At 32.9% G+C, this 127,887-nt stretch overlaps 9 protein-coding genes, 1 long non-coding RNA gene and 1 pseudogene across 11 annotated transcripts; 6 read left to right on the plus strand and 5 right to left on the minus strand.

Annotated features, from left to right (window-relative positions):
• The first annotated feature begins 7,832 nt into the window (after window positions 1–7,832).
• On the plus strand, window positions 7,833–11,813 carry LOC124845589 (uncharacterized). Its single transcript, XM_047322706.2, has 2 exons — window positions 7,833–10,776; window positions 11,152–11,813. The coding sequence occupies exons 1-2, from the start codon at window positions 7,971–7,973 to the stop codon at window positions 11,610–11,612; spliced, it is 3,267 nt and encodes a 1,088-aa protein (XP_047178662.2). The 5' UTR covers window positions 7,833–7,970; the 3' UTR covers window positions 11,613–11,813.
• A 3,288-nt stretch (window positions 11,814–15,101) lies between these two features.
• LOC124845587 (Thioredoxin superfamily protein) lies at window positions 15,102–17,921 on the minus strand. The gene is made up of 10 exons (XM_047322703.2): window positions 17,589–17,921; window positions 17,410–17,475; window positions 16,891–16,971; window positions 16,731–16,784; window positions 16,581–16,649; window positions 16,091–16,153; window positions 15,884–15,966; window positions 15,728–15,793; window positions 15,555–15,637; window positions 15,102–15,463 (listed from the first exon to the last, which is right to left on the minus strand). The coding sequence occupies exons 1-9, from the start codon at window positions 17,817–17,819 to the stop codon at window positions 15,595–15,597; spliced, it is 756 nt and encodes a 251-aa protein (XP_047178659.1). The 5' UTR covers window positions 17,820–17,921; the 3' UTR covers window positions 15,102–15,463; window positions 15,555–15,594.
• A 21,315-nt stretch (window positions 17,922–39,236) lies between these two features.
• Window positions 39,237–41,221, plus strand: LOC124831376 (glycolipid transfer protein 2-like). Its single transcript, XM_047305344.2, has 6 exons — window positions 39,237–39,710; window positions 39,801–39,856; window positions 40,041–40,171; window positions 40,404–40,539; window positions 40,757–40,900; window positions 40,991–41,221. Exons 1-6 carry the CDS (start codon window positions 39,551–39,553, stop codon window positions 41,024–41,026), a joined length of 663 nt encoding a protein of 220 aa, XP_047161300.1. The 5' UTR covers window positions 39,237–39,550; the 3' UTR covers window positions 41,027–41,221.
• A 384-nt stretch (window positions 41,222–41,605) lies between these two features.
• Window positions 41,606–44,190, minus strand: LOC124831375 (endoglucanase 25-like). The gene is made up of 6 exons (XM_088105699.1): window positions 43,794–44,190; window positions 43,405–43,712; window positions 42,746–43,207; window positions 42,542–42,674; window positions 42,256–42,428; window positions 41,606–42,169 (listed from the first exon to the last, which is right to left on the minus strand). Exons 1-6 carry the CDS (start codon window positions 44,173–44,175, stop codon window positions 41,813–41,815), a joined length of 1,815 nt encoding a protein of 604 aa, XP_087961825.1. The 5' UTR covers window positions 44,176–44,190; the 3' UTR covers window positions 41,606–41,812.
• A 12,924-nt stretch (window positions 44,191–57,114) lies between these two features.
• LOC148203949 (uncharacterized) lies at window positions 57,115–59,733 on the plus strand. Its single transcript, XR_015784305.1, has 2 exons — window positions 57,115–57,609; window positions 59,380–59,733. It is a non-coding gene; the product is annotated as an uncharacterized LOC148203949 (long non-coding RNA).
• Window positions 59,734–60,171: 438 nt separating this feature from the next.
• On the minus strand, window positions 60,172–61,415 carry LOC124820793 (pathogen-related protein-like). Its single transcript, XM_047292559.2, has 4 exons — window positions 61,254–61,415; window positions 61,032–61,164; window positions 60,661–60,962; window positions 60,172–60,551 (listed from the first exon to the last, which is right to left on the minus strand). Exons 1-4 carry the CDS (start codon window positions 61,386–61,388, stop codon window positions 60,408–60,410), a joined length of 714 nt encoding a protein of 237 aa, XP_047148515.1. The 5' UTR covers window positions 61,389–61,415; the 3' UTR covers window positions 60,172–60,407.
• Window positions 61,416–78,664: 17,249 nt separating this feature from the next.
• On the plus strand, window positions 78,665–80,761 carry LOC124840739 (WAT1-related protein At5g40210-like; annotated as a pseudogene). The gene is made up of 7 exons (XR_015784525.1): window positions 78,665–78,906; window positions 79,036–79,101; window positions 79,261–79,374; window positions 79,544–79,781; window positions 79,865–80,041; window positions 80,134–80,285; window positions 80,440–80,761. The product of XR_015784525.1 is annotated as a WAT1-related protein At5g40210-like (transcript).
• Window positions 80,762–81,716: 955 nt separating this feature from the next.
• Window positions 81,717–85,864, minus strand: LOC124840742 (WAT1-related protein At5g40230-like). The gene is made up of 7 exons (XM_047316856.2): window positions 85,463–85,864; window positions 85,296–85,358; window positions 84,825–84,938; window positions 82,742–82,976; window positions 82,475–82,633; window positions 82,238–82,389; window positions 81,717–82,157 (listed from the first exon to the last, which is right to left on the minus strand). The coding sequence occupies exons 1-7, from the start codon at window positions 85,636–85,638 to the stop codon at window positions 81,998–82,000; spliced, it is 1,059 nt and encodes a 352-aa protein (XP_047172812.1). The 5' UTR covers window positions 85,639–85,864; the 3' UTR covers window positions 81,717–81,997.
• Window positions 85,865–98,152: 12,288 nt separating this feature from the next.
• Window positions 98,153–100,886, plus strand: LOC148203950 (WAT1-related protein At1g70260-like). Its single transcript, XM_088105717.1, has 7 exons — window positions 98,153–98,383; window positions 98,506–98,568; window positions 98,702–98,818; window positions 99,676–99,916; window positions 100,037–100,195; window positions 100,289–100,440; window positions 100,590–100,886. The coding sequence occupies exons 1-7, from the start codon at window positions 98,184–98,186 to the stop codon at window positions 100,735–100,737; spliced, it is 1,080 nt and encodes a 359-aa protein (XP_087961843.1). The 5' UTR covers window positions 98,153–98,183; the 3' UTR covers window positions 100,738–100,886.
• Window positions 100,887–103,350: 2,464 nt separating this feature from the next.
• Window positions 103,351–105,782, plus strand: LOC124840741 (WAT1-related protein At1g70260-like). The gene is made up of 7 exons (XM_047316855.2): window positions 103,351–103,801; window positions 103,918–103,980; window positions 104,163–104,279; window positions 104,500–104,740; window positions 104,863–105,021; window positions 105,111–105,262; window positions 105,390–105,782. The coding sequence occupies exons 1-7, from the start codon at window positions 103,602–103,604 to the stop codon at window positions 105,535–105,537; spliced, it is 1,080 nt and encodes a 359-aa protein (XP_047172811.2). The 5' UTR covers window positions 103,351–103,601; the 3' UTR covers window positions 105,538–105,782.
• Window positions 105,783–110,907: 5,125 nt separating this feature from the next.
• LOC124840744 (organic solute transporter ostalpha protein (DUF300)) lies at window positions 110,908–116,803 on the minus strand. The gene is made up of 9 exons (XM_088106742.1): window positions 116,587–116,803; window positions 115,090–115,587; window positions 114,792–114,848; window positions 114,054–114,162; window positions 113,448–113,632; window positions 113,255–113,343; window positions 112,785–113,040; window positions 111,523–111,768; window positions 110,908–111,438 (listed from the first exon to the last, which is right to left on the minus strand). The coding sequence occupies exons 2-9, from the start codon at window positions 115,303–115,305 to the stop codon at window positions 111,169–111,171; spliced, it is 1,428 nt and encodes a 475-aa protein (XP_087962868.1). The 5' UTR covers window positions 115,306–115,587; window positions 116,587–116,803; the 3' UTR covers window positions 110,908–111,168.
• Window positions 116,804–127,887: the final 11,084 nt, after the last annotated feature.

Below are 127,887 nucleotides of genomic sequence, written 5' to 3' on the forward strand. Positions count from 1 at the left end.
TTCCATTCTTCATTTAATGTAGCTTTGCTTCTTCTCTACCTTCATTTTTCGGAAACTAAAGCCTTCACTCAATTAATTAGTTCAAATGCTACAGACAAAAAGTTTTTCTTTGCATGACCCTTCGGCAAAGCAGCAAGCACACACATGCATGATGGGATATCTTAACCGTTGTATTATTCTCTTTCTTCCTCATTTGAAATATCTGCCCTTCCACACGCACTCATTAATCATTACTATACATATCAACACTTTCTACATCTACATAATTAAAAATTGAATATATATGTTCTTTTTCAATTATCACATCTTCCTTAAATTTGTTCTATAATATTGATATAGTATATATTTTTTTTTTTAAATAACACATGATTTTGTTTGCGTATATATATATATATATATATATATATATATATATATATATATATATATATATATATATATATATATATATATATATATATATATATATAATTAAAGTATAGCTATTTTTAAAAAGTAATTGCAAAGTAATTACTTTTTATGTGTATATATATATATATATATATATATATATATATATATATATATATATATATATATATATATATATATATATATATATATATAATTGCAAAGTAATTGTATAAAAAGGAAAAATTCTTACAATTTTATTAAAGGAACCAATTTATCTCTGTTAGTTTTCTCCAAACACAATTATTTCGCTACGTAATTCTAAGATACACTGATAAGAAATAATATATACTTATTATGTCAATTTTATTTTGAACTTACATAACAAATTTCACATTTATTACCAAAATATCATTTTACCACTTTTTATGATAGGTGGACTGCACCCATTATAATAAAACTTATTATTATTTTCTATTTTTGTACTATTGTTAACATGATGGAAGATAACACGAATTATGAAAGTTTAGATACTAAAATGACTAAGTTTTTAGGATATTAGATACATTTAATATATAGTAAATAAAATAATATGACTAAACCATTAAAGTGAAAACTTATCTCAAAAATGGTATAAGAAGAATACATTACTAAGTTTAACACAACTAAAACATTTCAAGATTACTAAAAACTATTTTTCTCTAAATTAACATGATGAGCATAAGCATAACATAAACATAAACACCTTAAACATAAATTTTTCTAATTTTTTTTAAAATATCTTTTAAAATATTCTTGTTTAGACCATGTGATAGTTTCTATTTTAAGTAAATTTGAAAGGAAGTTATAAAATTTTAATATTTGCAAATGAAATAATTTTGTTTGAAGCTTTCTTTATAAAATTTGGGGAAAAGATACATTCATATTTGATCCTAGACTAAATAGATTTTTCTTCTTTAGGTTTTTCCAAAATTTAAGTTCGAATTCTTTTTAAGAAGGAAACATGCTGAGTGAAGGAATAAAAATATCTCATGCAAAACTATTACTAGTTGTAGTATAGAATTTCTTTATTTTAAATCCTAGAATATGTTTCTTTGAACTTTAATTATAATTTAGGACTTTAAATTGTAAAAAATTAAAGCATTGTCAATTGAGGTAAAAAAGTATATGAATTTCAACCAAAAAAACACGTACTCTAATAAGTGGAGCATGAAAAGTGTACAGCAAAGCATGAAACATGTCACACTTAGACATGCTAATGAAAGAGATATTCCGAACTCTTGTCATCGTTGGGTTCCATGTTAGAGAGGAAAGTAACATATTTTTAATTTTCAAATTTTGTAACAAAACTTAACTTTTTTTAGATGATTTTTTATATTTTATTGTGACATCCAATAGTAAAATATTCTAAGCCCTTTGATTTTGAGATGTCTTTCTTCTTTTAACATTATTTTCTTAATGGATAGAACTTTTTATTTTTTAATTGTGAGCTTGTCGAGTCATTATATTTATCTTCTAGTCTTATATTTCATAAATTTAAGTAATTTTGTTTTATATTGTCTTGAATATAATTCAACTGACATGTTTTTCATCTTACATAACTCATTGAATTTTAATTTTAATTTAGGCTATTTGTCTTCATGTTGGATCTAGATGAGTCATCTTAATTTTCAATAGAGTTTAACTCATCTCAACTTTCGATCAAAGTCAACTTATTTCGATCTTCGATTAGAGTCGACTCAACTCATCTTGACCTTTCTCCAAGATCAACCTATCTCGACTAGTGTAGGCTGGTTTAACTCTACCTTTAGCTCGACCTGATTTTCGATTCGGGTAGCCTCGGCTCGACCTCAGATCCGGACAGACTTGGCTCGACCTTGATAACGGTTAATTTTACGTGTCTTTGTGTGAATATTTTGTGAATAAATCAACTCCTTCATAGCTTTTACCTTGTTTTATCCTCAAGTTTAGTGTGTTTTCTAGCTTTCTTGTGTTTTATTTAGTATATGTTTGTTTTTACCTCTAATCTCTTTGTTTGAGTGTGAAATAAATGAATAGGAAGCAATTCTAGTGGAGGAAAACAAGCAAGAACTCAAGGGAACATGTTTTTGGACAATAAAAGATCAATTTAAAGCAAATACCCATGTTGGAAGCATTTGGAATAGCACAAGAACTTGCATTTTATAATGTTGTCAAAACTGCTTGTAGCTGAGCGGCAACTGAGCTATATGTCTCTAGAATGTTGTAGCTGGGGTGCAGTTGAGGTGCACCTGAGCTACCAGTCTCTGGATTGCTAGCGCTAGGGTGCAGTTGGGGTGCAGCTGAGCGCTCTGTCATTAGAATTATGCCGCTGGGGTGCAGCTGAGTGCCCTGCTCTCTGGAATGCTGCAGTTGGGGTGCAGCTGAGCGGTGGTGACGCTGATGTGTCAAAATGAGTTATTTAAACATGAGTCTCACAATTTTTTGGGCATTCTTCTCCTCCTACACTTCATTCTTCACCTAGAGAGATTGGGAAAGGCCATTGGAGGCTATTTGGGGAGTTGGGAAGTTCTCCCACTCCTCCTTGGGTCTTCAAGCTTCATCAATGGTGATTTTGCCCCTTTGGATTGAGGAAAAAGATGGGTAACAAATTGGAGATGGAGATGCGAAGGGGAGGCGCAAATGGAGCATGGAGCAGCTACCAAGAACCTTGGGAAAGGCTGTGCATCTTCTCTTTGGTTCCAATTTCTTCCCTATCTCTTCAATTTTTTAGAACCCTAAGTTCTCCACCATGGAGGGCTTTTCCTATTTGTTGAGATTAGTTGTAAAACATGGAATTCTTATGTATTTTGTGATGTTAATGCTATATGCTTTTCCAATTCATGTTAGTATTCAATTTCTATGCTTAATGCTTGCTTTGGATTGATCACCCATGCATGAATTGTGGTTCTTGATGTATTGAGAAATATGAATTGAACCTAGAACTGAAATTGAAAACCTATTGGATGGAATTGAGATGTTTGTGAATGCATGAGAATGAAATGGATAAATTCTAGTCTTGACAAATTGTAAATATACTATGTTAAATTTTTTGCATACCAACTGTTTGATAAAATACCCAAAAGAGTTTCTTGTGTTATTTTGTGCACTTTGATGTCTAATTGAGTTATAAAAGGAAGAATTGTCATGTGTTGCACAAGTCCCTTGGGAGAGAATGATATTTATCACTTGCTACGCTGCGACCGGTGAACTTGTCGTTGGTTTGCAGCAAACAGACCTCTAATCAAGGCCATTCATTTCAACCTTTGCCCAGGATCGACTCGTTCGACTTTTGGTGTAGGCTGGCTCAACTCTACCTTTTGTGTGAACTCACTCATATTTACTTCATCTGAACTAAGTCAACTCGACTTTTCATTTTAGGTCGACTCAACTTTGTTCTTCGTCTTGAGTTGACTTGTTTGTTGGGTACAAACAAAGTCTCACATCGGATAAAATATGAAATACACATGAGTTTATATACACATAAGATACATCCCTTAGTAAGAGGTCTTTTGGAGTGATACCAAAAGCAAATCCGTGAGGGCTTAGCCCAAAGCGGACAATATCTTACTAGTGTGGAGATCTATGGATATGAGTGTATATTGAACATACACAATGTTTGGTATCAGAGCTTGGTAGAAGAACCATAACCCTTTGTTTGAGGGGAGGATGTTGGGTACAAACAAAGTCCCACATCAGATAAAATATGAAATACACATGGGTTTATATACACATAAGATACATCCCTTAGTAAGAGGCATTTTGGAGTGGTACCAAAAGCAAATTCGTGAGAGCTTAGCCCAAAGTGGACAATATCTTACTAGTGTGGAGATATATGGATATGTGTGTATATTGAACATACACAACATTGTCTCGGTTCTTTAGTTTGCACCGAGTCATCTCAACCTTCACATTTGGCCAACTTGGCTCAGTTCTTCGATTTGGGCTACTAGTTTTGACCTTTGGTCCAGGATCTTTGGCCTGACCTTCGATCTTGGCTGACTCGTCTCAATTCTTCTATTCTAGTCGATTTAACTTAACCTTTGACCATATCCCACTCAAGTTGATTCTTCAATTGGAGTTTACTCGACTTTATTATTTGGCCCAGGCCAACTCAATTCAATTCTTTGGTTCGGGCTGACTTAGCTTCACCTTTTGTCTCAAGTTGACTTGTCTTGATCTTCGACCTAGATTGACTCATCTCAACATTTGGTCTGGGCTAAATTATCTCGACCTTTAGTTCGAGCAAACTCAGCTTGACTTTTGGTCTTAACCAACTCGTCTTGGCCTTCGGTCCGAGCAAACACGTCTCAACCTTCAATTTAAATTGATTTGACTTGTCCTTTAGCCCGACACATTCAACTCTTCCTTGATTGATTTGGCTTAACCTTCGTCTTGAGCCAACTCAATTCAATCTTCGACCTGAGTCAACTTTATTCAACCTTAAACCTATAATAACTTGGTTTGACCTAGTTCTCAATTACAATGACTTAACTTAAATGTATCTTAATTTTAGATTTTTAAAATTCAAAAAATATCTATTCAAAAAAATCTTATTCAAATCCAATTAAGTGGACTAAATGTAAAATCCAAATATAAATTTAGATTTGAAATATTAAAGTATTGAATTATTATGGATTAAATTGTACCGTCTTATATCTCATTAACTCAGATATTTCTTTCTTAAAAAAAATTAAACCGAATAAAAAGAGTTCTTGATAAATTTAAATCATATTTATTAAGCAAAACTTTATTTATCATAGCTTATTCCCGGCGAGAGTGACTTACCTGTGACTGTATTCAATGTACACTATTAAGATTATTATATATTCTGTTCACTTCTTATTTTTTGGTTGAAGAATTTTGTCCTTTTCTTTTTTTATAAGTCTGTTTGTAAAGTTTAACATTCATTGAGCAAATTGAGAGAGGTAAGAATGATATGATTTCCAATTATATTCTAAGAAAGGTATGAAAGAAGTGAAGGATTAAAGGAAGAGTTAGAAGAAGTAATTGCAAACAAAAAACAATTATTGTAGAAATTAGTCAGTAATCGCTAGTTGTTGTGGTTAGGGAATCATTTGTCCCCACCTTCCAAATCCCAGCTTATCCTAACCCTAAGGCCCACATGATCCCTAAACAGATACCAACTTATTTTCATCCCCAAATCACTCCACATCTCCTTAAGTCCTCTGTTACTCAAATATCATTTTCTGTCCTTCAATCTTTTCTCTCTGTCTGCTTTCTTCACATTCAAGTTCTCTTTGCTGTTTCTCAACAATTATTTCCCAACATATCACACACACTTAAGACAACCTCACCTATAATAATTTACTATTATTCATATTCATTATCTCAACTCCACCCTTCTCTTAGACCAATCAAGATAATACAAATAATTTACTATTATTCATTTTCATCACAAATTTATCTCATTACTAGCATAGGCTATTGTTAAAGGAACAATTGTATGTGAAGAGCTGGATTCACATCACACTGTTAGTTGGATTTAGAAGAATGTTTGTGTTAGAAAAAAAAAGGCATTCATACAATGTATCTATATCTTCCTTTGGGAAAGTCCTCTGCTGACTTTCATGATAAGGAACAACTTTATTAAATAGAAGATGATTTTGAGATCTCTCCATGCAGGTATAACAGAAAAGGTTGTAGTTATGTTACTTCTTCTACCACTTCTTAATTACTTTTGTGTTCCTCATTTTCTATTAGGTGAAGCTACTCCATCTTGATACTTGGATTCTTGTGTCGAATTAGATGAACCATCATTGTGGTGACTTGGTAAATTCACAGCAACTCTTGTCACTTGCACCTAAAAGAAAAGGAGAAGAATCGAAAATAGAACTTCTGTCATGTCATTCAAATGCGTCTGAGCAGTTTCTTATCACTGTCTGCTAGTTACCTTTACATATATATATATATATATGAAGGAGAGCGATATACCTGTTGGAAGAGTAAGACTTACACATATTAAAGTTAATTTCTCTGTTCATATAAATTTGACAAATCCAAAAACTGATGTTGTTCTGATAACTTCTATGTCAAAGTTTGTATGTATACTATTTCAGAGTTTGTATTATAGATGATATTTAATTATAATAGAAACTATAATTACTTTTTTTAATAAATTTCTTTAATTGTTAAACATGTACTTAACTTTCTTATATTTTTAATAAAATCACACTCACTTTATTTATTTTATTTAAGAAATATAATATTAACTAAAATTTAAGTAAAAAAATAAAGTTAAAGTTTTAATGTATAAAAATTAGATTATTTTTTTTGTAAACATAAATATTTTTTTTTATAAATATTATATTAAAAATTTAAGTGAGGTAGATATCATTTATTAAAAAACAGTGAAGGATATGTCTTTTGATATAATTTCAGAGGAGGGAAGTGAAAATTTCCTTTAATAATATTAAAAAAATAAATCATACATAAAAATGAAGTTAAATTAATAATATAAGAAATGACTATAAAATTATATGAAACTTTAATATTTAAATAAAAATTCTGCAGTCAGCCGTTGGATTAATGAAATTTAGGTTCTGTAGAAAATTGTGTAACTAGAAATTCTGTTATGGTGAGTTGATAAAAGTATCAGACAATCAGAATAAACAATAATATTGCTTATACTTCCACACAAATTTGATATACAAGTTTATGGATTTCATTTTCTTTTGTGCATGTTGACTACATACAGGGAAAATAGATTAGATTTTGGACCTCCAGCTTCCAGGATTGCTAGATACATTTAGGTTTCAAAGTATATCCAGCATAAGAATGTTGTGTCAGATTATAGTAATACTTGCCTTTTTTTCTATAATTCTATTGTCCAAATTTGTATCTCTCTACAAGTAGCAGATGCACAGGACCCAGTAGACACTATAAAAAGCAATAAAGTCATTTTCCCAACGGATATTCTACTGCATTAGATCTTCTATATTGCTCCATTGCTCTCTCCAGAATCTTGCAAGAGAAATGTTTAGATTTCATAGTGTACGCTTGAATAAGTAGTTGTATACTTCATGAAAGCTCTCTAAAACAATAGTAAAAAATAAGTCATCATTAGAGTTGCTTAAAACACTCTTACACGTCCAATAATGACGTATAAAATTTAAAAGTTTTAAGAAGTTTTCTCTAGAAATTAGAATTATCTCAAGTTAAAAGAACCGATTTTTAAATTTATGAAAAAACTCCCACTACAGATGCTATCAGTAAATATCCAGTGATAAGGATTACAGGTATGAAGGGTTAAATAATACAGAGACAAGTGAAGTAGAAAATCGTGTACTACCTCGTCTTTCCTACCTTTCTGTCGGCTTAATGATGCTTCTAATTTGTCTGTTTCTTTGTTCGGCCTTTGCTGTAAATTCACCACAAATATAAAAGTGAAGCAGTGTTTAAAGAGTAAGGAATGGTCTACATCTTCATCAGTAAACTTGAATGGAGATAAGAGACTTTCAATGTCCAACCATGGTGCTAAAGAGGGCATAGTAGCTGCTATGTTTGGATGAGATACAACAGTAGCAGAACACCACCTCATCATGTCAAGCAATGCATTAACTCTTTTTATCTTGTTTCTTAATATCTCCTTGTGTCCTTCCATCTCTGCTCTGAACCAGGAAGGCCTCTCTCTACTGTCATGGCTTTCAACCTTTAACTCCTCCGACTCTGTCGCTGCCTTCTCTTCATGGGATCCAACCAACAAAGATCCTTGCACATGGGATTACATAACATGTTCCAAAGAAGGGTTTGTGTCAGAGATCATAATAACATCCATAGATATGCGTAGCAGCTTCCCCACTCAGGTCCTTTCTTTTGGCCACCTCACCACTCTTGTCATCTCAAATGGAAATCTCACAGGTGAGATTCCAGGTTCAGTGGGAAACTTGTCCTCCTTGGTCACTTTGGATCTTAGCTTCAATGCTTTGTCAGGAAGCATTCCAGAAGAAATAGGAATGCTAGCTAAGCTGCAGTTGTTATTGTTGAATTCCAATTCCTTGAAGGGTGGAATTCCAACTACAATTGGAAACTGTTCAAAGCTTCAGCATCTGGCACTTTACGACAACCAGCTATCTGGAATGATACCTGGAGAAATAGGCCAGTTGAGTACTCTCGAAACTCTTAGAGCAGGAGGAAATCCAGGTATTCATGGAGAAATTCCAATGCAGATATCAGACTGCAAGGCCCTTGTTTTTCTGGGACTTGCAGTTACTGGGGTTTCTGGGGAGATTCCACCGAGTATAGGAGAGCTTAAAAATCTCAAGACACTTTCAGTCTACACGGCGCATCTCTCAGGTCATATCCCACCAGAGATTCAGAACTGCTCAGCCTTGGAGGATTTGTTTCTGTATGAAAACCAGCTTTCTGGAAACATTCCTTATGAATTGGGCTCCATGCAAAACCTGAGGAGGGTGTTGCTGTGGCAGAACAATTTAACTGGGACCGTTCCGGAAAGTCTTGGGAACTGTACAAATCTCAAGGTTATAGATTTCTCTTTGAATTCTTTGGAGGGTCAGATACCTGTGACTCTCAGTAATCTACTCTTTCTGGAGGAGTTTCTTTTGTCTGATAATAGTATTTATGGAGAAATACCTTCCTATGTTGGCAACTTTTCCAGGCTAAAGCAACTTGAATTGGATAACAACAAATTCTCCGGGAACATTCCACCTGTTATGGGACAACTGAAGGAACTCACCCTCTTTTATGCCTGGCAGAATCAACTGAATGGAAGTATACCAACAGAACTATCCAACTGTGATAAACTTGAAGCACTTGATCTTTCGCACAATTTCCTCACTGGCTCCATTCCAAGTGCCCTCTTTCATCTGCGGAATTTGACTCAGTTGTTGCTGATATCAAACAGACTTTCAGGTCAAATTCCAGCTGATATTGGCAGTTGCACAAGTTTGATCAGGTTACGGCTGGGATCAAATAACTTTACTGGTCAAATTCCACCAGAAATAGGTCATTTAAGAAGTTTGAGCTTCCTTGAGTTATCAAATAATCAACTCAGTGGAGATATTCCCTCTGAGATAGGAAACTGTGCTCATCTAGAATTGCTTGACTTGCACAGCAATGTGCTGGAAGGAACCATTCCTTCATCTTTGAAATTCCTAGTAGGTCTCAATGTCTTAGATCTTTCGGCAAACAGAATAACGGGAAGCATTCCGGAGAATTTGGGCAAACTTAAATCTCTAAATAAGTTTATTTTAAGTGGAAACATTATCTCTGGTGTGATCCCAGGGACACTGGGGCAGTGTAAGGATTTGCAGTTGCTGGATATAAGTAACAATAGGATCACTGGTTCTATTCCAGATGAGATTGGTCATTTGCAAGGATTAGATATCCTCTTGAACTTGAGTTGGAATTCTCTTAGTGGCCCCATTCCACAGACCTTCTCAAATCTCTCAAAACTATCCATCTTGGACCTCTCTCACAACAAGCTCACAGGTACACTCACGGTATTGGTTAGTCTTGACAATCTTGTGTCTCTAAATGTCTCCTATAATAGCTTTTCTGGTTCTCTTCCTGATACAAAGTTTTTCCGGGATCTACCCTCCGCTGCATTTGCTGGTAACCCTGACCTTTGCATTAGCAAGTGTCATACAAGTGAAAATGCCCAGGGCTTCAACAAGTCAATAAGAAATGTTATTGTTTACACTTTCCTTGGGGTTGTTTTAACTTCTATTTTTGTCACTTGTGGAGTACTTTTAGCTCTCCGGATTCATGGGGGAAACTTTGGCAGGAATTTTGATAGTGATAAAATGGAATGGGCTTTCACTCCATTCCAGAAAGTCAACTTCTCCATCGATGACATTTTAACAAAGTTGTCAGAATCAAACATTGTCGGAAAGGGTTGCTCAGGAATTGTTTATCGCGTAGAGACTCCAACGAAACAGATTATTGCAGTGAAGAAGCTATGGCCAATAAAGAAGGAAGAGCCACCAGAGAGAGATCTGTTTACTGCAGAAGTTCAGACCCTTGGATCAATAAGACACAAGAATATAGTGAGACTTTTAGGTTGCTGTGACAATGGAAGAACTAGATTGCTCTTGTTTGATTACATATGCAATGGAAGTTTGTTCGGACTGCTTCATGAAAAGAGATTGTTCTTGGATTGGGATGCCAGGTATAAGATCATACTGGGAACGGCTCATGGTTTAGAATATCTTCATCATGATTGTATCCCTCCAATCGTCCACAGGGATATTAAGGCAAACAACATCTTAGTAGGTCCACAATATGAAGCTTTTCTTGCAGATTTTGGCCTTGCAAAGCTCGTGAATTCCTCAGAGTGTTCAGGGGCCTCTCATACAGTGGCAGGTTCTTATGGATACATTGCTCCTGGTGAGTGTAAAAGCTTTTGTCATTCTAAAACAGCAGTTCCGTTTAAGAAAACTTTCAGTGTTACATCATTATTTTTCAAAAAGTCAATAAAAAAATCACTGCCTTTCTATACTTTAAGACATTCCTTTACTCTCTCTTTTGGTACATAAAAAAATAAAAAAAACCTTTGTGTGCACACTTTAAGACATTTATTTTATTTTAAAATTAGGCTGTTCTTTCTATAATAGTTTCCTGAAACCGTATTAGAATTGAGAGCTATATCCTACTTTAATCTTCTTTTATTCTTGTTTCGTATATTTTGTCCATTTTGGGTCATTATCCCTATGACATTGTGACTGCTGACTAATCACCACAGCATTATCTCTCAAACTGCAGAATATGGATACAGTTTAAGGATCACAGAAAAGAGTGATGTGTACAGTTTCGGTGTTGTACTTCTTGAGGTCTTAACGGGGATGGAACCAACTGATAACAGTATTCCAGAGGGTGCCCACATTGTCACATGGGTTAGCAACGAAATCCGAGAGAAAAGAAGGGAATTTACATCTATCCTTGATCAGCAACTAGTATTGCAGAGTGGAACCAAAACCTCTGAGATGCTTCAAGTTCTAGGAGTGGCTCTCCTCTGCGTGAATCCATCACCAGAAGAAAGGCCTACTATGAAAGACGTAACAGCAATGCTCAAGGAGATCAGGCTCGAAAGTGATGACTTCGAAAAACCAAATTTTCTCCATAAAGGCATGGTTGTGAATCCAAAAGCAGCAGTTCACTGTTCAAGTTTCTCCAGATCATGTGAACCTTTAATAATAGAATCAACATCTTCTTCTTCTTCTTAGCCACCAATTTCATTACTAGATTTGTTAATTTTTTTTTCAAGTGACAAATTATTTGTATAGACTAGTATTATATGGATTTGGATCCTTCTCTTTAGGAGATATGATCTTGTTAGAAAGAGAAAGGCACAAACATAATTGGTGGATTCTGCAACAACAATAGTTATTGTTTAATAAAAATTATGCCTCTCTCTGTTCAACAAAGACCACATGTCCATATCCTTTTACTCAAGAACAATGTTATCTTATGGCAATTCCTCACTACACAATTATGTTCTTTCTGTAGATAAATTGGAGTTAAAAACAAGTCAGATAACGCCAGAAACTTGCATTTCGACGACAAGTATCAAAATGTTGCTTGTGTTGCACTAAAATCCATGAAGAAAATGCTCCAGGACTAGTCCCACTGACACAATCTAAGAACCTGCTTTTGCCGACAACAGTGGCAGAAGTAAACAAATTAATAGTGGTAGCGTGGCTGAGACCTTTGGTTCAATTAACCTTGCTAATAATGACTTGTTAGAGAAGGGGCCTTAGCATACGAACAAAGCTTTCAAGGGACTGGAGAGATGGGCCATTGAAAAGCAAGAGCTGACAGTGCCTTCTTTCCTGGCATAAACCTCTAAAGCGCAAAATTATAGAGAGAAGAGAAGCACCAGGACCACCAATTATTTATGTATAGATAGAGATAGCTCGTGCCCATGTCAGTGAAAAGAAGTCCTTGCTTTTATTCATGTGATTGGTGACCATCCTTGGCCCACACATACTTTGATACACATTATCTCCCTCGTTACAAACCAAACAACACTTGGAAATCCAAGTATGGGTCTATATTTCACGTTAGATAGAAATGAAATAGAAATGAGAGAGTAGAGTACTGTATAAAACTGAAAGACTCGTTAACTCATTGCCTTAAGATTTTGGGTAGAGAGTGGTGTCAATCCCTTATATGATTGAACTCCAATGTTATTGGTGTTTGCGTCTTTCAGTAAACCTCCTCCTTAATAGATCCAACACTGATATAAGAGTCAGATTTGTCTTGATGACCGGCTCACACGAATATAATGATCCCTGTACTGAAAGTCTTTCCGAACTTGATAGACCCAAGAGCAAACATCAAGATTAACTACTATTTTCCCCTTACAACACTAAACTCTATAATCAGATAGTTCATATATATCTACTTCTTTTGCCCAGTAACAAAATACTGCACGTAGTTCAGTTTATGTACAACAGCTTTTCATTTGTACTTTATACAGTTCTCTTTGGATAAAGTTCTCCATGACAAGAAAATGAATCAAAGATATACTTAAAAATGTATCCAAACACGAGAAAAATTTAATCTCTTATATTTTTATTCTCTAACAGCACAATTTTGAAGGCTTCCTTTTGTATGATCACAAACCCACGGTCAACCATTGGAAACAAACAAACTATAGCTATCGCAACGTACAGAAATAAAGCATCCAAGATTTTTTTTTCACTCGTCACTAAATTGATGGATATTATAATGGCAGTAAGATAATATGAAAAATGATAAATGAGGAAATATAGAATTGCGTGCATCAGCAACAAAGAGAACAAATGGAGCACAACAAACCACGTTTGGAGGAAACAACAGGAGACAAAGAGGTACATACAGATGAATCTATTCAAGAGTACAGAACGGAGTAACTACTGGTGTTTTTGTTTCTTACAAACACAAACACACATAAATTAACCCTACTGGTGTAAGGATAAGAGCTGAAGAACTAGAAAACAGTCAAATGATGAAACGATAATGACTATAGTTCAAATTCAAGAGACTTTCAGAAGTTAAGGTGTGAATGCTTCTAAACAAAATGTTCATTTCATGTTTGCATGTATAGTTTCTTTATTCTCTTGGAGCATGGTCTGGTTTTTTCAAAAATCTGAACCAAATCATTACAACTTGTTTGGATTTTTTTTTTTTTTTTTAAAAACTAAGTTAATCATTTCTATAAAAACTGATTTGGATTTTATTGAAGAAGGTTGAAATTGTTTTGAACCAGAAATTAATTTTAAAAATCAGTTCTAAAAGTTATTGTATATGTGAGCTTAGATTTTTGAAATAAAGAAGTGTAATATCATTTTAAGAAATGTAATTTATACAATAACTCGTGTAATATAACATCATTTTTATGCCTATATCTTCTTCCTCATAACTTATTACGTATTATAATGATAGAGAGATATAAACACAAAAAGAATAATATCATACAAAGTAAAGCATTTTCTCTCCAATCTTTTTTGTTTTTGAGGTTTAATAAAACTGGCTATAAAAAAACTATGTGGTTATATATGTGTGTACATCTCTCTCCCTTCTACACCTTACAAGTTTAGAGATGTCTGTCTTGTGTTTCATCCACTCCATTTTACGATAAAAATAGGACATTCATACAAAGAAAAGAAAAGAAAAAAAGGTAGGAAAAAACAGTAGTTATGGCACGTGAAAGGCATTCTCTATTTCCCTCCACTTACAATACAACCATAGAAATAGCGTACAAGAATTTAGGAAAGTCCACAAAACGTAGAAGTAAAGGTTTTGTTTACTATAAAAGTCTATACACATGGAAATTCAGTCAGTTGAAAAGAAGACAATTTCCCCGAAGTGTTATTTTATTTGTTTTTTTAGATTTTTTATAGTGATATTTATTTTTATAAAGTTTTCTTTCGTAGTAACTTACTTCCGTTAATTCTATAATAATAATTCTGTTAAATTATGTCGACCTCAAGTTTTTGTAGACATTTTTCTTTCAGTTTTGTTTAACAAGCATTATCATCTAAATTAAAAATGTAAGAAGATAAAAATACTAAAGTATTTTCGTCCTTAAAAAAATACAAACAGTAGCATTTAACTAATAACATAATTTCTTACATAAAAAGTAACTTACTATAAAGAAAACCTTAAAAACTGAATTACCACTATAATTTTTTCATCATAAATCTTTTTGTGCTAAAGTAATAGCAGCAGAGATATTAATTATAAGTAAAGTGTTTCAGGTAAAGGTGAGGAATAGACAATGCTTGATGAATAAAAGAAAAAGGTGGAAGCAAGGGTAGTGGAGGATGATAGTACAAGTAAATAATTGTGGACAAAACACAAGGAGCAGAATATCTTGGTACTTTTCTGGGGTCCATAACTTGGTACTTTAAAGTTACTTCGTTTAACTGTTTCGCCTCATTAAAACGGTTAGGCCATTTACATTGAAAGAACTGGACCATGTTATGATGGTCTTCAGCAACCGCAAAACTTGGTAACTGGAAAGTATCAATTATAAGACAAATCACACGGACACCACATCATGATTTCTCAATTATGCGTCCCAAAAAGAGAGCCCAAACATGATATGAAATTATATTAATGAAGTTTACTTTGGTTTTATAAGTATACTTTATTGTCCTATATTATTAATGCATAAAATAAATAAAAAGCTAATATTATTATACATTTCAAGTTCTACACATTAAAAATGAGAAAATAAGTTAAGCATTACATTGTAAAACAGTATGACATCATAAATTGTCGTGTAAGTGGATAGATAGTACATGGACATTGTACTCTTAGAAAACATCATAAATAGCTTATAACAAAAGAAAATATGATTGTATTTCCAGGAGGATTGCAAAACAAATTTCATGACATTATTACAGTTACAACATAAGATACAAAGAACAATGACACCCGAACCTCGTGTGACCGAACGGTGGTTTCAATATTTTCATCAGCTCAATTTAGTACACAACTTAAGTGAGATAGCAGTATCCATAAGAACCACAGATGACACCATTTCCTTGAATGTCACACTTACCGAAATTCTAGGTGGAGAGGAACACTGAGAAAACAATAAGCAGGTGTAAGATTGTAATATGGTTTGTGAAATTACATAAAACATAGAAAAGCCTGAAAAAGAAACTTTAACTCACTGAATCGTATCTTTTGAACAAGATAATTACGGTTTATCGATCAAAACTTCTTCTCTGGGTGCCACTTTATGCTGCATCCAACACTTTATACAAGCAGAAAAACAACGTAAATGTAACATGCCTAAGCTTGAAAGACTCAAACAATTTAAAGGACCACAATATGTAGAAAGTACCTGGGCTTTTGCACTGATGGTACCGGTTGGCCACTAAGAACACGATCTATTGCCAAGCTCAAGTCTCTTTATATAGAAATTTAAATGGTTACTACTGCCAAGAAATAAAATATGATTGAATAATTGTTTGATGCTAATTCAATATAAGAAACCAACCTTCCAGTGACTGGTACATTATTACTTGGCCGTGAATCATCAAATTGGCCATGATAAACCAGCTCAAATGGCCTCCGACCAGCCTGTTATTAATCGATAGAAATATGATATATACACTGACACTCGAGGGTTTAGTTTCACCCCTAATCAAAATCATGGTGATCAATGTGCAGTACAATGAATAATGATGGTTGTAATAGAAATTGCCTTTTTGAAAAGGAAAAATTCTGGGGTACAAACAGCTCCAAAATCCTGTGCAACATCCTGCGACTGCATAAAAAAATCCATCAAATATCAGTGTTTAACCACATTGAAGATAAAGCTTCTATTCAATTTGAGTCATTGCTATTAGAAAAGACCTTCCAGTTTTAATATAAATAATCTATAGTGATCTGGAAAATTATGGTTCTGATATTCACATCATAAAAATACATACATTAGGTTGTGAATTAAATAATTCAATGAAAACAAAAAATTGATTGGCCTCCTTTTTCCAGATGGTCTTATGGTCTTAGGTTGTAATGGCAGAGTTTGGATAACACTGTTTAATATTATTTTAAGTAGTTGGCTATTTAGGTTCATCATCCCAGTATTAACATGATATCCACCCCCTGCTTTACATGGGAAAAAATTATGTCATTAAATAGGCTAAAGGAGTCCAACTCAGATAATATTACTGAAGGATGTAAAAGCATACCTCATCGTATAGATATGGGAAAGGATATTTAAACATTTTAGCATCCTCTGCCATGAATTCTGGACCATCCTGTGAGGCACAATTCCAAGTTGCACAAGTCATTCAATACTTTCAATGTAGCTTTATTCCAGGATATGAAGTTACTAGAACCTGGGGGTGTGTGGCAACGGAATTTGAAGATATAGCAACAACAGCAAGTCCTTTCTGTACAAAGAGAAAAACAAATTCTTATAACAGATTTAACTTGTGCAAGTCCAACCTGCAACGGTAGAAAGTAGTATGTTTCTTCCCGGATAATTGATTTGACTACCTCCATAAAGAATTTTGTAAGCTTTACAATGTCTTTTTTCAGGTGCTTAACGAATGGACAGTGGTTGCATAGAAACATAACCTGCATGACCACAAAAAATAGGAAGATGAGCAGGGTCTTACTTTGCCTATTGTCATTAATTTAGCAACTAGAGAAAGGTCTTAATTTATGCATCGTAATTCATAAAGAAGAACAACCATAACACTTCACAAAATTTTAGGCACGAAAGTGTGTTCCCTCAATTTTTGTTAGCTTGTACGAACGAAGACATAAGCATCCAATAAGAAAAAAGGAAATTACTTATTTGCTGCTATTATTCTGCAATATCTACTTTAAAGAATTACTACCTTAATATAAAACTAGCATGAAAATGCTAAAACTTGGACAGTTAAACAAACTCTTTCCAATTATACATTAAATACTACAAACATAGCATAAGAAGAATGAACAATCAATGAAGTGAGCAAAACAAACAAAGTTAACAAAAGGCAAAAAGAATGAAGATAAGTGGCATCTTACCAGTAGAGCAGGATATGCTTCAAAATCTTCTAATGTCCAAACCTTCCCAGTAAGGGGCTCCGGAAGCTAATACAATTTCAATCCATCCAAAAATAAATAAATAAAACATATAATAATTACTCCATTCCATGTTTCAAAGAAAACAAAAAAAAAATGTGGAGAGAGGGGAAGTTAAAAACCTCGAATTGCGGTGCCCTGAAGCCCAAGGTAACACCTTTGGACTCTGTTCTAGAAGCCCGAACAAAGAATGTTGTTGGGAATAAATATTTTTTGCGTTGCAAGCGTAGGGGTTGAAAACCAAGGTTTGGAACAGAGCATGCTTGTGGGAATGCGAAGGCAGTTGCAGAAGAACCTAACTGCAGAAAAGGTGACCCAACAGAAGACACTTTCGGTCTCAGTCTCAATGCCATTGCTGTGTCAATCTTACTCCAACATTCACTTCAACCTCAATTCTCCATCATCATCATCGTCATCATCAATATCATCCTCTTCTTTCATCACCCCTTCATTCTTTTCTGATCTTCGTTATTTCACACTCATAATGGGCCTATATTGTAATGGATCATCACTAAAACCCAATTAGTAGGGCCTTTAAAATAAAAAAGTAATTGGGCTAAAAAAACTTACCTGTTTAGGCTTTGGCTGCTGCTGCTTGGTCTCTCTTTTTTTCCTGGATCTAAAAATTGATTAAGATTAAATGTTTGTTTAATTAAAAAAACTTCTCCATAAACAACAACAAAAATAAGATTTTACATAAAAAAAGTTATATTATACATAAAATTAAAAATTAAATTTAAGAAATTTAATAAAAACAACTTTCGCCAGTATAATATTACTTTATATTACTATTATAATAAAATTATCTTATAGATAAGGTTATTTTCTTTTTGTTTTTTATTTTATTTTATTAGTTATATATGTATACTTTAATTATAATATGATAATATTTAATTGATATTATTTTTTCAATCGAATATTTAATGCATAAACATATTTATGGTTTGAAAATTTGTGTGTATACCATGAGCATAATTAAAATATTCTTAGAAGATTTTAATACGTAGCAATATAATGGAAGTTTGAACCACAATAATAAAAAGAGTTTGGAAAAATTTATTTGTGTGTTGCTTAAAGAGTAAAAAGCAATTTTTCATAAAAAAGTATAATAATAGGAAAAAAAACAACTAAACATAAAATAAGTTTTCTAGCTAATACTAAAAATAATAAGAATAGTAGACAAGAGATAAAAATAGGAAAATAATATTAATATAGGGTTAAATATGTTTTTAGTCCCTAAACTATTGGCCGTTTCTGGTTTTCGTCCCTGTTTCAAAGTAAGATACAATTTAGTCCTCATCCTTTTCGAAAACGTTCGTTTTAGTCCTCGAAAACTAAACACTGTTTAAAAATTTGGTCCTCATTTAGCAACAAATGAGGACTAAAACCAAAATTCCGAGGACTAAAACGAACGTTTCGAAAAGAACGAGGACCAAATTGTACCGTACTTTAAAAGAGGGACGAAAACCAGAAACGGCCAATAGTTTAGGGACTAAAAACATATTTAACCCATTAATATATCGATGTTACTAGGGTTTCGATCACTTATGATTTTGAGTGAAGCTTGAATCATATGTTTTTTTAATTTTCTTATTAGCCTCGATAGGATGGAGGTGTAAGCATATTGAGCAACTCAGACTTAGAGAGATCAGCATTGCATAACTTCATATACAAGCTTTTGGTGCACATATTGATTAATTAGTTGAGATATATGTAGAAGATACACTAGTCATTGTTGGATATTATACAAATAGTATTTGACAATCAATGTCTAAGTGTTTGGTTTTGTTACATGTGATTTGTTACAATGTCAAGAATACTATGAATCCTATGATTATCACAGTTATAACTACATAACATTGACATAACTTAAGTTTAAGTAGATGAATAAACCATTATAGCTTACTTGTCATAGCTACAAGATATTTATATTTTACTTTAATAAAAAAAATGAGACATAATAATTTGTTGTTTTAGTATTTGCCAAAATTAAAAAGCTACCAAGGAAGAAGTATCAATTAATCTACAGTGAACACAAGTCATTTGTGATAAAATCTGATTAGAATTTTTTTTCTCTACTTAATATTACTATTTAAAGATAAATTTGAATAATTTTAAACATAAATTACCTCATTTTTTATTTGGTAAGAATAATATATAGGCAAGTATTATAAGATTTAGTAACTTATCAACACGAAATTAGATCAATGAATATTTCTTCAAAATTTCTCTCTAGGAGAAATCCATTAGAGTGGAAGTAGGATTTGAACCTTAAAATACTAAAATCAATTAGAATCAAGGTACTATTTTCCCAAACATAGTGAAATACTTAAACATGAATAAGCCACCTACAACCCTACAAAATTCTTAATATGCCCGAATCTTTGGTATGAAAATAAGAATAAAGTATATGTTTTATGGAAGATGTAACCTGAGTGTCACAAGGTTTCACAGAAAAGCTAATAAAGTAGAAATTTTTTCACATCGACATTTTTAGCGTTTAATGATTTTTCTCAAAAGTCGTCTAATGAGAGGTTGTCTAACACTAGAAAACTTAGGTCATCTAACACTCTCATATGGTTTTCTAACACCCTCACATGATCATCTAAAACTTATCCACATCTAGTACTAAGGAGTTGTTGATAAAGGGTTTTGGTGTCGCACAAGTCTTATTAAATAAAAACAAAGTTTTTTCTTTTTACTAGTGTAGTATAAAAATCAACCTAAGTTAGTCCAAGGAATACATATAAGTTCATTGATAGAAATTTATTTTTGTCACTTTGAAGGTTGGCGGATTAGGAAGTTGTTGGGAGGTTTCGGCAAGTGTACCGAATCGTTTCAAGTAATAAACCGTGGTAAGACCAAGTATCGTTTTTCCAAGAGACTCGTGATACTAGAGAATTGTGCAATTAACAACTCATTTAGACTCAATAGAACATCATTCATTTACAGATATGTGCAACAAGATAAATTCACAAATATACAATGGTTGGACTTTGGTAATTAAAGGCACTTAGATATGGACAAGACTAGAAATGGTATGAAATGACATTGCTAAGGTTAGTTTTCACCTATTTCACTCTTGTGCTTACCCAATTTCATCTCCTCTCCATCAATTTACTAAAGTCAATCCACAAAAACACTCTAGCCCTAATCCCTTAAGTGAAAGAGCCTAGGTTTTCCCTATTAAACTCCAATCCCTTGGAAAATCTAACAAGCAAACCCGCATTAATGAGTTAGGATCTTAAGACAACATGTGAATCATCTTCTATCCCTAGAATCAATGACCACAAGGACTCTTGTTTCAGTTCTAGGCTCCATCTTACGTCCCCATAATCCATGAAACCCCAAAATCAAGTCATGAACATTCCTATTACATGCAAGCTTTAAGATTAGAAACAAGAATACTAGCAATTGATACAAAAGGTATATATAAATACGAATCAATCATCCATTACACAAGAATTCATAAGCTACATCAATCCCTATCAAGATGAATCTGGTTCTCCACTTTCATGGAGAACCCTAAAGCTTACAAAATGGAAGATGGAAGAAGAAGGAGACCCAAAAGAAGAGGAGGAGATGTTCCCACAAGCTCCTGACTGCCTCCATGAGCTCCAGCAGTGAAATCGCGCCTCCAAAGAACCAAAGACCCAAAGCCCTTCGCGTTTCTGAGTTAAATAGACAAATTTGTCATGTCAACAAAAAATGGCGCTTCAGCGCCCCTGTGTGAAGGGCGCCCCAGCGTGCAACAATCATGATGCAGTGGCGCTCCAGCGCCCTTAAGCCAGGGGCGCCCCAGCTAGGTTCAGTAGCGCTACTTCTTTTTCTGGTTTTTCTGCAGATTTGCTTGCTTTTGTGGCTGGTTCAGTTCTCTACATTGTTGGAGATTCTTCCAAGCATAGTTTTAGCTACAAAATAAAGGGATTGGGGATGAATTTATACTAATGTAGCCCAAAACACATTTATTTAGAGAACAAGACAAAAGAAGAGGATTAAGCAAGTTATAAGCAAGAAAATAGTTGATTTTGTTACTAAAATAATGCTTAGATAATGGTAAGAATTAGCATTATCAGAAGCTTAAAACTAAATTGAAAATGGAAAATAAGAAATTGAAAGCATTAAAATCCATATTTAACAAGTGAAATTAAAATGCAATTAATAAGATTGGTTGAAAAAAATGTAAATGAGATTGAAAACAATGAAACTCAAACATTTATTACAATGTAAATGGGCTAGTACAAAAAATGTAAAATAGTGCATGAAAACATTATAAAAGTAATGTAAAGAACATAAAATAGGAAATTGAAAATTGGAATTAAACACCATAACATTCAAATTGCGGAGCACAAATGAAATGAAAATTACAAAAGAAAGAATAAGGAAGCAGAAGAACCAAATTGCATTTAGAAACTGAAAAGATAAAATTTTGGAACTCCAATAATCACCCTAAAGCAAAGAAAATGTAAAGAACAAAACTTGTCCTAGAAATTGTGTTGTTTCATGTTCCCCTTTTTTTATGGCTATTATCTCTTAGATAAATGAGCACTAAAGACAAAAGATACATTACTAGACAAAATCTGAAAAGTTGTTGCCAAAAGTTATTTTTCCTTCAATCCATTGTGTACCCATAGTACACTACCCTTCAAGCCAAGTGTTGTGTCATTTCCCAATGTGTAGGGGTTTGTATGCTAGGTTCAATTTGGCTGGGCTCTTGTGATCATTCGTGTAATCATAAATCTTCGACGAATAGTGACCATGAGGTTTTGAAAGCTACGTTGCTTTGTAACGCGTGTTATCAGTTTTGACAAAGGATGTGAAGCGGTAGATATCTATAGTTGTTGGATGTGATTTACTTTGACGGTTTGGATCAAGTGATCGTTTGCTTCTCATTCCTATAAATAGTTATGGGGTTGGTCAATCATTTTCATCTTTTCCTTTTCCTAGCTCTGCTCAAACGATCAACTTTTCTGCATAGAGGTAATAATAATTTCTTAGTCTTTCAGTTTCTCACTGTCAGAAGATCTTTCTAGTCAGGAAGGTAAATGTTATGGCGAAGGTGCAACCTAGTCATTAGTATCAAATCCATGTTTAATTGCCTAATAAGGGTAGCATGAAGGCTAGCAGTACATGTAATAATGAAGGGGTGGTTCTCTTAAGGAGAGTTCTCAGTGCGTCACAACAAATATTGATATAAGAGATTCAGGACTACGTTACACAATACCTATAGGGTGAGCATTTGCGCACTTTGATGGAAGTGGTGGACGTTCTCAAAGGAGATATTGTTGACAATGTAGTGATGTTGCACGTCTATAAAGGAAACGAGCATGTCTTCCATGCCCGCGAGGGTTCCATGGATGAGTTCTTTTACATTTATACATGTTTGTTTGTTGAGCTAGATGTTTGTCTTCCTTTGGATGATTTCACTATGGCAATACTCCACGTGCTCAATGTGGCGCTGATCCAACTACACTCGAATGGTTGGGCTGCCATGTAAGCCTTTCATGTGTTATATCAAGCGTTGGTTTTGATGACTACGCGTACCTTGTTCCTTCATCTTTTTAACACTCGCCCTCCTACGAAAAAGGTGGGCTAGCTTTCCCTATAATGTGAGAAGTCAAAGTGGCTCCTCGATCAATATGTCTCCTCCTATAAAAGCTTTAAGGATAGTTTTTTTCAAGATTGTGATAAAAGAAGACGATTGTCACCATTTTTTTAGGGCGATTGTCCCAAGTTTCCTTTTTGTTGGATCGATCAACCAGTCAGGCGCACATCATGGCTCTGTCTACAATGACTTCCATCGAGGTTTCCATACTAGAGATTTTGAATAAGCTATCCTTTAAACTCTCGATCCAGAAGATCCTTCGGACTGCTCCTTCTCTCACTATGTGGGAGGACATTTATGGTAAACATGTTTCCTATTTTTCAGTTATTTTTCTTTAGGGGGTTAACCTCACTAAGTTTTCTCTTGTCATACAGACATCATAAGTTTAATCAACCTTTAGTAAGTCCTACTACCGATAGGTTATTCAACAGCTGCCACAGAACAATGCAATTGTTAAAGATGTTGGCCACGAATGCGCTACACTGGTCATTACCAAAGTCATTCCCTTAAAGATGGTCCATGTTGTGAGAATCAGTCGTCTGAACAAGGATAAAAGGAAAAGGAGATATCAGTGTCATGGTGAGAAGTCGTCATCTACTCGCTTCTTTAAGAAGAGTCGATGCTAGAATAAAGATAATGCGGTTCCTTTGGCTAGGAACAATGTAAAACATAAATTTTGAAATTTGAAAATAATTTTAAATAAAATTCAATCTAAAATATAAATTTAAATATAATAAAAAAATCAATTTTAATAAAATTACTTATATAACATTTATATACAAATTAAATTTCATTATAATTTGAAAAGGGACAAAATTGTTTTATTTTAAAATATAATTATAATACAATTGAGATAAAATAAAAATCCAAAAGCAAATTAAGACTAAGACAATGATATCCGGTAACATTGTCCCTCCATCTTTACGTGTGACAAATTTTTATTTTTAAAAGAAATTAAAATTGAAAAAATTAAATAAATACATAAATAATATCTCTTTTAACATTATTAATACATTACTAGCTAATAGAAAAATCAGATTGCATCAATTTTTTTAAAATAAAAACTAAATTCACACACATAAAAATAATGACTAATTTAAAATTCTTTTACAAAAGTTGAGACAAATCACATTATTTAACTTAAAATAAATTAAATACGAAAGATTCATTGGTCATGTCACAACAACCAAGTACGTTGGAGGAAAAGTACATATAATTAGGTACTAATACAAGAAAGAGGGAACCAGTTTAGTTGGGACTTTGGAACTCTTACTGAAAATTCTAATATAGTCATAAACTCAATTGGGTTCATCATTTCTGCCGACAACAATAAATTATGACTTGTTTTTGGCAGAGAAATTGTTATTTTTTGTTTGTAAACATACATTTTAGACAAACTTTCATTATTTAGGACTCACCTGATTTTAGTAAGTACTATACAGATGTTGTTTCAAAAGATCAAACATCATTTTGACAATGATTAGCAGCGTGACAATGCCAAGTGTTCTGTAAAATGTTGGCTTAAAAAAAATTTAATTATTGGATCAAATTAGAAAATTTTCATGGCTTGAGGAGTTTACTTAAGAAAGAAAATTTAATGCGTTAATTATTGATGGAATCTCTAATTAATTTCAAATTGGTTCGAACCGTTATCAGTTTCTCGTGAAACATATTCTGAAATAGTTAGTGTGTGGATTGGATTGAGGTCCTTAATTATTAATTGATATTAATGTTATTTTTAATTTAAAAACTAAGCCGAAACTAGTGTCGTCTTCCTATGGATAGTGTTAAATGTTAAATAAACCAACAAAATATAATTAAGAAGCTTCCTAAAGAATCTAGCACGTTCACACTTCCATATCCAGATGCATAATAAACATATAGAAACTGTATTTTGTATTGAGACGAGTAGCTCATACATACGTAAATTGTTAATATCAAATTTGAGCAAGTTATGTTCTATCCAACGTTTTACGTCATTGGTGACGGAGGCGATAGCATATTTACCCTTACAATTCATAAGTTTTTTAATTCGATTTATAGTGTAAATTATTATGACATTTATTTAATTTTAAATCATCACAGTTGAATTTTTTAATAGTTATAATATTCATTTAAGAAGAAAATAAAATTAAATATATTTTTAATCATAATCTTGAATGTAAAATTAAAATTTTTTATTGTCTTTAATTTTGATATATTTTAATTTTTAAATTTTAAAAATTAACCATTATATCCTTTTTAATTTAATTGCATTAAAATTTTTAATGTATTTTAAAATGATATTTGAGATACTTACATTACTTTTAATACGTTCCAGTTTAAATACTTGTACATAATTTAACAAGTTCAAAAAATTAATATTATTAAATTAAAAAGATTATATCTATTTGAAAAGTTTTGAATACTAAAATATATTAAAGTTTAAAATGATAACTAATTCTAATTTCACATTCAAATTTAATAACTAACAACTTACTTAAGCTAAAAAATATCTAAATAACTTAAAATTAACTTGATCACTAAATAAAATGTTATCGTAGAATAAAGGTCAATTTTACAAATTTAATGTTTTTAAATTATTTGATATTTTATTAAATAAACTAAAATTAACAAAACAAACACACGCATATAATTTAAATATTTAAACAGATCTTTGAAATACTATCAACTTTTTTTATTAATATCCAACAATATATAAAAGTATTTAAATATTTAAATTACTATATGCACATGCAAATACTTACTAAATAAAGTTATTTGATTACTATATATTAGATGTATATCACATGAGTTTTTTTTTTGGTTTTTTTACTTTAATAAATAAGAACTATATAACATTTTATTCAAAGAAAAAATACACATAACTTTTTTAAGTAATCATGTAACTATTATTAATTTTTTTTACCGTGAAGCAAATTAGTTTTAATCTTTTACTTAATAGAAAAATAGAAATTCAAACATAAGTTGGAAATAAAATCGATCAATATATAAAAAAAATTCATAAATATATTATTTTAGAGTTTTATATTAGTATCATAATTTATTACGAGTTGACTTATGACTTATTGATATTAAATATTTTCTTGGAAAGGACCTATGAAATGACAAATGAATTTATTCCTTCGAATATTATTTAAACCCGTTTTAATTTCAATGAAAATTTATCACATATTTTAATACTAATTTTCGTCTTCTTACCTAATCTCTTTAAAATACTAAAACACTTTTAACTTATTTTAAATAATTTAAAAAACTTATATGATTATTATTTAATCCTTTGATTCATAACTTATTTTTAAGGTAAATATTTATATTTAATCATTTATACTATTTTTAATAATTATTTGACATTTATTCAATTATTATTTCATATTTTTATTTGATTTTAATACAATTATAATTTCATTCTTAATATTTTTCAAGATAAGATAAGGCCTATCCTTTTAATATTTAATACTTGATAAAATGATGTTTTATTTGACGTGAGTTTGATTTCTTTGTAAAAAATTATTTAATTACACGTACATGATTACACGTGTATGCATTTCGGATGAAGATGGGAATGAGGTTTCGTACTCGTTAGAGATAGATTTTTACTTTGGAAATAAAAATGTGATAATTAAACTCAAACTTCTCATACCTCGTTGTCATTGTTTCAGAGAATTGGAAACGATGAATGAGGTGGATGAAACTTGTTTGCTTGGTGATTTATGCCGATGGATTTGAGGGAGATGAGAAGAAAAAAAGACAATTTAGTACCTACTTTCTACCTAAATGTCTATCATTTTCTTTAAAAAATTTCAATCTTAATAATATTAATTATGAAATTAAAATTATTGAAAAAATTAATAATAATAATAATCTATATTATTAAACTAATAATAATTATTACTGTTGTTAAACCTCATGGATAATTTATAATAATAATAATATTAATAATAATAACTATAATTTATTTTACATTAATTTAACTATAAGGGTAAAATTATAATCTAACAATTTGATCTATTAAAATATTCTTTTTTTATCCATCACATCTATTATTATTCATAAATTTTCATAAATTTTACTTTCAAATCTCTCACTTTCATCTCTCAATCCCTTAAAACAAATAATTTTGTTTTCTTCTCTTTATTACCTTAAATTCATCTACTCACTCTCTCTTTTGATGATCACATTTTATTTCCTATTTTACTATTTAAATAACATCTATTTTAAAAATCAATTATACCAACATTATTCTTTAATGACTAATTTTTTAATTTCATAGATTTTTTCAAAAATAATTATATTTTATTATAAAAAAAACTATCTACAATAAAATTGTAAAATTTAATTATATTGGATATATGTGTTTTTATTAGTATATATAATAAAAATGTGTATAAGAAATTATTTTTATGAATAACTAGTGAAAAAACATGTATACAAGTGTATGTGTCCCTTTTTATCTTATAGTAACAAAAAATAAAAATTAACTATTTTATAAGTAATATTAAAGTAAAAATGTTAATAAATTTATAAAAAATAAATTTTAAAGTATAATTATAGAAAAACAGTTACAAAATTTAAAGAGTAAAATAATTAATAAAATAATTTATATTATTAAAGATAAAATTAAAATGTGTGTATTAAAAAACAGTTACGGAACCCGGACTATCATATAAATTAATTTTTTTATTAATAGTTATAGACTATATAAACGATATATTACATTAATAATTTGATTTGTTTTTTCTGGACAGTTATCTAAAGCTCCTTTGAAAACCCTGAAGTTGTCAAACTTATGCTTCAGAATCCGAACATGCTTCGATTTGTATTATTATTTAAGTAAAATAATAGAAGTACGTTGGTTTTTTAATTAAACAATATATTCCAGTGATGGCTGCAGACAAAGCAGTGAAAATGTATTTGAGAATGGAATGGTGATGTAAGTGTAAAATTAGAAATGGAGAAGCAAATCCACAGACCAACAACTAGACCAACCCAACCTCTTTGATTTAAATTTTAATTCGAAACTATCCTAAGATTTATGCATCCTAACAAAACTCAATCCAAGGACAAAAACCTATATATAATTTAAGGTTTGTCCTGTACTAGCTGGACCACTCACAAAACAGAATAACTTCAATAAAAAAACTATAATAATTGTTAAGGGAACTTTGCTATGAACGATTTCATACCATAATATTTTATTGTTTCATGATTTTTAGTAATGATAGTAATTAAAATTTATCAAGTTGATAGTAAATATTATTTTTATTACAGTAAAAAATTAACTGAAAAGTAAGTTGTTAACTCTCTCTTTTTCTTTCACGAGAATAAATTTCGGGAGAAGCATGAAAAAAATATTATTTTGAATACTATTTTCTAAGAATAAACTACACTTATTTTTGGTCATACAGTGGAAATTATTTGTTCATTATGTTCTGAATACGTATCTGTTTTTATTATTGTTTGTCTTAATCTCATTCAGTCAAACTATTGAGAAGTTATTTATAAAGTATTTTGATGTCAAAATTATAAAGAACCGATAGTTGCAGCAATTAATGCGTATTAAATATTCTTATATATCTTTCTATTTTAAATTTGTATTTATAAATTTTTAGAAGTTTGAATTACTAAAGTTAATCATAACCTAATTGGTACTAATCACATTTTGTCATAAATTAATCAGTATTAGCTAGGTGTAATTATTTTGAAGAGTGACAGTTTGATTTGTAAGTTACCATCGTTCAATTTATAAATTACAACCGTTCGGTCTCAAAATATTGATTGTTTAGACTCTCTTATATGAAGATAACCAATGTCATACAATACACTTATGAAATGATTTTCATCTCCAATTTTTTGTAAACATTGCAACTTCATTCTTTATCAATCACATGTTAAAGATGAAGTTAAACGCAACCTATTTTAGGGATATATCTTTTGAAACATTCTTCTAAATTTCATTAACTAAAATTTGCCTAAAATTATAATTTTTGATGAACTTTAAGTAAAAGTGTTACTTTCCCGTTATATAATATGGGTCCTGGATTGGGAATGGCACACCAAAAATTTTCAGAGGTGCTGAAACCTAATATAATGCGAAAGCAATAGTACGATATTGTCACAAAGAATGGCACACCAATGAGATGTTAGCATGATTGGTAAAACAGAACAACCTATTACATTACACTTTTGTTTCTTAAACATTTTATATTTCAGGTAGAAGAGAGATTCGGGATAAGCCAAAGAGAAGGACATTCCCCAGTTACGTAAATAGTTCAGGTTATTTTAGAACCAATATGATGTGAGGACAAGGACCATTACAATATTAGAGTTATTAAAAAAATCATCTAGTATTTAAGTCATTCGCTAAGTTGAATTGTTAATAGAAGTCCACATAATCACTTAATTTTCATGCTAATATATTTCTCAATCCTAGGTGACTTCAATTTATCATTTTCCTTTAACTTATGTAGATTTTGAAAGCCAACAGTATTCCTTTCTCCATAATAGACCATGCCTACACAACGAGTAATGTTTTACAAAAAGATTAATTCGCACTAATAATTATCATTTAACAGAGTAAATTGACTCTAACAAAAGATAACATCATATGAAACTAAAAACTTTTTTACTGTAAGAAATAAAAAAAAGTTCATCATCATTTTAAATCCTATCCAAAACTATAAATTCATATATACACAAACCTTTTTTCTGATGAAATTATCTTCACTGAAGAAGCACAACATCACATCATTTTCAATCCAAAACTTTTAAAAAATAAATTATTAGATATTCACTTTTATATAGTGTGTCAATTTTTTTTAATGAAATTTAGAATTTCTAACATTTTTCTACTTTCCAATAATCCAATTTCATTCTTTCTTAGTTTGCTTTCATTTTTGCAGTAACCATATTTTAAAACACTACTCACGTTGGCGAGAGAATTAGCTTTCAAATTTTTGGATTTATCAATATTACCTCCTTTATGTATTGTCACGTAAAAGTGAGTAAACATTTTAATTTTATCTTACTGACATAAGAATTAGGTTTCAAGAATGTAAAATAATAATAATAATAATAATAATAATAATAATAATAATAATAATAATAAATAAGGCATCATCACCTAACAAATTCACCCCACACAAAAGCTAAAAATTTTAGAACCTAATTGAAAAGTCTTTGCTATAAAAATATTCAAGAAAAATTAAAATTACCAAGAACAACGGTCAACAATAAATAGATGTAAATATATAATAACAGTATACTCAAACATGCAAAAAAAAAAAAGAAGGTTAACCATTAAAATAAAAAGTCCAAAACCTTGATAGTTAAATTTCTTCTACGATGTACTACAAATATATTTTCAAAAGGATCTTTGTGAGCAATTTTTCTACCTTCGAAAAGTTATATTTTCATTATTCTCCCTTAAAAAAGTTATTTTGATTAAGTTCTAAAGAACTGTACTACTAAATTACGTAAGTAGAAAAATGATAAAAATAAATAATATATGTATGTAATTTGATGACAGGAAATAATTATAAAATTATTGTCTCAACTTGGATATGAAAACAAAATTGAATAAAATACTTTTTCTTTTAATGAATGAGCAAGATAGCAAATAGATATTGCTTTTGTTATATTTTTTATTCTAAAACGTAACCCATGAAAGAAAATCGAAGCGTTTTGTTAGGAAAATTTATGAGGATTAAACTTTACTATTGTCACTTGTAAATATGTATGATATTTACTTTAAATGTAATATTAAAACAAAAGTTTAAATATGTTTTTATTGTTGTGAATCGAGATATTATTTCTTTTGATATTTTAATTAAGAAGTTTACGTTTTAGTCATTTCATAATGTCAAATGTTATTCATAGTTTTTAGGGTTAGACAATGTTAGTATTGATGATGTAACAAGGAGTGGTCTACTCAAAATTTGTCACATGAATTTATTTTAAAAGTTTATTAATTGTTTAGATGTGTTTTTAGCCTTTGAAATTTGGGTAATTTTTAGCCTTTTAATTACTATTACTTTTTATTTATTTTTTATTTCTTTGATTTTGTAAAATGTTATTTTAGTCTTGGGAATTAGATAGGGTTAGTGATATTTTCTTTTTGCTATAATTATTTGAATTTTTAGTCAACATTTACCAATATCTTATAAGATTATTATTGAGTTTTTTTATAACGGCTAGATTACTATCTAGAGACAATAATCGGTATTTTCCCTGTTTTCCCAAGAGTTTTATATATAGAGTTCTTCCTTTTTCGTTTGTAATTTTTTGTAACACAGACAAATACATATGCTATTACAGAGAATAAATAAAGTGTGCATTTTTCTTACCTCTCACGAAGCCTCCGTGCAGATCGCGTTCCACTTTCTTTGAACATCCATGGCTCCGTCGTTGTGTAGAGTGCTGCTCCACTTCTTTCTCTAGCTTCTGGAAGAGCCTCGAGCTCTTTTTCTCTCTATCAACAGGGACGAAGGGTGTACTCTGCCAACAACGTCTCCCAATAGACGCTTTATCTCACTCGCGGGCCTCCAAGCCAATTGGGCCTTTCCCCTTTCAGACATGCATTGGGCCATATTTTAATATGGTATCAGAGCAGGTTTAATACATGCTCTGCTTTCTTTGCCTCTGTTTTCATTCTTGTTATCTTCTTAGATTGTTTCTTGGCCCCTTCTTGCTTCCTACTGTAATGGATCACATGGATCAATCCGCTAATCCTACCAACCCTTTCTATATGCATCCTGGGGAGAATCCTGGTCTTACTCTCATCTCTCAAGTTCTGAACGAAAACAATTACTCTTCTTGGAGCAGAAGCATGAGGAGGGCTCTGCTTTCAAAAAATAAAATCAAGTTCATTGATGGGTTAATCAAGAAACCTCAAAGAAATGAGGTTTTGTTCGACGCCTGGGAGAGATGTAATATGATGGTTTTTTCTTGGATTATAAAGACTCTTTCTCCATAGATTGCAGAGAGCGTGATATATGTTGAAGAAGCAAAGGAGCTATGGGATGAATTGAAGGAAAGATTCTCCAAGGGTGATTATTTTAAAATTTCTGATTTACTCCAAGATATCTACTCGATCAAACAGGGAGAGAGAGGCGTTAGTCAATTTTTCACAGACTTAAAAATTCTTTGGGAGGAATTGGAATCCCTTAGACCCATACCCACTTGTACCTTGATATTCCTTGCAGCTGTGAACTTTCAAAGATTTCTCTGAAGTAGAGAGAAATAGAACACGTCATATGCTTCTTAAAGGGGCTGAACGACACACACAACACTGTTAGAACTCAAGTCTTTTTTATGGACCCTCTACCCAACATCAATAGAGTTTTCTCCCTTATCATATGCAGCAAGAAAGATAAGAAAGACAAGATTTAGGCATTGTCAGCCAGAATCAAACTGCTGAAACCAAGATTCTGGCCAATACTACTGACAGAAATAATAACTGGAAACCAGACCAGATCTGGAAAAACCAAGGGTGTGGAACTGGATCACGTGGTCAAGGAAGGGGAAGAGGATGAAACCCTAACTATGGAAAGCAATGTTCTTACTGTAACAAAATGAACCATACTGTGGATGAGTGTTATTCCAAGCACGGTTACCCACCTTGGTATAAGAAAACTGAGAGTAATCAAGACAGGAAGGGAGACTGGAACTCTGTCAATGCCTGCCAAAGCAGTTCAGGCCCAGAGGGTGTCCAATTTGCTCACCAGGTAAGCACCAATGTTGCCTTCAACTCTTGTACCCCTGAGCAAATGCAGAAACTCCTCAAAATGATAGAGAAGGTTGATGAACCCGCTCACAAGATCAACCAGATGTAGAGAGATATCATAGAGGACAAACAAGGTATCTCTTCTTGGATCCTTGACACCGGGGCCACAGACCATGTGACCCATGATAAAAGAAACTTTGTTACCTTTCATAAAATCAAACATATCTCTATCAGACTGCCAAATAATACCATTATTACTATTGAACATGCAGGGACTGTCCAATTTTCTAAGATTTTTGTTATTTTTAATGTTTTATATATCCCTGATTTTTGTTTTAATCTGATTTCCATCCAAAGTCTCATCAAGGACTTAAACTGCAGTCTAACTTTTTCTTATGAGATTTTTCAGATAAGGGAGAATTCTACGTTGAAGATGATTGAGTATGCTAACCTTTGCAAAGGCCTCTATTATCTACAAGGCTTTCCTAACCCGAACCAAAATTTTATTTCCTGGACACAAAACTATTAAACAGATATGTGAAAAGTTCTCTTATGTGCAAATGAGTCCTGATATTGTGTGTGATGCTTGCCACTATGATAAAGAACATAAACTGTCTTTTCCTAGAAGTATTTCTTTGACTACTGGATGTTTCGAAATGATTCACTGTGATATATGTGGCCCTCTTTCCACTTCTTTTGTTCACGGTCATAGGTATTTTCTTACTATAGTTGATGACTATAGTAGACATACTTGAGTTTTTTTAATGAATAATAAAGGTCAAACAAAGGATTTGTTGTAGAATTTTATTGTGAAAATTAAAAATCCGTTTGATAAAATGATTAAGACTATTAGGACCGACAATGGACCTGAATTTAATTATGTTAATCTGTATGATTTGTATGGCATTAATCACCAAAATATTTGTGCTGAAACCCCTGAACAAAATTTTGTCGTTGAAAGAAAACACCAACACATACTTAATGTGACCTGCAGTTTCCTTTTTCAATCTAATATGCCTAATGCCTATTGGTCCTATGTTGTAAGTCATGTTGTTTACCTAATAAATAGGTTGCCTTCCCCCATTCTTAGTAACAAGACTCCTTATGATCTGGTCTATAATATTCCTCCTACTTACTTGAGTCTCAAAGTTTTTGGGTGCCTATGCTTTACCTCTACCCTTGAAAACAACAGAAGTAAGCTTGATCCAAGAGCTAGAAAAGGGATTTTCCTTGGCTACAAAGGTGGTGCCAAAGGCTACATTGTTCTTGATGTCAGCACTAAGGAACTCTTGATAAGCATAAACGTTGTCTGAAGACATCTTTCCCTACAAAGACCGGGGAGATAGCACGGAAATTGCTGACAAAGGAGATAAAACCACCTCTCTTAATGATCTCCTAGGCAGTCATAACCCTATTGATGATGAGAGACCTACTGAAATGGGTACCAATGATCCAAGAGATATGCAACAGACTATCGTTGACAACAATAACGGTGACAACATTGCTGATGGTGAAGAAAATCATGGCTGCACGAGATCTAACAGGGTTAAAAGGACTCCAGGATATCTGAGTGACTATGTGCATCAGGTTAATCAATCTTTATCTATGAAAAATAATTTTAAAACCCCTTATCCCATTTCTGATCTATTGTCTTGTGACACTTTTTCAAAAAAGCACTTGAAGTATACTATGACCATCACTGCAAATAATGAGCCTCAGTCTTATAATGAAGCCAAAGGTATGTGTGAGTAGGTAGAAGCGATGTAGAGAGAAATCAGGGCCTTACAAGACAATAATACCTGGTACTTAACACAACTGCCTCTACGAAAGAAACCCATTGGTTGTGGGTGGGTATACAAAATCAAATATAAGGCTGATGACAAGGCCCGCCTGGTGGCAAAAGGATACACTCAACAAGAAGGGATAAACTATTTGGACACTTTCTCTCTGCCAAGCTCACTACTGTTAGATTGCTTATTGCCCTTGCAGCCTCTAATAATTGGTTTCTACATCAACTTGATGTAGACAATGCCTTTCTACATGGGGACCTAAATGAAGAAGTCTATATGGAGCCACCACCTGGTCTAAATATCCATAAAGAGGGTCAGGTTTGCAGGCTTACTAAGTCACTATATGGACTAAAACAAGCCAGTAGGCAATGGTTTGAAAATTTGTCTTCTTTTCTCCTTTCTGTCAACTATATCCAATCTAAATCTAATAACTCTCTTTTTATAAAAAGGACTTATGCAGATTTTACTGCTTTACTTGTCTATGTAGATGACACCATATTAGCTGGAAACTCCATGACCGAAATCAACCACATAAAAGCTCTATTGCATAATAAATTCCAAATAAAGAACCTGGAGAACTCAAATATTTCCTAGGCTTGGAGGTGGCCAGATCTAAAAAGGAAATTCATTTATGTCAGAGAAAGTATGCTTTGGACATCCTTAAGGAAACAGGAATGCTGGGATGCAAACCATCCTCTACACCTTTTTTAAGTGATACAAGCTCACTGTATAAAGCAGACAGCTACTTGGATGACCTTGGCTCCTATCGAAGATTGATAAGGAAGTTGCTCTATCTCACCAATATCAGACCTGATTTGTGCTTTTCCATTAATCTATTAAGTCAATTTATGAAATCACCCACTAATTATCATTATCGGGCTGTGCAACATGTTCTTAGGTACATAAAATCTAAGCTTCGGAGGAATTGTTCTTTGGAGCTGATTCTCCAGTTCACCTAAAGCTTTTCGTGACTCAGATTGGGCAACGTGTCTAAATACTAGAAGGTCCACTACAGGGTTTTGTGTATTCCTCGGATCATCTCTCGTTTCATGGAAATCCAAGAAGCAAAGCATCGTTTCCAGATCTTCCATTGAGGCGGAATATCGTGCCCTTGCAGCCACTGTATGCGAGATACAGTGGCTTCACTATCTCCTACAAGATCTCCAAGTACAGGAAGTGGGAACTCCTGATCTATAATGTGACAACAAATCGACGAGACACATAGCTCAAAACCAGAGCTTCCACGAAAGGACTAAGCTCATAAAGCTTGATTGTCATGTTGTTCGTGAAAAGATACAAGCGAATCTCCTACGGCTTCTTTTAGTTCGATCGGATGAACAACTGACCGACATCTTCACCAAGTTTCCCCATCATGTGCGGTTCAGATCCATAGTTCCCAAGCTTGGATTAGTGAGCATACACCATCCAGCTTGAGGGGAGGCTATTGAGTTTTCCTATAACGGCTAGATTACTGTCTAGAGACAGTAATCGATATTGTCCCCATTTTCCCAAGAGCTCTATATATAGAGTTCTCCCTTTTTCATTTGTAATTTTTTGTAACACAGACATATACATATGCTATTACAGAGAATAAATAAAGTGTGCATTTTTCTTACCTCTTACGAAGCCTTGTGCAGATCGCGTTCCACTTTCTCTGAACATCCATGGCTTCATCGCTGTGCAGAGCGTTGCTCCACTTCTCTCTCTAGCTTTTGGAAGAGCCTCGAGCTCTTTTTCTCTCTATCAACAGGGACAAAGGGTGTACTCTGCCAACAACGTCTCCCAATAGACGTTTTTTCTCACTTGCAGGCCTCCAAGCCAATTGGGCCTTTCCCCTTTCAGACATGCATTGGGCCATATTTTAATAATTATGACTTCTCATTTCAACACCACATTCTTACATCTTCATTTGAAGGTACAACAACCACAACAGTAACTAAAATTTTATTAAAAGTAATTCAAATATGAATTTAATTCTTATTTGATAAAAATAACAAAAAATAAATTTCACATTAAAAAATTCATAAACCTAATACCATAACCACAACAGCAGTTATATACTTAAAGAAAAAAATATCATAGATAAAAAAAAACTCATCCTTAAATAAAAATTGTTAAAAATAATTTAAATATAACTCTAAGTCTTAAATTAAAAGGTTAAATATGTTTTTGTCCCTTAACTTTTAGTGAAAATTGGAATTAGTTCCTCTTCAAAACTTTGGCCTAATTTAGTCCCAAAACTTTAGAAATGTGTGAATTTAGTCCTTTTAACTAAATTTTGTTAGGTTTATTTGATGTTTCAAGTGCGTTTCATGATAGTATTTCGTTTGACACATTTTTGCTTCAATGTTAACTGAGAAATGCGTTCGAAACATCAAATAAAGTTGACAAAATTTGGTTAAAAGGATTAAATTCATACATTTCTAAAGTTTGGAGACTAAATTAGTCCAAAGTTTTGAAGATGGACTAATTCCAATTTTCATTGAAAGTTAAGGGATCAAAAACATATTTAACCCTAAATTAAATAAAAAAATTAAATTAAACAAATTGTTACTTCTCATAGAATATTCTTGTAAGAGATTTGTACATTCACCCGTTATAAACTAAACTAAACAATGATAAATAATTGTTGGTCATTCCTTTTATTTTTAGAACAAACTCATATGTACATATCTCCAAAACTAATACAATTCTAGTTAATATGGAAGTTAACAAAACTTTGCCAAACCTTTAACAAGTCATGCACTTAACTGAATTTATGTGAAAAATTATAAAGACGTAATTATTTATTAATGAGGCCTAACCTCACAAATTAAAAATAAAAACACAGAAAATAAAATTATTTAAAATGAAAAATTTAATGAAAGGAAAAAGAAAAGTAATATACTCAATTTAGATGATTGAAAATATATTTAAGCATTAACACATTTTAAAAAAAAATCACGTCATTTAATTAAATACACGTAAACATCACTAACATTTTTTTTTCAAAATTAAATAATAATAAAAAGCTTAATTAGAAGACCAAACTTATCACATCGTAACTTGAACGAATAAAACCTTAAGCCTAAAGAAATTGTGATGTTACCTTAAAATTTAATTTCTTAGGAGATAAATTCTAAATAATTTTTACACTCAATCATAACAAAAACTCGCCTTAAGCTTTAAGATAATCAAACAACTAGAACCTATTCCCAGAGATGAGATTCTTTGGGTATTTACGTTATTTAAAACCAATAAATGTATTTCTAAAATCAATTAAATTTTTAAGGACTCTTTTTAAAGTAGATAGAATAATTAAAAAAAATCAGATATAATTAGGTGAGAAATAATTATTAACTATTCATTTAAGTTATATATTTTTGTATTTGGGTGTTATTTTAAAAGTCGAAGATAAAAGAATTATTAATTTTAAAATGTTTAGTTACATATTGAATATGACTATACCAAATTAATGAAATTGGCTTATTATTTTTCCAATGAAATAAATTTTCTCTTAAACAATATTAAAACAATTGAAATCTATTATAATTGTTTTTATTCTCCAATAAGAGTGATGTAATACATATATGAAATAACATTTTTATCAAAAAAGCTTTTGATAAATAACTTTATTTTACTGTTTAAAGTTTTATCTAAACTTCTTTTTAGAAACAAAAAAAAGTATTAAAGGCAAAAATACTAAAAAAATGTTAAGAATAAAAACAAAAATCCAATAATTATCAAAGACAAATATAATATTTAAATCTTCGTAATTTACATAAAAAGCAATTAAAAAAAATAGGGGGTGTTTGTATCAAATTAAGAATTTGTTATACTTACAAAAAATAAATTAAAAGTATTGATAAGATGTAACAATAACATGAATAAGAACAGTAACATTTTACACTTATACACTGAATTAATAACATTGTCTACAGAGAATCCATTACAGGTACATGTTTAACCTTAAAAATATGTTAAAATATCAACTGTGTTTTATTAAAAAGAAAAGAAAATGTTAGACCAATTTGAGAAGTCATAATTGAATAGCTTCTAGGAAAAGAAGATAGAAGACTCCAAAACAAAGTCACTTCTTTGGCACAATGCCTTATTACCTTTCTTATTATTCGCTTTGAAGCAATAAATTTTATCATAATTTTATTTTTTTAAAACATTTGAAAGAATGGAAAAAAAAAAAATATTTAAATTGATCCTAAATTATATGAAATTATTGGATATAGTAGTAAAAAAAAAACAAATAGGTTTGTCCCTGTGATGCCTGTGATGAACCATCTTTTTCTGTTCATCGTATGAGATCCAATTGAAAAAGCATATCCTACTATTATCGGTTGTGATGCAAGCAAGGCCCAATAGGGCAACATTTAACAACAAAATGTTTAAAAATTCGAAGTAGCAGTAACAACTAACAAAGCTGTCACAGTTAATCTGAGATGGAGATAAACGGCTATACTATCTAGCCCTGTCAATTTCAGCATGGGACCTATACAAATTTGATTTATTCGGATAATGTTTCATTAACATAAGGTAAGGGAGTGATTGATGATAACTACAAGGTCAAATATAAAGTCACTATCAATGACTTACAGAGGAAACTGATAGCACAAGAATATTATTATTAACAAATCAATAGGAAAAAAAAATTGTTGAAGCCAAACTAGCTGTTTTACTAGATGCGAAGAAGAATTAAATAATTGGCAAGGTGGGCAAAGCAAGATTCACTCCTTGGTTCAACCACTTGGATCAAAATTTTCAAATTTCTTTTACTCTCTCTCTCTATCTGGGAGCAAGTATAATATAAATTTTTGAACCAATTAACTACGGTTGGAAGTTCAAGGCTTCAAGCTAGCTAGCTAGAGGTATTAATAGAGAAGCCTAGTTGGGTATTGGAAGCTGCATACATAACATACATGTTTGTGTATCCGAGAAGTGGAAGAGGGAGAGGGAGGGAAGATAATAAGGAGAATGAAGAGGAGCAGAGATATGGAGAAGAGATCAGAGATAAACTCTGCCATTGAAGAGTTGTCTTTGCTGGCTATAGTCAAACCAGGTGGTAATCATGAGAGTGCGCACATCCCCACCAAACCCTTCCTATCTCTATGCTACATGGTTCTACAAGTTCTTGGTGGGTTTACTCTCTTGTTTTACTTGAAAACATGAATGTGATGTAACACCAAACACATTGTCTTTATGCTTGATTGATGCTCTCTTGCAGATAAGATAGGCCCAACGATGGCTGTTTTGAGACAAGACGTTCACCAGAATATTAAGGTACGAATTAAATTTCAACTCTCAATTGCTTCAGTTCACTTGAAGGAAACTGTCTCTGCATGGCAATTATTGGGATCTTCTAAATTTGTTGTTTCTTGTCTAGTTGTACGAGGTCTAGTTTTCAGTAAGCATTTAATTGCACATTGATCGAACAGTTGGGCTATTGAATTCTGTGTCTCTGCAGAGATTGGAAATGATGCATGAATTGAACCCCTCAATGAATTCGAATTTGGTTGAAATACTGAAATCAGAAGCTAGCAAAGGCAACGCAAGAAAGAGGTTTAGTTGCAGTAAAGCCTTTCTTTGGCTCACCAGGTAAACATATGCATAAATTATATTGTTTTCATTTATTATTTTGTTATTCCTAGCACTTAGGCTAGGTTGTATCATCAGTTCCTTTCAGCTCTACAAATTGTTGAGAAAAAACGATGGGTTAATAACTGTTACTCAGATGAAGTAACAGAAAAATTATCTTTACTTGTATAGTATATATTCCTCCCGTTGTGTAAGGTGCTTAATATTCACTCACAGATGTGCAACTTTACAGATCCCTGGATTTCTCTTCAGCATTGTTACGAGCATTAGAAATCGATCCTAAAAAGAATATGGAGCAAATAGTTCAAGAGACTTATGATGCAACCCTGTCACCATGGCATGGATGGATTTCATCAGCTGCTTTCAGAGTAATAAATAACCACTTGTTCTTCTCTTGTGTTAAATCAATTTTAAGCATGTTGATGGCTTTTTCAAGCTAACCTCAACTTGTCTGTTCCAAGCAATTAGCTTACTAACTTCTTTACCAAATGAAATCCCGTGCTCTATGTAAAACTTGCAGAGTTTAGTGTAGTCACCAAAATTGTGCACTTGTTTCTTGCTGAACTAACCGGAATACTGCTGCAGGTAGCTATAAAACTAGTGCCAGATACTCAAACTTTCATGGATCTCCTCAAGGAAAGAGATGAAAGCTGTGACACCCTAAAGGACCAAATGCAGATCTTGGTTTCTTTGCTTGTGCCTTTTCTTGAGGATGTTCATTGTATTCTTGTAAGCTTATTTCATGCTTCCTAACATAACATATATCCTACATGCTCCTTCAATTTTCTGTCATCTTACCTCATTAATATTATTTTGCAGAAAGTGTATAACTTGGACAGGATTAAGTCAACTTGAAGATAGAAGAATATGTACAGCTCTGTGTAGTGTATATTTTGGTTTCATTCCTCTCTGTTTTCGTGTAAATGGCTTGTATAGTAAAATTTTCGTTAACACTGATATGTAGTTATAAATTTGCTTTCGGCTACTCAATATATAATATTATTATACATTAAAATTGTACAAGTTGAATTCAAAGTTTTATTTTGTCTAGATGGAGGATCTAATTTAGAGCCTTGTTACATCCAAAACGTGCTAAGTTAATTAAAGTTGAAGGAGGAATCCACCACTCAATGGTCATAGTTTAGTAATTTCTTTTAGTTACATCTATGCTTGCTGTTTATTTGAGTTACATCTCTAGTGTGCACTGCTCACTAATTTTCAAAGGTAAATGATAGCTTGGTATAAGGTTTAACTTATTATTAACGGAAGTCTTATGATTACAAATATGCACTTTTTCTCTTTCCAAAGATTGGCTGTTTTCACAAACAGTTTTTTGATATTTTGAAGAAATGAAAACGTTGAGGATACTGTTAAATGTTCCTCCAAATAAAGTGGTCTGCATGACCAGATATTTTATATTTCAAATGATTTCAAAGTTGAATATAACACCTTGGTGGCGTAAAGAATCCTAAAATAACCAATTCCTGGGTCTGTCCTCGCACAAATCTGCATGGTGGATGCATGAACTCTAGCTTAGATAACACGAACAAAAACATTAAAATCCCATCCATCAAATGATATGTTTAATGCACATGCTCAATATGGAACAGAACCTAATCTAATGGCATGTTCAAATATAGATCAAGTCCATCCCCACAATGTGCTTTTTAGGTCACGTGAACTATAAGGAGGATCTTGAAGTGCAATCAATGCTGCAACTAAGCCTGCGTTGCTGGCTATGCTCGGTTCAGTGAACTTTTGGTTGGTCCTTTGGTCCATGAAATTATCATTAGTGTCTGGCCCTCCCACCATGGCTCCCAAAAGAACTTGTGGATTTGGATCTTTAGAGTTTAGCCATCTCTTACCATCGTCACAATTGTAAGGTTGGTTATTCCAAGGGATTGATGCACTTCTGTGATGAACTTGGACAGGATACCTGTCACCATAGCCCACTAAATAACTCATTTGCAAAGGGTTCTGCCCCAAGATGTAGTTAACCTGAAGAACACATTACAGAATAAAACATAAATAAACTTTGTCCAATCTACATGCAACAATCAAATGGTAAGGAAGCTAGGAACTGCCTGTGAAGTGGCAAAGTCACGAAGCATTTTCACGGAGAATGTATCAGTCTTGCAACTTGCACTAGACATTTTGAGATGATCGAGGTAATCGCTGTATAATTTACTGAGAAAAGATGCTGTAGCAGCAAACTGGAGCAGTGGTTCATTATCAGGTTTCAGGATAATCAGCCCACCTATCATTATGTTTAACATTTCATATACATAGATAACACGTATGAACACACATAGGTAAATAATCGCAAGCAAACGAATGACGTATGTTGCAATTGATCGTAGAATTAATTACCAGGTGTCCTGCTAAAGTATTTATTGAATAGATAAGAACACATGAGTGCATCGGTTGAGTTAGATGAAAGTTTCAGAACATCCTCATATGGAAAGCCAGGATCACGGAAGTATCGAATACCGGTTAGCAAAACCTACAAAGATCAAAGATCAGACCAAAAACAAATTCTCCTCAAAATTCAGTTTGTGTATCTATTGAAGTTACCTCCACAGCATTGAGCTTATTATTCCAGTAAACAACCCCTTTGTCAACGCTTGATTCACTACTCTTGGCTGAAAAAAAAGTTTCAGTTGCAATTGCAAGGTAATTAGTGTTTGTAGTAGCAAGAAATAACCATGTTGCCCCCCAAGCCAACTCATCTTGGTAGCTGGTTGAGTTATAAAGCATTGTTGCTTGTTTTCCACATGCATCAACCATGGTGTGAGTCCCCTGTGTGGTAGGTATTGCCCCAAAGACCCTTTCTGCTGCATCCTTAAGTCTCTTTGAGTAATCTCTGTCTTCCTTGAATACCATCGATGCTGCAGATAATGCTGCCACAATTTCACCAACTAAATCTGTAGCAGAGCCATCGCAAATTGAAACTGATCTCTCATATTTCATATCTTCCGGTCGTTGCCAGCAACTCAACTCATTAGGTTCATTGTTGATACTAATGGTACTTCCAACCTAATGAAATTGAATAAAACAAAGAAAAAAAGGACCAATTTCTATTCATATCTATTAGTATTTAATTCAGGATTATGGCACAAAAATGAGACTGAATTTTAGCATCTCTCACGGTACCCCAATATTTTGAACGTAATGTGTGTCATATTATCATATACACGACAAGATCCATTCCCTACAAAAAAGTTGTAACTTGCCTGGGAATACAGCGTCAAGTTTGATCCATCTGCTGAATTTGGGGGAATGAACACCTTGAGCAGGTAGTCACTGCCCCATCTAATGATGTCCCTAACATGATCAAGTTCATCAATATCAGCATATTTACTTTGATATTCCATGACAGTCCAACTCAACAAGGTCATGGTGTAAGCTGTGGTGAAGGTAAACTTGATGTTGTTGCCAGAATCATAAAATCCACCAGTAAGATCAGTATTAGCCGAATTCCCATCTTGTAATCCTGAATCTCCCCGAAATTTCACTGGACTGTTCCTGGGATAATGCCCAGCTGAACAAAAATAAAAAATAAATAATTAGTTGAACTACACCTAGAAATTTTATTTTGTAGCAGCAGAAATAGAAGTAATACATTTTTGTGCATCATAAAATGTTAGAGCCTGGTTTATTGCCACTTTGAGATCGATTGAAGACCCTTGGTGCTTGTGCTTCTGAGGTAAAAAATGTACCAACAAAACAGCTGCTAGGATGACTAAAATTATTGTTACAAGAACAAAAATAAAACAATGAAAATGCTTCCTGTCAGTGATAACAAGATCGTAATCAACAGATTTTGGATATTGGGAAGGGATAGATTCATAAGCAGTGGAAGAATCAGGAGCAAGTTTAATGTCAACTGCTATAGAGTTCCAGCGGCTAGCTGAAGGAAGAAGGCGACCAGCCTCTGAAACTGTGTGCACATATATCACAGGATCTCTCTCTGACTCAAAAGTAGATGACACTGCTGGTGGCATGATTATGTTGATTGCTAAATTTGAATCTGTTGAAGAAGAAAATTAAATGAACAGAATAACTCATGTACTACCGTAGAAGAATCTGGCTTCTAGTTTCTATCTAAACTAGCTAGTTTTGTCAATAAGACAAGTACATACACACACATACAGCTGGTTCGGAAACAAGGCTGAGAAATTTGGAGAACTTGATCTTATTTGTTGGTATATGGTTATGAATAATTCTTCCTCACAGTTAATCATATTAGTATTACTGATACAGTTGCTTGTATCCGAGCTTAGCTCTCAACCCCACCAAGTGCAGAAAGTTTGAAAATAATCTCTGTATAATAAAATCTACAATCATAAATGTATATGGTGTGTAAACTAAGAGAAACAAAAGTGCCTTTATTCTGAAACTGTCTCATTAACTGCTATTGTAACAAGGTTGATATATTAGTAAGTCAATTTGGTTCATATCACTAAACTATGTTATTACTTACGCTGCAGATTATTTGATAAAACAGTTATTTTAATAAGTAAAATTCATGTTATTGGTTGCTTCTGTGTGTTTGGACACCGTAGCTTATTGGAGTTGATTTGGGTTGATATTCCAAAGCATGGGTTTTGTCTTTTCTGTGCCGTCTAAATTCCAGCACTATGGGTGTCAAAATTGTATTCTTGTAATACCAATTAAAAGTTGAAGCAGAATGAACAATGAATAAAGCCTCAGTCTGAATATTCCCTCGAGTAGACATGACCAAAGAATTCAAATTCAGAGATGCCTATCTTCTCTACCAGAAGATTTTGGTTTGACCTAATTATAAAGGGATTTTTCTTAATCTGTAAATAACAGAGTAAAATTCAAGAATTTAAGAGATTTAATATATAATTTAATTTTTAATTTTTTCTATCTCAATTCTTAATAATAAAATTTTTCCTCTACTCAATTTTTTTAGATCAAATGTTTTGTATTAGATTCATTTCAATTTCTTGATAAATAGCCGTTTCTTAAAATTAAAAACTCTAATTTCTTGGAGCATGTATGATATTGCTGATAAGCTGAGTTCTTTAATATAAGTACGCTCAAGTGTATTTTTTTTTACATCATTCCACGTTTCTCTCATATCTCTACACTTTTTTTTAAATTCAAAAACTATTCTTTACATTTAAAAAACTTTAGAACCTTTTTCTTTAGAGGGTTACTCCCTACACCATCCCACTTTGCTTCCTGTACCACTACATTTTTTTAAAATTTCAAAACTATCATTTATATTTTAAAATATCCTACACCCCCACCTCTTTTCTTCAACGGATGTCAACATCTGTTGAAAAAAAATTCTTCCACGAACGTGCCACATCCGTTAAGGGATGTGGCGACATCCGTTGCCTTTTTTTGTTTTTCAGTTTTTAGTTTTTTTATTTTTTTGCTTTAAATTAATATATAAATATTATTTAATTATTTTAAAATTATTATTTAATTATTTATAAATTAATTTTATGTTATTTAATAAAATAATTATTATTAATTTTAATTTATGTATTATTATTTAAATCATAATTAAAAAATTTATTATACATATACTAAAACGGATGTGGCGACATCCGTTGCTTTTTTTGTTTTTTAGTTTAGTTTTTTTGTTTTAAATTAATATATAAATATAATTTAATTATTTTAAAATTATTACTTAATTATTTATAAATTAATTTTATTTTATTTAATAAAATAATTATTATTAATTTTAATTTATGTATTATTATTTAAATAATAATTAATTTTTTTTTATAAATATATTAAAACGGATGTGGCGACATCCGTTGCCTTTTTTTTATTTTAGTTTTTAGTTTTTTAATTTTTCATATTTTAAATTAATATATAAATATTATTTAATTTTTTAAAAATTATTATTTAATTATTTATAAATTAATTTTATTTTATTTAATAAAATAATTATTATTATTTTAATTTATATATTATTATTTAAATAATAAATAAAAAACTTTTTAAAAATCTATTAAACGGATGTGACCACATCCGTTGAAGTTTTTTTTTTTAAAATAAAAATAATAAACTAAAATATAAAATATGTAAATGGATGTTACGGATGTCAACATCCGTTGAAAGTGAAAAGGATGTTGATATCCGTTTTATAGAAGGGCAAATAAGGTATGGGAAGGTGTAGGGAGCGGTTGTTGGTGGGAGGGTGTTGCTCCCTTCACCACCACACATTTCTCCCTCCACCTCCCCTTTACTATTTTGTCCCTCAGTAAAATTTTATTTTTAGGATTATTATTTTTAATTTTACCCATTCACAACCTATTTCATTAATAACCTATTCTAGTCCCGTACATGAGTAAAATACTTTTCTTTCATTTTAACATTATATTTCTTATCTTTCTTTCTTCGTTGTGAGATACTACAAGTTGCAAAGGTTGGTGGTGGTGGAAAGAATTATCAAGCAGTCTCCCTCTCGTGGTGCAGTGCGTGGAGTGCTTCCTCGTATTCGAACTTGAAATAAAACCCTAAAATAAAAAACATAACCTTTAAACGGAGCTTCAACGGATGTCAACATCCGTTTAAGGAAAGAACGGATGTCAACATCCGTTTAAGGAAAGAACGGATGTCAACATCCGTTGAAGGAAAGAACGGATGTCAACATCCGTTTAAGGAAAGAACGGATGTCAACATCCGTTTAAGGAAAGAACGGATGCCAACATCCGTTTAAGGAAAAAACGGATGTCGACATCCGTTTTACCTTAAACGGATGTTGACATCCGTTGAAGATGTCACCTCCCGTTTAAATTTTTTATTTTAGAGTTTATTTTATTAGGTTACATCATGTATACTTCCTCACGCTGGTTAATGCTCTGGACGTTGCTCGACGTTCCTCCACACCACGGCGGCGACGCTCCTTCACACCACGGCGGCAATGGAAGCTTTCAAACCCAAAAAAAAAACTGGAAAAAAGAAGGAATGGAAGTGCGGGAGGTGGGGAGGTGAAACGAAAATGAGGAAAGGGGAAGAGAGTTCCGTGGGTGGGTGCTGGGAAAGTAAAATTAGGGTTTCAAATTATTTAAAATAGGATAAAAGTAAAAATCTTTTTAACTTAAGGATATAATTGTATTTAAAATAATGTGGAGAGGTGGAGGAAGTATAGGGTGGTGGTGGAGGGAGCAACACCCAAGCCACAGGTATAAATTGCAAAGGACAAGTGTGGTTTATTTTAGCTTCTGGATAACGTGATTTAAATAAATCTGTATCATTATAATGTTAGAAAAATAATAGAATAGATACAATTCAAAAATAAAATTTCAAAGTAATACTTAAACAATACCAAATATTAGTATCGAAGTTAAGCTAAGAACAGTATCTAAATAGTTAAATTAGAAATTAGGTCTATAAATTGATTAAAAATTTTGAAATTGATCTCTAAACGTTTTTTCAGTAATTATCTTAAAAATATTGGTTGTAGTTTTCAAAGAGTAAGCAGAACATTAATTTAAAGAAAATTATTGGTCTACTTTATTAATTATAAACTTCAAATAGTGTGCCTTTTTCATTATTAATAAACCATATGTATATGAAGTAACAATAAAAAAAATCGGATATATATATATATATATATATATATATATATATATAATTATAGATATGAGAATCTAGAAAATGGTTTTAGAGAGCGGAGATTTTTATAAAGAAAAAATAGTGTAATATTTTAATGATAAAATGTTAAGTTATAGAAAAATTTTAACAAGAGAGATCATTCTTTTATAAAAATCACAATTTGTCTAAAAATATTTTGTTTTCTTTATCTTCTCTTCGTTTTTAATTTCAATCTTCACCCGATTAAAGAGAGAGTAGGATCTATCTCAGTAAGGAGTTTTACATTTCTATATGATTAAAGAGTCGAATAGAATAAGATATTATTTTGTTCCCTTTTAGGAATTTTACAATCTTGTATCGTATTAGGAATTTAGGATATGCATGTGATTAGGTTATTCTTGGTAAATTTTTGTTGCTCTATAATCACGATGTTATGTTCAAAATTGGAGTTTTGATTGGATGATTAAGTGATCGATCGTATGTAGTATAGAGTTTTAGGAAGTGACAATGTGAAAAAAGGGGTATGTGTGAGGTAAGAGAAGCTAATTATAACAAATTTCATTTTGATTTTCATTCTAATTGTTGCATGTGTATGTAAATTGTGATGTTAGAATTGCATAATTTTGTTTGAATTGATTGTTTGAAATTGTGTATGAATTTGATTGAATATAGAAGCTATAAAATAGGTTATATTTGATATTGGGATAAACTCTTTGTTATGAAATTGTGAAATTGATTATGTTTGTTGAGATGAACTGTTTCAATATGGTTTTTGGAGTCTTTATGACTTGTGTGAAGCATAAGATGAGAAATTGAATGGGTTTTGGCACTACCAAATTGCAGAATTTGAGTTTGTGTCATGTAGACTAGTTGGGTGAGTCATATATCTCATTGGGTGAGTTGTTTTTTTTTTGTTATGAGTCATCTCGGAGAAAATTAAGATTACTGATTAGTTAACAGTTGGATCGAACTAAAATTAAGATTACATTTAGTTTTAGACATTTTGACAGCTAGTTTTAGAAAAATTTAGTCTCTTCCGATTGTGTTATTTTTTGGGTTTCTCTTTTCTGAAGAACATTTCTACTTCATGTGGTTGTGGGTTGTTTCGTACTTATTTGTGATTTTGGTTTGATCTTGAAAGAAAAGAATATATATTATGAATTATAGATGTGTGTGACTTGAAATGTAAAGTATGTCAATAAATATATATATATATATATATATATATATATATATATATATATATATATATTGTGGATAGTGTATGAAGTTTATTTGAATAGAATATGGTAAATGTTGAAATATAAAGAATATTTGTGAGAATTAATGACATGTATGTTTAGTATTATACATTTATTATGGACACTATTTGAAAACTATCCTTATATTGTAATAGACTCTCTACTTATTTATAAAGATGCCGACTCATAAAGAAGAAGGAGTCTAGGTGGTGAAGAGAGATGAATGTTTAATTCTTGTATTTCATTTTCTTTAAATTATAAGTGAACTCACTTTGTTACGAAAAGAGAGAACGCAATATCATTAAAATTGTAACATTGAAGATTTCATTTTACATGAGAAAGAATTTGAGTGGATACATAAATCCAAATAATTGAATTTAAATTATGTGTATGTTAATGATTGAGAATTCGTGTTCCTACTCGGTTTTCTTTCTTAATATATATTTTAAAGCAATTCAATTAAAAAGTTATAATAAAAATTAATTAGAAATATATATACTGTATATAAATTGTGAGAACCTGATAATTAATACACACTAATTCATTCTCTGATCACTATTTTAATGCACCGTGACACGTCAAAATGCACTCACACTTCCACATGCATGCGCCTGCCATGTGTCACGGTTTGAGCATTCTGAGAATGGTTAGTGGGAGACAAGTGGCGTGTGGAGGTTGGGGAGTTTATTCTGCATAGGAAGAGAAAAATAATTCTGGAAACTCTCCCTCTTCCTCCTGCATGCTTCATCTCCTTCTCAGAATTTCTGTTTTCGATTTCTCTGCTTTTCTCTAAACCGTGTTCATCTTCTCCCTAAGATCACTCACTATCAATTCCTCCAATCCTATTTCAGACACCATAGAAGCCTTCCCTGCACTGTGAACCTCATTCTGATCCGAACAGAATTGAGAACTGAACTGGTAAGTTCTCATCTCTGCATCTTCGTCCATTTGGTTCATGCAAACCAAAATTCTGGTTGCATGCATGAGTTAGAAGTCTGATCTGCTTACGGTTTTGGTGTGTTAGATTAAGTGGAAGTGGTTGAGTGAAATTCTGATAGAAAGCTGTGAGAGCACGAGAGAAACTCTAAACAATTGAAGTGAACTGCTTGATAAGGTAAGGGAAGCTTATATGTTTAATTCATACTGCTTGATTTTATAATCTGAGTTGCATGTATATGAAATCTGATGTTTGAGCATTATGAACGTTTACTGATATGGGATATGAATTCTGGTTCATTTGCATGTTGCTTTGAATACGTATGAAAGGTGTATGAATGTTATAGAATTGGAATGAGTGGATTGATTGAATCTGTCATGAATGAATACTGATATATGCATTATACAGGTTGTGGTTGATTTGATTCAAATGCATGTTGATTTGATTATGTATGAATGGAATATGTTGATTGTATAGTTGGAATGATTCAAATGTTGAAATCTGTATGATTTTAATGTATTAAATCTGGAAGGAAAGTTGTAAAATTCATAAATTTGAAATCTGGAAAAATTCTGTTAAAGTTGAAAAATCTGGAATTTACTCTTTCCCACTGATAAAGGACGTTCGTCCCTGTACGGTCTTAAACCGTTCGGCTTTCAGTAAAATTACTTAGATTGGAATTCTTTCATTTGGAAAGAATTCTGCTCGAGAACGAGCGTCCCCAGTTGATGGTCTGAGCGTTCGTCTAGCTCAGCAATGTTTAAATATTTAAGACTTTATAAATAAGTGACGTTCGGCCTTAAGTCGAGCGTTCGTCCTTAATGTCGTTCGACCTTATGTCGAACGTTCGTTCTACAGAGCGTTCATTCTTATACTGAACGTTCGTCTGAATTGGCGCTCGGTCCTATACCGAAGCATTCGTCTTAAATAGCGCTCGGTGTATATCCAGCGTTCGTTTTAATTCGTGCTCGGTCATTGACCTAGCGTTCGTCCAAAGCAGGGTTCGGTTTCTAATTGAACGCTCGTCCTTATTATTGAATTCTGAGCGAACGTAATTGACGTTCGTCCAAAGTAAATTTCTGAACGTTCGTTCATTGACAGTAAGAGTTGTTTTCTGTACTTTGAATATTCTGGTTATTTATCTAAGTTATTCTGTAAGATATTTATTCTCTTGATTCAACCTAAAGTTCTTGTACTCAACATCTTCTAAGTATTATTCTGAACTTCTAAATTCAATCTCATTTAAATTCTTTAAGAATTCTTAACGTCCATCAATGAATAAGAGTTCGTTTCTTTTGTTCAGAAACGTGAAATCAAAGGTTCTGTAATAAGTTCGTTTTATTTGATTAAAGAATGCATGACGTTAATGTTAAGAGAGTGGAACACAGAATGGAAAGATTATAACTATGAAAGGATTTGATGGTTGAACACTATGTGATATGATTATACGATTATGGAATTGAACGAGCGTTCCAAGGAGGAACGTCTCATATATGATTGAATATGGAATTGGTAAAGTATGACCGTGGTTAGTTAATGCTGGCTTGGTCCATCCTGATATTCCGTGATGCTCATCTTCACGTAGAAGGGAGTAGTCATGTGTGGGAATGGCAGGAGGTCATTCGTATCTCTCACTTAGCAGGGGCGAATGATTAACCTCAAGTGGAAGCTGATTAGGTATATCCCGGCTATTACACCACTTGTGTGCAAGGACGCCTGTAACTACATGGTTCATACAGTCCGGACGGTCTGTCATATATATATATATATTTATATGTTAAATTATATGATTAAGTTACTTGATGAATGTGTGAATTGAATCATGAACTGTATGTATGTTGTATTTATTAAACAATATAAGCTTACCCTTGCAATGTTCCATGTGTTGTCTGCTGTTTCTGTATGTCCGTCTTGTCAATGCAATGATCATCCGTTGTGGATGTGAGCAGATGGCGAAGCACCCTTGGAATCATTGCTGGAAGAAGAAAATTTGGAGGATGCCACCTTGGTGGAAGTTGAAGTCAAATCGGAGCAGTAGGGATTAGTTCCGTAGTAGATATTAGATTTTTCTGTACTGTATTTTGACAGTTCTGTATACGGTTGTGCAGAATAGATTAATCAGAACTGGTTTTTGTAGTTTGGCTGAATTTCTGAACACGGAAACTACTGTAAATACTGTTATGTACGTGCTGTATCCTTTTGAGCAGCTGCTGTTTATATTTAAAGACTGCACTGTATTTTCTGTAAATGTAATTAGTTCTGATTAATGGAGATTTCTATTTATTGGGATGTTACATTTATTGGTATCAGAGCAGTTTTGTTCTTCTAAGGACACTGTAGGGTTATGAGTGCACTGTGTTTTTGCTGTGTGCTTATTGCATGTTTAATGAGTTATTATTGTTTTAACTCTTGGACATAACTAATGCTCGTTTGTTTTTCTCTGCATCCAGAGAACAAATGGCACCTAGACTTCCTCCTCCTCCTCAACCGAATGAGTCCGAAACGTCCAACAACACTAGATTGTTGGAAACCGTGGTGGAAAGATTGCATCAACAGAATACCACGTTGCTGGAGCAAAACGCCACTCTGATGCAGCAAAACCAAGCTGCTATGCAAGGTTTGGAGGCCTCGCGTGTCAATTCTGAAAACACGCAAAGGCAGTTGATGGAAATCTTGGCTGCAACTAGAGGTGCGCCTGGAGCATCTTCTTCAAACGCTGCTCAACCTACTGCCGAGTGGAGTTTGGAGAGCTTCCTGCAGCATCACCCAGCTAAGTTCAGTGGGAAGTGCCTCCCTGATGAGGCTGATCAGTGGCTAAGGGATATGGAGAGGATTTTTAACGCCAAAAGGTGTCCGGATGAGAACAGGTTGGCGTATACAGAATACTTATTAACTGGAGAAGCAAGCCATTGGTGGACGAGTACAAGGGCCATACTGGTAGACGCTCACCGCCCTATTACTTGGGAAGTATTCCGTAATAAGTTTTATGAGGAATATTTCCCTGACAGCGTAAAGTTTGCAAAGGAGGTGGAGTTTTTACAACTGGCTCAAGGTGGAATGTCTGTATCAGAATACACCAATAAGTTTAAACACCTTGTCCGATTCAATACAATGGCCACTAGTGAGGAGTGGCAGTGCAGAAAATTTGAGAACGGTCTACGCAGTGATCTAAAAGTTGTAATTTCCAGTTTGTGTATCAGAACGTTCCCTGCTATGGTTGAGAGAGCCAAGGTGTTGGAGAAGAACTTGGCAGAGGCGGAACGACACAAGAAGCAACAACAAACTAGTAGGGGACCAATTGTGTCCAGGGGAGGTTCTGTTCAAAGGAAAATACCTTACACTCGTCCAAATCAATCAGCCAATACGAGTGGTTCTCAAGCATTGATTCCTGTCGGACACACTGGACAAGGAAATATAACTTGTTTTCAGTGTGGGGGGCCGCATTATCGTTCATCCTGTCCTCAGCTAGTGGGAGGAAAACACTGCAACAGATGTGGACGAAATGGACACTTGGGGAACGAGTGTAACATGAGTGGAAGAGCAGTGATGAGACCACCCAACACGGGAAGAAATCAGCCCAGGGGGGGGCGAGCACAAGCAGTAGGCCGTGTGTACGCTATCACTGGAGCGGAGGCAGCAAGCGCAGGTAATCTTATAACTGGTGAATGCTTGCTGTTTGGAATGCCTTGTCATGTACTGTTTGATTCTGGGGCGACGCACTCCTTCATCTCGAAGGCGTGTGTTGAAAAGCTGGGAATAGTGGAGAGGGATATGCAGTTTGACTTGGTGGTATCAACACCAGCGGCTGGAGAGATTAGGACATCTACCGTGTGCATTAGATGTCCTATTGTGGTTGAGGGGCATAGTTATAAGGTGAACTTAATCTGTTTACCTTTGAAGGATTTGGAAATAATTCTAGGAATGGATTGGTTGGCTACCAACCATATTATTATAGATTGTGGGAAGAAGGAATTAGTTTTTCCCAGTGAAGAAGAGGAAGAACTGTCAATCACTGTTGGGCAGTTTAGGGAGGACATCATGGAGGGAGCAAGCTGTTTTCTCATCATGACGCATGAAGATAAGGAATTAGGAGGATTGGCAGAAGCACAGACGTCCCAGGAGAGCAGTATTGAACAAGCGGTTGTGAATGAATTTCTGGACGTTTTTCCAGAAGAGATACCAGGATTGCCTCCTGTTAGAGAGATTGAATTCACCATTGATTTGGTGACAACGGCAGCCCCTATATCAGTTCAACCATACCGTATGGCACCTGCAGAGTTGGTTGAACTCAAGAAGCAGATTGAAGAGCTTATGGAGAAGCAATTCATTAGACCAAGCGTATCACCATGGGGGGCTCCTGTGCTCTTGGTGAAAAAGAAAGATGGCAGCTCTCGGTTATGTATAGACTACAGACAATTAAACAAGCTGACCATCAAGAACAAATACCCGTTACCAAGGATAGATGATTTGTTGGATCAGCTACATGGAGCAACGGTATTTTCTAAAATTGATTTGCGTTCGGGATATCACCAGATAAGGGTTAAGGAGGACGACATCCAGAAGACAGCATTCAGATCACGTTATGGGCATTATGAGTACGTGGTAATGCCATTTGGAGTGACAAATGCTCCAGCCATCTTCATGGATTACATGAACAGGATATTCAGACCCTATTTGGATAAGTTTGTGGTTGTGTTCATAGATGATATTCTCATCTACTCCAAAACCAATGCCGAACATGAAGAACACTTGAGAACAGTATTAACCGTGTTGAGGGAGAAAGAGTTGTACGCAAAGCTGTCCAAGTGTGAATTCTGGTTGAAGGAGGTGCAGTTTCTGGGGCATGTGATATCGTCTGAAGGTATTTCAGTGGATCCCTCTAAGGTGAGAGCAGTGTTGGATTGGAAGAGCCCGCGTTCAGTCACGGAAGTGAGGAGTTTTGTGGGACTGGCAGGCTATTACAGACGTTTCATAGAGGGGTTCGCCAAGATAGTGGCTCCGCTTACCCGGTTGACTAGAAAGGATCAACCCTTTGCTTGGACTGATCTGTGTGAGGAGCGATTCCAGGAGCTGAAGGTGAAACTGACGAGCGCGCCAGTTCTGATTATTCCAGACACGTCCAAGCCATTTGAAGTGTACTGTGACGCTTCTCACCAAGGCTTGGGCTGTGTGCTCATGCAAGAGGGACGTGCAGTAGCATACGCGTCTCGCCAATTGAAGATTCATGAGAAAAATTATCCCACACACGATCTGGAGTTAGCAGCAGTTGTTTTCGCATTAAAAATTTGGAGACACTATCTATACGGATCAACATTCCAAGTCTTTAGTGATCACAAGAGCCTCAAATATTTGTTTGATCAGAGGGAGCTGAATATGAGGCAAAGACGTTGGTTGGAGTTTTTAAAAGACTATGATTTTGAACTGCTGTATCACCCTGGAAAAGCCAATGTAGTTGCTGATGCCTTGAGTAGGAAGGCCGTAAGGGTTTCTGCAATGATGGTGAAGGAACTGAACTTGGTGGAGAGTTTTAGAGATCTAAGATTACAATTTGATTTGGGAGAGAACGTTATAAAGTGCTGTAATCTTAGAATTTCCAGCGATGTGTTTGACAGAATTTGGATGAAGCAACGTGAGGATGAAGAATTGGTGAAAATTTTTAACGTGCTTGGTACAGATCAGGCCAAGGAGTTTAATGCTGGGACAGATGGTATGCTACGTTACCGTGGTAGGACGTGCATTCCCAATGACGGCGAACTGAAACGAATCATCCTGGAGGAAGCACATCACAGCCGTCTTAGCATGCATCCTGGCATGACTAAGATGTATCATGACCTTCGTTTGTCATTCTGGTGGCCTGGTATGAAGAGTGACATTGCACGTTTTGTGTCATCCTGTTTAACCTGTCAAAGAGCCAAGGCTGAACATCAAAGACCAGGAGGATTGCTGCAGCCATTGGAGATTCCAGAATGGAAGTGGGATAGCATCTCCATGGATTTCGTGACTCATCTGCCACGTACAGTCCGAAACCATGATTCAATTTGGGTGATTGTGGATAGATTGACTAAGAGCGCCCATTTCCTGGCTGTTAATTTGAAGATGTCCATGACAAACTTGGCCAAATTGTACATTAAAGAGATTGTTAGATTGCATGGAGTTCCTTCAAGTATCATATCAGATCGGGACACGAGATTCACATCTCGTTTTTGGCAGTCATTGCAAGGAGAATTGGGAAGCAAACTGCAGATGAGTTCTGCATATCACCCTCAGACGGATGGACAATCTGAGCGAACCATCCAGACTCTTGAAGACTTGTTGAGGACTTGCGTGATAGATCATATGGGAGTATGGGATGAAGTTCTGCCGCTTGTTGAATTCACGTATAATAACAGTTATCAAGCAAGCATAGGAATGGCACCGTTTGAAGCTCTTTATGGAAGAAAGTGTAGAACTCCTTTGTGTTGGTTCCAAGAAGGTGAAACTGCAGTAACTGGACCTGAATTAATTCAGCAAACAACTGAGAAGGTGAAACTGATTCAAGAACGTTTGAAGACTTCTCAAAGCAGGCAGAAATCGTATGCAGATAAGAGAAGAAGACCCTTAGAGTTCTCTGCTGGTGATCACGTTTTTCTGAGATTGAATCCGATCACTGGAGTGGGAAGAGTTCTTCGTCCAAAGAAGCTTTCACCAAAGTACGTAGGACCCTATCAGATTCTGAAAAAGATTGGAGCAGTGGCGTATGAACTGGCCTTACCTCCTCAACTGTCCAACCTTCATCCAGTCTTTCACGTGTCTCAACTCCGGAAGTATATAGCTGATCCATCTCACGTACTGGAGTTAGAAGATATCCAAATTCGCCCAGACAGAACACTGGAAATGCAACCTGTTTGTGTGGAAGACAGCCGCACCAGACTCTACAAAGGCAAAAATGTTCATCTCGTGAAAGTGGTGTGGAATGCCAAGACGGGTGACTCAACATGGGAGGTGGAAGAGGCTGTGAAGAAATTGTATCCTCACCTATTCCCTGGTAAGCTTTAGAATTTTCGAGGACGAAAATTTTTGTAGTTAGGGGGAATGTGAGAACCTGATAATTAATACACACTAATTCATTCTCTGATCACTATTTTAATGCACCGTGACACGTCAAAATGCACTCACACTTCCACATGCATGCGCCTGCCATGTGTCACGGTTTGAGCATTCTGAGAATGGTTAGTGGGAGACAAGTGGCGTGTGGAGGTTGGGGAGTTTATTCTGCATAGGAAGAGAAAAATAATTCTGGAAACTCTCCCTCTTCCTCCTGCATGCTTCATCTCCTTCTCAGAATTTCTGTTTTCGATTTCTCTGCTTTTCTCTAAACCGTGTTCATCTTCTCCCTAAGATCACTCACTATCAATTCCTCCAATCCTATTTCAGACACCATAGAAGCCTTCCCTGCACTGTGAACCTCATTCTGATCCGAACAGAATTGAGAACTGAACTGGTAAGTTCTCATCTCTGCATCTTCGTCCATTTGGTTCATGCAAACCAAAATTCTGGTTGCATGCATGAGTTAGAAGTCTGATCTGCTTACGGTTTTGGTGTGTTAGATTAAGTGGAAGTGGTTGAGTGAAATTCTGATAGAAAGCTGTGAGAGCACGAGAGAAACTCTAAACAATTGAAGTGAACTGCTTGATAAGGTAAGGGAAGCTTATATGTTTAATTCATACTGCTTGATTTTATAATCTGAGTTGCATGTATATGAAATCTGATGTTTGAGCATTATGAACGTTTACTGATATGGGATATGAATTCTGGTTCATTTGCATGTTGCTTTGAATACGTATGAAAGGTGTATGAATGTTATAGAATTGGAATGAGTGGATTGATTGAATCTGTCATGAATGAATACTGATATATGCATTATACAGGTTGTGGTTGATTTGATTCAAATGCATGTTGATTTGATTATGTATGAATGGAATATGTTGATTGTATAGTTGGAATGATTCAAATGTTGAAATCTGTATGATTTTAATGTATTAAATCTGGAAGGAAAGTTGTAAAATTCATAAATTTGAAATCTGGAAAAATTCTGTTAAAGTTGAAAAATCTGGAATTTACTCTTTCCCACTGATAAAGGACGTTCGTCCCTGTACGGTCTTAAACCGTTCGGCTTTCAGTAAAATTACTTAGATTGGAATTCTTTCATTTGGAAAGAATTCTGCTCGAGAACGAGCGTCCCCAGTTGATGGTCTGAGCGTTCGTCTAGCTCAGCAATGTTTAAATATTTAAGACTTTATAAATAAGTGACGTTCGGCCTTAAGTCGAGCGTTCGTCCTTAATGTCGTTCGACCTTATGTCGAACGTTCGTTCTACAGAGCGTTCATTCTTATACTGAACGTTCGTCTGAATTGGCGCTCGGTCCTATACCGAAGCATTCGTCTTAAATAGCGCTCGGTGTATATCCAGCGTTCGTTTTAATTCGTGCTCGGTCATTGACCTAGCGTTCGTCCAAAGCAGGGTTCGGTTTCTAATTGAACGCTCGTCCTTATTATTGAATTCTGAGCGAACGTAATTGACGTTCGTCCAAAGTAAATTTCTGAACGTTCGTTCATTGACAGTAAGAGTTGTTTTCTGTACTTTGAATATTCTGGTTATTTATCTAAGTTATTCTGTAAGATATTTATTCTCTTGATTCAACCTAAAGTTCTTGTACTCAACATCTTCTAAGTATTATTCTGAACTTCTAAATTCAATCTCATTTAAATTCTTTAAGAATTCTTAACGTCCATCAATGAATAAGAGTTCGTTTCTTTTGTTCAGAAACGTGAAATCAAAGGTTCTGTAATAAGTTCGTTTTATTTGATTAAAGAATGCATGACGTTAATGTTAAGAGAGTGGAACACAGAATGGAAAGATTATAACTATGAAAGGATTTGATGGTTGAACACTATGTGATATGATTATACGATTATGGAATTGAACGAGCGTTCCAAGGAGGAACGTCTCATATATGATTGAATATGGAATTGGTAAAGTATGACCGTGGTTAGTTAATGCTGGCTTGGTCCATCCTGATATTCCGTGATGCTCATCTTCACGTAGAAGGGAGTAGTCATGTGTGGGAATGGCAGGAGGTCATTCGTATCTCTCACTTAGCAGGGGCGAATGATTAACCTCAAGTGGAAGCTGATTAGGTATATCCCGGCTATTACACCACTTGTGTGCAAGGACGCCTGTAACTACATGGTTCATACAGTCCGGACGGTCTGTCATATATATATATATTTATATGTTAAATTATATGATTAAGTTACTTGATGAATGTGTGAATTGAATCATGAACTGTATGTATGTTGTATTTATTAAACAATATAAGCTTACCCTTGCAATGTTCCATGTGTTGTCTGCTGTTTCTGTATGTCCGTCTTGTCAATGCAATGATCATCCGTTGTGGATGTGAGCAGATGGCGAAGCACCCTTGGAATCATTGCTGGAAGAAGAAAATTTGGAGGATGCCACCTTGGTGGAAGTTGAAGTCAAATCGGAGCAGTAGGGATTAGTTCCGTAGTAGATATTAGATTTTTCTGTACTGTATTTTGACAGTTCTGTATACGGTTGTGCAGAATAGATTAATCAGAACTGGTTTTTGTAGTTTGGCTGAATTTCTGAACACGGAAACTACTGTAAATACTGTTATGTACGTGCTGTATCCTTTTGAGCAGCTGCTGTTTATATTTAAAGACTGCACTGTATTTTCTGTAAATGTAATTAGTTCTGATTAATGGAGATTTCTATTTATTGGGATGTTACATAAATAATCTTTGAATTTTATACGCAATATTTAGTTTAAAATATACATCAATATTTTTTAACTCAGTGAAAAATTTATTCATTTCCTATACAGGTGAGAAAAAATTTTAGATAATAAAGGAAGTGAAAAAAATAATTATACAATTGTTCTCCTCCAGGATCATCTAAATGTTAGGTGTTTTAAGTCTATTCACAGAAAATAAAGGGATTGAAATGTTATGGCCAACTTTTTTTCTTATCGGAAGAAAAGTATTCAGTAGTAGTTATATTATTTCATTAAAAAAATGTTTTTTTGTTGTGGTCTATATTATATAGTTATTTCTTTGTTCACTTTACTTTTCAGCTTAAACAAGTCAAGCATAACGACTGCAAAATAATGCAGTGCTGATAGTTACGTGCATGATAAGAGAAAATATGAAAGAAAAAATATATAAGAAAATAATGTATACAGAGAATTATTGAGTTTTATTAATAATCGTTTAACTAATCACAACTTCTTAATGCTAACATACGGCTTTAAATATATATTAGACATTGAAGATGATTTAGGAAGGGATTTGAACTAATAAATTACAACCTTAATGCTCGAATTAGGGATGAAAAACTAGAATTAAAGAAGCAACAGATAGGATTTTTGCACCATAATTTTATTGAAGCTTAAAGTTTTTGAACATGTTCTTCTCTAGCCAGTGCTCCTGAGGACAGGACAGCTCGCAACAGCATCTTCAGCACTGTTCTCAAACTCAGCACCCTTCAAGAGACCTCCCAGCAGTTCCGCAGGATCATAAAAAAATTCCACCTTCACTATTTTCGAATTCTCATCCAACTATCACCAGAAACAGTCTCATCGAAAATATCATAACAGTTTGTTTCAATTTTTCTATATATGGTTGATCACTATAGTATGTATATAGTATTAATTAATGAATTCTTACCGTGAAAATGGCCATTCCATAGAGTTCAATTTTGTCGCCAGTGGGAGCATGGCCATTGAAGGGACCCTCCATGTAACCCCAGTGCCTGAACTTGTACACTATCTCTGGTGGTCCTGAATAAACGTGCAGAATCTCGAGAGCAAAACCGCGTGGAAATGCAGTGGTAAAGGCCTTGTGGGATGAATCTGCTGTTTCTGCATACGGATTGTAGGGCCTTAGTTTCTCTGGCAGAGAGGTTTGCAGAAGAGGGATATACCCTCCACCAAGCTTCCTTTTCTCTTCCAAACTTATGCCCTTTCTTCCTGTGAAACAAGTTCAAAGCATGAAATAAAGAACAAGAATCGAGTCTCATTATGGAGATAAAACGGTACCGTTTAGGCTGAAGATGTATTTCTCTGGATCCACCGATCGGTTCTCCTGGAAATCAAGCTTGTGGAACATTTCCATCTCCCACTGCTTCACTATAGTCTGCACCTTCTCTTCCGGTGAGCCTGGAGCCCATACCTGTCATCAAAATCATAACCACAGTTTTGATTGAGCTATAACATAGAAATTAATTAACATGAAACTGACAGAAACCTAATAATTATTACCTTTGTTCGGCCTTCTTCAAATAGTTTGTTCACAACTTCATAACTTGGAGGACCGTATCTCCATTTGGTGTTCTCCTCGATATCTTGGCGCAGTAAGGGGCGGTACTTGTCCTCCGCAACACTTGGCGCTGTCATCTTTGGACCACTGCAGTGTTTTTCTCATCACACTTTCTTTTATGGATACTAAGTCATGTACATCCAAAACTCTCTTTGGAAAAGAATCCAAGTTGTTATGTAATAAGATATTTATAAAATATCTTAGATATTATATTTATTACATAAAATATCTTAAACGGTTAAAGCCACTAACCCTATTTTTAGGCAAGGTGGGTTATTTTTATTTTGCTTATAAATACAATGACAGGGCAAAAGTTCAGGTACGTTCTCTTTATGCTCTAGAGACCCTAGACAGTATCATAATCACTCTCTTGAGAGCTGAGGCTCCATAATTCACATTTGACTTGAGCGTCGGAGTATCTTTGCAGATACCTCCCCCTCCTTTGGCGAGTATGAAACAACAACAATTGGAGAAGAGCAAGTGTCCCAGACAGCCAGGAGCAACAAAGACTTACAGGAAAATCCACACCGAAACATTTTGGCGCCCACCGTGGGGCCGAGTGTCATCTCACAAAAACCGCAAGAGGAGCACTCGGCCTCGAGGAATCACTTTTTCGGAAAGAGCTACTCCATCAAATCGCTGCATCACTGCCAAGATTCTCCTCCGCGAGCCATTGACGCCACCACGAGCACCTCTGCGAAATCGCGCCCGTGAGCACATCAGCGAAATCGCACCCCTTTGCGGGTCAGATTCAGCGCAAGGACAACCCCCAAATCAGGTCCGCCCATCAGCCTCCGTCGCGCCACCAGGTGCTGCTGTCACAGGAGCACCATTAGGTCATCTCCCTCGTCTCCACTGTCGCACAATCCGCAAATCAAAAAAAACCCTAAATTCCCAAATCGCCTCCCAAACACGATCACGCTGATCCCACGACAGTGGTGGAGACCACCGAACTCCTGTCCACGGTGTATCTCAACAAGAACAGCCCACACCAGCACCTTCAATGGCGTCACTCTTCAGATCCCAGAACGTGCAATCTAAATCAACCCCAATTCGAAAACTTCACAACCTCTACTCGCAAAAACAAAACCACAATTCCCACCAATGAAAATCCAATTACATCAGGAATCCCTAATTTCCCAAATTCCACAAACCCCAATCCCCAAGTTGAGCCCAGGCGGAATCTGCCGTGTAAAATGCAGACACATTCCCGCCAATATGCAAGAGCTGGTGCGCAAAACTAGGGTTTCTGTTCAAGAACTTCGAAGGTCCCTTAGCTGCATTGACCATGGTGGAGGACCTTACTCAGATCGCTCAATTGCTCAACAGCCCCATGAAGCACCGATTCTAAGGTTTTTTGGAGTGAAAAGGGATTTGACAAAGAGGCGAGAAGATGACGGTTGTCACCCAGGGACAAACCCTTTCGCCGTCTTGTCGGACCCATTCTCCACGTCTTCCGCAACACTCACGCCATCCACGCGTCGTTCGGTTCTGCCTCCACGTCATCCAACCCAATTTCTATTCCTTATTGTCGTTCGACAATTTCCAGGTCGACCATCAAAGACGCGCCACCTTCCTCATTGTCGTTCGAGCATTTCCTGGTCGACCACCATGAATGAGCCGTACATCATGGTCGTCCACCTTGGTCGACCAACAAAACCGAGCGTCAACCGTGACCGATCGACAAAACCTGCCTCATGGCCGTTCGACAATGTCCAGATCGACCATCAAGAGTGAACCGCCACCAATGTCGTCCACCTTGGTCGACGAATAGACCGAGTGGCCTCAACGATCGACCTCCCTGGCGATCAACCAGTCCACCTCGCTCACGTTTGGCCACTCGGCTCAATGACGTTCATCCTACAGGCTTCGATAGTCGTTCGACCCTTAGGTATCACGGACGTTCGTTCGCTTGCCTCAATCGTTCGCAGGTCTCATCGACGTTCGAACCGTCAATCCCCGACGTTCGGCCATCCGTGGCCTCAACCATTCGGCCACTCGTCTCAATATCGTTCACCCTTTGGTTTCGAGCGCTCGACAATCAATGTGTACGAGCGTTCAAACAATCGGCCGTTCGGCCCCCCTTTTTGTTTCAATCGCTCAATATTCTATGTGTACGAGCGTCCGAACCGTCCTCGCGTTCGACCCCCTTCTGTTTCAACCGTTCGGCCTCATTTGCCATCCGGCCGCTCGACAACCTATTTGTCGAGCATTCAAACCGTACTCATGTTCGGCCTCCTGACGCTCGGCACCTATGCCTTAACCGGTCGGCACCTCGGCCTCTTTGACGTTCGGCCATTTGGCCTCACCGTTCGACAATCCATGTTCACCAGCATTCCAACACTCGACCATTGGGCCTAACTGACGCTCGGCCCTTCGGCCTCTATCGCTCGACCATCCATCGGCACGAGCACTCAAGCACTGGGCCATCCGACCCTACTGATGTTCAGCCAGTGGAACTCTAACGTTCGTCCTTACTAATGACCGCCCATTAGTCCTGGAGTTCGACATCTTGGCTTTAACCATTCGGTCAATAGCATCATTAACGTTCGCCAACTCGCGTAGGAAGCGTTCGGCCATTCGACTAACTCGACGCTCGTCCATGGGCCCTCAATGGCGTTCGGCGTCTTAGCCTCAACCTTTCGGCCAACAACTTTCATTGACGTTCGAAAAAAAGAAGCATGAAGCGTTTCAGCATTCGTTCTGACGCCCGTTCGGCATCAAGCGTTCGACATTTCGCTCACCGTGGACGTTCAGTCTCTACCGCTCGACAAGCCTTGTGATGAGCGTTCAACCCGTCCATGCGTTCAATCTATGTCTCGAGCGTCCAAAGCGTCCTCACGTTCAACCGCTCGACAATCCCTTCGGTTTCAACCATTTGGAATCACATGTGGTCACTCCTCCGGACTCAAACGTTCGGCCTTTCGGCTTCGAGGACGCTCGACAATTCACGGCTACGAGCGCTCCAACATTCGGTCACTCGACGCCAACGACGTTCGTTCTCTTGGGCCCAATCGTTCGGCCATTAAATCTCACGGACGTTCGGCTTAGAGCGTTCGTCGCTTCGCTCGACATCGACGTCAACCAGTCGGCCGTTCGGCCTCGCCCTTCGGATTCGAACACTCGACAGTGCCTGTGTACGAGCGTCCTAGCATTCGAGCACCACAGTCGTTCGACCCAGCTGATGATCAGCCATCCGGCGACAATAACGTTCGTTTTCTAGGCCTCAATCGTTCGGCCATTAGATTTCACGGACGTTCGGCCTAGAGCGTTCGTCACTTCGCCCATCATCGACGTTCGGCCTCAAGCGTCCACCACTCACTCTCCCTGACGTTCGGCCAACCCGCCTCAATCGTTGGGCTTTCCGTGGGCTACATCGTCCAGCATTTTGCCTCACTGATGTCGCCGCTCCCATTCTTCCCCATTGTCGTTCGCCACTTTCCAGGTCGACCATACTTCAAAACGAGCGCTCCAGCATTCGGCCTAACTGTTGTTCGACCTCCTGACGTCCGACACCTCGGTCTCATTAACGTTCGGCATCTTGGCTTCAACCGTTCGGCCAATCGCTACATTAACGTTCGGCAATTCCCGCATGAAGCGTTCGGTCATTCGGACTCACTAGCGTTCGGTCAATTGATCTCTTTGACGTACAGCCTCAAGCGTCCAGCATTTGGCCTAATGGACGTTCGGCCACCAGGTTTGCAGCTTGACCAAACAGTCTCACCTATATGCTTAATATTATTTCTTACAGTGCAGATAAGCATATCTTATACGCAAAAGCGGACACCTGAGAGCCGTTCATCCTGAAGCACTCCTAGACCCGGTAGATGTTCGCCCTAGAACACCCAGGTGCATTGAATAAAGGGATACACTCCCCCTGGTAGATGTTCGCCCTAGAACACCCAGGTGCATTGAACAAAGGGACACACTCCCGCTGGTAGATGTTCGCCCTAGAACACCCAGACCATCAAACCTAGGGGACCATCCTCTAGCCTTGCTTATGTTCGCCCCAGAACATCAAATTTTCAAAGATTCTGTCCTTCGACATCGAAAGCGTTCGTCATTCGGCCTTAACGCTCGACCATCAGTGACAACGAATGTTCACACAGTCAGTCGTTCGGCCTCAACGCTCGACAATCATGTGTCAACGAGCGTCCAAATTCCGCTCGTCAATCCATGTCAACGAGCGTCCAAAGATCGCTCGACAAATCATTCCAACGAGCGTCCAAGAACCGCTCGTCAGTGCATGTCAACGAGCGTCCAAACATCGCTCGACAATTCATTTCAACGAGCGTTCAAGAACCGCTCGCCAATCCATGTCAACGAGCGTCCAAACATCGCTCGACAAATCATTTCAACGAGCGTTCAAGAACCGCTCGTCAATCCATGTCAACGACCGTCCAAAGATCGCTCGACAAATCATTCCAACGAGCGTCCAAGAACCGCTCGTCAGTGCATGTCAACGAGCGTCCAAACATCGCTCGACAATTCATTTCAACGAGCCTTCAAGAACCGCTCGTCAGTGCATGTCAACGAGCGACCAAACATCGCTCGACAATTCATTTTCAACGAGCGTTCAAGAACCGCTCGTCAATCCATGTCAACGAGCGTCCAAACATCGCTCGACAATCCATTTCAACGAGCGTTACAAAACCGCTCGTCAATTCATGTCAACTAGCGTTCAAACACCGCTCGTCAATTCACATCAACGAGCGTTCAAAAACCGCTCGTCCATCCTTGGTTTGAAACGTTCAGACCACAGCGAATACAGCCTCCCTCAAACTCATAAGTCCTAGAGTTACCACGTCCGTAAAACGGAACCGTTAACTCGGACTTGGGGGGCATGTTATGTAGTAAGATATTTATAAAATATCTTAGATATTATATTTATTACATAAAATATCTTAAACGGTTAAAGCCACTAACCCTATTTTTAGGCAAGGTGGTTATTTTTATTTTGCTTATAAATACAATGACAGGGCAAAAGTTCAGGTACGTTCTCTTTATGCTCTAGAGACCCTAGACAGTATCATAATCACTCTCTTGAGAGCTGAGGCTCCATAATTCACATCTGACTTGAGCGTCGGAGTATCTTTGCAGGTACCTCCCCCTCCTTTGGCGAGTATGAAACAACAACAATTGGAGAAGAGCAAGTGTCTCAGACAGCCAGGAGCAACAAAGACTTACAGGAAAATCCACGCCGAAACACAAGTTATATATATATAAGATAATAGAAAAGAGATAGAAAATAAATTTAATAAGGATATATTAAAAGAAGGATCATTTATCGCATTATCATTATTTTATCAGAAAATTTAGTTTTTATTTTTCAAAAAATGAAATTTTATTTATATTTCGAATCTATATAAACTTTTCAATTTTTACTTATAATTGATTGGGGAAAGAGTATTATGTTAACATCAAAGTTGAAATAATTTAAAACCAAATATTTTTTTTCCTCCTTCATTCGTTACAGCACGTTAACAACACATAATTTATAATTTACAATTTACAATTTACCATTTACCGATAATATTGTTTGTCATAAATAATTCGATAAACTCAAATTACCACGGACTTTTGCTTTTCCAGTCAGTAATAATCGATTTTTTTAGTAAATTATAATTATTTTACTTAAATGATATATTTTATTTTAATTTTGTGATAAAAATATTTAGTTTCAAACTAATTATTGTTATATGAATTAATTCCATTTTTTTTAACCTTGTCATGTATTTAAATTATTTTGAACCAGAATAGGAAATTATAACAAAGGAGAAAGCATTAAAAGTATAACTGTAGAGTTATATAGCAAAATAAAAATATATAATTATAAATTTACAAAATGTAACAATTAATTTTTATAAAATAATATATAGATTAGTTTAGAAAATCGTATTTTAGAATTGATAATTTATTTCAAATAATAAAATTCAATTATTTTAATATTAAAAGTTTAAAAAGTATAAATAAAGTTTTTATAAATTAAGTTTTATTATTTAAAAACATATACTTTCTTTAAAAACTTTTCTCATATAGCTCTTTTTCTTCTTTGTTGGCTTTCTCACATTTTGTTCATCTAATTGAAGATCGAAAACAACTTGAGTGATTCTTACAACGAGTTCTCCATTTTTATCCTAGTTTCTCCAATAGAGTACATTAGTTTTATGCTCATTTTCTTGACCTGTATGTTCTTTATATGCATGTGAATCTTTTTGGTTTACATGTAGTGTTTGAGTCTTATATACGAGTCTCTGCTAATTAGTGATTCTAAATGTGTGCCTTTATCATTTTTCTGTTGTTCCTAGGTATAAATAGGACATCTTGTGAGCTTGAAGGGATTTGGGATTTCTTAGAACAATTTCATTTACTTTCAAATAAGAAAAACTAATTGCATAGTTTTCATGTGATTGATACCTTGAAATTTCTAATTATAAGCTTGTACGGTGTTTTGCCTATATGATTAGGTTGTATGATTGAGTATGATGTGTGGAATTGAAATTAGGGTTTTAATTTGGCTTACTTGAATTGTATCATGAAATTGAGAATGTTGTCGAATTAGTATTGCATATGATATTGTTTGAATAAGTGAAGGTAGTGTAACTTGAAATTTGGTATGTGTTGGCATATGCAATAATTGTTGAACTATTTGGTAGGGTAGGAATGACATAAATATACAAAATTAGGTTCTCCAGAACTATGTAAACTCGTTGAGCGAAAACTTAGTTGTTGTTGGACGAGAACAACATCTCAAGAGTTTCACCACATTTCTATGGTTGATTTGACAAAGAAGAATCACATCATTGATGAAATGCTCAATTTTATTTGGGTTACTAACTTTGGATCTTTTTATTGCTACAATTCTATTGTCAAGTAATATTCCTTTGTAAATTGTTCCCTCCCCACCTTTGCCTAAGACCATCTCTTCATTGAAATTGTTGGTGGCCTCTGCAGAAAGTATGTTTTTATTTATTGATTTATTACATAATTGAAAACAACAAATCAAAGAGAATTCGAAACCCGAAGAATAAAGAGAAGTGGTGGCTCAACAATTCCTGAAACAAAAAGTCATCGTCCCCTTTGTGTGATATGAATATAATATTGAAATTAATATTGTTGATCTATTTAGATGCCATATAGTAATTAACATAAAACATATGTATATAGAAAGTTGTATTTTATATTATTAATTTTGTTTTCTATACCAATGAAATTTCTTCAGGAATATTATAATGTAATAGTAAACCCTGATAATGTTGTTCTATAATGGAGAATAAAATGTTTTGACAGACAAAAGTATACATACTGAAAGCAATTATTATTTTACGGTTACTCATGCTAACACATCTGCTTCCATTGATCTTCCGATCTTCGTATCCCTTTCAAAAAGAACAACTGTAGCTCCCTGCTGGACTGTTGATGCATTTTGATTTCCCCTTTAAACAATCGTGGGATTCTTTAGTGCATTCATCAATATCTAAAAGATAATTAACAAGTTTTAAAGAAACATATTTTCACAATTTGTGTATAGTTTGTCATTAAGTTGTACACTTGATAACAATTGTACATTGGAACAAGAAATACGAAATATTAACACTCTGGTTTTAAAATGAGTGCATGTATGCATGTATGCATGTGTGCACGTAAGCATGTATGCATGTGTTCATGTGTGTATCAATATATGCATGTGTTCATTTGTGCATGTATACATGTATGCATGTATGCAAGCATGTGTGCATGCATGTGCATGTAACCATGTGTGCATGTATGCATGCATGTACATATGTGTGTATGCATGTATGAATTAACTAAAAGGTCTATCAATAGTACACAACATTTAATCATAAAAATAATGACACATTGTGCAATGAAAACAAAAAAGAATACAACATACAATACATGACATCCATTACTCTGAATCTAGTCTTGAATAACGAGACTCTTGTGAATTATTATAATAATATCACCTAATCATTTTCCACTAGCTAAGGAGAAGGAAATTCGGTTTAAAATATCAGAGACAGAATGCATGGTTCTTCACATCCTCTTCTATTGATCTTCCCATCTCTGTATCCCTTAAGACAAGAACAATTGTAACTCCCTGCTGGATTGTTGATGCATTTTTTATTTCCCCTTTAAACAGTCGTGGAATCCTTAGTGCATTCATCAACATCTAAAAGATAATTAACGAGTTTTAAAGAAAAATATGTTCTCAATGTGTATAGTTTGTCATTAAGTTGTATATTTGATAACAATTGTACATTGGAACAAGAAATACAAAATAATTAACACTCTGATTTCAAAATGAGTGGATGTATGCATATGTGCATGTATGCATGTATGCATGTGTGCATATATTAATGTATACATGTGTGCATGTATGCATGTATGCATCTGTGCATGCATGTGCATGTGTATGTATGGATGAATGTGACCATGTATGCATATATGCATGTGTGCATGCATGTGTATTCATGTACGCATGTGTGCATGCATATGTATGCATGCATGTGCATCTGTATGTATGCATGTATGAATTAACTAAAAGGTTTATCAATAGTACACAACATTCATATGTGAGGAAGACTGATCTCTACCCGTTCGGGTTTAACAAACTTCTTCAAATGCCTTGCCCATATCAACTCTTCAATCTTGTCACGTAGGGCAACATATTCTTCTTTTGTATGCCCAAGGTTCTTATGATATAGGCAATGCTTATTCCTATCAACATTCGGAGGAGTGGGCTTCCTCCTAGGAGTAGGTATCAACTTAGTGTTAAGATCTTCTTTGAGGATCTTCATTTAGGGTGCGTTGAGGAGAAGTATACCGGTGAAACCATAACCCTTTGACCAACTCCTTGAATTGGGTATCATTCCTTTTATTGTGCAGTTTTTTTATCAACTTTCTTGTCACTTGACTAGGCTTCTGCTCACATTTGCTTGCTGAAATCGCACATTTCTTCCACTTGCATGAATTGGGCAGCTCTTTTTCTAAACTCATCCATGTTGTCTACAAGCTTCATACACATACTATTTATGAACGATCTTGGTCATAAGGTCGTCATCATGTGATGCATAGCCACTTCATGGCTAAGATTTTGGATTTGTCTTATCACCTTTCAAACCTCTTCATGAACGCTTGGAGAGAATCACCATTTTCCTACCTTACATTCACTAAGGCAATGGATGTAAGATGATGCGATAAAATTGGTTATAAATTGCGTCCCAAACTTAGAGCGGATTATGGCAAAGCTATCTATGGAGTCTGACAACAACAAGGAGAACTAGGTCAAAGCTTTACCTTTTAGTGATATAGAGAATGATCTACACCATATGGGATCACTCGATATATAGAGGGTCATTTGATTCCTAAACATTCTAAGATGTTCATCATAATCGGTAGAATCTTCGTACTTATACAAAATAAGCATCGTTCACTTGTCTGGAAAAGATGTATCCATTATTCTTAGCATGAATAGAAGCATCCCGACCGTATTCGCAGTTGCCACGAACAGATGGTCCTTGCTAGCCCTTGAGTTGCCCTCATGAATCGTTCGACAAGGCTTTTCTAGTTGCTTGGTCTGCATAAGCTGAGTTGGAGATGAAGGCACAAGATTCCTAGCACTCTACTCTTGATGAATAGTTGTGTTTTCGGTGCGAAGGGTCCTCAACTCTTCTTCATACTTCCTTTGCATTTCTTTCATTTGTCTTTGTAAGTTTCTCATCATCTATATTGCATTAGGCTGATTGTTCACTTCTTCCACAACTACGTTGCTCGTCATGTTCCTTGTAGTCACCATGGGATTAACAAGTTGTTCTCTCGGCTCTCGGTGTGTGCCAAAATGTTTCGGGTATGAGGTTGAGTCTTCACGTCTAACTGGTTAGTCTTCAACTAATCGCTCACAAACCCAAGTCATGTTCGTTAAACACAGGTAAGTGGGTACTTGTCATAGGTCTTCCAATATCAATGTCAGTTTGGTTCAGATTGAAAGGACAATAAATATGTAATTAATGTTTAACCCACTTCTTTACCTCGAACTACTATTTATAGATTTAGTGATAAGCTTTTGATTAAGGTCGACCTAATTAGAGTACAAACATGACTAATCGTGATTTAATCTTTAAGTGGAATAGTGTTAGGGTAGTGTGTAATCTCTATATTCGAGGACATAGGAACCTCTTAAAGAAATAGAAGAGTAGGAAGAGAAATACTGTTTTTTTCATTCCTTCATAACGAAACTTACAATCATATATATAACCAACCTTCTAACAATATTCCTTAATGGGTAACAAATGTGCAGTATGCAATGAAAAATGTTCCAGAACTTTGCTGACTCATTAACTAATAATGAATAAAATCATCCCAGCCTATAGGCTTGTGACTCACGTTTAGGATTCTCACTACTAATAATAGTATTACTTGGAGGGGTTACTACAACAACACCCTTCCCATGACATTCAACCTTGTCCTCAATGTTGTACAAGGATTTCAGTTCAACCCAAATTTCCCAAGAGGTGTCATTTGCGGACAAACTCAACCACTGACGAGGGGGTGACTACCAATGAAGTTAGGTGGAAGGTGATCAACCTTAGTTGGGGAAGGACCGACATATGGCTTTAGACAAGAGCAATGGAAGACATCATGTATTTTGGCATTTAAAGGGAGCTCTAATTTATAAGCTATAAGGCCAATGTGCATCAAAACCTTGTATATACCATAGTAGCATTTGACTAATTTGTGATACTTGGAACTGGAAGGGGAAGTTTGTTTGTGGGGCTGTAACACAAGAACCCACTTCATAAATCATGTCTCTACGATGCTTATCCGCATATTCCTTCATGTGAATCTGTACTTTGAGCAGTTTCTATTGCAGTAGGCGAAAAACCTCCTCACGAGATGATAGTGACAACGACAATTGATGATGACCTAACAACATAAAAAGAAAAGGAAGGAGGAGGTTTCCTGTAGATAATTTGATATTAGGGAAAGACAAGAACGAGAATGAACTAAGGTGTTATAGTGGTACTTTGCCCAAGGTAAAAATTTGTACCAAAGAGAAGCCTCGTCAAAAATGAAAGCCCTCAAAGTGGGCAAGTAAAGCACCCAGATGAACCCCTTTAGAAAAACCATCTACTACCACCAAAATCATAGTGTATCCAAATGAAGGAGGAAGACAAGTAATGAAATCCATAGACACATCTTCCCACACATTAGACGAAACAGGAAGAGGTTTCAAAAGCCTTGGTTGTTTCATAGCTTGGTACTTTGTTTGTTGGCAGATATTACACTTTGATACATAATCGCGAACATCCTTCTTCATTGAGTCCCAATAAAAATTGGCACTAAGACGTTGCAAGGTCGTAGCGACTCTAGCATGTCCCATGTATTAGTGTCATGAAATTCTCGGAGTATTGTTGGCTTATAACCAAAATTTGGAGGAAGCCAGATTCTTCCCTTGTACAATAAAAACCCATCCACTTTCTTGTACTCGGTAAGGGAGGAAGGATTGATATCACATTTATCCAACATGGAAATGTAAGAGGAATCACTTTGAAGCTCCTTCTTTAATTCGTCCAAGAAGACAAACTAAGGAACAATCAATATGCAGATGCACGAGCCATCTGAGGACAGAATACCTTACTGAAGTAAGCAATGGGGTGACCTCCCTATAAAAGGACCGAACCCATGGTCGTGCCTGAAGCATCGGTTTGAACAAGAAACGGTTCAGAAAAATTAGGGAATGTTAGAACCAGAGTTGTTGTCATTGCCTTCTTCAATGCATCAAAGGCATCCTGTGATGCATGTGACCAATGAAAATTATCATTCTTAAGCAACTCGATGAGAGAGTTGGCAATCAAAGCATAACCCTTCACAAATTTTGGATAAAACCCAATTAGCTGAAGAAACATGAAGCCCTTTAACGAATGTAGGAACTGGCCAATCAAGCACAACTGAAATCTTTAATGGATCAGGTGATACTCCGCCATCAGATACAATATGGCCCAAATAAGCGATCTTAGGTCATCCAAACTCGCACTTATGAGATTTTAAGAAAAACTTGTGCTCTGATAATACAGAGAAAATCTATTAAATGGAAACCATGATCAGATAAAGACGTACTATAAACCAATATATCGTTGAAAAAAAATCACAAATCAACGTAACTAAGGGCGAAAGATGTCATTCATGGTGGACTAGACCATGGAAGGGGCATTACATAACCCGAAAGGCATGACACAATATTTGTAATGTTCGTCGTGAGATCGAAAGGCGGTTTGTTGAGTGTCCTTGGGGTTTAAGCGGATTTGATGGAACCTGAAAGTCAAATCAAGCTTGGAAAAACACTGACCATGACCCAATTCATCAAGAAGTTCATCCACCATAGGCATTGGGAAGTGATCCTTGATTGTGATGGCATTGAGGGCGTGATAATCAACACACATACGCTAAGAGCCATCTTTCTTCTTCAGTAGTAAGACCGGAGAAGAGAAGGGATTTTAGCACTTGGTTGTATCCACCCATTGGATAATAGCTTAGAGACTTAAGCTTCAATCTCGATTTTCTGGGATTGTGGGTAATGGTAGGGTCAAACATTGACCAGGGCAGAATTTGGGAGTAAGGGAATGAAATGATCGGAAAACCTTTTGCGAGGGAGAGAAAAAGGTTTAGTAAAAAGGAAGTGGTATTTGTGTAGTAGAAGTTGGAGGGGAGTGTGTTCGTGTGAGAGGGTAGGGAAAGGCAATGGTGTGACTGGTTGACTTTTGACTCTAAGGGAGAAGAATTGAGTTGTAGGGTCTGAATGAAGGACTCTTTTTAATTGGTGAAAAGAAATAGGTTTCAGAGGGGAAGTAGTTTGATCCTTTAACACAATAAGGCCATTAGGATGGTTAAACTACATAGTAAGGGTTTGTTAGTCCATGAGACTAGACTCATTTGTTTGAGACATTGGGCCCTTAAGACAATGTCAGACCCATTCATTCCCAATATGTATAAGTCTACCTTAAAAACATGTCCCTGTATAAGTAATTCAACCCCTGTACATAATTCAGTGCATAATAGAACTTCGTCGCTCCCCGCCATAATTTTCAAAACTAGAATTGGGCTGCGAGATAGGGCTAAAAAAATAGCCACTATTTCTTGGATGAAATTATGAGTACTACCCCCATCCATCAAAAATTTTACCTGAAATTGACTCACTTGACCTAAGATCCGCAGTGTTGCAGGAGCTTCAAGGCTCGACAAGGCATTCAAGCTAAGCTGGGCTGGATTCGGATCATTAGTGGGAACAGGTACTGTAGGAGATGGCGAGTTGGGTTCCGTAATTGAAGCATGCAAAGAAGAATCATTTGAGTCATCATCCTCTTCAGCAACCAACAACATGTAACATGATGGGCAGCGATGGTTGTGTGAGAATTTTTGTTCGCAATTGAAACACAAGCCACACTCACATCGATCAACCATCTTTGGCTCTATTAATTATTTAAAGCATGTGCGCCGAGGAGGAGCAGGTAGAAGAGGTGGGAATTTCTTTAGAGGAATTGAAGGAACTAGAGGTGGAGTGAACGGACGGGTCACCGGCGACAACGATCCGGGAAGACCACTACGCGACCGAACTAGACGAGTCAGATCATGGAACTTTTCCTCATGAAGGCGAGCTAACCCATAAGCTTGAGAGAGCATTTGCAGCTCTTGAGAAAGCACCTCACGGCAAATTTTCGGTTTTAACCCAGAAATAAAGCAACTCAAAAGAAGTTGGGGTTGCAACTCAACAATCCGATTAGCAAGAGTCTCAAACCTACTCATATAAACAGCAACAAAGGAGGTTTGAGTTAGATTGAAAAGCTTACCCTAAGGATCATGGAAGGCAGTGGGCGTGAAACGAGTCTCTAAAGCTTGTAGTAATTGTGGCCATGAGTGAATTTATTCAAATCGGTATATCCACTGAAACCACGCAAGAGCAGGACCGTTAAGGTAGAAAGACGCGATGGTGATCCATTCTTCCTCCGGTGTGGAATGATAGTCAAAGAACTGAGAGATCTTGAAGATCCAACCATGGGGTCATAACCATCAAGGCAGGGAACATCTAACTTGAGAAAATGACAATAAGAGGAATGGTTATCGGGTGAGGAAAATGGGGGAAGAGAAGGAGGTGGAGAAGGGGGGCGATTTTCAAGGGTTGAGAGGCGAAGATTTATGTCATCCATTTTGGAGATGACAAGGGACATGTTATGGAGCATCTCATCCATGTTTTCTGACTGAGTCTTATGAACAGATTCAACCATGATGGAGAGAAAACAACGAGAGCACCAAAATGTTGGGGTAGCATGTACTCTTTTTATTCGAGGACAGAGGAACCTCCTAAAGAATGAGAAGAGTAGGAAGAGAAAATACTTTTTTTTTTCATTCCTTCGTAACGGAACTTACAATCATATATATAACCAAATCATATATATAACCAATCCTTCTAACAATATTCTCTAATGGGTAACAAATGTTCAGTACGCAACTCAAAAGTTCTAAAATTTTGCTGACTTATTAATTAATAGTGAATAAAATCATCCCAACATAAGCTTGTGACTCACATTTGAACCTCTCATTCCTAATAATAGTATTGCTTAGAGGGGTTACAACATATAGTTTTGAAATTAATTTACTTTGATTTTTGTATTATAAAATGACTGTCCGACAAATAATTGACCGGATATACACTATACTGAAAGCTTACATCAGTTGGACCAAGAGTATGGACACCTTGGTAAAAAGTTGGGGACTTGATAATGTCTCTGTACAAAGGCCAGGTTATCTTGAACAGCTATCAACCTTTTAAGTCGTTCTATAGAAAACGTGTTCTATCTATGCAACATGATTGGTTACTTGGGGCAGTGTTCCTTGCTGCTAGTTCGTGTTTTCTTTTTATAAACTTGTGGTAATCAATTCAAATCTGAAACATCTTTTGGCATATTTGCAACCGCAAGCATTGCACAATTGATTTTACTTTTACTTCTTTCATATTTTGTTGAAACATATACTGAGAGAATACCGTTCGGAGCCGGTGGTAGTACTCATTCACTACCTTGACCCATATACTTTCTGTTCCTGCTGCATTGATTTCAGAAAAGGAACTTAAAGCTTTGAGACTAGGACATTTTAATTGTGACTTGGTGATAAAAAATCCATTTTACAACAACAAATATTTTGTATGATCAATATGTCAAAAGTGGTTGCACGTAGATGAAGAATTGACTAAATTGACTGCATTAGTATACATTAGGTAAAATTTGTTGCAAAATATTGTCATCCTTGTTAGCTACGTCAACAAAAAATATTTGCAATATAGATGGTAAAGTATCCAAAAAAGAGAACGTGAGATCTCAGATTACTATATTGACAACTTAATGCATGTAAAAATGTCATGACTTGATCTTTTATTTTTCAATTAGAAATAATAGTTAAACCTGTGCAAGAACACTCTGTACTGTTGGAATATTAGGTATGAAATTCTCAAATTCATTCAAAAAATATATCGTTTAAAGAAATTAAATACAAAAACGTCGCCTTGTTTTATAGAAGAAACATTAAATTGAAGATTAGATATTTAAAGAAAGTCTCCTTATAAGAATCTTAATTTTCAATCTTTCTATATGTCGTATGTCTTACAACAATAGAATGTAAACTTAAGAAACAGCCGTATTATTGTACAATACCATGCAGAATACATCCTGTCACTTTTCAGTAGCTATCAAGCATTTCTAATAATGAATTCTATTTTTTTCTTCACCCATTTTAAAAATGAAACAATGACAACAAAGAAGATTAATGTGATAATAGCTACCTTCTTTTTAATTCTTTTAAAATGAGATTGAAGTGGTGTTCTAAGAACACGACCTAAAATTGTGTATAAAACTGAAATTATATTATTTTAAATAAATACAAAAAAAACAAGTAACTTTGAAAAGTTAGTTTGTGGTCTCTCCGCTACCTTCGTTTTTTGCATTTACGTTATTGTACTTTTTTGACGATAAAGACAGGCTATTTATGTGCGGTGGACTTTAGATAGAAGACGCAGGTTTCAGTCCACAATCCTTACCATACGCACTTTCCGTTGTCATTCACTCACCTACTGTAATAAATTTAAGTAACCATAGTTCTGCAGTTCAATAATGCCACGTCGTCGTCATCGTTTAATACAAGTGTGTCAATATTCGTTTGACAAAGATTACAAAAGTAATGTTCATGAAAATATAAATTTTTATATTAAATATAAAAGTAATATCAAATGTAAAATATTTAGATGTGTTAAAAAATTATTTACTCTATATCTTATCATGTTTTTTTAATAAGGGTGTGAGAGAGATATTATATAATTTCACACCAATACAAACAAAACATTAAAACATTTGACACTTTTACTTAAATGTTTTCTTAAAATGATTTTTTTCACTTGTTTTAATGCTATCCTTTTCTCAATAAATAATATTTTAACTAGATATGATATATGTTAAAAATGTTTTGATGTTAAGATTAATTCAAATTGGATGGATAAAATTGTTGTTATAGATACGTAATAAAAATTTTAATAATATAATTTTAACTTATATTTATAGTTTTTTTATAGATTTTTAATTCAGGTCATTTAATTATCGTTCAATTTAAAGAAATTTTATTATTGTTTAGACTAATTAAATATCTAACTTATTCTAATTCTAATCGATTGATTTTTTATGCATGAATATCTATTTTGATTAGCATATATTAGTCTGTAAATGCTAATTTTATCCTAAAACTTTAAATAAATCTGTTTATAAATTTTATTTTCTTGTATAATATTTAACATTGACATTTGGATAAAACTTAATCTTCAACTTAAATTATTCTGAATAATTTTTCAGTATAGAAATAATAAAAATTTCACGAGTACATATATATATACATGAATAAATCCGTGGCGGTATATTTAGTATATGTGTATAATGGATAGTTGGTATTTTAATATTTGTTTTTAAATAAGTCGGATACGCGTAATTAATTTATATATATTTTAATTAAATTTTATTTTAAAATGTATAAAATATATTTTTTTACAGATGTTCACAGGTAACTACGATTTTATCCACAAATACAATTTTATGGATGATACTCGCCCCAACACTTGGCATCCTGTGTGAGTACCTATCGTGTCTTATATTTCCCCTGTCATTATCAAATGCATAATCCACATAGTGGTCCCTTCTATTCGTTTTTAAGATAATTTCTGTTCTCTGTGGCCCCACAAATTTCAGTCATTTTCACTTATCTCCACTTGAACTGGTGCAATCAGAAACACTTTCGTCTTTATAATAAACTCCTCCTCGGAGCGAGAGAATGAACATTACTAAGCATCTTAGCAAATTGCATTCACAAGAAATTCCTTCAGAAAACCAGCATGAGGGAATGGGGTGTGGTTGCTTTGCTGTTATCCATAGAGTTCTTGGATGTGATTGTGTACACTCTAAGCAAAGCAGCCATGAAGAAGGGCATGAATGATTTTGTGTTCGTCATGTACTCCAATGCATTGGCATCTTGCTTACTTCTTCCCTTAACCTTATTCTTTCACAGGTATCTCCATCCAAACTTCTTTTCTTTTCTTTTCTTTTCCCTTTACCCATATATTAATGAATTCTAGACAAGTAAATACATTCTCCTCTCTCTCTCTCTCTCTTTTTAATCGATTTCATGACTTAGCAGGAAAAGAGCTCCTCCGCCACTCACTTATTCCTTGGTGGGCCAAATATTTGTTAATGGCTTGTTAAGGTAATTACCTTTTTCAGTGTAAACAATCTTAATTTTGGTTTAACCTGAATGAATGTCTTGTTGATGAGGGAGCAGGTTTATGGTTATTTGTTTTCAAGTCTCATTTGGACTTCTTTTTACCTTTCTTTCTCTGAACTTGTGTTCTTCTCTGTCTTGCAGTTGCAGTGTTCAGATGCTAAGGTTTTTTGGAATCGGTTTCAGCTCTCCTACTTTAGCAACTGCAATGTCTGACTTAATCCCTGCTTTTACCTTCATACTTGCCATCTTCTTCAGGTTCTTATCTTTGCTCTCATTTTGTAACAACGGTTTTCTCTTGAGATCTTAGCAATGAAAAGTGACAGAGTGCAATCAAATTTTGGAATTAATAGCTACCTTATAGTAGGTATTGCATAATTTTCTCAACTAATCCTTAAGCTTATCCGTTTGGTAATTGTGGGTACAGGATGGAAAAATTGGATTGGAAAACTAACAGCACACAGGCCAAGGCCATTGGGACATTTGTATCAATCACTGGAGCCTTGATAATTACTCTGTACAAGGGCCAGGCAATCATAAATAATCATCCGTCTAATAAATTGTTTCCCAAAAACCTCGTTTCATCTGAAAATTTTGATTGGGTAATTGGAGCAGTGTTACTTGCGGGTCATAGCTTTGTTCTCTCGTTGTTGTTTATAGTTCAGGTAATTAATGCAAATATCGGACAGGATGTTGGCTTATGTACAAATAAGTATAACAGATGCTAAAATATATTGGTTTCACTTAGTTTCTTTCGTATTTGTAAACATGGATAATCAGAAATTACCCTGCAGAGCTTATGGTGGTACTCATTCGCGGTACATTAGTAGCTCTGCTATCTGTTCCAGCTTCACTGATTTCAGTTAAGGATCCAAAGGCTTTGAGATTGGGATTTGATGTGCAGTTGATAGCTATTATATGTCAAGTAAGAATAGAGACTGATACTATTCCCTGACTGTATTATACAAGTCTTGTTGTTCTGATTTTCGAGTTAACTTAGTGTCTTTCTGAATGTAGGCAATTTTCAGCGTATCCTTTCGAAGTGTTGTTCATATATGGGTGATGGGAAAGAAGGGCCCTCTCTATGTTGCAATGTTTAAGCCAATTGGAATAGTCTTTGCGGCCATAATGGGAATTTCGTTACTGGGTGACTCTCTCTATCTTGGCAGGTATAAATTTCTTTCATGTCTTAATCATAAGAGAAACGTGGAGGGATGACAATTATGAAAGGAGAATATTCTCCTTTTGTGTAATGCAATTGAAAAAATACTTTAGTGTTAGAAGGAATAGGATATCAAAGTCTTGTCTTTGTTTTATGTACAGTGTGCTTGGAGCAGCCATAGTGGTGATTGGTTTTTATGGTGTTCTTTGGGGAAAAAGCCAAGAGAGAACGAAGGAAGAGAGTGAAGATCATACGTTGGAATCATCCTCGCCCGTTGCCCCTCTTTTGCAGAACAAGAGAATGGAAGAATAGAATCATCCCTGAGATAATGATGGAATCAAATACTGGTGGTTATTTTTTGGCAAATGCTGAAATTATTAGCACTTACAGATCTTCAAGATAAATGTCTCACGATGTAATATTTTGACGGCAGACTGAGAAAACAAAAAAATTTTAGTCTAATTTGATAAGATTATATGGGTCTGTTTCATGTTCAAAGCACCCCTTGATTTGCAGCACTGCACCTAAGACAGCTTCTTGCATCAGATATTCATTTCTTGAATATCAACATAATCCGTTTTAATTGTCAGTGAATTTGGTATTTCTTAATTCCTTTCTAGTATTTGTTCTTATAAAACATTTTTTAATAAGTTTTTTTTTTTAAATATGATCCATACATTACATTAAAAAGTATTATACATACATAAACAAATACTAAACATAGTTAGAAAAAATACCACAAATACAGGCAATTAATATAATTACATCTCTCTCTTATATGTTTATGGGTTATTCACATTTCCATATTAATTTTGTTTGCAACATTATATTATTTTACTTACTTTTAAATAAATATTAAATTTATATTAAATATGTAAACACAAAATTGTGTCCCCTTTTTTTTATTAAATAATGGTTTAGTTTTCCTCTCTTTCCTTACTCTTTTTAAATTTAAAATTTATCAGCGCAATAGAAGATATAGAAAGAAAAAATTGTTATTTGGATCAAACCTTAAACGTGCAGTCCTATTTTATTAATCAATACACATAACAAACAAACAAGATGAAAGATAAAAAGAGAAAGAAAGAAAACTCTGAAAATTCTGGTGCTAAATATCTGAACAATTTAAACCCATTTCTCACTGAAAATACGTGGAACCATCATTTCCACGAGATGTCGTAGCATTTTGTTGTAGGATTTTCATTTCTGAATGATGTTATAGATTGTACTTACTAGGCTTCTTATTTTCTTGAAATGCGACTTCATGTTCATATTAGATGAACTTTTCTTTTCCAACAATGATACGCAGACACCAACAAATATAAAGACCCGTTTAACATATCATTTTCATTTTCTTGTCACATCTTATCACCTACGCACCCATCCCTCGTCCCAGTCTTTCTCTCTCATGGTGTAGAGTGTTGACAAACTTTTGGTATCTACAGAACAATTTTCTTCTTTACAAAAATAAAAATTTTACAACATGACTTTTCTTAAAGACTTGATGAACAAAACATGTTACAACTATCAAGGTTGATGTCATCTTTAAACTCCAACTTTAGATCGACACATCTACACACTAGTATATAGGTAACACTAGTCCTCATCCTCAAAAGAAAGGAGAGAACTAATATACTTCAGAGACTACTTTTTTATTCTGAGTACAATATTTGAAACTGCCTATTTGATGGCAGAATTGGAGCATCCTTTTAAAATGAACTAAGGCCCTTGTGTGTCCTCATGGCTGTTTTCCTCCAAAAGGAGCTCATCTCCCACTTTCTGGTAACGTATCATTCTCACTCCACCATCTTTAATGTCTTCGGCTTTCCCCCATAATACAGAATAAAACCCGACAACAATCACAATAGCACCAACCAGACTGCATTAAATGGTAACTATGAATCCATATTGGATAAAATAAACTCAATAGTACAATAAAGCACAAGCTACACAACCCACCTTCCAAGATAGAATGCGTCTCCGAGGAAGAAAACACCTAAAACCACTGATATGAGTATTCCTAAGGGCTTGAACATGGAAACAAAAACTGGTCCTGTCTTGTGCAAACACCAAGAAATAATACCAACTTGAAATGCAGAGCCCATGACTCCCTGTCAATGTTTACAGATGAAGCTCAGACTTCAAGGTAAAGATAATGCAGTAATTATTAGCGGGAATTTAATTTATTTTGATTACCGAGTATAATACTGCAAGCAACCTTAACTTGGGTTCCAAGCTCCAAGCATTGATGTCTCTTTCCACAACTAAACAAGTCACAGCAGATTGAATGGCCACAAAGAAACAATAAAAGAATACAACAATCAACTCTGCTGGATACTTTTTAAGAATAGAAGCCTGTAATATAGCAAATTACAATTAGCCAAATATAGAGTATTTGAAGCATGCTGGTAGAAATCACAGACTATGAGAGCGCTATCAATAATACTATGGTGGTAACTTTACCTGTAAAATAATATATGCGGAAGTCATTACACAATCAGCAGCGAGAAATAATCCTGCAAGTATCCAATTAGAATCTACCGATAAAAGTCGCTTTGGAGATGAGTCTGCCGATGACACTCCCAGCAAAAGTGCAGGGCCCTTGTACAAAGTCACAATAAAAGCACCAGCAATTGAAACTATTGTTCCCAAGGACTTAGCTAGGCTGCTAAATTTTCTCCAATCTAATTGTTCCATTCTGGAACCAGAAAGTAGGAAAAGTTTAAATAAATCTATGGCGGTGAACCACCAATTGAAAAACAACATTGTCATCATTTGCTCTTTAATGAAATAAAATGCATATTTAGCGAGCCTTTAATTTTAAAATAACTACAAAAGTCTTTCCAATTCATCACCCAACTAAACTCATCATTTGATCCAGATATATGTTTATATAAAGAATCACTTTTGCTGATAAAAAAAACATATATAAATACAGAATCACGAAGTTATGGTGTAGGCACCAGGTGTCCAAACTCCAAAATGAAATATTTTTTATTTTCAAGAGAAAACATAATTGGCAATCTATAGCACCTAGAACACCAAGTCCTAGACAAAAACTAGAAGGATCCCTAGCCAATTTTACTCTTTATTTATCATTGCTACTATGATGGCCACAACCAGAGCGATTGGAGGCATACATCCAGATTATCTGGAACAACTTCATCTAAAGAGAAGAGAATTTCTGAAACAACAAACCAAAAGTCGAATTCAAAGATTATGATAAGAATCTTGGGAGAACCATGCCAAAAAAAGCCAGTCGCTATGGTTAGAAAGCCCAAAGCCTTATTGTGCACTAGAATTCAAACTTTGAATCAAACTCCTGCGAGACTAAGACGATCTAACCAATCTAAAACTACTAAACCATCCCCATATAAGATGTTTTGATGATAACTATTATTCAATGTGACTTGTATATATGTATATGTTCTTTATTATAAACCTTATAATGTGTGTTTTGTACAAACCGTAGCTTGTCAGACCTTAAAAACCGTAGCTTGTCAGACCTTTCAGAGCTTACCAACACTTGTTAGACGACTTCTCATATCATATAATTGTATAAAGTGCTAAACATATTCTACATCATCAGCCGTAACTAGAATTAAGACAAAAGTATACTCGGTAAGTTTATATCTTCCCGTTACGAAAACCGCCTAAACAAAAGATTTAATGACGTTCATATTGAAGCTAAAAAAAAAACAAATGAAACATGAAGTGATTTATTTGATTCAATCATATGCTTTTACTGCATATATTCAAATTGTGTTTATGATATGCTTTGCATTATCTATGGAAATGCAGTCTTCAGTTTCGTCTCTATACAAACGGTAATCAAGTCATGCAAAGATTATTTCAAGCAATCAGTAAAGATTATGATATTGAGAATCACTTGAAGCAATGGTCAACTTCATGAAAATTATATAAAACTCAAATCTCAAGTGAAGAACATATATAAATACTAACTTAAATGTTCTAAGTGTTCTAAGTTTTGTGGGATAGTATGAGATTCCTAGTGAGCCTAAACTGTTTTTTCTTTGATAGTTTCTATGTTACTATCTTTTGAGGTCTTATTGAGATGGACTAACTAGGAATGGTTTGTGTATTCATATGTAATATGTAATTACCCCTTACTTATCTTAAGATAGAACTAGACTAAACATAACTCGTGAGTCAGAGTATATCAGTATAAAATTATTGTGTTGTTTAGTTTGGTTATTAGACGATCTATCGTTTGTGAGAAAAAAGTCTAGAGCTCTATTCAACCCCTTTTCTAGAATCAATTGTTCTTACAACTCCATACCTTGCAATTTGATCATAGTTCCCCTACGCTCAACAGTCATATGAAAAATATAATCTTCACATAGTATTGATATTAATATTGAAATCAACATGTTTAGAAACCCATTGGCAAGCATAAACTTGGAAACCACATCTAGTTTGTGGAGCCAAACATGAAATTCACATTGCCCCATAATAAAATAAATCATGCTAGAGTTAAGTATAGGAAGGGTAAGGACATAAGCAAGAAGAAGGAAATGGGATGAACCTAAAAAGAACAGCAAGTACGAAAGTAAAACCAGGAACGAGGTTGAGAATGGATGTGCTGAGTGTAGCTGAGCCGTAGTAAATCCCAGCATACCCAAAAGCCTGCGCCAAATAACTAAAACAAAACGCATTTCAGGCATTAGAATCAACTGTCTTTTTATCTCATTCATATGAATAATATGAAATAGGAAAAAATATGCTAGTATTCCCTATATTTTTTGGATAAATTCGGTTTTTGATCTCTGTTCTTTTAAATTAATAAATTAATTCTCCAACCGTGTGAGTTCAGTCTCTTTCTAACTTTGTATAGTAAAAAAATGTCCGCAAATTCATCAATTTAAGAACGTAAAGAGTAAAATTAGGTTTAACAAAAGATATGTATAAAAACTGATAACACATTCTTTTATCCACAATATATAAATACATATTTCTCTGCACAATATACATGAAATAGGTGAGTTTTTGAACTTGCCCGAGCAGTGCAAGCAGGAAGAATTCACAAAGGATGGAAAAGGTGATTGGAGGACGTTCAAATCTGCCAAGTATTATAAGCCAATCATAAATCATTAATGGCGAGGTTCAGTTCTGAAAAATAGCAACTGAATTGATAATAATTTACAGAGAGAGATAGGTGGTAACCTGTGTATAAGTAAGGAAATGGGAAGAAGAAGGAGGGCAGCGATTGTGTTGGAATAGAAGATGAAGATGAAATTGGTCATTCCTTGTGCCATGGCTTTTTTGCTCAATATGATTAGACCAACTTGAGCAAACTCCGCCATAATCATTCCAACAAACGGAAGAGTCAACTTCCCCATCTTCACATAAATTACGCTTACTATCAGCAGCAGTTTTCAAGGATAACGCGAAAACTACTTCAATTCAGAGTCAACTTCCACTCCCTGTTTCTTCCTCATTCTTATGAACCAGTTTGGATCCTGTTCGGTGTTTCTATCAAGGTTTTCTCTGTACCAGAAAGCAGAACCGTTGGATTATATCGCGTGAAATAAATTGCGGCAGAGGTTACGGCCTAACCCCTTGGCGGCTGGGTACAGAAATAGAGTTTACATGTTCTGTTTTTAATCATTTAGACACTTAATTATTAATTTAGTTGATATTTTTGGTTTTTTATTTATTTTATTCCTATATTTATTTTTGATTTAATTGAATACTAATATTTAAGTGAATATTTTTTAAAATGTCGACATGTTTATAAAATGTTCAATTAGTAATTTGATTTTTACATTAATTGATTTTCTATATTTTTTATATGAAGATAATGTCATATTTTTTTCATGAGTGTTGTTCTCTACAAATCTTTAGAATATTCAAAAACATTGAAATTATATATCCATATTCGATGATATAGTAGATAATAATCAAAATTTTGGATTTGTGATATTAGATATGAAGGAGACGATTTTATTGGAATTGTGTACAAGAATGTCAAAAATATTTGTATCCAAAGACAAAATATGTAAGGGATAGAAAATTAATATTATAAATGAACTCCATTATTTTATGGGTACGAGTATCTTTTTTTTATATTAGAATGTTAACTGGGTGGGTATATGTATCATGGTTTTTTTTTTATCAGCAAATAATAAATAAATAAATATCGTAAAACAGTTATGGAGTGTTTTAACCCTTAAAAAAAAATACATGATAAAGGTACAAAAGACATAACATCGTAAAAAAAAAAAAAACAGCTACTTATAAAAGCTATATACAGAGTGTTTCATCCACACCTTCACCGTATCATTATACACCTTCAAAAATTACATTTTTAATCTTTTAATATATTATTCTCCATCTTTAACTTTTTCAAAACTTTCATTTTAACTTTAATAAATATTTTTCTATTTTTTTTCTCTTATTAAAAACAGTCTTCACCATTTTAATAATAATTTAATTTAATTTTTTAAATATTATTAATATAATTTTATATTTTAATAATTATTAAAATATGATTTATATTATAATAATAGTTATATTAAAAACATAAAAATAAAAAAATAAAAATAATATTAATAATAATAATAAATAATAATAATAATAAATTTGATTTAATATATTCAAATATATTAAATTATATTCAAATAAATTAAATAATTATTAAATTTTAAACAAAAACCAAATTTTAAAAACTTGTTTAAAACCGTAAAATATGTTAATATTTTTGTTTTTCATTTAAAATTTAATAAATATTGAATTTAAATAAAAATTATAATATTATTTATTATATTTATATTTTAATAATTATTAAAATATGATTTATATTTTTATAAGAGTTTTATTAAAAAAGTTAAAAAAAATAATAATTAAAATAAGTATAATAATAATAAAAATAAAAATAATATGTAAAATCACATTAAATATATTAAATTAAATTAAAATATTAAATTAAAATTAATAATTATTAAAGTTTAAAAAAAAACTAAATTAAAATTTGTTAATCGGATATAAACATCCGATAAGTGATCTTACGGATATCCGATGAATGATTGTTTTTAAAATTTCATTTTTTATTTAAATTTTAATAATTATTTAGTTAATTTAATATTTTAATATAATTTAAATGTATTTAAATATTTTATTTAATATAATTTTATTTAATATAATTTTATTTAATATTTGATTGTTTTTAAAATTTTGTTTTTACTTAAATTTTAATAATTATTTAATTTAATTTAATATTTTAATATATTTAAATATATTAATTAATATAATTTTATTTTTATTTTTATTATTTTTATTTTAATTATTCTATTTTTTTATTTTTAATATAATTATTATTATAATATAAATTATGTTTTAATAATTATTAAAATATAAAATTATATTAAATAATATTTGAATTTTAAATTTAATTATTATTAAGATGGTGCATAGTGTTTTTAATAAGAAAAGGAAAAGAAATAAAAATATATTTATTAAAGTTAAAAATTAAATTTTTGAAAAAGTTGGAGGTGCAAAATAAGGATAAGGATGATATGTTAAAAGGTTAAAAATGAAATTTTTGGAAGTGCAAGATGATATATTATGGATTCCAAGTTTTAAGGTTAAGGGTATTTTAATAATTTTCATTCTCAAAACTTAAAAGAAAAAAAAGAAACTCACCAAACCCTTACCCACCTCTCTCATCCCTCTCAATCCTTTCTCTTTCATCTCTCTCACTCCAACCTTTTATCTGTCATCCTACTGTAGCCCCAATTGAAAAAAATCAGAAACACATGCCTTTAAAAAATTTTCCTTTGTAAAGAGTTGAGTCATTGACATATTCACCTTCAAGGCAAAGGTTCATTCAAGATCTCTTCAATTTCACCATCTTCACTAACCTCTCTAATTTCATCATCTGTATTTGTTGAATCATCATCTCTAAAAAAACCCCTTCAAGCCAATTACCAATTCTTTCGGATGTCATTATGCTTGTGAAAATTAGATAAAATTATATACGACAAAAATTATAAAATGAAAACACATTATAAAGTCATTTTTTGTAAGGAATTGTTTAACAACTGAGTCTTTCTGATTTTTTTCCAGGCCAATTACCAATTCCTTTATGCTTGTGAAAATTGGATAAAATTAGATAAGACAAAAATTATAAGATGAAAACTCATTATAAAATCATTTTTTTTAAGATTGTTTAACAGCAAGTGTTTCTGATTTTTTCAATTGGGGCTACAGTAGGGATGACATAGAAAAGATTGGAGTGAGAAAGAGGAAAGAGAAAGGGTTGACAGGAACGAGAGAGGTGAGTAAGGGTTTGGGGGTTTCTTTTTTTTTTTTAGTTTTGAGAATGAAAATTATTAAAATACCCTTAACCTTAAAACTTAGAATCCATGATATATAAGGATATTTTTGTCTACTAAAACCCGGTACACTAAAATGTATCAATTGAAAAATAGACGTACACATGTTAGCAAACCCCATATATATATATATATATATATATATATATATATATATATATATATATTTATATATATATTTATATATATATATATATATATATATTTATATATATATATATATGGGTTCTAAAACACATACATACTTATAAAGTTGGGAGCTATTAGCTCTAGTTAGTTATGGATAAATACATCTTATAACAACCTTGGTAAGATCTAGGGTGCATTAGAACGAAGTCAAGACATTAGTACAAAAACAACATACAACGTCGAATATTTTAGGTCTTTCACGTTGAATTCGAGAGACGTTAAATTTGAAGTCGAATTTTATCAATAAATGACAAATTTTATATTAACAACAAACAACAAACAAGTTCAATCAAACAAAAAACAAGTTCAATCAAACAACAACAACAAACAAGTTCAACCAAACAACAACAACAACAAACAAGTTCAACCAAACAACAACAACAACAAACAAGTTCAACAAAAAATAATAACAAATAAGTTCTTCAAAATGAAAACGAAAACTAACCTTGGTTTATCGGAATAAAGTGTTGTCACAAGTGAGAGAGAAAGCAGAATGCGCCTATGAAGGAGAAGAACACGAAAATAATCGGTCAAAACTAACGAAAATCATACCTAAAGTAGTAAATTAACATGCATTTGTATCAAATGAAAAAAAGATTACATGTGATGGTCATCAAACTTCGTTTGAGAAAATTTTGAGCATAGGAGAGGGTCTCGCGCACTAAGATAAAGTTAATGAATTTTCAATCTCCCGCTCAAATTTTTATTGAATTCACTAACCTTTTGACGACTAACGCAGGGGCATTTGACGTTTTATATATTTTTACGTCGAATTACAATTCTAAACAACGTTTAATAATTGTATTTATTTACAAAAATGCAATCGATCATTTTTAACATTGGCTATTGAGTGGTTCGACGTTGAACGTGTGATGTTATACGATGTTTTTGCACTAGTGAGTAAGGAATGCATATCTAAACAACCAATATATTCACATCAATTCTAGCGAAAAAAAGAAGGCACTAATGTTGGCCATTTGATATTGCTTCCCCTTAAGAAGGTGAATAATGTCTTTTTATGATCTTTATATTGTGCTTGTATCCAACTTTCCTTTTATGTGTCTTTTGATCTCTTCATCTTAGCTACTCAGTTTTGGCTTTATTCCTTACTCCCTTCCTTATTTAGGTGATGCTACTTCCAAATGCATAAGACACTTCTAACAAATAGGAATTACCAATTCACAAAGATCTAAGCATAAATAAAAATACAAACACTAGTCATTATATGAGAATTGACATTATGAATCTTATGTTTAATCCAAATCCATGCATTTACCTTCTGTTGTCTAAAAATTGCACCATTTCTCTATTTCCATTCCTCTCCAAATGAGATTTTGCATACTATTAAGTTTAGAAGATTGAAGTGTTAAAAATTAGTTATAGGTTGATTATGATGCACCTTAGTCACTTACATCCATCTATCATACATGTTTCATACTACATGAGATACTATGCACGAAGAGAATAGGTGAGTCATACTTTCCTCTTGAGCTAAGCATAGCTCCCACAAATTATTTTGTAAATATGTCCCCTTATGGATGATTTGTCCTTTGTTGGTAACTTGTTAAACGACATTTGTCATCCTAATAATATTATCATAACGATAAAAATAAAACATGAATCTAATATTAAAAATTAAATTACTAATTAAATTATTTATTTATTTTATTAGATAAACATGTAGTAACATTTGAAATTGTACAAAGAAACAGACTTTATTTAAAAATGCAAATTTAATATATTAAGAATATAAAACACACTTAATATATAAAAGTTCGTGTGAAACTAGGAATATTTAGAAGATTATATTTAAGGTCATAAAAGTATTTTTGTTGGAAACTATTTAATAATATGACATCATCAAAATAATAAAATCTTGAATTATAAAAATAAAAAAAATATTTTTCTGTCTTATAAATATATATTTCTATAAATAACTAAATAAAATATTATGTAATTATATAAACATTTTAAAAACCTTCCATTCAAATCGGAATTTCGAAAAGATCTTAAAAGAAATATAATTAATTTAAAACATTATAACATGATTTCTATAAGAAAATGTTCAAACTTTAGGATTGTAATCATAAAAAGGGTTTATGCAAAGAAAAAGGTTGAATTGGTCCTTTAAAATTTTGTTCATTTCAAAAATTTATGAAAAAGATTTTCTTAAATCTGATCGACAACGAGATTTAAAGTTTGTTACATTCTTTAATAAAACATTTTAACTGATTGAAATATGAAAATATTTAATTAAAATTCTGACAATAAATTTTATAATATATCACACCACAATCTAATTACACATATGATTAATATGATATAATATTACAAATCAATTATAAAAGTAACAAATATAGTGATTTATGAATTCATTATGTAATTATCTCAAAATTAAAAGATCCAATTTATAGTATTTTTTATTTCTTAAAACAAACAATTATAACTTTAAATTTACATAAACTTGAAAATAATATACTTGAATTTTATATTGATTTATTCTAATAGAACTACATCCATTTTGTCAAGACAATCATAGTTTGACTTTTCACTAATTCAAGATATTAAAATATCTTTCCGGTTGAACTCTTGAAAAAGAAAAATACACACAACACAAGTTTTTTAAATCACATAAAAAATAATTAAGGTACCATAATAATTACTCTTGTATTCCTAGACTCACATCAAGAACACCACACAAACACAAACCAAGACACAAGAAAGATCAAACATTAAGATTTACTCTCTCTAGTCAGTCAATAGCCTTCTTCAACTCGCTAACTAAGAGCAATTAGAGCTTCAGCATGAGTGATTTTCAACTAGTAGGAGCACAAACTTTCTCTAAGAGAATGAGATTGAGCAGATTTTCGAAAGTGTTTTTGTGTTTTTCAAATCTTTCATCTTCTCACAGAAAAAAAGAAGGTTGCATAATATGTAAACTTGACATATTTAATCATTTGAATGTAATTCTCAATCGATTGATTTTACTTACTCAAATGAAATCAACTTATTGATTGTTATTTCATCTAATTTAATATGTTATTTACATAACTATATGTACAAGTCATTTAACCTATTAAACACCATTTTAACAGATTAAATAACTGCAGAACACACATTAAGATTTCTATCCTAAGACAATTTTACAAATAAGTTTTCAAGCTTCGTCGAATCTTCATTCTTTAAGACTCTTTTTACCAACACTTCGTACAAAAATTTCTTAATGAGATATACTTGATGGTTGTCATTTTAGCTATCAAATAATTGTCACTTCTACAGCGTTAGCATTATAGGATGAGCTACTAGTTTGGATTAAGTCAACCACAATCGTCTTCCAACAAATTCAATAAAAGAACTCACTTATATTAGTTTCTTATGATGTTTACAGTGAAAGAACTGTAGAAAAAAAGGTAATTTTAATGAAAGAGTAAATTATGAAAAATGTAAAAAACTTAAATAAATATGATAAACACATTGAATTTTCATATATCTCATATTAAGATTCTAGATCAGTTTTAGAAGGATTATTATTCAATCAATTTTCAAACAAATTTCAAGTCAACAAAATGACCCATTAATTAATTTGTTAAGTTTCTTACTCACTTTTGTTGGAAGTCTCACATCGACTAGAGATAAGACCACTTTATAATATATATGTGAGGTGCAAACCTTACCTTACAAGCCAATTTTGTGGGATTGAGTTACGCTTAAAACATACTTTCTAATATGGTATCAGAGTCATGGTTAGAGTCTATCCTAACAATATTTCTTGTTTCTTAGGCATTTATGTTCCTAACAATAATTTTATGGGGTTAAGTTAGGCTTAAAACCTACTTTCTAATAACTTTAGTTAACCAATCCATTAATTAACCCAATCAAGCAAGACTCTTACTTAGATTTTACATGCATAGTACAAACAATGTAAAATCTTAACTATTCTTATACATTGTTAAGCAAACAAACATAAAAATTAGAATCAACCAATCAATTAATTCATTTAGCTTATTTTTGTAGTCTAAGAAAGACTCTAATCACTTAGTCCATTACTATAGTCCAACTATGAACAAAGCATAATGAAGATTACATATGTGCGTGCAAACAATGTAAATCTTTTACCTTTCACTTAAACAATAAATTATTTAGAGGTTTAAATACAAATTATAACTAAAGATGTAAAATTGAAATGCTGCGTTCGGTTCAAACTAATCTTAAAGCATAAATCAGACCTCAAGAGGAATAAACAAAAAATAAATTTATATATAATTAAATGAATAAAGTTGTATTGCACCTTATAATTCATTATGAAATTATAGAAGAAATCAACCTAACTGACTTAGTTTTCCATGTGGAAGGTGATACAGTACATGATAACAAAGTGAAATGAGATGCGATGATGAGAGCGACTAATGGTATGATGAATGATTAATAAAAAAAAAACCCTCTCATGTCTCACTACTACTTCTATTTATATTAGTTTGGAATAATTTGTTGCAGTTATGGCCACATTGTAGTAGTTGAATTCAATTGTTGATGCTAAGTTCTATTATTGATTTAAAATATGCAAAAACCACAAGTGTTTGTAATGCAAATCAATTAAGATTTAAGGGTTTTATCTTTTGTTAATATTTGTTACCACTATCAACAACTCCTTACACAATGACTTTAGAATTGGTAAAACTGAAAAACATATAAAAAAAACTTTTAGAGAAGAAATTCATCAAGCTCATTGTGTTGTCGTGGGAATGTTAGTTTTGTTAACAAGAAAAAAGATGGTAGTTTTAGTTATAATGATTACCGGACGATTGAACAAGTTTAACCTTAAAAAAGAAAAGTAATATTTAAAGTTTGAAAGCTTAAATATGATAGATAAATACATATGTAAATGCATATTTGTATAGTACAAGTCCCTTTTTTAAAAGTATATTTAGTTTTTTTATTTTAATTTTTTTTCAACTTTGTGGTTTACTCGCACGCTCTTCGGACCGAAGATCAGACCTTCCACCACGTTTGTGATGGATTTCTTGGCCTCGGTCAGAAGAGTTTTGGGAGAGGGTCTCACATATAACAAGCGGTCATTTTCGAAAGTCCTGGCTCAACCCCGACCAGGCAGGCGATCGTGTAACGACCCTTATTATTTCGATTGTTCCCATTTCATGCCTAGCGATGCTTGGCGTTGCGTCACTTGATGTTTTCATTTGCTTGCTTGCCTGTGGCAGGTGGGGAGGGTGGACCGTCTCGTGGTGTGATGCCTTGCAACCATGAGGGTGTGCGAGTTGTGATGAGAATGTTCTTGTTGGCTGGCTCCATGCCTCGCGCATCGAAAGGCCAAACACGTATCCTGTTCGTTTTGCACCCGGTGCCTCAAGTGATGATGCTCGTTCACTCCCTGTGTTGCCTACCTACTAAATGGTATATGTGTGGCTGGTTAGAATCCTATCCATCCAGGCCTTCTCGGGAGGTGTTGGAGGATCCCATCATCTCGCACGCCTCCCACATCAGTGGCGTAAGAACCATCTTCATGGCACACGTGTTGGGACAGTTCTTTCGGATGCGGTGCATTACATGAACTCGAGTTTAGCGAACCGGGGACCAAAAATCGGTTGTGTACCTCAATTGAGACCTGGTGCCAGCAGCAGCGACAATTCCAGCTCCAATAGCGTATATTTAAGTTGTTGCAGTTAAAAAGCTCGTAGTTGGACCTTGGGTTGGGTCGATCGGTCCGCCTCTAGTGTGCACCGATCTGCTCGTCCCTTCTGCCGGCGATGCACTCCTAGCCTTAATTGGTCGGGTCGTGCCTCTGGTGCTGTTACTTTGAAGAAATTAGAGTGCTCAAAGCAAGCCTACGCTCTGGATACATTAGCATGGGATAACACCACAGGATTCTGATCCTATTGTGTTGGCCTTCGAGATCGGAGTAATGATTAATAGGGACAGTCGGGGGCATTTGTATTTCATAGTCAGAGGTGAAATTCTTAGATTTATGAAAGACAAACAACTGCGAAAGCATTTGCCAAGGATGTTTTCATTAATCAAGAACGAAAGTTGGGGGCTCGAAGACGATCATATACCGTCCTAGTCTCAACCATAAACGATGCCGACCAGGGATCAACGGATGTTGCTTTTAGGACTCCGTTGGCACCTTATGAGAAATCAAAGTCTTTGGGTTTCGGGGGGAGTATGGTCGCAAGGCTGAAACTTAAAGGAATTTACGGAAGGCCACCACCAGGAGTGGAGCCTGCGACTTAATTTGACTTAACATGGGGAAACTTACCAAGTCCAGACATAGTAAGGATTGACAGACTGAAAGCACTTGAGACGGGTGGTCAAAAATTCGATCCCACACATCACCCGGTCACGTTCCAAGGGCAAGGTATCCTTCAAGACAACTAGGCTTTCCTGCTTTCCGACTCGCCCCCTCAGCGGGTTGGTAGTCCGCACACCAAAAGGGCTGCTTTACTTCCCAGTTCCGCAAAGCATGTCTAGCTCTCCACCTTACACTTCTCACGATTTGTCAACAAATCTTTCTCACATCCCCGCACGTGGACAGTATACGGTTTCCTTTGTGATGTTGCTAAACTTTCCTGCTTTTACATTTTATATATATATATATATATATATATATATATATATAAAATAAAAGTTAAAAATTTTCAACTAAGTTTATTTAAACATTTATTATTACTTGGATAATTATGGATTGTGTTATTTATTTTTTATTGTGCAACCTAAAAATTATATATATTTTTAATTATCTTTAATTTTTGGATTGAGTTTTGAATTTTTAAATATATTTTAATTCTCAGATTGCAGAGGTAAAAGAAGGAAAATGAAAAGTTTTCTTTATATGCATGAAGAAATAAATGGAAGTCGAAGCTGTCATGGTTTCAAGAATCTATTGACTTTGCTGATAATCATACAAATTGACTTTCATTTAGAAATGCAAAATGATGATCCATTTCCATCATGCTCTCAAGAGAGTTCTTATGATTTTGACTTCGTATGAATCGACCTGGTTGTGTTAAAGGAGTAAACACCTTCTGTTATATCACTTTACGTTGACATTTGACATTGGTCAATACATGCTTGCTTAGGTGTATAGATAATGATTTGCTACAATTATCAAATTTGGTTGAAGTTAATTACTCAATAATTAATCAACATCAATTCTAAGAATAATATACATATAACTATTAAAAAAATTATTTATCTTTTTTTTTTTACATTATACCTATTTTCTATTTCCTTTTTTTTTTGTGATTGTCCTTAAATCAGTTCTTTAATAGTATATCTAAATGAAGAAATATTGAGTGAAAGTATATTATTACAATATCACTTCAGTATAATTAATTAATTGATGAATGACAAACTAAAACATATTTTTTTTGTTATGTTTTATAAATACACCGACCTTATACATCATTCTGCCCAATATTTTAACAATGTCGAAGTCATAAATTTTATTTTTCGCTTTTCCACTAAGAGGGAATGAAACTTCCCACTTTTTTTTTTATTTAAAAATTTTAAATGTCGTATATGAGTTCTTACTTGGAATAGGAAGCAAAGAAAAGTTATTTTTCCCTTTAAATTTCAATTTGGTATTAAACATATAGGTCCAATATATTAACTCCAATATTAAGTAAACTTATATAAATGGTCTATTTGTCTTATGCTTGGAAGTTTACTCTACTAATTTAACCGCACATAACAAAATGTGATTAAGTGAATGATGTAGTGATGTTAACAGATTTGGATCCATTCAATCAAATTGATAATTTAAATTAAATTAGTTTATATTTCTAAATTTATAAAATATAATTTGGACCAATTCAATGTTAATTAATTTCAGCATTGAATTTATAATTTACAAATATTTTGAACCCAAATTAAATAATGAATATGATTTTTTCCTATTATTATTTATTATGTATAAAATATTGGTTATAATTATGGTTTCTTTTATAAATCTTCTATTATTTTGTTTGTAGAAATGTTAATGACATTTTTTTTTAGAAATAGAAACAAATGTGAATATTTCTTACAAAATCAATTATTTATTTTTAAGAAAATTCACATTTATATAGTATTAAATCCAATTAATATTCTGACGAGAATCAATTGAATTTAATTTTTTTTTCTTCCAAATCTAAATTGATCAATAACCACCCTTTCTAGTTTATGACAATGTCATTTTAAAACATGTCAATCTTTTTTCTTTTTATTTTTTGGTCCACCTTACAGAATGAAATGATATAAGCATTTATCCACTTCTTGTTAGCAGCAATTTTAATAGAATTCTCAGTATGTTGCCTCCGTCAACCCTATTTTATCATTGACCACTTTTATAAAATAAAATTAGAAAAAGTTAATGGTAGCACATTGTGGATATTATTATATAAAAGCTTTTTTGGTGAGGGGCTCAAGTTCATGAAAGGAATTTAAAATCAAAGAATAACAGAGAAGAAATTCAGCCCTCTTCTCAGAGCAACCTTTCAAATTCTGAAGGAGCAACAGTAACAATGTCATGGGCTCAGTTTGCTACTTTCTAGGTTCCCCCAACACTGTATTGACTCTGTCAGGCTTCGCCAACAGGCCCACCAACAAGCGCATGAGTCTTGACGACACAACCTGGTTGAGTTTCATTCATCTCAATTTTGACAAAAATGTAGAAAGATTCATAAAATATTCCACACAATAACATTTTCCTCAGACTAATTGAATCTTTTATAATTACACAAACATGTGTTGTTTTACACGAATGCCATATTAAAATATCCTCAATGGTAGGGCCACAAAAGATGTCTTCCACTAATACTTTCTCAACCATACTACAAAGCTTTCCCTTATTGGTCACAATTATTCATATATTCATACCATGGTTAAAAAAACACATAAGATAAGCACAATAAACCAGATAATGATACACATTAGTACATATAAAATACAAGTGTTTTCTAACCTCTGGTTCAACGAGAAAGTGTTAAATTCAGAACAAAATGAATGGAGAATGTAGACAAAATAATATATATATATATATATATATATATATATATATATATATATATACACACACACACACATATTCAATGATTTAAAACTGCCTGAGTCGTCATCTTTGGTCCTTTGTTTAAGAATTTGGGACACACGAGATGCAACTTCACCTCCAAAGTAGCTTCCCCATTTTGTGAAGGGTTATACTTGCATGGTCCCATGTCTTCTATTCCTCTCTCTTTGCTTCTTATATATATTAGCAGAAACCAAGCTTTTCAAGAGCAACTCAGTATATAGAGAGGGTAAGAGGGTTTCTATTTATACCACCATTGACATATATCACTCTCTAAGTGAGAGCATAAGAAGAACATAGAATGGAGGCTAAGACTAAGATGTCTGAGTTGCTGCCATTCATAATGATGGTGATTATGGAAGGTTGGACCATAGGACTCACCATTTTTGCAAAAACTGCAATAACCAATGGAATGAGCCCATTTGTGTTCATAGTTTATACCAATGCTTTGGCCACTGTAATACTGTTCCCTTGTTCCTTTTTATCACACCAAGATGACAGGTCCTTCTCTTTCCTCTTTCCCTTTTTCCTTAAGACTCAAGTTGCTAGCCGCATGCATGAAGTTGTTTGCATGGAGGATTTGCTTTGGTTCTGATTTCAATGTTCTATTTTTTTTTTCACAGAAAGGAGCGGCCAACTTTTACTTTCTCTTTGTTCATGCGATTCCTGTTCCTTGGCTTTATAGGGTATACATGCGTTTCTCTCTCTTGAGGGTTCTTGAATAATTGAATTAAACTTTTATGAATTTTTTATGTCCTTCAAATATTAGTTGGTTGTAGTATTATTGTATTCATGATTTTAGATGGATGGATTTTGCAGGATAACCATGGCTCAGAGCTTTTTATTCCTGGGTCTAAGTTATAGTTCGCCAATACTTGTGTGTGCCATGGGACAATTGATTCCAACGTTTAACTTTCTTCTCTCTCTCATTCTCAGGTTCCTCAATAACTTGCGGAGACTTCTTTCTTTATACACATCTTCAGTTCGATCATAATGCACAGTTGCCATATATGTGTATCAAAAGATTTATGTGATATTATACTTTATTAGTAAATTGTAAAATTGTACAAAAAAGAAACTAAATCTACATAATGATAATATCTGTATTGAAACGGCTTTTAGATCATTATCACTAATGTAAAGTAAGTAAAAGTTGGAGGCTAACTTTTATTCCTATATTCCTGGTTAACAATCATGCATGATGATTTATTGTTTCATTAATTTTAATAATAAGAAATCAGAACTATATATAAACACAAAAAACAGTTTATATATCCAATTATCATTACAATGTATGAATATGTTTAATACTTTTTTCTATAAATATTTATACAGAAAAGAATAAGTTATTTTTTTCCTTACAAATTAAAATTAATTTGTTTAAATAAATTAAATTTATGAAATTAGTTTAGTTATTTTTTATTGTTTTCGTATGTTTCTACTGAAAGGATATTCGACCAAAAAACCATGTATATATACTAATGAATAAACAAAACTATATATGTATGAAAAATTTATTAAATTTTATAATAATATCATGTTTACCATGAATTCAATTTACTTGTAACATATAATGCACAAGATTTAAACTATAACAAATATATATATATATATATATATATATATATATATATATATATATATATATATATATATATATATATATATAGAAGTTATAAAATGAATTAGTGATAAAATTATGAGTGAGTGAGATACCATGGGTTCAACTTTCTCCCTGTATCATGATGTCAACTTTATAGATCATTTTAATTCATACTTTCAGTTTATTTCAGGAAGACAGAGCTGAATTTAAGAAGCACTGGTATCCAAGTCCAAGTAATTGGTATCTTGGTATCAATAATGGGAGCAGTGTTAGCTGAATTCTTCAAGGGACCACTTATAAGACCCTCTTCACACCACCTTAAACAAACCAACCAACTTCTTGTCTTCTCCTCAACACCAGAGTTTTGGCTTCTTGGTGGCGCTTTGCTTGCTACAGCTTTTTTCTCACTTTCACTTTCCAACTTCATCCAAGTATACACCTTCTCTTTTAATTTTCAAACCTTTTTTTTTCTCAAAATATATCTTTCTCTTTCGAATGAATCTTCGTGGTAATTCAAGGTTGTTCTTAATTTACTTCTCTCCCTGCTATAGAAAGAAACCGTCCAGCAATATCCAGAACCAATGAAGGTGGTTTCTTATTGTAGCTTAATTGGAACGATCCTCAGTGCAGTAGTGTCGTGTATTGTTGAGAGGGACATAATTGCTTGGAAGATAAAACGTAACAAGGATCTTATTCTCATTCTTCTAACTGTGAGTATCAACACAAATTGAATATCCTTTTGATATTCATAATTAATAACAGCAAAATATAATTGTGTGCTGCTGATGAGATATATGTTACAGGCACTGGTAGGAGGTGTGATTCGTCCAAATATTCAAGTATGGTTAACCAGAATGAAGGGTCCACTTTATGTATCACTTTTCAAGCCCTTTGGTATTGCATTCGCCACTACTTTTGGACTTTGCTTCTTTTCTAACAGCCTTCATTATGGAAGGTACTTGAACTCTTCACCCCAGATGGATATTTTTATGTCTTTTTTTCTGAAGTGATTAATTATGCACAAGACTTTTGCTTCACTTGATTTGTCTGTATCTCTCCTTCATACGTAATTTGTTTTTATTTCTCAAAAAAAAAAACTTGCAGTGTGATAGGAGCAACTTTACTTGGAATGGGGTATTATACAGTGATATATGGACAAATCAAAGGAAATGAAGAAGAGACAAGCTGTGACGATAGCTCTGATTCTTTGGACAAGAAGATACCTCTTCTGCAAGAAAAGATGGAAGTGTAAATAGAGTTATTATTATCATACTTTTTCTCTCTTTCGTGTGAATAAAACTTCGAAAGATATGGTTGAGGAATTCATCTATTTACCAGAACTTCCTCCATACCATATCCTTTCAAACCCATTGTGTTAGAAGTTTCCAGCTATATAAATAACATGAAACATATAAGTTGCATGCAAGAAAAAAAGATGGTGGAATTGATACATACAATACAACATTTCTATCTGTATATATAACATGTATATCCAGCGTTACTGTATTGATATATACGTGACCCATATATTTAGAGTCGAGTCATTCAAATTTCCAATCGTGGTTGTATAAAAGAAATTCAACAAAGGCCAAAAAGACTTGACAAAATATGCACAGTATCAGGGTGATAGACTCATCAAATGAGAAAGAGCCTTCCTTTTCTTGAAAAAGAGAGCCAAAATCATCTTTTCCACACAAATTAGACAAACTAAAGATTATAAATTTAAGTGCGTGATATTGTTATAAAATCAAAAGCTAAAAGAAATTTTGAACAATCAATATAATAGATGTAATATTCCAAAGATAAAGTGTAATTTACTTTAACTATCTTTTTGTAAGCAAAATTTGATTAAAAAGACAAGTATAAAAGATGCTTAAGTCAATAGTTTTGCAAAGCCCTTATCAAGATAAAAGACAAACCATGACCAATACATTAATATATATTGAACTCAACTCTTACCTTTGTGGAAAGATGATCACTATCAAAGTTCAAGACATGAAGAGATACAACCCTTTAAGAACAGTGATGAGACATACATCTACACCCTTGGACGGAACAACAATATCCATTAAAGTTTTATCCTTTTTACTCAGTTTGTTTTTATCTTCTTCATCTTCAGATTTTTATTTTTCCATGTTCTAAAAGTAAATATTCACACCACTTCTGCTTATGTCATAGCAATTCGCAAGCAACCACCATAGATGGCGGTGGACCTCCACCGAGGGCCTGTTAAATAAACTTTAAAATATTAAAATTTATTTTTTAATATTTTGTTTGTTGTTGCGTGTTTTACGTAAAGCGGATTTTATTTAGAAAATAGGGAGGAATTAGAGATAGATATTATTTAGTTTTTATTTGAAGTTGTTTTTATTATCTTGTAAAGGCCCACAGCCTCTGTTATGTTTACGGCTATTTAAAGTCATTTTATATGAATGAAAAGGCACTCCCACAGTTTATCAGGAAACATATATTAGAGTGGAGTAGTTTTTGTTTATCTGAGAGAGAGAGAAATATTTGTGCCGCTAGGGGTTCAGTCTTTACAGAAAGGAAGTGGAGCGCGCGTTTATTTTTTCTAACGAAAATATTTCCAATGTGCAGCTGTTGAGTGTGTTTTATTTAACAAAGTGGTATGCAAAGCTCTGAGTACCGAGAGAGAAAAAAAAGAGGAGAATCAAACATCGTCAGAGAAAAAAGTCATGTTTGGCACATAATTTTGTAAACAGTGTATGAAAACAAAATGTATTGATTAAATTATGGGTAACAAATACATAGAAAACATGAAATATATCAATTATTAAGTTATTTCAGTTTTACTTGTGCAATAAAAGATTATTAAGGTATACTTGTTTTCTGTGTGATATAATAATTTAAGAATACCCATGGAACTTCTTTTCATTTCTTTCATTTCATGCATCAGAATAGATTTATGGTATGGTGTCTAATATTCTTTGTGTCGTAATCTCTGAACAATTTATCTTATATACATTTAAAAATATACAAAATTTATATGTACATGATTAAGTTACGGTGAATATGTTTACAAGCATTAAGTATGTGAGAATATGGTAGCTGAAATTTTTTAACTTTTCCACAATTAGAATACATTTCATCTCTAGATTCATCGTAAAGTGTTTACAAGTCGCTTCTCTTTAATTAGATTAATCATTTCTATAAAAAAAAAATTCTCGTAGTGACTCAACAAAAGTTAAGTACTTTGAATTTTTTGCCTTCAATTATGCACCTTTAAATGCCTTGCTTACAACTTCGTGGTAGACATAAAAAGGGGTTTTATTTTTTCGGGTAAAATTTCACCTGCCTCATACGAGGTACAGGGTCCCACAAACTTGACAACACTACAAAGATTCAAAAAAAATATTCGACAGAATAACATTTTATTTAGATTCTAATTGAATCTTTCTTCTACACACGCAAGATGGTAGTTAACATGAGCGTCATCATTAAATATCCTCTTGTGGTAGGGCCACAAGAGATGTCTGCCACTAATTCCTTCCCAAACCATACTACAAACTTTCCTCTGATTGGCCCCAATTATTTATGTATTATACCATGGTTAATTAACTCCATAAGATCTACTACTATAAGCCAAAGAGTGACACATATTCAACTGATGTTTTACCCTTTGTTTAACATTAATGATGCCAAACTAAGACCAAAAAGAAAAGAGGACAAATTAAAAGAGAACAAGGGCATAAGATCTACCACGAAGAAAATAACTCAATGATTAAAAACTCCCTCAGACGTCAGCTTTGGTCCCTTGTTTAAGAATTTGGGACACTCGAGTTGCAACTTCACCTCCAAAGTACCTTCCTTTTTCTCAAGGGTTGCAACTTGCAAGGTCCCATCTCTTTTCTTCCACCACCTTTCCTTCTTATAATACAACCACAAACAACTTTCTCCACACAGAGAGGGTTGGCTTTCTTGGTTTCTGCAAGCTCCTACTTGGGGGAGCACACAGACAAAGACAAGTTCCATACCAGATACTCAAAGCTCCTCCCTCTCTAGCTGTAAATATATAAAACGGAAAGTTCTAGTTTCTATTTATACCACCATTATCATATTATCACTCTCTGACTGAGAGTATAAGAAGAACATTGAATGGAGGCTAAGACTAAGATGTCTGAGTTGCTGCCGTTCATAATGATGGTGATTATGGAAGGTTGGACCATAGGACTCACCATTTTTGCAAAAACTGCAATAACCAATGGAATGAGCCCATTTGTGTTCATAGTTTATACCAATGCTTTGGCCACTATAATTCTGTTCCCTTGTTCCTTTTTATCGCACCAAGAGGACAGGTCCTTCTCTTCTTCTTTTCCTTCTATTCTTGTGTTGCTAGCTAGCTAGCTCATGAAGTTTCTTGCATGGAGGTTTTGTTTTGGTTCTGATCTTCAGTATTCTCTCTTCTGCACAGAAAGCAGCGGCTAACTTTTACTTTCTCTTTGTTCATGCGATTGTTGTTCATCGGTTTGATAGGGTACATACACATACATACTCTCTCTCTCTCTTATGGTCCTTGAATAGTTGTAACAATTTTTTTGGCCTTCAAATGGAATCTTCACACAGTGGAAGATTTTATTTGCTTGCTGCATTATAGTTATTTGGCTCAACAGTGGTATTCATATTTGTAACATTTGATTATATTAATGGATTCTGCAGGGTAACCATGACTCAGGCCTTTTTATTTCTGGGTCTAAGCTATAGTTCGCCAATACTTGTGTGTGCCATGAGCCACTTGATCCCAACGTTTAATTTTCTTCTCTCTCTCATTCTCAGGTTCCACCTCGTCAAAACTCAGTGATTAATCTACCTATCTATCCATCGATGTATCTATATATAGTTTGATGTTAAAAAACTGAAATCTGAGTTTTTGAAAAATATTATCTAATCTTTAAGATATATAATAGTTGAAAATATAAAAAAATTGAAATTAAAATTGTGAATTGTTTTTCAGGAGTTTGCTATAAATATAATAAGTTTATACTGTTTATTTCAGGAAGACAGAGTTGAATCTGAGAAGCCCTGGTATCCAAGTCCAAGTGATTGGTGTGTTGGTATCAATAATGGGAGCAGTGGTAGCTGAATTCTACAAGGGACCACTTGTAAGACCTTCTTCTCACCACCTTAGACAAACTAAGCAACTTCTTCTCTTCTCCTCAACACCAGAATTTTGGCTTCTCGGTGGCGCTTTGCTTGCTGCAGCTTCCTTCTCCCTTTCAATTTCTAACTTTATCCAGGTATACTTCTTCTGCTTTCTTATGTATACCTTTTAACGTTTCCTTCTATTCTTAAAATCATGTTTTCCCTCTGATGAATAATTGTGGTGATTCAAGTTTATTCTTTTCTTTCCACCTGCAAGAAAGAAACTCTAGAACAATATCCGGAACCAATGAAGGTGGTTTCTTATTCTAGCTTAATTGGAACGATCCTCAGTGCAACAGTGTCGTGTATTGTTGAGAGGGACATAAATGCTTGGAAGATAAAACGCAACAAGGATCTTATTCTCATTCTTCTAACTGTGAGTATCAACATATATAGTTGAATATCATTTTTTGATATACATAAATAAGTTACCGCAAAGCTGTGCTGATGAGAAACGTGTAACAGGCACTAGTAGGAGGTGTGATTCGTTCAAATGTTCAAGTATGGTTAACTCGCACGAAGGGTCCACTTTATGTACCACTTTTCAAGCCCTTTGGTATTGCATTTGCCACTACTTTTGCAGTTTGCTTCTTTTCTAACAGCCTTCATTATGGAAGGTACTTGGACTAAATTCTCATTCATTTGTTGACCCCAGATGCATATTTTTATACAAGTATGAAAATTTTGGTTCTAATTTGTCTGGATGTCTCCTATATAATTTTTATTTTTTTTTTAAATGTGCAGCGTGGTAGGAACAACCATAGTTGGAATGGGGTATTATACAGTAATGTATGGACAAGTCAAAGGAAATGAAGAAGAGACAAGCTGTGACGATAGCTCAGATTCCTTGGACAAGAAGATACCTCTTCTGCAAGAAAAGATGCAAGTGTAAACAGAATTTTGAAAGATTCTAGAGGCAGAGGAATTCCAGAATCTTCCTCAGTATCATATAGTTTCAAACTGATTGTGATACAAGTTTCTCCCATGCTGCAAATAGTTCAACTGTAATTAACTCAAACTGTATATAAATCATGAAACACGTAAGTAGCACAAAAACAAGGTGGTTGAAGCCTTTGCATTGTCGTTGTACAAAATATCCGTTTGTGTATATAAATATATGTATCTCGGGTGTTACTATATTGATGAGTTTTGGAATGATGAAATTTGCTATTATTGCTATATAAAAGAAGGCAAAGACTTAAAAAATCAAGCACAGTATAAGCGAGATGGAGAGTTCTTATCAGTAGAAGTTTTGCTTGTGCTGATATAATTGTGATGGGCCTTCTTTTAATCGAAAAAGACAACCAAAATCATCTTTTCCACAAAAAATTTAAACAAACTCAAAAGCTATGAATTAAACTCTGATATTTTGCAAAATCAAAAGCTAAAGTAAAAGTTTCATAAAGCATTAGTATCAAGTTGCTGTCAGTGTAACAGTACATGTCAGTATTAACAAATTTACAATTGGCCAATTCAATCATAAATATTTTAACGTGATTTTCTAAGATAATTAAAAAAAAAAATTAGTCATACATTTCTTTTCAGATGCTACGGATTTAATTCAACCATAAATGTTTGTTTTATTTAAGAATGAAACGAAATTGCAACTTTTTAATGGGAAGTGCTGTCGAAAGTCTTAGTTTTTTCAGAGAAATAACAAAATCAAAGAAAGTTGACTTGCTGTCAGGAAACACAAACAAGATAGAATAATTTTCCAAATTCTGTACTAGTTTGTATTGATCAAAAACTGAAACAGTATTATATTTTATAACCAAATACAAATATCCAATCCTACTACTTTCATGCATGAATTAGTCGGTTGTACTAACTAGATCATAAGCTAAAATATAGCTTTTTCTCTTCCTAAAGAATAAGTCAATAACTAACCTAATTTATTTAAATCAAAAACTGCTTAAAAATAGAACAATAAAATATAGATAACTTATCTGTTAATATTCCCTCCCTTAACCTAGATGTCAATAGCATTTAGTTTATCTCTGACGCTTTAACCATGTCTAACATTCTTCTAAGCTTTATAAATTACTTCAATTTTAGTGGTTTGGTCATTATGTCAGTGAATTAATTTTGAGTGCTACAGTAGCTTAACTTGATGCTTTCTTTTTTTTACAAGATCTCTTAAAAAATAAATCTAACATCAATATATTTACTTCTTTCTTGAAATATTGGACTTTTAAATAACTTCATGGTTGAACCGTTGTCACATAGAACTAGAGTATTTTCTTGTTCTTTGAATCCAAGAGTCTACAATATCCAGATACATTGACATGCACATGATGCAGTAGTTATGTACTCTACTTTTGTGGTAGACATTGTTATCACTGGTTGTTTTTGGAAGACCATGAAACTGCTTTAGACCCTAAAGAAAACACAAAACTAGATGTGATCTTCCTATCATTCAAATATCTAGCAAATCACTATCTATATAAGCAACAATCTGTGTTTTCCCTTTTCTGGTAGAAAATACCAAGTTCAGTGGTGCCCCTTAAATATCTCAGTACTCTTTTGGCTACAGACCAACGAATTTCTATTGGATTGGCCATGAATTTACTGATTAAGCTAACTCCGTACATTAGATCAGGTTTGGTTTCAATCAAGTACATTCCAACTACTTGTTTGGAAAACGTAGCATTTATTTTATTCCCTACATCATTTCTACATAATTTTGTACCAGGAAAAATTAGATTCTTGACTACATTACATTCATTCATGCCAAATTGAGATAAAACGTGTTGAGCATATTTCCTTTCACACATGAGAATTGTATATGCATTTTGTAAAATTTCAATTCGAAGAAAATACCTCATTCTTTAAGTCGAACATGTCAAATTTTGACATCATAGAATTTTTAAAATTATCACACATATTTTCATCATTTGCAGTATATATTAGATCATCTACATATAAGCTCACAATTAACAATTTACCTCCTTTTGTTGATTTTGTAAACAATGTTAGTTCACAAGAGCATCTCTAAAAGCCATTTCTTAAGAAGTATGATTCTATTTTATTGTACCAACTCTTGGTGCTTGTTTGAGTCATACAAAGTTTTTCTCAACTTGTATACTTTATCTTATTTTCCCTCTTCATAAATCCAATAGGTTATTGCACATATATTTCTTCTTTGAGCTCTCCATGAAAAAAAAACATTTCACTGGAAGATAATCCAACCATGTTATTCATCCATTGAGATGATTATGCATATGGTGTCAAGTTTAGCCATTGGTGCAAAAACATTATCCACTTCATATTGTTATGCATAACCCTTTGCTATTAACCTTGCTTTGAATTTGTCAATTTCTCCATTTTCTTTAAGCTTTGTCTTGAATATCCATTTTACTCCAATTGGTTTTACCCCGTAAATCTATCAACTCCCATGTACCATTCCTTTCTATTGACTCCATCTCTTTTACCATTACATCTCTCCACTTCTTTCTCTTAATAGCTTCGTTGAAAGTTATAGGGTCATCAATAGCCACAAACATTAGATTTACTTCTTCGGTCTTTTCCTTCTTCATAAATCTGTGCCATCCGCATTGGTTCTTTCCTACACCTTTTAGGCTTCCCTTCAATTGAAATTTCAATTACTAGAGGTTGAGTAGATTTAGTTATGGAATTTATTCTAGTGCTAACAACTTTTGTTTCTTGTTGTTTCTCCTTATTTTCTACATACTCTTCAAGTTGTCCCTCACAATCTTCATTTTCACTCCATTCTGTTGGGTCTATTAAGAAGGAGGTTCACTAGGGAGACACAAATACCAATGAGATATGAGTCCAACCATATAAGGGATTGACACCACTCTCTACCCAAAACCTGAAGGCAATGGGTTAATGGGTCTTTCACCTTTATATAATGCTTCACTTTCTCATTTCTATCCAATGTGGGACTTAGATTCACACTTGGATTCCCAACACATTCTATGTTTCTTCAAGAGTTTTATCTTCTACTATTTTGTGGGACTTCTATTAAGAATGTGAATACACCAGTTTATTGCTTCTGGCTAAAAAACTTTGGGAACCTATCTTCCAACTAGCATTAATCAAACCATATTCATGATAGTTATATTCTTTCTTTCAGCAACTTCATTCTTTTGAGGAGTGTAGGCAGCTATTAATTTTCTTTGAATACCTTGGTTTCTATAAAAGTTTTCAAACTCTTTGGAAGTAAATTATCCTTCTCTATCTATGTATACATAAGTAAAGAATGATTTCTCCAACCTCCTTTTCACCCATGTTTCGAAAATTTTAAATAAAGAAAAAAATGATTTCTCACTTAAAAATGTATACCCAAGTTTTACGGGATAAACCATCAATAAAACTTAAGATATACCTCTTATTAATGCTTGAAGTTGGTTGAATAGGCCTATATATGTCTACATGAACCAATTGCAGCTTCTTTGATGCTCTTCAAAGGCTTTTCTTTGATATTATGTTTCAGTGTTGTTTCCCTGCCAAGCACCATGTACACAGATCCTTGGGAGTTGTGATAGGAGGTAGCCCTTTCGTTGTTTAGTGACCAGTGTTTTTAAGTCATCATAGCTTAAATGTCTTAACCGATTAAAGGTGTGATTTGAACTATTGAAAAAGTATGTTATTATGCTGAGAATTGTGAATGGTTGAGGATCAAGGAATAATGTGATTGTATGTTATGATGAATTGAGCTATATGAGAAATGTGATGGAAATATTGGATGATTATGTTATAGAAATTGGAAATGAAGGGAAAACTTTCGAGAAAGGATTTCAATGTGATAAATGTATAAATTGTTTGGTGTGTACAACTATGTGCTTCCTAATGAGGAAGAATATAATTTAATAAGATTAGTGTGATTCAATTGTTAGGAATGCTCTTTAAAGTTATTCTTAGACTCTTAGACTCCTATGAATGGAGTTTATATGGTGAAAAGTGCAAGAGGTTTCTATAGTTAATTTAGGAGTCATGGATTCCTTTTCAGTTAAGTTACACTGACTTAATCCCATGGAGAGTTTTGTGAATGGGTAAATTCTAGGTCAATCTTAAGTTATCATATTAGGAAATGTGAAAAATTTGATGAAATCCCATGGAGAGTTTTGTGAATTGGTAAATTCTAGGTCAATCTTAAGTTATCATATTAGGAAATGTGAAAAATTTGATGAAAAGTTATCACAGTGCTCAACTTCTAGTGTTCGAGCAATTGTATTAATATGAACATTAAGTTTAGAAATGTCTTAGTCTTGTGTTCGTGAATGTGTGACTATAAGATTATATGATGTGATGAAAATTGAATGTTTAATTTTAAAAATATAAATTTTGATATGATTGGACTTAATAGTCTTTGTGTTGTGTGTTTTTTTTTCTTTCTTCGTAACGAAAGTAGAGAATATTACAAATAAATATAAAAAGAATCTATGTAACAAAGTCTATGAGAATAAGATATATTTTTACTTGTTTTTGAAATGAGTGTAGTTAATATGAAATATTAGTTCCATATTCTCATAAATATAGCTAGATAAAAAGCTAGATAACTGTGGAATGTAAATTTTAAATATTCTACGATTAAAGACTATATCAGGTATAATATGTCTTTATCTATGTACTAGATTTGTCTCTTTATCAACTTCATAAATACTTAAAAAAGTAAATATGTCTATTTTCTCATATTATATATAACAAGCTACTGAGGTAAAAATAATTTAATATCTATAGAACTGATTATAACATGAAAAGTGAAAAGTACAGTTTGATTACAAAATACAAATAAAATAAAAATAACTATTTTGAAAACGTAAATTGTGATAAGAATATAAAATTCAAATTTAAATAAAATTAATATAAAAAAACTGTAAATCTAAATAATATATAACGTGAAACTATAAAACAATTTTATTTTTAAACTCTTTTTCAAATATCTTTTTAAATTCTTGTACTTAAAATTAAACTCGTTTTCCTTTTACGTATTGTCACGTCCCTCTATTATTGGACTCATGTCCTATTTTTAATTACATGTACATGTGACGGAGCAGTAATTCAAGACACGATTCAGAATTCCATCTTCCATCACTACCACTCCAATTATATTCTTCTTATTCCATATCCCAATCACTCAACAGAGCACACATTTTCTTTCTCCATCTCCATTCTCTATCACAAAAAATGCATTCCATCATTACAAATATTAAAACATAATTAATATATATATATATATATATATATATATATATATATATATATATATATATATATACTATTTTGTATCCATTTCGAATTACCCAACCCAAGCATAAGTGAATTATTTTTGTGATCCTAGCACTTCCTGGTGCTAGTCCGACTTCCATTAATAAGCTGGAGCGACTGGCACAAGATATTTATACAATTTTTGAAAAAGGTCACCAGATTATCATTTTGAGTTATAATTTGACGTCAAAATCTATCAGAAATTTCTATCTTGTGGGTGCAAAAACTATACTTTGTTCAACTGTATGTCAAGGGTTAAACTTTCTTCTCTTCCACGATACGCGGACGCTTTCTATGGGAGATGTTGCCTCTTTCTGCTGGGCAAACCACTATCACTGAAACTTCCTTCCACAAAAGCGTCGTGAACATCAGAAAATTCTGGTCTCCAAGAACTCAAGGGAACAAGGTAACTGTCATCCTTGACCTTTGTGCTTCTTCTCCGCTCCTCTTCATGGCGATTCACATTTTCGGATATCTGATGGAAGGCTTTGGTTAACTTTGCAATACCCCTTTCTACAGGTTCTACTACATGTGAAACTGTAAATTTCATGTCATCGACAATCTGAAATAAAACAGCGTGAGTTTGACAGAGATACATGATTGGGAAATTCAAAGGTTTGAAACGTTTTAGTGTTTCGTATCTCACAATTTCACCACTTCCGAAGACCACATCACAAACATTGTGGGTAAATTTCATACGCCTCTCTATGTCATCATGTCTACCCAGATGCATTCTAGTTGAGCGTTCAGAATCTTGAACCTCAGCAGGATCAGGAGGGGTTCCCAGTGATGCATAGTCTGCCATCACTGATACATCACGGACACACCTCTCTCCTCTTTTGTAAGGTACTGCAGGAAAGACGTAAAGGTGCACAACAGCAGCAACACCCATCTGTTAACAAATAAGATAAGGAATCAAATAAAATACAATTCCCAACCAAGAACTACAAAATTGATTGAAAACTTTTTCAGGTTGATGATACTACTGGAAAATTTAGGCTAAACAGTGGCGGAAAATGGTATATGAACACCATTTGACAAAGACGAAAACTGACTTAACTTGCTTAAGCATATAACACCTGATTCAGCTTAAAATAAAAACGAGTGTATCGCAGTTCGACAGCAGAGCAGTTATTGGTCGTTTAAAATTTCAGCACAACCTACTATTTAATAGAGAAGTTGCAACGCTACACCCTAACGTTTCCCTGATTGCACACAATAACCTTGTTTTCTATAAGGTTTAGAATAATCATCTTCATTGGAGTACACGTAATAATTTTTTTTTATACAATTTAGGGAGATTAGCGTAATACAAGGGTGTAATGTTAAAACAATAGAATGTCTGCAACTCTCTAAAAAGAAGGGGTATCGTATCAGGTGAAATTAAAAAAAAATAAAAGATAGGAGGGAAAAATATAATTTCATATATAGATAACAGAGTGAGTACTCCATACTACTGAAGCCCTATTGGAATAGGTCTTCATCTATATAAGTGCCTCCACAGAGCTTACAACAGTCGAAGCCTGGTGTGTAAGGATATCAGATGAAGTGAACATAACACTATTGACAACTCAATCGTACGTAGACACAGGGACATTTATCACAGGTATCACTTTTGTACCTTTACATGCATTCATATGTGATACAGATATTCAATGGTCAACCATTTTTCCTAATTGGCAGAAAAATACCCCCAATTTGATGTATCCAAACTTGTCACAGGAACCAGTTAAAACTTTTGTTTTCATAAATAGATCTTACCGGGCGATAAAAGTTAACGTGTTCTAAAGTATATGTACGATGATTGTATATATTAGCACTCCTTAATATTCAGACGATTTTTTTGGTGGTAAAATTGAGATGAATTAGTAATGACAATCAAAATTATAAAATCCAAGAATACCATACCTCTATACAGATGATATAGTCTTGTATACGAGTTGTCAGCTCTTGAGCCAAAGACCCTTGAAATGCTCCCATGAAAAAAATAAATGCAACAGCCACACCTTGCCACCATGTCAAGAAGACGATTGACTTAAAAGTTAAAAATTTTGTCAATGGTTTTATTGGCTCCAATTTATCTTTCGTGACAGAATAGAACTGTACAAGGCAATACAAGGCCCATGTCTGACTAAAATTAAGAATGCATGCCAAATAGGGATACCTGCAAGCACATAGTAGAATTGAGCTTCAACATGCTCAAAAAATTGTGCCCCTTTACCAAAAACAAAAGGTAGGAAAAAGAAAATACAAATAATAAAAGCAAGAAATTTTATGTATGATAAAAATAAAACTTGTATTGTAGTTGAGAATTGAGATTATAGATTTTATGGTATGCATATCATAGGTACAAACAACACAAGACAATATAATCTTACCCATATTTCCATTCAAATTTTCCCTCTCCATAAACCCCAAAAGACTGCAGAATCATTGCCAGCAATGCACATATCATTTTCAGTATCATCTGGAATATAAGATTTCGTCAAGAAGAAGAAAGAAACTGATTTTTATTTCACAGAAAGAGAAGAGTGGTGGAACAAACGCACGATTTATCAAAATCTAACATACATATTGTACGATGCCAATTTTCACAGATTGATAGAAGTCAGTGCCAAGATACCAGTCTCTTAAAAAGCAATTTAAGGGAAATGGATGCTCTACAACTCCATATGCATATGATTCTTTTAGAAGAGGAGTGCTGGAGTCTGTTAGGCTCATACTTTCCATAAATTGAATTGTTTTGTCCTCACCACCTACAAGCAACCATAGACAATTTTCGTATTATTAAAGGGCATGACAAATCCAACATAATTCAGACGTTGTAAAGGCGTATGACATCTTTTAATCAATAGAGTATAATATTCCAGCGTCACAAAGATTTAATATTTTTTTATTTTTTAATTAGACTTGAGATTAAAAAAAAAGGAGGAAAATCTTGTATAATATCTCAATCCTACACTTCTGCATTTCTGGAATTTATATATATATATATATATATATATATATATATATATAGATATAGATATATATATATATAGATATAGATATAGATAGATATATATAGATATATATAGATATAGATAGATATATATATATAGATATATATAGACACACACACATAATAACAGCTACAACTAATGAAAATCATGTAGCTATACAATCTGTTCAGCATACCTAAGCAAGCTATCAAATATCTCTCAAAGCAATACAATGCAAAAGCCTCATAGCAGTCCCGAATAACTTCACAGTTAAATGCTGCACTGGAATCCAATAGTGACAAAAACTGCATCATAAAACCATCAGAACTTTCTAACTTACTATTACAACAATCATGCTAAAAGGAAACCAAAAGAAAAACTTCCATGGTTAGATAACACATAGCAGGCAGATTAATAAATTCCTGGAAAATTAAACCCAAAGCTTATCTGAAATTATATTATCACATAACACGAACAAAAATCTGAGTATTATCTACTTAAAAGAAGGAAATTCTAGCTTCAGTGTCAATTATTGAATTTAGATATCATAGAAATCACTATTAGATAATTAAAAGAAAAGGAAAAAAAATTACAAAGATGCAAATAAAATATGAGGCAGTGAAAAACATTATTTTAGTCTGACTGTTTTTGACACTCACATAAATTCTTGAATGATTGAAAAATGTACAATTAGTTATTTATGTAAACGGCAGTGAAGCAGAAAATCTAGCCAAACAACATGCACCAGTAGGTAAGTTCCAATATATCAAATGAGGTATCAACAAAAGTTTAGAAAAAATTAGAACAGTTGCAAGTGGAATAACAAAACACAACCAACAGCGGTCTTCACTTGTATGAATTAATAAACCCAAGTAAAAGATGCTATATAAACAGAACAACACACAGTATTTGGCATTAACTTAGCCTCCCTTACCGATTCTACGGCATAAACAGGAACCATTAAGATGAGACCAATCAAAAACTTCTGCTCCTGAATCAAAGAAATACATACATATATATATATATATATATATATATATATATATATATATATAGAAAATAATATTAAAGATAAGGAAATTGTAATGAAGAGGAGAAAATGGTCAAGTCAGTTGAAAGGTGCAATTATAAGCAGCAGTAAGAAAAGGGGAACTAGGCATTACATAAACACGAAGTTTATTGGTGCAGGAGGAAACATAAGATTCAAAACTAAAGGAACATACAGAAAATACCTCAGGCTGATTATAGGCAGCTAAATGCTGAAATATCAGATATGTGGAGAGAACAAGAGCTACAAACATAAATATACTTGAACTGAAGACGGTCCAGCCGATGGTAACAGTAGACTCCATTTCTAATTTTAGGGGCCACATGGCCCCTGACCTGCTAGTGGCCTCAACTAGTGTAAAAAGAAATCTGGAAGAACATAGAATATCAATCAAACCCATGAACTAACTTAGAATTCGTTGTAACAAATAGTCTTCCCTTGACTTGGTCAATTATATGTTTTACATATTCCAGCCAAGACAATGTGAAGGTTTCCGTTCCACAACCCTCCAATTTTGTATAACTTTCCCTCCTTCTGTTCTTCTGTATGGCTGGCAACCAGTACAATGTAAGATATAGTATACGCAAGTAAACCACCTTTATGGTACAAAAGCTATCCTTCAAATTCAGCATGCAACATGTAGAACTAACAAAGATTGCCAAATCGAGATAGGACAATTATCCTGCATTAGAAATCAAATCACTTACGAAATAATATTTATACACATATATTAAAAAAAGAAACTCCTAATTCTCTTTCAAAGCATGTACAGGTAATTCAACTATTAAGAAACACACCCATTCTGACTATGAAAAAAGGTTTAATAATGATAAATTTCAGAAATATAAAATATCAGAAACTCAGAGTTCTCGTAAGTGCAGAAAGCATAATCTGAAGTATCATTCAAGTTCAAGACATTAAGGTATCAATAAGCCCCAACCTCTAACTAAATGAATAACTACGGGCAGAACTCGGCTCGCATGCCATTTTTTTATGAAGTATAACAAACGCTGTAACAAAAACTTTAATGCGTATAACTATTTACTAAGTATAGTACTATCTGCTAACTTTAGCTGGCCACCATCACGTCAACTACCTTTAGCTAGACAACAACCTCGTACTAAAGGGTTTGGTTGATGAAAGGGGACCTAAATAAAAGATCGGACACATAAACATCCCGCAAGAATGTTTCAGCAAAATCTTTCCATTTAAAAAAAAAAATTGTTACAAATTCAGCCTTAATATTCTTAATTATCGCCAAAATTAATATGGTTACATCAATTATCTCGTAAGTGCAGTTTACGACCCAAGCAAGGTTAAAAAAAAATTAAAGATTAACACAAAACTGTTCTATAAGCAACCTTTCTTTTCACGTTTCATCGACAAAATGCATTTTAGCGAACAGAGGTATTCAGCAGAAAGCACCGATGCTCAATCCAAATAAAGAAATAAATAAAGGTCCATTCAGAAATTGCAAAGGTGCAAGTCGCCGATTATTTTCAATGAAACGCTATATTTTGTCGTAGCAGTTAAAGATAAGAGAACATGAGTGAAAAAAACAGGCCAAAACCCTAGACCTCGAGTGTATGCATTCGAGTAAAGAAAAGACGCAATATGCCGAAACGAAAATCACAGCAGCAACTATAACAAAAGAACCATAGCAATGAGTCGCAGAAAGTACCGTGGAAAAATTTAGGAGAGTTCAAACCTACATTCAGCGTTTCCTTCTATTTTCCGGGAAAAATGAGGTGGATATTTAGCAGGCAAATAGAACGAAAGTGAAGGAGAAGCCCATGAATATAGCAGTGACGAAGAAAAGAAAAACAACGGATTTTGCTTGCGTAGTTGGAAAACATAATTATGATGATATATTTTTTTTTTCGAAAAGAAGAAAAGGATAAAAAAAAGGAAGGAGATATGATAAATGGATAGGTACATTACTTTTGCCACAGTTATTATGTGAGTAGCTTATTGGAACATATTTCTTATTTGGCGTTTTTGTGAGGGATTTGATTCCCATGTCAGCATGAGTACGTGGCAAATGAAGAAGGGAGTAAATGTTTAAGGACTGTTGCACATCAAACCATGCATGAATATTACTTCCCTTTAAAACAGTTAAAAAAACTGAAATTAAAAAATTTTAACAAAATATTAGTTTGTATCTGTAATTTATTTTAAATTAATTATTGTCTATCTCAAAAATAATAGTTTTGTTACTAAAAAATCATATTAAAGTAATGTTTTTTCACTGAAGTGTTAATAAAATTGTTCTAATAAGTGATACATTTATTATTATTTTTAATTTAGAGAAGAAAAAAAAATCTTTATAACATAAAACTAACATTATGATCATGGCTATTTAAGATGTTGTAACATAAGTTGAATTCTTATTGATGAAAAAAGTTATAATAATTTAATTTAATTGAGATAATAAGATAACAGAAGAGCTGAGAAAAATGTTAAATATATGCACTTATTTTTTTTCTCTTTCTTTATTTTCTGTGTATCGCATTATTTTTATCTTTCATATGTCAGTTGTTATTATTTTTATATATTGAAGTATATTTTTTTTTAAATTATGAATTATAAGTATAGTCAATTGGTAACCTAAAGAAACAAATATATATATATATATATATATATATATATATATATATATATATATATATATATATATATATATATATATATATATATATATATATAGGTTTGCTAACGCGCGTACGCCTGTTTTTCAGTTGATACATTTTAGCAATGTGTATCGGAATTTAATAGACAAAAATACTCTTATATATTATGGATTCCAAGTTTTAAGGTTAAGGGTATTTTAATAATTTTTATTCTCAAAACTTAAAAAAAAAAAACAAACCCCCCAAACCCTTACTCACCTCTCTCATTGATCTCAATCATTTCTCTTTCATCTCTCTCACTCCAACATTTTCTCAATCATCCCTATTGTAGCCCCAATTGAAAAAAATCAGAAACACATGCTTTTAAAAAATTTTCCTTTGTAAAGAGTTGAGTCATTAACATATTCACCTTTAAGGCAAAGGTTCATTCAAGATCTCTTCAATTTCACCATCTTCACTAACCTCTCTAATTTCATCATCTTTAAAAAAACAAAAAACCCTGCAGGTCAATTACCAATTCTTTCGGATGTCATTATACTTGTGAAAATTAGATAAAATTATATACGAAAAAAATTATAAAATGAAAACTCATTATAAAGTCATTTTTTGTAAGAAATTGTTTAACAACTGAGTGTTTCTGGTTTTTTTTTTCCAAGCCAATTACCAATTCCTTTGATCTCATTATGCTTGTGAAAATTAGATAAGACAAAAATTATAAGATGAAAACTCATTATAAAATCATTTTTTTTGTAAGATTGTTTAACCGCAAGTGTTTATGATTTTTTCAATTTGGGCTACAGTAGGAATGACAGAGAAAAGATTGGAGTGAGAAAAGGAAAGAGAAAGGGTTGAAAGGAATGAGAGAAGTGAGTAAGGGTTTGGGGGTTTCTTTTTTTTTTTTTAGTTTTAAGAATGAAAATTATTAAAATACCCTTAACCTTAAAACTTAGAATCCATGATATATAAGGATATTTTTGTCTACTAAAACTCGGTACACATTGCTAAAATGTATCAACTGAAAAATAGGTGTACGCGTGTTAACAAACCCATATATATACACTGATTTTCGTAATGAGGAGAATAAGAGGAAATATAAAATTTTGCTGAAAATTAGCGTTAAACTCTTAAAACTTGAATTTAGTTTTTAAAATATCGATGGTTTAAGAGTTTGAAATTTGAGTTTGTTTGGCCGAGAAAATATAAACCTTGAGTTTTTCTTATTTATCTTATTTAAAGCTTAATACATTTTAATTTAAGAAAAAATATTTTAGTACTTTATGTAACATCCCAAAAATACAGTATAAAACCATATACGAGAATAATCACATGTTAATAATACTACATATCAGTTCTACACATAACGAGATACTATTATGGTCGAACGACCTTACATAATAGCAGGGAATTAAAACCGAACACTGGCTACAACTAGACCGAACGGTTTACAAAATAAACTTATACCGAACGGTCTTATAAAAGATGAAGCCAACAAATGATCGTACGTTCCTAAGGTTCGGTTCACGTCCGCCTCTTCCAATGCTTCTTCTAGCAACTCTTCTCCTTCTGCTCACATCCACACGGATGATCATTGCAACAGGACAACAACCGAACGCACAACACAGACAAAATGATAAACAGGGTAAGCTTATGTAATTTAATTAATTCAATAAAAACATACAATGTTCATGATTAAATCAACAACACCCAAATCATAATTCATGCGTAAAAGCATACAAGACTGACCACTTGACTCTGACTGTCCGGACTGTATGAATCCTATGTAGCTACAACGTTTGTGCACCCGGATGATGTAGTAACTGGGATACCCTCAACAGCTGCCACCCAGGATTAATCCGTTCCGTCCAAGTTAACCTTATGGACTAGGACCTCTTGTCATTCCCACACTTGACTTACTCCTCTCTACGTGAGAATGAGTAATCACGGAATATCAGGATAAACGCCCGCTAAGCTTTGCCCACATTCATACTTTACCAATCAATAACCACTTTCTGAGATATTCCTCCCTGGAATACTCTTTCATAACCAAACTATTTCATTCACATCACATTTTCAATTCTCTTATACTTCATCATCAATATATTCAACTGAAAATAAGATCACACTTTCTCATCATAGCACAAGTCCGAATGGAATAACACTTCTTAGAAACTAACATGACCGAGCGCTATTTACGAATTTATCCACTTCAACGAACAGACCCCTAAGAGTTCAAATCGGACGCCACGAAGCCTAGGTCGAGCATTAAGACTCTAGGCCGAACACCTTTTAAAGACCAACATTGTTTGACACCCAATACTAATAACTGATGAGAAACTATGAAGTGACAAACGCTATTGATTTTGGCTGAAGACTCTTATTCTAAAAACGGTAATAATAGATTACTGAAACGAGACCCAACGCTTGGTTTAAGACCGAGCCCTGTAGAAACCGAATACTATTGAACGAGCGCTAGTCCAAGACCAGGCACTTATCAAGAATGAGCGCTACTGAGATCGAACGCTTGGTCCAAGACCGAGCACTACTGAACTTACATAAAATGAATGAATAACGATAACATCTATGACTTTAAGTAGTATAGTATACATTAACTAAACTATTTAGGAAGCCTAAAGGAGAACTACACTTAGGCCGGACGTTCATTTACGTATATCTAATATTATAAAACGATTTTCATGAACGAAATTCTCTCCAGAAGAAGAATTTAGTATACACGGACGCTCAAAGGAAAACCGAACGACTAATACTGACTCTCGGTCACAGTTTACCTAATTCTACAGAGTATTACAGAATGACTCTTAGACAATATCCCTAAAGCATGAGAAATCAATTAAGATTATGCACTTCCATGAAGAATCGAACGATCACTAATGACGCTCGACCATACTACAGCATTTACTCAGAATACTACAGTTTGAAGATCACACCCTATTTCAACTCAATTCACCCCATTTATCAATCGTTCATTCACACATCCAAACATGCAATAACACGCATATTTCATACTCATCAAATAATCAAACAAAGTATCATACAAACATACAAACGTTCAAAACAAAATCTTAATCAAATTATGTAAGCTTCCCTTACCTCTAGACGTAACCGAACGCTTATAGATGCATAATAGAGCTCACCACTACAAAAGACTTTAACGTTCGACAGTCACGTTTTAGGAATACTGAACCAAACAGAAGACCAGAAATACTCAGAATAATACGATTCGCTCAGGCGACCAGAAATATGGGTTTGTATGCGAAAAGAACGAACGTGCTAAGGAGAAAGTAACTCACCGGCTTAGAACCACAACTCGATCGGTTTAAACGAAAGCTCTTGACGTCGGGAGAGTTCAAACGGTGTCTGAGAGGTGATCGGAAGAAGAAAGGTGGGATTTTCTTAGAGAGAAGATGAAGGAGATTTAGAGAGAAGGAAGAGGAAATGGTTTCAGCAGTTTGGAGAAGAAGAAAGCACGCGATATTTGAAATTTGACATTAAATACTGTCGTCACCCAAAACCGAACGGTCACTCTTCTACCGCCACTTGTTTTCCACTAACTGAAACTCTAACTCTCTCTCCTTAACACTTGGCTCCCACTTGGAGTTTTTAGTGGCTTTCAATGGGTCTCATACTTTATAAAAAAAATTCTACAATTTATTTTAGTTGTACTCTATTAATAAAAGTATACATAAACTTTTTTCACAAAAAAAAAAATTGTATTCATATATAAAAAAATATTATTGTTTTCAGCATATACAATTTAGTATTAACTAATGCAATTAAATTTTGAACCTAAAGTACTAACATCTTAATAAAATACTAGTGTAAACACACACACAAATACTAGTAAAAACACACATGAATGTGTATTTTGCGATAATAAAAATAATAAACTTATTATTATCATTATTATTATAAAACTAAATTAAATAATTTTTATAATTTTATTGTAAAATTTTTTATTTATTTTTGTAAATAGTTTTATACTTAAAAAAACAGTTAAACTTAAAGATACGATTATTTAAATAATAAAATTAATAAAATAAGTATTTTAATTTTAAAAAGTGTTTATTTAAAGGATAAAATTGAAAAATAAATATAAACATTATAAAGAAGAATACCACTTATATATAAGTATAAACTAGTGAAAACATGTGTTCAATAACAAAAAATAATAAAATTATTATTATTATTATATTATAAAAATAAAATATTTTTTTGTAATTTTATCGTAAATATATATTTTTATTTGGTATGTAGTTTAATAATTAAAAAATGCTTAAGTTTTAAAAACAGTCAAATTAAAAAAAAACAAAGAAAAGGCGCTTAAAAAATAATATTAAAAAAATAAATATTTTAATTAAAAAACATTTTTTTAAAGAATAAAATTAAAAACGAATGTGAAAAAAATTCCCTTAATATATATAGTATTGATAAATAATAATATTTTCAATTCTTAATTATGTATATATATATATATATATATATATATATATATATATATATATATAACTTTGAAAATTCAACTTAATGTGTTTAAATATTAGAGTCTAAATTGAAAATTTAGATTTATGTATTTAGTTTGATTAAAATTAACAAATTAAACTTGAATATGTTACAAATAATTTAACTCAAAATAAAAATTTTATCATGTTAATTTTAATTATTATTATATCATGAATACTATTATATTAATTTTTTTCCAAATATTTTAGTATCAAAAGTTTGTAACATTTAAGAAATTTTTAAAATTCTTAAGATATAAATGATGTGTCAAAGAGTTTAAAAAAAGTGATATAAACTAAAAAATAATGTTTTGGAAGAAATCAATAATAATAATAATAAATATTTTTTAATACTTAAGTAAATAAATGTCTAATTAAATTTAGTTTTCTTCTCTGTAAGTATTAAGAATAGATACACGATTATTATAGAAAAAAATATTATAAAAAAATAAAGTTGAAAAACATGATAAATGCAAAGTTAATATAGAGATTATGAATTAAAGGAACGTGAAACAAATATATAAGTAAAAAAAATATTTTTTTTTGCCAAGAATGCTTAACAATTATATTTTCAACCATTAGTAAAAAATAATATGTTAGCGATACTCAAAGTGTATTTTTAACCTTTTTACAATATAATTTGAGTATATAGTCATTTCTCATACCAATTAAGAAACACTTCAAGTGTGATACTATAGCTAATTAAGACAATACTTTGCACGTAATATTCTCTTAATAGACATAAAAAGAAGTGATAATAAATTCAGTAGATATTGCTAAACAAAAAGATAGATGATATAAAATGTCTTGTTAGTTACACTCATTAATTTTGATTTGAATTAATTAAGCTTTTTGAAGGTTAGATTATTCAAGTTATCTTCATTTGTTTGGAATCTCAACTAAAAAAACTAAAGTTCTACACCACTTGTATTTATGTCATTTTTGTCTCGATCAAATATGATATAAATAATATAATAAAATTTAATATAAATTATTTATTTTAAAAAAATATTATTTCAATTAAATTATCTAATTTTTATAATCGCTCAATTTTTTTTAGCAAAACAAATGAAAAAATATCCTCAGTCTCTAATAATTTTTTTAAGGAGAGATCATAATTAACAAAAATATAAAAAAGTAATTTTCATCAATTCATTTGTGCCAAAAATAATAAAGTAATAAAAGGAAACAATATTAAATATGTCATGAATGCAGTCAAAATAACTTATTTACTTTTAAATAATATAAAATTATTGACTCTTAAATATGAAAACAAACTTCATGTTCATGATATTAAATATGTGGTGTAAAACAAAGTAGTTTTTTTTTTCTTTAAACAGTATTTACATTATTATACCATATAGACTCAATCAAACACATTTTTAAAAGTGTTTGATCGATCAACTATAACCACTTTACTTTTTAGAAAACCTTTAGAATAATATGAATTGATTAGATGTTAATAAGACAAAACATACTTATGATGATGGATCGTAATTGGGATAGTCCTAACCAAAATCTCTATATTATATCATAAATACTATTATGTTAATTATTTTTTCCAAATATTTTAGTATCAAAAGTTTGTAACATTTAAAACATTTTAAAATTTTTTAGCTATATAAATGACGTGTCATGAAAAAGAGTTTAAAGAAAGTGATATAAAGTAAAAAAATATTGTTTTGGAAAAATCAATAATAATAATAATAATAATGGTAAATATTTTTTAATACCTAAGTAATAAATGTCTAATTAAATTTAGTGTTTTTCTCATACTGTTTTGTAAGTATTAAGAATAGAAATAAGATTATAACAGAACAAGATATTATAAAAAAATAAAGTTGAAAAACATGGAAAATGAAAAGTTAACATAGAGATTATGAATGAAAGGAATGTAAAACAAATAGGTGAAATGTTAATCGGCACTATATAAGTAAAAAAATTATCTTATTTTCCAAGAATGCTTAATGATTAATATATACTTCCACTATTTTCAATCAGTAGTGAAAAATAATATTTTATGATACTCAAAGTGTTTTTTTAACCCTTTTACAATATATGATTTGAGTATATAATCCTTTCTCAGACAAATTAAGTCATCTCTACTAAGAAACACATCAAGATACCAATAGCTGACTCAGACCATACTTTGTATGTGATGTTCTCTTAATACACATAAAAAGAAGTGATGATAAATTTAGTAGATATTGCTAAAGAAAAATATAGAAGATATAATGCATGTCTTGTTAATTAGATTCGTTAATTTTGAAGTGAAATAATTAAGGTTTAAGGGTTAGATTCTCCAAGTTATCTTCATTTGTTTGGAATCTCACAACTTAAAAACTAAAGTTCTACACCACTTATTGTATTTATGTTGTTTTTGTCTCGATCAAATATGATATAAATAATATAAGAAAATTTAATATAAATCACTTATTTAAAAAATATTATGTCTATTAAATTAGCCAACTTTTATAATTGTCCAATTTTTTTAGCAAAACAAAGGGAAAAATATTTTCGGTCTCTAATAATTTTTTAAGGAGCGATCATAATGAAGAAGTCATTTTCATCAATTCATATGTGCCAAAAATAATATAATAATAAAATAATAAAATAATAATAAAAGAAAACAATATTAAATATATTATGAATGTTGTGAGAATAACTTATTTATTTTTAAATAATATAAAATTATTGACTCATTATGAAGATATGAAAACAAGTTTCATATTCATAATATTAAATACGTAGTGTAAAACATAGTATTTTTTTTCTTTAAACATGTTTTACAATATTATTGTACCAAATAGATTGCTAAGTCAAACACATTCTTAAAAGTTTTTGATCGGTCAACTATAACCACTTTACTTTCTAGAAACCTTTAGAATAATATGGATTGATTGTTATTATTATAGGTAATCGTTCAACTTCTTGTATATTAAGGTTACAACACAAACTCAACATGATTAACAAGACAAAACATACTTATGACATTGGGTCGTAATTGGGATAATCCTAACCATAATCTCTATATTATATTATGAATACTATTATGTTAATTTTTTTTTCAAATATTTTAATATCAAAAGTTTGTAACATTTAAGACATTTTAAAATTCTTAAGATATAAATGAGATGAAAAAGAGTTTAAAGAAAGTGATATAAAGTAAAAAAATATTGTTTTGGAAAAATCAATAATAATAATAATAATACTTATAAATATTTTTTAATACCTAAGTAAATAAATGTCTAATTAAATTTAGTGTTCTTCTCCTACTGTTTTGTAAGTATTAAGAATAGAATATGATTATTACAGAAAAATATATTACAAAAAATAAAATTGAAAAACAAGAAAAATGCAAAGTTAATATAGAGATTATGAATGAAAGGAATGTAAAATAAATAGGTGAAATGTTAATTGGCACTATATAACTAAAAAAATTATCTTCTTTGTCAAGAATGCTTAATGATTAATAAATACTTCTACTATTTTCAACCTTAATGAAACATAATATTTTGTGATACTCAAAGTGTTTTTTTAACCTTTTTACAATATAATTTAAGAATATAGTCCTTTCTCAGACAAATTAAGTCCTTTCTACTAAGAAACACTTCAAGTGTGATACCTATATCTGATTCAGAGCATACTTTGTTTGTGATGTTCTCTTAATACACATAAAAAGAAGTGATGATAAATTCAGTAGATATTACTAAAGAAAAATATAGACGATATAAAATGCATGACTTGTTAATTAGATTCATTAATTTTGAAGTGAATTAATTAAGGTTTGAGGGTTAGATTCTCAAGCTATCTTCATTTGTTTGGAATCTCAACTCAAAAATTAAAGTTCTACACCACTTATTTTACTTATGTTGTTTTTGTCTTGATCAAATATGATATAAATAATATAAGAAAATTTAATATAAATCACTTATTTAAAAAATATTATGTTTATTAAATTAGCCAATTTTTATAATTGTCCAATTTTTTTTAGCAAAACAAAGGGAAAAATATTTTCAATCTCTTAATAATTTTTTTTAAGGAGAGATCATAATTAACAAAAAAAAAAGAAGTCATTTTCATCAATTCATTTGTGCCAAAAATAATAAAATGATAAAAGAAAACAATATTAAATATGTCATTAATGTTGTCAGAATAACTTATTTACTTTTAAATAATATAAAATTATTGACTCCTTATGTAAATATGAAAACAAATTTCATGTTTATAATATTAAATACGTCGTGTAAAACAAAGTAAATTTTTTTTCTTTAAACATATTTTACAATATTATTGTACCATATAGACCGCTCAATCAAACACATTCTCAAAAGTGATTGATTGATGAACTATAACCACTTTACTTTCTAGAAATCTTTAAAATAATATGAATCGATTGGTTTTTATTTCTATGGATAATCGTTTAGTTTTTTGTATATTAAGGACACCGACACAACTCAACATGACTAACAAGACAAAACATATTTATGATATAGGTTCGTGATTGAGACACTCCTAACCAAAAGCTCACTTCTAAATTTATAAATACAAAAATAATGTAAGAAAATTTATAAATACAAAGATAAGGTAAGGAGGTAGGTGATTGCATTTATTGGACATTTAAGACTTACTAATGAAAATCGATTAGTATTTTAAATTGACTTGAGCGTTGAAGTTTCTTTGACAGGAATTCTAGCTCGGTTTGAACTTAATAAACAAAGAAGAGTTAAGACATAATAAGAAGGGTCATTGAGAAGGAATAAAAAAATGTTTGACTATGTCTATATGATACATTTGTTTATTCTAGTTATGTTACTTTTCTTTTTAATAATAATGTAGGATTATTTATTTAACTGAGTTACATTAACTTAATATTTGAATTTTAATTTTGTGCTAAATTTCAGTAATAATGTATTCTTTAATTTAATTTGATTTTAATTATTTTTTATTTAAAAATTTTAAATTATTTTAATCCTATATTCTTGTGTTATTTTATTTCATTTTATATAAAATAAAATATATAAAAATATTTATGATGTACAAAATTATTATTTAATTAATGAAGATACGTATTTGACTTAAATTATTATCTCTAAAATATTTTTTTACAATAATTTTAGTTTTTTTTATAGTATAATGCATATGAATTCTCTCAACATAATATAATTAAAAATATATCTAATTTAATCCATATGTATTTTTATAAAATCTTATTATATATTTATTTTTAATTAAGATTTATAATAAAATAAGTCATGTAAATTTTATATATATATATATATATATATATAACATCAAACCCGTTAATTGCTCCACTGATTTGAAAGGTGAGTGGTAACCACTGTCTAGAGAAGGTGTGGAGATTGATCAAGCTCGTCTTTGGTTCTGATGGTACGTTTGGAATGAAATCCTATGTAAGGTGATCAGGAGGGCCATCGGCGTCAAAGGAGGAGAAATTGAGGTTTGCAAAGGTGACCACGAATATATCGTCATAGTTAAAACAAGGATTGTTGTCCCAATGAGTTTGCATTTTCGCTTTGATTAACCTTTTGATGGGAAGTCTGGTAGTGAGGGTAGGTAAAAGTGATGGAAGTGGTTTGGGAGAAGGACGAGTGGATGGTGAAAGGTGAAAGAAGCGTGAAGGAGTTGGCAGTAGGGGTCGTGATTTGTCCTCGTGGAGCTTAGCCAAGGTTATAGCTTGAGGGAGGTCAACCGGTTGGAGTGTCACGACCTCACAGTAGATGGTAGGTTTAAGGCTAGGGAGAAAACAATTGAGATAGAAATTAAGGGAAAAATTAGTGTTAAAAATTTTTTTAGGAATATTTTATTTTTAAT

This window comes from Vigna umbellata, chromosome 2 (assembly GCF_029865625.1).
Source record: "Vigna umbellata cultivar VRB3 chromosome 2, Vumbellata_1.0, whole genome shotgun sequence".
Classification (NCBI taxonomy): Eukaryota; Viridiplantae; Streptophyta; class Magnoliopsida; order Fabales; family Fabaceae; genus Vigna; species Vigna umbellata.

Bases quoted from the DNA above. Each gene is read 5' to 3' on its own strand.
- LOC124840744 (XM_088106742.1), bottom strand. From the start codon at position 115,305: ATGGGTTTGATTGATATTCTATGTTCTTCCAGATTTCTTTTTACACTA. The intron at 114,163-114,791 runs GTAAGGGAGGCT...TTTATGATGCAG, and splicing joins CTGTTTATGCCGTAGAATCG to TTTTTGTCACTATTGGATTC. The intron at 113,041-113,254 runs GTAAGATTATAT...ATGTGCTTGCAG, and splicing joins AAATTTGAATGGAAATATGG to GTATCCCTATTTGGCATGCA.
- LOC124845587 (XM_047322703.2), bottom strand. From the start codon at position 17,819: ATGGCATTGAGACTGAGACCGAAAGTGTCTTCTGTTGGGTCACCTTTT. The intron at 16,650-16,730 runs GTTCTAGTAACT...TGTGCCTCACAG, and splicing joins CCGTTGCCACACACCCCCAG to GATGGTCCAGAATTCATGGC. The intron at 15,794-15,883 runs GTTGGTTTCTTA...TTCTATATAAAG, and splicing joins AATGTACCAGTCACTGGAAG to AGACTTGAGCTTGGCAATAG.
- LOC124820793 (XM_047292559.2), bottom strand. From the start codon at position 61,388: ATGACAGCGCCAAGTGTTGCGGAGGACAAGTACCGCCCCTTACTGCGC. The intron at 61,165-61,253 runs GTAATAATTATT...TTTTGATGACAG, and splicing joins TTGAAGAAGGCCGAACAAAG to GTATGGGCTCCAGGCTCACC. The intron at 60,963-61,031 runs GTACCGTTTTAT...CTTGTTTCACAG, and splicing joins ATACATCTTCAGCCTAAACG to GAAGAAAGGGCATAAGTTTG.
- LOC124840742 (XM_047316856.2), bottom strand. From the start codon at position 85,638: ATGGGGAAGTTGACTCTTCCGTTTGTTGGAATGATTATGGCGGAGTTT. The intron at 82,634-82,741 runs GTAAAGTTACCA...GCTATATTACAG, and splicing joins CCGCATATATTATTTTACAG to GCTTCTATTCTTAAAAAGTA. The intron at 82,390-82,474 runs GTAATCAAAATA...AAACATTGACAG, and splicing joins TGCTTGCAGTATTATACTCG to GGAGTCATGGGCTCTGCATT.
- LOC124831375 (XM_088105699.1), bottom strand. From the start codon at position 44,175: ATGCCACCAGCAGTGTCATCTACTTTTGAGTCAGAGAGAGATCCTGTG. The intron at 42,675-42,745 runs GTAACTTCAATA...TGATCTTTGTAG, and splicing joins ATAAGCTCAATGCTGTGGAG to GTTTTGCTAACCGGTATTCG. The intron at 42,429-42,541 runs GTAATTAATTCT...ACATAATGATAG, and splicing joins ATACTTTAGCAGGACACCTG to GTGGGCTGATTATCCTGAAA.
- LOC124845589 (XM_047322706.2), top strand. From the start codon at position 7,971: ATGTCAAGCAATGCATTAACTCTTTTTATCTTGTTTCTTAATATCTCC. The intron at 10,777-11,151 runs GTGAGTGTAAAA...CTCAAACTGCAG, and splicing joins TTATGGATACATTGCTCCTG to AATATGGATACAGTTTAAGG.
- LOC124840741 (XM_047316855.2), top strand. From the start codon at position 103,602: ATGGAGGCTAAGACTAAGATGTCTGAGTTGCTGCCGTTCATAATGATG. The intron at 103,981-104,162 runs GTACATACACAT...TGGATTCTGCAG, and splicing joins TTGTTCATCGGTTTGATAGG to GGTAACCATGACTCAGGCCT. The intron at 104,280-104,499 runs GTTCCACCTCGT...TGTTTATTTCAG, and splicing joins CTTCTCTCTCTCATTCTCAG to GAAGACAGAGTTGAATCTGA.
- LOC124831376 (XM_047305344.2), top strand. From the start codon at position 39,551: ATGAAGAGGAGCAGAGATATGGAGAAGAGATCAGAGATAAACTCTGCC. The intron at 40,172-40,403 runs GTAAACATATGC...GCAACTTTACAG, and splicing joins GCCTTTCTTTGGCTCACCAG to ATCCCTGGATTTCTCTTCAG. The intron at 40,540-40,756 runs GTAATAAATAAC...ATACTGCTGCAG, and splicing joins TTTCATCAGCTGCTTTCAGA to GTAGCTATAAAACTAGTGCC.
- LOC148203950 (XM_088105717.1), top strand. From the start codon at position 98,184: ATGGAGGCTAAGACTAAGATGTCTGAGTTGCTGCCATTCATAATGATG. The intron at 98,819-99,675 runs GTTCCTCAATAA...AGTTTATTTCAG, and splicing joins CTTCTCTCTCTCATTCTCAG to GAAGACAGAGCTGAATTTAA. The intron at 100,196-100,288 runs GTGAGTATCAAC...TATATGTTACAG, and splicing joins TTATTCTCATTCTTCTAACT to GCACTGGTAGGAGGTGTGAT.